The sequence below is a fragment of the Balaenoptera musculus genome, chromosome 1, assembly GCF_009873245.2.
Source record: "Balaenoptera musculus isolate JJ_BM4_2016_0621 chromosome 1, mBalMus1.pri.v3, whole genome shotgun sequence".
NCBI classification, from domain to species: Eukaryota; Metazoa; Chordata; class Mammalia; order Artiodactyla; family Balaenopteridae; genus Balaenoptera; species Balaenoptera musculus.
The window spans coordinates 6787589-6909484 of NC_045785.1; the positions used below are offsets into that span (position 1 = coordinate 6787589).

A 121896-nucleotide genomic window follows, 5' to 3' on the forward strand; every position below is an offset into this window, starting at 1 on the left:
CAATGGCCATGGAAGAGGAACTTGGTTCACGTGGGCCCCTCTCCATACTCCCCACTCCAGCATCCCCAAAGGAGGTAGTGCAACCCCTGGCACGCTCATGTGACCATTGGGCCACACAGATGGAAGACCAGGACAACCTGACCAGCCACGTTTGTGCAGTTGTTACCCATCAGGGTTCTTGGCCTCCTTAATCAATAGAAATTGATCAGAGGCCAGACAAGAAATTCAGGCAAGGCTTTACTGGGGCTCCTGCTGCAGCAGGGAGGTTGCAAGAATAAGCCACAGGTTCCCTTGCCTGCTTGCTTCCTGGGGGCGGGGGGCGAGCTGGTTCCTTATATGGGGTGAGGGGAGGGGCGTGTCCAGGGGTCTGGCCAGAGGGTGGCTTAGGTGGTCTGCCCACCCCTTTGGTGGTGGTGTGTGCAGGGGGCATGCGCAGTGCCCTCTTTTTGCTCCCGGCTCTTCAGAAGTGGCAGTTGGATTTTTGGTCTTTTGTATCTTATTGTCCATAACAGCATGCACACAGCTATTTTTAGTCCCTTACAGTTTCTCTGTATTTTATAGCTCGAGGAGACATTTGTCCAGGTGCAAACACTGCAGCAAAGGGTCCCAGGACCCAGCCTGTTGCACAGTCAGGGGCCTCTTCTTCAAGGGGCACAGCTGGTGGGTGTATTTTCCTACAGATGAGACCCTTAGGTCTCAGTGAGATGTGTTTAAACCCTCCCCCCTCCCTCCCCATCACCTTGAGCCTTTCTTCTCCCTATCCCAAAGTCCCCAGCTTGCTGTGTACCCCGCCCTCCTGCCTGCAGAAACCCTGAAGACCCTGCTTCTGCCAGGCTCTTACATTGCAGCAGCTCTCGGAGTAGCCACCACTGCAGTTCCAGCTGCCTGGGCCAAGTTAAAGAATAGCCGAGCCACTAAAGGGAAAGGCTACTTTCCTCTATAGCTCTCTACTTGGGGACTCACTTTGCAGGTGGGACTGGCTGAAAGTACATTACTGGTACCAAGAGAGTGTGGAAGACCCAGGTTCTAGCCCTGCACCTCTGTCCTGGCCTCGTTGGTGGGCAGACTTCTAAAGATCTCCCCACTCAAGATTCCTGTGCCCTGGTCATTTCATCACACACTAAGCTAGGTACTGCTGTGAGGGGATATTGAAGATGGAATTAAAGGCTTGTTATGGTCTGAATGCTCTCACTCCCTGCCACCTCCACCCCTCACCAAATTCATATGTTGAAACCCTAAACCTCCACGTGATGGTATTAGCAGGTGGAGTCTTTGGGAGGTAGTTAGGCATAGATGTGGTGTGAGGATGGAGCCCCCATGATGGGATTGGTGTCTCTGTAAGAAGAGGAAGAAACACCAGAGCTTCCTGTCTCCATCATGTCAGGATACAGCAAGAAGGCAGCCGTCTACAAGCCAAGAAGCAGGCTCTCTCCAGGAACCGAATCTGCCAGCACCCTGATCTTGGACTTCCAGCCTCCAGAACCATGAGAAATAAATGTCTACTGTTTAAGCCACTCAGTCTGCGGTATTTTGTTACAGCAGCCTGAGCTAAGTCAGGTCCCATGTCAGTGGCCCCTTAAGATACAAAGATGATCCAGGTTAGCCTGAACCCTCTAACAGGAGGAAAGTTTTCTTTGGCCAGTAGCAGAAGAGGAAGTCAAAGAGTGCTGAAGCGTGAGGGAGATTCCATACGAGGGGGATTCGGCGTGAGGACCCAGCTGCCAGCCGTGATGTTGTGAGAGGGCCTGTGAAATGCTGCTGGGGATGAGAGAGACCCAAACCCTGCCAGCCACGTGAACGAGCTAACACAGCCGCCAACGCTGGAGTGTGGGACCCTGAGCAGAAGACCCGTTGAGCCATGACAGACTTCTGACCTGCAGGGTCTGTGAGATAATAACTGGTTGCTGTTCTATAAGCAACCAAGTTGGCGTAATTTGTTACAAAGAAATAGAAAACCAATACACCACATGACCCGAAGGGGCTCCTTAACCTTTCTAAGCCCCCATTGCCTCATCCAGAAAACAAAGACAGAAAATCCACAGGGCTGTGCTGAATAAGGGACTTTGGGGCTTGTAGACAGAGCCCTGGAGATGGGGCTAAAAGGCCCAAAGTTGCTAGTTGTGTCACCTTGAGTGAGTTACTTAACTTCTCCTAATCTCAGTTTCCGCACCTCTAAAATGGAGCCAACAGCAGCTATTTCCTTAGTAACTGAGGGGTAGCTGGGCTCACGGCCATCTAGCCAGAGACTACATTTCCCAGAACCCCTTGCAAGGAGGTGTGGTCACCTGACCAAGGCCTCACCAATGAAAGGAGAGTGAGTCATGTGGGCTGCTTTGAGGGTGGACCTTAAGACATGGCACATGCCCTCCAGGTCCTGCCACCTCCTATGACTGGAACACTGAGGTGCCAGCCACACAGCTTCAACAAGCAGACGAGGAACATGACCTCCAGGATGGTGGAGAAAGAAGACGGAAAGAACCCAGGTCCCTGAGTGAGGGGGTTGCTGAGTCACCCACTGACCTCGCATGTGAGAGAGAAATAAACACCTGTTTCCTTGTAGCCTTGGGGGCCTCTTTGTTACAGCAGCCTGATATCTGCCTTAACCAATTCAAGCAACTAATACAGTTAGTCCCCCACGTACAAACCTTCAAGTTGCAAGCTTTCAAAGATGCGAATGTGCATTCAGGCGTGAGTGACATTGCACCTTGCCCTCCGTCTCCTATTGCTGACGACCCTTCAGCTCTACCATCTCCCACCTCCTCTCCCTCCTCCAGTCAGTAACTCTTCTTTCCTGTTCACTCGATGCCAGCCCCTGGATGCCAGCTGTTGTACTGGACTACTGTACTTTTTAAGGTACTGTATTGTAAGATTAAAAACGTTTTATTTTTTGTGTTTGTTTTTTATGTATTATTTGTGTGAAAAGTATTATACACCTATTAGAGTACAGTACTATATAGCCGACTGTGTTAGTTGGGTACCTAGGCTAACTTGCTGGACTTACGAACAAATTGGACTTACAAATGCGCTCTCGGAACGGAACTCGTTCGTAGGTAAGGGACTTACTGTACAGGGAAAACAGGTCCAAGGGTGGCAGTGAAAACTTGGGGATGCCATGTAAGCGTTGATTAGCCCAGAGCCCCCTTTTCACCCAGGATTTTGTTTTGTAAAATGGAGCTATTATACAAATCCCAAGTGATTTGTCAGTGCTTCTAAAAAAGTATTAAAGAATATTCTAGCAGTTCAGTGAATCAAGGGATTCTAGTAATTTATTCATTCCACAAATATCTATTGAGCCCCCACTAATTGCCTGAAGATATAACATTGAACAAAACAAAACACCCGCCTTCGAGGAGCTTTCCTGCTGGTCAGGAGAGAGATGATAAACAACCAACAAATATATAATGTGTCAAATGGCAATAAGTGTGGGAGAGAAAAGTAAATAATGGGGTGCGGGCATGATGGTGGGGGTGATGGGAGTGCTCTGTACAGGTGTCCACAGAAGATCTCCCTGATGGCATGGCATTTGAACAAGATCCTGAAGTGAGGGACTGAGTCCTGGCAGACCCAGGGGAAGAACGTTCTAGGCAGAGGAAACAGCATGTGCAAAGGCCCTAGGGAGGACCATAGTCTATGCTGAGGGAACAGCAAGGAGCCTCTGGAGGGGGAGCAGAGGGCAGAGAGGCAGGGAGATCATGAGGGCCCCGAAGTCAACGTGAGGACTTCAGCTTTTCACACTGAGCGACACGGGAGCTGAGCAGGGGCGTGCTGTGAGCTCCTTGTAAGGAATAAAGCCCGGCTTAGGGGCTGCTGCATCATCGAGGTGAGGGATGATGGAGGCAGAGGTCATGGATGTGTTCTAGATGCAGAGATCATAGGGTCTACAGAGGGGTCAGATGTGTGAGCAAATGAGGAGTCTAAGAAGATTCTAGACTTCCAAGTTGAAAGTCAGAGTTGCTGTTCCCTGGAGGGAGCAGACTTGTGGGGAGGCAACAGCAGGAGCTCGGTTCTGGATGTGTTTGATTCCCTCTGGATGAGCCAAGTGGTGGGGGGAGGTCGGAGTTCGGGGAAGGTCCTACCTGGAGATAGAAATCTGGAAGCAGTCAGCGTAAAGATCGTGTTTAAGCCATGAGACCTGAGAGCTCCCAGGGACTAAGTGCAGAAGAGACATCTGTGGAGGGAACCCCGGGCACTGCAAACTAGGGTGAGGGGGTGAGCCAGTGTGACCAGAAAGATGTCATTAAGCAGGGACTCTTTTTATTGTGGCAAAATGTATGTCATAAAAATTGCCATTTTAACAATGTTGAAGTAGACAATCCAGTGGCATTGATGAGCTTCACAAGACTGTGTAACCATCACCAGTATTTCCAAAACTTTTTCATCACCCCAGACAGAAACTTTTGTACCCCTTAAGCAATAACTCCCCATTGCCTCTTCTCCCCAGCCCTGGCAACATCTACTTTCTGTCTCTATGGATTTCCCTTTTCTGGACATTTCACATCAATGGACTCAGACAATAGGTGGTGTTTTCTCCATGGCTTCTTTCACTTACTATGGCGTCTTCAAGGTTTATCCATGTTGTAGCATGTAATGGCACTTCATTTCCTTTTATGGTCAAATAACATCCCATTGGATGGATGTTTTGCTTATCCATTCATCTGTTGATGAACACTTGGGTTGTTTCCACCTTTTGGCTATTGTGAATAATGCTGCTATGAATAAGCAGTGACTCTTTTTTTTTTTGTTCTCTGCTGTGCCACGCAGCTTGTGGGATCTTAGTTCCCCAACCAGGGATCGAACCCAGGGCCCTGGCAGTGGAAGTGCAGAGTCCTAACCACTGAACTGCCAGGGGAGTCTCAAGCAGTGACTCTTAATATGGGTTTGGGGAGGAAATAAAAGGTATGAGCACCTTTCCTTCCCAGAAGCCCTTCAGAATCTTCCAGAGGATTTCTTTTGCTCTATAAAAAAGGAGTATGGGCTAACCTAGGTTGAGAACTTGGCTTTAAAGCGAACAGAATTAAAAGAAAACTTTCAGTAAGAAGCATTATATCTCAGTTAGGCAGGAAATGTTGTTCTATATTACATATATATTCAACAGGAACATGTGACCTAAATGTTGAGCGTGTACAAGCTGTGCTACGTCTTGTTCATCACCTGTCTCTCTGTAGAAGGCGCGCTTGATAAAGGCAGGGACCTGCTCTGCATAGAGCATGGTGTCTGTCACACATCAGGTCCTCGGTCAGCGTTTGTGGGATGATTGATGGGCGTATGGAGCAGCCAGATGACAGCAGCTGGAGTCCTAGTGAGGGAAGCACAGTGGCCCTGACTGCCTTTCTACGGCAGGGTTCTGACCTGCGGGCAGTAACCTAGAGGGTGACCAGGTGTGTCTGTCTTCACCAACTTCCCACAGGAATCAAGCAGTTCCTTTACTTACCAACCTGGAAAACAAGTCCCAGGAGTTTGTGTTTTTCTTGTTTTTTTTGTTTTTTGTTTTAGCAGTGCCTGTGATTCTATGAACAATAGAAATCGCAAATATTTTCATATCACGTTGCAGGTTTCTCAAAATACCACTCATGCTCATCACTACTTTTAAATTACAATCATTATTAGACCAGCTGCTGCTGGATCTTATTTAATGTGCTAATAGGGGCACATGTACCACTGTAACAAATTCGGTTTTATCAACTATTTTGATAATTATATTACACTATATTTATTCTGCTTTGTAATCCATGTATTTTTTTCGCCTTTATCCTTTGGGTCTATAGGCATTGGTAGATGGGCAGAGGGGTCACGGTATAACCAAGGTCAAAAGCCTGATCCGAGGGCTTGCCCCGCTTCCCCCTGTACGGTCATCCCTGGGACACACGTTCCTGGTTCCAGATTCACACCCAGACTCCAGGTCCTGACCCGGCTGTTACTGCCGCCTCTCGCCACCAGGAGGCGCTGCTTCCCCCGTGTCAGATGAAGCCCAAGGGCAGATACAGGGTTTCCTCCTTCCATCTTCGTCCTAACCAGGGCTGGTAACGGAACCTCCTGGCAGTTTTTTTCCTATTCTCATTCTCTCCTCCCCCAGGTCCCTCTCTTTCCCTCCCCCATCCACTCTCTCTTTAAAAACAAACAAACAAACAAAAAAAACCTTTGTTATGGAAAATTTCAAAATGTTCAAAAGTATATGAACCCCCTGGGAGCCATGAGCCAACTTCAACAGTCTTGTTTCACTTACATCCCACCTGGGGAACTTTCTAAATGTGCAGATGCTCAAGCCCCACCCAAGATGCGGGAAACAGAGTCTCAGGGCTTACAAAGCTCTCAGGCCGTTTGGGAACCACTGCTACAAACCTGGCCCCGCCTCTGGGATGCTCCCCTACCTCCAGCCCAGTGTGGGTCTCAGAGCCTCCTCGGCCTCCGACCCCTCCCCCCACAACCCTAGGTCTTTTCCCGTCTCTGACCCAAATCATCTAGCTCACATCATTCCTCTTCCTCAAGCCCTGCAGGACTCGGGCACAGCTGGCCTCTGTCCTCTGTACGGTCACTCTTCCTGTGTCTATCTGGAAGCGAGGATTCAGTAACCAAGCCTCACACCCTTGAGCAATCTCCCAGAGCCCCATTCTGCTGGCTCCCGGGTCTTTCGATGCCTCTTCCTGTGGATAGAGAACAGACCCCAGGGTCGATCATTTCTCGGCTGGAAAGACATTAAGCTATTAAAACGATTTTGAAGTGTCCAGAAAAATCCCAGTGACGGGCTGAATGGTGTCACCCCCTCCTCCCCCCACAAATCCATACTTGAAGTCCTAACCCCCAGGACCTCAGAATGTGACTGAATTTGGAGATAGGGTCTTTAAAGAGGTAATTAGGTTAAAATGAGGTCATTAGGGTGGGTTCTAATCCAATATGACTGGTGTCCTTATAAAAAGGGGAAATGTGGACACAGGCACAGAAGGCAGACCATGTGAGGACACAGGGAGAGGACAGCCATCCACGAGCCAAGGAGAGAGGCCTCAGGAGGAATCAGCTCTGCTGACATCTTGATCTCAGACTTCCAGCCTCCAGAACTGTGAGAAAACAAATTTTCTGCAGTACTTTGTTAGGGCAGCCCTAGCAGACTAATACAATCCCCAAGTGGATACAATCCACAAAACCAACAAAACCCCTCCCTGACTTCTGATGAACCAGTTTCTGGCCAGCCCCAAGCACTGGACGCGGGTTCTCTATCTGTAGGTGTCCCCTGGGGGGGCCCTGGGTTCAGCGGGAGGGAGGATTCTGGTCCCACCCAGCCCCACTCGCCCCGACCCTCTGGGTGGGTCAGTCCCCATCTTTTGCTGCAGCACCTGCTCTGTGCCAGGCCCTCTGGGGAAATGGGCACCAAGTCCTGATCCCACACTGGGTTAGGAGTTCGAAGTGGGATGACCAAATCCTCGTGACCTGCAGCCTGAAGGCCTGCGGAAGCTGTTAGTCAGAAGTGGCTACACAATTCATAGGCCTGGTGCAAAATGAAAACGCGGGCCCTTGTTCAAAAGTCGTTACTAATTGCAATTTGGCGACAGCCCAGATGCAGGCTCTACTAAGCGCAGGGTCCTGGGTGGCTGTACAGGCTGCACTCCCACGAAGCCGGCTCTGCTGCCAGGGAACAGCCAAGGGAAGCGCGAGGCCAGTGCCCAGGGCACAGTGATGTCACCAGGAGCCATTGACTTATCACAAGGGCTGCAAACCAGCTCCCTGCCCCTTGGGTCTGAGGCTTGCGGAAGCTTCCAGACAATGACCTGGGGGAGACGGCTTCTACGCTGCTTCTACATTAATAGTTACTAGTTTCATCTCTTCTCTCCTATCTGGGTTCCATGTTTTAGGAGTGACTTCAAATAGAAAGAGACAATCTTCCAAGTTTGTCATTTAGAGACAGGATAATCTGTGATTGCTTTGTTGTAGAACGATGCCTCAGGGATCCTGGGGATGGGGAGAGGTGGTACCAGCCTGAACAATTACTACAGAAATATTTCAGGGGCACAGAGCACCTCTTGGCTAGAGTACAAGGGCCCTCGTGTTCGGTAGTTTACTTTAACGTTTCCAGTCCCAGTGAAGAAGGATGGAGGCATTTGTCCAAAGTGGTCTCAGGTCATGTCCAGTGAGAGGCGCACAGGATGAAGAGTGAGGGTCCCCCGCTTCCTTCCTCCGTGTAGGCATATCGGTTAGAGTTTGTGAGTTTCAAACAATAAATGGGACTCTGGTGAACTCCTATCTATCGGAAAATAAGGCAGCTCCTAGGATGGCAGGAACACTAAGGTCCAGGATGGGGCCAGGGAGCTTAGGGGACCCAGGGGGCCAGAGTGATGCCCCTTTGAAGGTGTGCAGTGGGACCAGTGAACTGCAAGCATGCCTCATCTGCACCCCAAGCTCACAAAGACTCACACTGGCCAGGGGAGCCCCCGGACTGCATCTAGTGGGGTGAGCGGTTTTCCCAAGGACCGGGCAGGTGCTGCTAGAAGAGGATGCTGGGCACCAAAAACCCGCAATGCTCCCTAGTCCTTGGGCATCCCTGGTAGCACCCTGCCAAGTGGAGGGCATGGACTAGATGCTGAATTAATACTTTCATTTTGACTGGATTCCCCACCATACCCACCAATTTTAACCATGGATCCTCAGGAGAGCCCCAGAAAAGAGTGGCAAAGGTCATTTCGGTTTTTTTCCCCCTTAAATGTATAACAGCTACAGTTTATATTTTGTGCGTGTGCGAGCACAAGCTTGGAAAGCAGAAAAGAATTTGGTTTTAAACATTCCAGGAAATCTCAATCTAAATTACATCAGTTCTCGTCCGTGCCTCAGTTTCTGATCCAGAAAATGGGACTGTATTACAATGAACTCTCCCTAATGTGTGACTCAGATGCGGGAGAATTCAGGGTTCCTACTGGGTTTTAAGAGCTCTGTAGGGTCCCTCTGGCCATACAGACAAATTAGGGAACAAAATGATCCTGCAGTTCGTTTGTCGAAAGGGCCCTTAATTATCAACTCATCTCAGAGGCACCATCTGATGCCTCGTCTAAAGAAAGTGTATTTTTAAAGGCACTGGTTGCGTAGATGTGCTTAAATATAAATGTAATACATATGTGTATATACATATATATACACATTTTTGTTTTTAATAAACTTTTTATTTTGGAATAATTTTAGATTTACAGAAAAGTTACAAAGGATAGCACAGAGAATTCCCTCATATCCTTTACCCAGTTTCTTTTAAATGTTAACGTTTTACACAACCATGGTACAGTTGCTAAAACTAAGAAATTAACATTGGCAGATGTTAAAGGTCTTTCTTGGGTTTTCCAGTTTTTCTACTCATGTCCTTCTACTGTTCCAGGATCCAATCCAGGGTACCACACAGCATTTTGTCAAATATAAATATATATGTTGTAACTTTTTATTTTGAAATAATCATGGATTTACAGAAAATTGAAAAAAAAGAAAAAAAAAAGGTACAGAGAGATCCTGTGTACCTTTCAGCCAGTTTCTCCCAGAAGTAACACCTTGTGTAACTATAGGACAATACTGAAACCAGGAAATTGATATTAGTATGATCCACAGAGCTTATTAAATATATACGCATATATATTTTTTAATCAAATATATATTTTTAACCCTTACTTTGCCTCATAGTCAAGAAGATCAAATACTTTCCCCCAAAACATAAAATTTGCATCTAACTCCACCTGCCTCCAAATGCCAAGTCCAACCATGAAATTCTTGATCCCTCTCTCCGACCCACCAACTACAAACTAGAATCTGCCCATTCGTTCTCAAAAGCAGAAGTGTACTCTGCCCCGGGTCTGGATATCCTCAACTTACTGGACCTTGAACTCCCCAAATTCGAGGCCAGGGTGCATGCATGCACACGAGTGTGTGTGTGTGTGTGTGTGAGAGAGAGAGAGAGAGAGAGAGAAAGAGACAGAGAGAGAGAGACAGAGACAGAGAGAGAAAGAGACAGAGAGAGAGAGAGAGAGAAGTAGCTCTCTTTGTCCCAATATACTCTAAACTCACAACATCATCCCTCCTGTCTCTGCAGGAGTGGAGATAAAGCGCTAGATGTATATCCCAGCACATTTCTTCTATTACTATCAAATAGAAAGACGACAGAATATTCTATCCATCTGCTCTAAAGACTGCATAAGTGAATTCAATTGCCACAAAGGCATCAGTTTTATCCAAGACCCGCACGGAAGCAAAGACTGTCTGCTGTTTCTGTTTCCTGACTGATTATCCAGGAATGTCTACAGGTGACCTCTGCCTGTCAGAGAAGGATCATTTTTCTTGTTTCTGTATTGACATAACTAAAAGCAAAGCTAGGTAGGAAAAGAGGTTACTTTGCAAATGATTTTACCTGAACTCAAATTCATAGGCTAGTTAGATCATAATCCAAGGGTGTGGTCCCTTTGTTTTAGAAGTTCAAGCCCCTGAATCGGTTGGTGGTTGGAAAAGGCAGGCATTCTTTACTTCAGCCTAAAACTGGGGAAAAATGTACAGATTTCAGCTCATAAGCGATCCCAAATGCTGCCTCGGTCAAAACTCCCGTGAGGGATGGGGGCCCGCTCTGTCACTGCAGCCGGCATCCCAGGCATTCGGTGGCCCCGCTGCAGCCCACGCACTACTGGGTGGGGGTGGGGCGTGTCACAGCAGAGGGGGAGCTGTGGCCACGTGGGCGTGGGCGTGGCCAGTGCAATGTGCATGACAAAGGGACCATCTCTGAAGCCAGCCCTTAGAGCAGAGGAGGAACAGAACAGTTCCCACAGGAATCCACTTTGGCTGCTTGCTTTGCTCTCCAGCAATAAGAGAAAGAGGACTGGCTTAGGCTGGAGGAGGGGCCTATCCGTCAGAATGTGTCAAGACCAAGGGTCAATTCCAAATCCCAGAAAATCTAAGAACCCTCTGGCTCTTATATAAAGTGGTCAGAATGGAAATAGGCTCCTCTCTCCTCCAGCGTTTGGAAGCACTGAGAAAGGCAAGACAGAGCCAAGGGATGGGGTCCAGGTGGGTGGGCACGAGCAGGGGAGGTGCCCTGGGCAGTGGCTGGGAGGGTAGCAGCAGGGGACATGCAGAGGCTGCGGGGGGGGGTCACAGCAAGTGCTGTCCTTGGTCTGCATGAAAGTTACCCATCGCTTCATGGACCTTGGAGGCTCGTCTTAGTCATTGGGGTCAGTAGGCGTCAGCCACTGGCACGTGGTTTCGCCTCTGGGACATGGGTGAATTCCTATAAGCACCAGATTGGAGAACAATGGAGAAAATCAGTGGGACAGAGAACCGGGGAACTCACAGCTCAGTGTCAACGAGCACGGACACCAAGGGCAGAAAGGCAGGGACCCAAGGCTGGTTTAGCAGACTCTGGGGAAGTGCAGGGCCCCTTGGTGGGTTATCCCGGGCTCGCTGGAGGCCATGGGCGAGCCTCGTGGTCCAAGACCTGGAAGAGCCACCACTGTGTCTTGGTTCTCCATCTTCTGGTGGCTTGGGTCGAGTTCCTGTGGCCATGGTAATCCGGCTGGCCTCACAGCTCACGGGACCCAAAGCTGGCATCGGTAGGTGGAGCTGGTGTGACCCACAGAAATGAACTGTTGTCTCAGCTGAGCTCCCTTAGAGGAACCTTTCTCATCAGCCACCAGAGCAGAAAACACCACCAGCTTCTCATCCTCATCAACTTCCTGGGCCCGGCTTCGGCTGAAAAGAAAAACTCTCCCCAAGGCACACACATCTCCTAATGCCCACACAGGAACATTCTCCAAAGCGTATGACTGCATTTGAAATTTGCCTCATGCAGAGAGAGAGTGGAGGGTATTCACGTTCAAATCATTCGGCAAAGCGGGTCCGCAGGACAGTGACACCACCCTAGGCCCATCTCTAAGGACACGAGACCGCGGTTAAGAGTAGAGTCTGGGGACTTCCCTGGCAGCCCAGTGGTTAAGACTCCGCCTTCCAATGCAGGGGGTGCAGGTTCGATCCCTGATCAGGGAACTAAGGTCTCACATGCCGCAGGGTGCAGCCAAAAATTAAAAAAAAAAGAGTACAGAGTCTGGAGCCAGACTGCTTGGGCCCTCTTTCTATCAACTGCATCCTTTGTTACTTTTTTTAAAAAAATCTATTATTATTATTATTATTTGGCCACGCTGTGTGGCTTGTGGGATCTTAGTTCCCCAACCAGGGATCGAACCTATGCCCCCTGTAGTGGAAGTGCAGAGTCCTAACCGCTGGACCACCAGGGAAGTCCCATCCTTTGTTACTTCTAATCTTTGTACTTCTGTTTCTTCTCTGCAAGACAGGGATAACAACAGACTCTTGCTCCTGAGATAATACATTTAGGATGCTTAGGACAGGGCTTCATACACAGGAAGTGCTCATAAACACTGGCGAGTATCAATCCTATGTGCAAACTTCTCCCAGCCAGAAACCACCCATGGCCCAGGCTGTGTGCCCTTTTCCTTCAACACCCGTGAGCAGGCCAGCTCCGGGGCCCGGAGAGCTTGCTTCCCTGGCAGCCCTTACCAGCCGACACGGCGGGCCAGAGCCTCCGACATCCTGTCCCGGCGTCTCACGTGGCTCGAGTGTCTTGCCTCTTTCTTCCCTCTTGGGCACAACAACGTGCAGCACTTCTAGGGCAGTATACTTGCTGATTGCTTCCTTCATTATTACTCACAACAACCAGCTAAGACACTGCCAAAGAAACACTCACAGCTGGCCCTGCTGATGACGGCGTGCAGGCCTGTCCTTCCTCTCCCTAAGACCTGCGGATAAAGAAAAGTGGGGAGGAAAGAGAGACTGGAGGAGAAAGCTGAGACCGGCAACACATCCCAGCAGGGCAGGCCCTTGACCCACTGACCAGGAGAAAAGAACAAGTCAGCACTTCCCTGGAAGAGAAGAAGTTTGAAAACGACGGTAGTTTAAAATCCGCATGTCTGGGCTTCCCTGGTGGCGCAGTGGTTGAGAACCCGCCTGCCAATGCAGGGGACCACGGGTTCCAGCCCTGGTCCGGGAAGATCCCACATGCCGCGGAGCAACCAAGCTCATGTGCCACAACTACTGAGCCTGTGCTCTAGAGCCCGCGAGCCATAAGTACTGAAGCCCACGCACCTAGAGCCCGTGCTCCACAACAAGAGAAGCCACCACAATAAGAAGCCCACGCACCACAACGAAGAGTAGCCCCCGCTCGCTGCAACTAGAGAAAGCCCGCACGCAGCAACGAAGACCCAACGCAGCCAAAATAAATAAATTAATTAATTAATTTAAAATAAAATAAAATAAAATCCGCATGTCTACATGAAAAGCAAGGAACAGAATAAAGCAGCACCAGCTGCTCCCCGATCCCGGGCACCGGGCAGAGAGTGGATCAGTCAGAGTTCTGGAAGAGGAGGCATGGATTAAGAGATTTATGTCAAGAAATGGGCTCATGTGATTGCAGGGGCTGGTAGGCCAGGCTGAAATCCACAGGCTGGAGACTCCTGGGCCGAAGCCGGTGCTGCCGTCCACACACAGAATTTCTTCTTTCTCGGGAACCCCGGCTGTGCTCTTAAGGCTTTCAACTGATTGGATGAGGCCCACCCAGTTCTCCGGGATGATCTTCACTCAGAATCAACTGATGGTGGGTGACAACCCTCACAGCAGCACCTAGATTACTGTGTGGTTGGGTTCCTGGGTCCTACAGCCTGGCCACCTGGACGCCTCGAACTGACCATCACAGAGAGGCGGCCTAAAGATCTCATGACTCATGGCTTTGGAGGCAGACCACCCATGGGACAGTTCCTCTCCTGTGTAGGTGGGGGGACATGTAGGGGGTGTTCTCAGTGTGACCTCTACCCCAGCACAGGAGGTCCCAGAAACCTGCGTTCCAGGCAAGGGCATGCAGATGAAGGTAGCTCCCGAGCCAGCGCAATCTCTCTGCCTGAGAGGAGAAAGCCCCTGGGAGGGCATCCCACACACGCCGCAGGGGGAGGGTGCAGGCTTGTCCTTTCTTGGCTACGAAAGGTCCAGTGGGGGCTGATGGGAGTGCCCTCTTACCTCAGTCCTCTGCCCCCCAGACAGGTGAATGCATAATGCTGTGTCCAAAAAGCAACCCAGGGAGGACCTTCCTGGCAGTCCAGTGGTTAAGACTCTGCGCTTCCATTGCAACGGGGTGTGGGTTCAAGCCCTGGTCGGGGAACTAAGATCCCACATGGTGTGCAGCGCAGCTTTTTAAAATAAATTTATTTATTTATTTATTTTTGGCTGTGTTGGGTCTTCATTGCTGTGCATGGGCTTTCTCTAGTTGCAGCGAGCGGGGGCTACTCTTCCTTGCAGTGCATGGGCTTCTCATTGCGGTGGCTCCTCTTGTTGCAGAGCATGGGCTCTAGGCACGCAGGCTCAGTAGTTGTGACGCACGGGCTTAGTTGCTCCGCGGCATCTGGGATCTTCCTGGACCAGGGCTCGAACCAGTGTCCCCTGCATTGGCAGGCGGATTCTTAACCACTACGCCACCAGGGAAGCCCCCCCCAAAATTTTTTTAATTAAAAAAATAAATAAAAAGCAAGCCAGGCGAGACCTTAATTGTTATCTTTCAGTGTGGAAAAAATGTCCCAATATGTCCAATTTTACCCCAAAGGTAAGTTCAGGCAGAGGACATTTATCGGGTTAAAGCATCGGTTCTCAGCTTTCCTATGCATAAGAGTCGCCTGGGGGCTTCCCTGGTGGCGCGGTGGTTAAGAATCCGATTGCCTGCCAATGCAGGGGACACAGGTTCGAGCCCTGGTCCGGGAAGATCCCACATGCTGTGGAGCAACTAAGCCCGTGCGCCACAACTACTGAGCCTGCGCTCTAGAGCCCGTGAGCCACAACTACTGAAGCCTGCACGCCTAGAGCCCGAGCTCCACAACAAGAGAAGCCACCGCAATGAAGAGTAGCCGCCGTTCACCGCTACTAGAGAAAGCCCACGCGCAGCAACGAAGACTCAACGCACCCATAAATAAATAAATGAATAAATAAATCAAAAAAAAAAAAAGAGTCGCCTGGGAGCTTGGGAAAGGGGCAGATTCCCAGCCCCACAGTGGAGCTTCCGGTCCAGCAGGTCTGGGAAGGGGCCAAAGGCACTTTCTGCAGTGACCGTGTCCTCCGGTAAATACAGGGACAAGAGGAGTCCAAGTAAAGTCTCCCCCTCCCTTGACTCCCAGCCTAGGCCGGCCCAGGTGGAGGACCCTGGAAACTGGAAACAGAGGCAGGCTTCCCAAGGTAAAGGCAGCTACGTGGAAACAAAGGGGCTGTGGCATGCCTGGCTGGTATGAGCTCTCCGGCTGCAGACCTGCCCGTGGTACTGCTGCTGAGGGTGGGAGGGCTGGTGAGTTTCACTGGGGCGGGGCACATCCTGAACCCAGCAGCGATCTGGAGCAGGCATCACAGAGTGTGGGAAGATGGAGACAAGGGACCTGCCACGTCCTGGTCCAGCCCACCCTCAGGCTCAGAAACAGTCTTGAAAGGAAAGATGGCTCAGGGACTTCCCTGGCGGTCCAGCGGTTAGGACTCGGTGCTTTCACTGCCCGGACCCGGGTTCAATCCCTGGTCGGGGAATGAAGATCCTGCAAGCTTCGTGGAGCGGCCAAAAAGCAAACAAAAAAACAAAACAGAACAAAATAACAACAACAAAAAAACCCATGGCTCAGAAAAGCATGATGGGGAGCTGGGCGCATCCAAGCCAAACCGGATGCACCTTCTACGGCTAAGCAGACCCTGCCCCTGATTTCCACGCAGAACCCCATTTTCTGAATCTAGGCAGTTACCTGGATGAAGGGGTCTGCCTAGGGAGGCTGCCTCCCCCCACCCCCCCGCCCAGGCACCAGGGCTGATCAGCCAGGGCCCTCAGATGGAAAGGACAATCTTCCAGCCAGAGAGAGGAGGCTGGGACTTCAGAAACAATCTTTTCAGTCAGAGAGAGGAGGCTAGCATGAATAATCAGTCAATGTCCCCAATTTCCTGTGTTCCATGAAATACAAAACACACCAAGTCAGCAGTCTTTCACCAAATCAGACTTTCCTGGAAAGTCACAACCCAAGTGAACATACTTTTTCAATGTACTTTCCTTTCTACTGAAAGGCCTTTGGTCCAGTTACCAGGCGAGCTTCTGCTGCATTAACACAAGATGTTTAAAAGGCCCGCAGTTCAGTTCAGAGCTGTGATGTTAAACAGACTTCACTTCTCTTCTTACAGGGGCCCTTTTGAGCCCCAAGCCCAACACATCATGCTGCAAAGCCAGTGCTGCTGGGCCAGGGAATCAGGAGGCATACAAGAAAACCAGAAGTCATCTTTACCAGGGGCGTTTTAAGTTCCTAGCACTTAAGTTCTAAGCATTAAAGAAAAAGTGGATTCTGGTAACAAGGCTCTTGGATGTTACGATTCCTGGGAAAGCAGGACCCCCTCTCCGTCCACGGAGATGTAGAAATTCACTCAGGAAGGCTTCCTAATTCCACAGCGCGTTTTTCAGAAAGCACGAATGTCCCCTTCATGCACCCACCCATCACATGCGGACTTGAGAGCCTGTGATGTACTGGGTGCTGAGGACCCCATGAGGAGGATGTCCTGGGCCTTGGGGGGTCCATGGAGAGAGAGAGAGAGACAGGCAGGAAATCGCGACATGCAAAATCACAACCGTGAGCAGTTCTGAACCACAAGAACAAGTGCTTTGGAAGTGCCTGTCCTGGTGGAAGAAGCACGGTACTCAGAAAGACTCACAGTTTTGCATCGCACACACCTCCGCAAGGCTTTGAAAGGAATCTGTGATGTTGAATACCAGCCCTAATGTCCTCTTGCGTTTCACAGTGATGTCAAGAGCTGGAAGAAATTTTTCTGTCCTTGCATTGATTTCATCCAGAAAACCTGACCCAGTGGCAGGAAGGTGATGGCAGGTCAGAGATCCAGAGATCCTTCCAGATCTTCAGGTGATTTCTGTCCAGGTCAAAGTGGGGGCAGAGACAAACCTGCCTTAAGAGTGGGGTCTCAGGGTTGGGGCAAAAAAAAAAAAGAAAAGACCTCAAACATTACTGTCAGGTCTGTGTCCATCGGAACCAGCTTTCCCAGCATTGCAGCCACCACCTCCCTTTTCCCTGAGGTTCGGGAGCTACCTGTGCCTGCCCTGGAGAAAAGAGAAAACTCCAGCAAGTCCCTGGGAGGTGATGCTGGTGCAGGCCCGTCCCTGGCAGACCCCACAGTGTTGTGGGCGAATGGCAGATGGCTCTGGGGAGCTGCCAGCCAGAACCCTGTTGCTGCTGCCCTTTGCAGAGCTGGAGACGTGTTCACCTAACACCTCTGAATATTTAGAACTCCTACTGTTTCCTATTCCGGTTCTTAGGGACGGAACCTTGAGCAGCAGGTTCATCAAGAAGGAGAAAAGCTCAAACTCTTAAAAACCACCAGACCAGATGCTTAAGGAAGAGGGCTTCCTGGGAGGTGAAAGGCTAAGAGTGGACACCACAATTATCTGAAACTGCCCTTGCATTAAGAATCGAGTATAAAAAAAATACACGTATTTTAGGAGCAAGAGTTGTTGTACTGCCCCCAAGTCAGGTACAAATCTGAATAAATGTAAATTTCCAATGTAGCAGATATCGCCCCAAATCCACACCCTCTCTCCTCCTGCTCACAGACCCTGATTTGGTTCAGGTAACCCACCCTCCTCTCCCTGATGGGCCTCACAAATTCCATCACAATAACCCCCTCCCTTGCCACTAATTGGCTGGGGCTGGACACGAGGCATAATTCTGGCCAATGAGATATGTGGGCAAGTCAGCGGGGGAGGGCCTCGGGAAGGGCTTCCTCACATAATGAGAGACCCCAGGAAGAGCCAGGCGGGAGGGGAGCTGGTGGGAGACAAGTCAGCATGTGGAGGATGGCAGAGCAGAAATACGGACAGAGCCTAATTCCCTGACCTTGCTAAGCCCTGATAACCCATCACAAAGCTGCCCGACCTCTGCACTTATGTTTTATAAAAATTTTAATGTTCTGATTATTTGTCATTTTGAGTAGGGTTTTCTCCTACTTGCAGAGGAAGGAATCCTAATCAATATATTGCATAATCTAAGCAATTCAGGCACCACAAATTACCTTGGAATAAAAAGTAAAAAAAAAAGCAAACCACTTAACAAAAAAGTCTCTGTCACAAAAGCTTCAACAGCAGAAACAGTTTTCCTGTCCTCTCCCTGTAAAGTGCAAGGGCAGTTTGAGACCATCACAGCATCTGCTCTGAGCATCCGGGCGATGTTCCGGGATGCTGGCAGACAGGGGAGGGCACGGATTGCAGAGAGGAAGCGATACCTACGGTTCAATGATGCCAAACAGGACAAAACCAGTCCCTGTTTGGGGTGGGTAGTCCTGGGTTTGTTCTTCAGACCTGTGCTCTTTCCCTTCCTGCCCTCACGCCAGAAATCCCCCCAAAGACTAAGGGAACAGCTCCCCGGCTAAATAAAATGTGGGTGAGAGTGCTGGAGACACAGCTTTCACAAGTCTAGTTTTCTGAACAGGAGAGGCGATTTGAAACTTCAAACAATTTCAAAATAAAACCCAGCCCAAGGGCTGTAATATAAATTTTGAGTTTTGGAAGAAGCCCGGCACTCCCCGTGCTTCTCTGAGTAGGGATTGAGGGCGAGGCAGCCCCCAGCCCGGATCCTCCTTATGGAAAAGGAAAACAGCCCACCAACCACCACAAAGTCTTCCACAGGCCCTCCGTTTGCAGTTACAAAAAAATCTCATCGTTTCTGGACCTTGCCTTCCTGATTTGCCATTCAGCATCCAGGCTCCGTAAGAAATTTGCTTTTCAGAACCAAGGACCGGACAATTAGACCTGTTTTTCTAACGTCAAGGTCAAGTTTCCCACACACAGACAGAGCAAATCCTCTCCAAACACGCTCACGATTTCCCCCGAAAATCCCAAAGGCCTTTTTCTCAAGTCATAAGTGTTGCCTGAAGTTGACAGCGAACTGAACCCGCAGAAGAGATAAGACGGTGGGTTACCTGGTCTGTGGGCTGAGGGAGGACCCGGGATGAGACCCTCAGCTGTGGCCCTACAGCCGCAGGGCTGGCTCCACCTGTCCGACCTGCCAGGTTCTCCGCCACACCTCCAGGCCTGGGCTCACTGCCAGCGCCCGGGCCCGCCATAGGTATGCGTTCACCTTCGGAGAAGTGCCGGCACACGGGTCCCCCCCCCCCGACTCTGCTCCCACCCTGTGACCTGCCCCCCCAGCCAATCAGGCACTGGAACATCTCTCCTGAGTCATCTGGGTTCTAAATCTAAAGCTGGTAGAGAAAAGAACAAAAGGGAAGAGGAAGGAGGGAGGGGAAGAGGGAAAAACCCAGGCCCACACCCACCCAGCGTCTCCATGATGGTCAAAGGTGAAGGCAGGTGGGACCACGAGCCCGGGCAGGGCCTTCACGGTGATGGTCAGGGTCAAATTCCAGGGCTGCTCTTTCCCTCTGGGTGGCTATTTTGGGAAAGCAGCTTTGCGCCAGCAGTCGACAGACTGGCTACTGCAGACGCTGGAATCCGGAAGACTCAGAGCTCTGCCAGCACCGGCACAGGTGAAGGCAGGGAGAACAGCCCCACAGAACAAAAGGCAAGTTCCGGGCGCCCCGGAAACTCCACTCTGAGCGCCCACAGGCCCACCCATGCCTCTTGGCTCCAACCCTTCAGTAAAGATCTCTGGGCACCTGGAGTAGGAGCTGTCTGATTTGTGAGAGGAGGTCCTGACTTGATGTGTTAACCCGGGGCTGATGGGCATGGCCGGCGGGGCTGGTGGCATCTGGTCCAGCAGCATCACTGGCTATCACTGTCCTGCCAATCCAGGATGAAGTGCACCTGGCGGCCAGATCTAGCTTCTGTTCCCTTCTGTTCCCTTCTGTTCCCTTGCACTGTTCTCTGGCCCGTCCAGCGTACGTTGACAGCGAGCATGGAACTCTCGGCACTGGCGGAGTGTGAGGCCACAGGCGGTGCCGGGCGGGAGGGGGGCGGGGGGTGGGGTGTGGGCAGCGGGGATCGCGTGCTTCCGAGGCAGCCAATTAAGTCGAGCCTCTGGGCACACTGAGATCTTCCGATAACTAGAGTTTTCGAGTGCAAGGCAGGTTCTAAGATCTAAAGCCCCCACTAGGAAACCAGAACCCGTTTCCCTAAGGAGTCGGTGAGGGACAGAGCTTAACTCCTTGACCTTGCTGAGCCCTGGATATAACCCACCACAAAGCTGCCCGACCTCTGCACTTACGTTTTATAAAAATTTATAAAAAATTGAGGCAGGAAAAGGAGCCCAAGAGAGGACCAGTGGCGGAATTCAGACAGAACCCAGCCTCCTTCCTCCGGGTTACAGCCTCGATCACCAAACGTGGGTAGGAGAAGGCGTGGCCTCTGACCTCAGGGTTACGCTGTGCTTTGTGAAGTCCCGTTTCAAAGCCAGCGGCTTTCTCTGGGGCCCCAAGAGGGGCCACAAACAGGCCAGGCCTTGCTCAAGGGTCCTGACGCACAGCAGTGAGGCGTGACTCTTCCTCCTCCTCTTCCTCCCCATCCTCCCCCTCTTCCTCCCCCTCCTCCCCCTCTTCCTCCCCCTCCTCCCCCTCTTCCTCCCCCTCCTCCCTCTCCTCCTCGACCCTCCTCTCTCTCAAACAGCCAGTCCTCTGCCTTCTTCCCCCATCAGTCCTGGGTCAGAGGCCTTAAGAAAATCCCCCAAGCACTGGCCAACTTCAGACCGCCCTGACCCTTAGATCATCTGCTAGTCACTGGGCTAAGACCTAAACTAATGGGAGAGAAATGCTTGACGATTTCAGAAAACTGAGCTGCAAGGGTGCTCACGATAAAATCGTCAGCAGGAGCCCTGCTTGCCCTTGAATGCTCTGCCTCCAATTTGGTAGACAGGAATCTTTTACATTTACGTACAAAGTCCCATGATAAGTCACTTGGGATCCCCCAAAGTAGGAAGGCTGCTTGTGGTTAGAGCTGGATGAGTCAACGAAACAAACAAATGAGCTCGATGAGGTCAGCTTCTTGGAAAAGGAACAAAGAAAACTGCACCCAAGCGAGAAGCAGCTTACGATGCCAAAGCAGTGGTCACTGAAAGCCCATTCTGAATCTTTGAGGCCGGTGGCTCTCCATGGGGGCAATTTTGTCCCCCGGGGGAGATCTGGCAATGTCTGGAGACCTTATTGGTGGTCACGAGTGGAGGCGGGGATGGTCCTGGCAACCAGTGGGTACAGGCGTGCTGATAACATCTCGCCGTGCCCAGGATCGACCCACAGCAGAGAGTGACCCGCCCCAAACAGCAACAGTACTGCGACTGGGAAACAGCTCTAATACCACGAGAAAGATTCTCCTCTCTTCTTTAAAAGTCCTGGACAAATGTCCTTTAATCACTGGACATATCCCTCAGCCCAGAGGGCCACCTGCTACCTGCCGAGCCAGGCGATCACAGGTCAGTATCTTTGCAGGGGCCTCTAGCAACAGACCCCAGCTTGGGCAAGCTGCCAGTTGCCCCCAGCCAAGGGTCCCAATCCTCAGAACTGGACCCCTCCCACCTGCTGTTCAGCTGCGGAGACCTCCCAGTAAAGCCATGGAGAGAGAGCGGTGACAGTCCTCATCATCACAGCAGACGACCTCACCTGTGGCAGGTGCTTTCCGGGCGTCAGCGACCTTTCACTTACTTTGTCTCGCCCGAATAAATAAGAGCCTTGCCCATTAAAGCCGTCTTTCTGCGTTCCTGACCTGCCAGGCCAGTGGGACACGCGGGAGCCACACGTCCAAGTGCACAGGGGGATGGGGCAGGGAGAGCACGTGCCCGCCTGCACATCACATGAAGGCAGGGCACTGAGGGAAGCTGGGAGCTGACCGAGACCCCCGAGCGTGGGGGGCATCCGAGGAGCAGGATTCGCAGAGTCACCCCTGCCGGGTGAGCCACCAGGGGCCGTAGCTGGGCCGATGGCACGGCATCTGGGGGTCCCCCTGGCTCTTAACTGCAGACTCTGCAATCGAGGGTCTGGATGTGAGTCCCGCAGAGACGGGGGCTCTGGAAGGATACGGAGCACATCACGCTCCCGGAGTTTTTTCTGCCTTTAGGCTCAGCCAACAGTCAACAGAAACCACCCCGAGAGCTGGGCGGATGGGAAGGACCCACGCCCAGGCTGACGGTGGCCGCCTCTGGGGAGTTGGGAGTAAGGGGAGAGGCAGGCCAGAAGGGGCCCAACCCATTAACTTCATCTACCTCTGAACTGTTTGACTTTTTATGAGCATTGCTACCAATTTTATAATTTTAAAAGAACATTAACAAAGCTGAAGAATGAGGGCAGACTATCTCGCGCCCGCGCCTTCTTTCCTGGGAGCACACTTTACCTGCTCAGGAATCTCCGCCCTGCTATCTTGATCGGGCTGGTGACCCCGGGCGCCAGACCCCAGAAAGCTGCCTCACGGAGACTCTGCAAAGGCCAAAGAGAAAGGGATGAGACAGGGCAGCTGTCTCCCGCCAACCTCAGGAAACAAGAAGAGTCCAGGCCAGGCCAGCAGCCCGGGCGGGAGGGAGGCTGCCGGCCCGACACCCCTACGTCTCCTGCCAACCCTCCCTGAGCAGCTGGCCGTCACCATGATGGTGGAGGAAAGTCATGCACGGCTAAAACGTGTCTCCCCCTCACCCCTCCACCACACCTTTAGGCTCAGCGCCTTCTCACCACCCAGTCTGCTCACAATTGGAACAAGGCCCAGCCTCCTTAACTGCCACGCTGACCTTTGTGTACCTCACTTCGGACCCGCGGAGCCCGAGATCTGGTTTTCCACGTACAGTCAGCTTCTGGCCTGGGACCCAGCATTGTCACCACGGCTCAACCGCTCACTTCTCTCCACCCCTAGAGTTCTGGGCTCCCCTCCGCTGACTCTGTTACTCACAGCCTGGTTGAATAACTCACACACAGGTGTCTCCAAGACCATTCGCCTTCCCAGGTTCCCCTGTTCTGCATGGGGGACCCAGAAACCCAGAGACAGGGCTGGAGCTGGGGGGACAGGGGTGACCCAGCAGGACAACTCACATGCCCTCACATTCTTATGGGCGTCTAACATCAAAGAAAGATTAGAAATGCAACGTTTGGCCATAACAACATCACATTTTAACAGTATAGTATACATTGCAAAATGTTGTAAAGAAAAATGGATACGTTGATAAAAGAATATTCAAAATAAATGGTCTAAAGCTTGTGTGTGTGTGTGTGTGTGTGTGTGTGTGTGTGTGTGTGTGTGTATGTGTCTTTAGCTTAAGGATATACAGGTACAGAGAAGAAAACACAGGCAGAACAGTCTTTGACGGTAAATCAAAGCAATATTCTTTTGGATCTGTCTCCTAAGACAAAGGAAACAAAAGCAGAAATAAATGGGACCTAATTAAACTTGAAAACTTTTGCACAGCAAACCATTGACAAAATGAAAAGACAACCTACTGAATGGGAGAAAATATTTGCAATTGATGTGACCAATAAAGGATTAATATCCAAACTATATAAACAGCTCATACAACTCAATATCAAACCCCCCCCCAAAACCAAAAAGCCCGATTAAAAAATGGGCAGAAGACATGAATAGACATTTTTCCAAAGAAGACATACAGATGGCCAACAGGCACATGAAAAGATGCTCAACATCACTAATCATGAGGGGAATGCAAATCAAAATCACAATGAGATATCATCTCACACCTGTCAGAATGGCTATTATCAAAAAGACCACAAATAAATGCTGGCAAGGATGTGGAGAAAAAGGAACTCTTGCACACTACACTGTTGGTGGGAATGTAAACTGGTGCAGCCACTATGGAACACAGTATGGAGGTTCCTCAAAAAAATAAAATAAAAATAGAACTACCATAGATGAAGCAATTCCACTCCTTGGTATATACCCAACCCCCCCAAAAAAACCCCAAAACTCTAATTCGAAAAGATACATGCACCTCAATGCTCACAGCGGCATTGTTCACAATTGCCAGGATATGGAAGCAACCAAAGTGTCCATCAACAGGTGAATGGATAAAGAAGACATGGTGTATATATATACACAACGGAATACTACTCAGCCATAAAAAAGAATGAAATTTTTGCCATTTGCGACAACATGGATGGACCTGGAAGGTATTATGCTAAGTGAAGTAATTCAGACTGAGAAAGACAAATACCATATGTTATCACTTATATGTGGAATCTAAAAAATAAAACAAACAAATGAATATAACAGAAAAGAAGCAGACTCACAGATTTAGAGAACAAACTAGTGGTTACCAGTGGGGAGAGAGAAGGGGGAAGGGGCAAGATAGGGGGAGGGGAATAAAGGTACAAACTACTATGTAAACAAAATAAGCTACAAAGATATATTGTACAGCACAGGGAATATAGCCAATATTTTAAAGTAACTTTAGATGGAGTATAATCTGTAAAAATTCTGAATCACCATATTGTCCACCAGAAACTAATATTATAAATCAACTATACCTCAATAAAAAAATAATTTAAAAAACTAAAAAAAAGAATATGCATGTACAAAGGCAAACAAAACCAGTATTCCCAGTGGGCTAAACGGAAGAGTCACTTGGATGCTACGGAGATGATGCCCATCTGGTTCCCACAAGAAGGGAGCAGCTCCCTGAAGCCCCAGTCCGGGGTCTGGACTCTGGAAGTTAACTGGGGGTCTGGAATGCAGGGGTGGGAGAATGGAAGAGATACAGAAGCCAAGCAGACATGAATTCACTGCACTGAGCAGGAAATTAATGGGGGAACCTACCCTCTGCCCCACATAGGGAGGCTCGAGCATCTAGTCTAGTTTATGAGGCAGGGCAGGAGGACCCAATGTCCCTATGTGATCAGACAGCTCAAGGCTGGCAGGAATTATAAAGGACGGATGTTTGTGGACCCCAAGTGCCGTCCGCTCTGCTCCTGTCCCTACACACTGATGGCTCACTTTCCACCTACGCCCACAAGTATTCAGCGTCCTCAAACCCTGCGTGACAGCTGATTCACTGAGCAAAACCTGTCCTCAGAAGAACCGGACGCCCCAGCCTGCAAGCTGGCTGGCTGAGCGGGAGCCTCGGCCGGTTCAAGGGGTTTTGCATCTGACTGTAGAGTGAATTTGCTTTCTGGCTTAAGCCAAAAGAATGAAGCTCTAATTTGTAAATTTGAGCCACAAACCAGCTCACTGAAGGAGACTGGGCGGGGGTGGCAGCGGAAGGGGAGATTTCCCCGAGATCCCTTCGGCTCCCTCGGATGCCGGCTCTCCTGCCTCTCTCTGCACCTTGCGGGGCCGGCCTCTCTGTCTTGAGCACCCACTTTCCAGTTTCAACAAACAACCCTTACTTGTCCTTCAAGTCTCGGTCAGCCCTCCTCTCCTGGGGGAGGCACGGTACATGCCCTGGCCGTGGGCTCCCATGCCCACCCCAAGCATCACCCATCAACGCCCCGGGCTGCTGTCAGAGTCAGGAAGCCCTGGTTCACATCCTCTGCTCGCTAATGACCAGGCTGAGCTGCAGCTGTATCGTCTGTACAAGAGGATGCACAACACGGGTTGAGACAGCGGATGGGAAAGTATTTCAGAAACTGTAAGTGTAAGGAATTATGTTTACGTGTTAGACTCTCTTGAGCACACCTAATTTCTAAGGTAACAGTGATTTGGATTCTTCGGAAGTTTGTTAGTTGGGTACCCGGAACCGGGAATGCCGCAGCCCAAAGGGATAACAGTGTCAGTGCGCAGGTGCGCTGACCCAGCCGGTGGCGGGGGGGGGGGCGGGGGGGGGAGTCCACTTAGCTGAGCGCCTGTGCTCAGAGCCGACCTCAGGCATCTGGAAACGCCTCTGTGACACTGAGAGAGTACATTTCTGTTGTTTTAAGCCACCCAGTTTGTGGTCATTTGTTACAGCTGCCACAAGACCCTCAAATACCCCTGGGGTCATCAGGGAACTCACTGCAACAGGAAGAGGGAGGGGACAGGGGCTTGTGGGGGAGGAGCCAGAAGAGACCTCTGAGCAGCCTGAAACTCCTGCGCTTCCTCAGAATGTACTGTTACCCCCAATGCTGTGCTCTGTTGATATTCTTTTTTTTTTATAAATTTATTTATTTATTTATTGGAGGCGTTGGGTTTTCGTTGAGGTGCACGGGCTTCTCATTGCAGTGGCTTCTCTTGTTGCGGAGCGTGGGCTCTAGGTGCGTGGGCTTCAGTAGTTGTGGCACACGGGCTCAGTAGTTGTGGCTCACGGGCTCTAGAGTGCAGGCTCAGTAGTTGTGGCCCATGGGCTTAGTTGCTCTGCGGTATGTGGGATCTTCCCAGACCAGGGCTCGAACCCGAGTCCCCTGCATTGGCAGGCGGATTCTTAACCACTGCGCCACCAGGGAAGTCCGCTATTCTCACTTTCTGTTAATCAGTACTCTCCTTGGATAAACCTAGTCACCCCAACTTTACAGTTAGATGAAATTCAAAATCAAGTAAACGACATGACTAACATTAAAAGCAACGAATCAAAGCTTTGTTTTCAAACGACACCCACTCCCTTATTCTGATATCGGGGTGGGGCACGATTGCCCTTGAGATCCACTTATTAACTCGTACCTTACACACAGCGCTAACCTGCTGTAGGGATGGGGGTTTCTAGCCCCGCAGTAATTTAGAAGCAGCCACTCAGAAGGGAGGAACAGGTTTGCTGTAATCGGATTCACTGACAAAACCAAGGAGAGACAGGTGAGAGGGCTGCAGAGCCAGAGAAGAAAGGCGAATGCTATAGAACACACTTACTAACACGTACAAGAGCCCGGTGCCCTGAGGCTGGGGCCTTCGGGCCATCGTTCCACACCACGCAGCACAGCCACGCATCTTCAGGGGCATAGTCTGGCTCAGCAGGAGAAGGTAAAACTGTGTTTATTCTGCTTTAAGAAGCATACTGTTCCCTTTGTCCGCCTGTTCCCCCCCCCCCCGCCCACGGTCCTAGGCAGAGGGTGTCCCACCCTCTCCTCTTGCGAACTCTGCCCTGGATGCAGTGAGGGGACTGGCGCGGAGCTGGCACCACAGCCCAGAAGGGGCTCACCCAGCGTGCCAGCCGCGGTAACACATAAATGAATGGATAGAAGAACAATAAGAGATGGGTGAATTTAAAGTTTTGATTAAATGTCTGAATTCCTCACTGGGCTTGGCCTCTCTCTCTGCTGACTCTGCCTCAAGCTCCTGTGGCTCTGTTTCTCTTTCACAAAATTCCTGGGACCATTTAACCATGGAAACAGCCATGACGATATTAACGAGGGCAGTCCTCAAAATCCAGGGGGATCAGGAAAAATTGTAAGAAATGCTGCCAGTGTCTCTGTTTTAAAAATTGTAAACTGCTGGCAGGACAAGAAACTATGAGGAACAAAAGGTCCACAAATAGAATTAGAAATGGTGGTGGACAGACCCTTCAGGCCCCGTGACTGTGGCCTCCTAGCGCTCAGGCCCTTGTGCCATCCCCTCCCCTTGAGTGTGGATGGGACCCGGGACTTACTTCTGAACAAGAGAAGAGGGCTAAGGTGGCAGGATCGCGGATCTCAAAGTGCCTTCACACCATTCGGGTTCTGGGTGGCCCTGTAGTCTCCCACACATCGTGGGGGAAGCAGCAGAATGACCACGACTGCAGACTCTGAGCCATGTTACCTGCATTCAAGCCCAGCCTCAGCCATAACCACACTTGTGCCCAGCGACGTAAACCCCCTAAGCCTCAGTTTCCCCATATGTAAAATGGGTACAATAGTAGCTTCCTCACAGCCTTGTTATAAGGATTAAATAAGGGAATATTTGAAAAGTGCTTAGCACAGCGTGTGGCACACACTAAGCACTCAATAAATGTTTGCTATTTATGCATTACTTATTCACCTTCTGTTGTCCTGACTGGATGGTAAAGTCCGTGTGGGCAGCGATGGTCTGTCCTGCCCACTGTTGCACAGAGCCTTGAACACGGGGTGGATCACAGAATACTTGTGAATGATGCGATCCTCTGTGAGGCAGGCAGGATGGGAATTTTTTATTCCAAGAAGACGGGTTGAGAGATGTTAAATTCTTACCCAATAGCACAGAGGAAATGAGGGGTAAAACAAGGACCATCTCACTAACAAACAATGTACTTTCTATTTCTCCACTGCCTTCAACACGACTTCTAACAAAGTTAATCTGACACGTATTTAAGGATAAGTGCTAGCCTCCAGTACGGTAATTAGGCTTAAATGGAAACAATTCACATAACTGAACATAATTAGCACTATGTGTACACACTCAAGCTTGCATTTCTGGAAGCGTTCTAGAGAAGGTGTGATTCTCTGGTGAAGAGGAGGGAATGAGAGGCTGGGAAGCATTTGCTTTTTTTAAAAAAAATTCAGGGCTTCCCTGGTGGCGCAGTGGTTAAGAATCGCCTGCCAATGCAGGGGACACGGGTTCGGGCCCTGGTCCGGGAAGATCCCACATGCCGCGGAGCAACTAAGCCCGTGCGCCACAACTACTGAGCCTGCGCTCTGGAGCCCGCGAGCCACAACTGCTGAGCCCGCGTGCCACAACTACTGAAGCCTGCACGCCTAGAGCCCGTGCTCTGCAACAAGAGAAGCCACCGCAATGAGAAGCCCGCGCACCGCAACGAAGAGTAGCCCCCGCTCACCACAACTAGAGAAAGCCCGCACGCAGCAACAAAGACCCAAGGCAGCCAAAAATAAATAAGAAAATAAAATAAATAAATTTATTTAAAAAAAATTCAGTGTAGAATGATGTGGCTTAGGAGTGGCTCGAAGGGAAGGGAAGTTTTGAAATACGTTGGGGTTAAACGGCTTTTGAGGGGATGGGACAGTCCTCAATGGATGCCGAGGTGGAAAGCTATCGGGGCCCACGGTGCAGGCTTGGTCTCAAATATTACTCTGGGCCCGTCCTCCCTTCCCTCCTGCTAAAAGGCCACCACAGCTGCCCGCTCACCCTCACAGGGTCTCTCTACATCCCAGCCCACATCCCTCCCCTGGCTCTGCCCTATCAGGGAGGTGGGCTTTCAGGGCAGGGAGATGGCTGGGTGGTACCCAGGGTAAGTAAATTCAACACAGGCCCCCAAGCAGCTGTTTCTCAGCACATTATCCAGAACAGTTTCTCTGTAGCTCCAGGTTGGAGGCAAGGGATTTGAATTTGCTTTGGGTTTTGGGTAGATAATTCTGAGAACCACCACCTGCCTTGCAGTGATCCTGGAGGAGGAACTGTATCCATCAGTGGCTGATGACGTGGTCCAGGAATTTAAACTTGCTTCACCCCATCACTGGCGGTGAGTTTCATAATCAGAGGGGGTTATAACGGCAGTAGTCACCCACTTTCAAGTCTAGTTTAATTAATTTTGTTGTGAGATGATGTGACAGCCTCAGAATATGTTTAACGCCAAGTTTAGTAATCAATTCGGCTCAAGTCAACTAACACCCCTCCCCAACTGCCGTCAGGCCAGCTCTTTCTCCTCTGGATGGAACCTCCCTTTCCTCCACCCGCTTTCCTCACAGGGAGCCGTGATGCACCCAGCCCGTGGCTGATCTGCCAGGAGGAGGAAGGGCCCGTTCAGAGGAGGCGATGAGAATCAGGCAGGAGCTGCCCAGCCCGATGCTAAGTGAGGTGGGGAGGCTGGGAGCAGTGAGTCAGCACCCTTCTCAGGAAGGGACAAGACACGCATCAGATGACAGTGCAGTAAGAGGTCACTTGGTACCATGGAGGTCAGGGTTGGGCCTCAGGACTAGACTGGTCGACCATGGGCGCCATGCATGGGAGCTGCCCGGGGTCGGTTACCACCTGCCCACAGCCAGGGATACGGGAGCAGAATGTATTCTTTTTGCATCCACCCAAGGCATTTTGCTCCACTTCAACATCTGCCACACTAGTTAACAACAACAAAAATGAAAGCATCGATCTTTAGGAAGGGGAAGAAAGGGATATTTGCAATGCAAAAATCCAACACACACAAAAAACTCCAAAAGCCTCACTACATTATATCAGTGTAAAGGAAGGTTCTTCTCATTTAGTGAAAGTATTAAATATCTGTGGCAAGACGGGAATAAAGACACAGACCTACTAGAGAATGGACTTGAGGATATGGGGAGGGGGAAGGGGAAGCTGTGACAAAGTGAGATAGTGGCATGGACATATATACACTACCAAATGTAAAACAGATAGCTAGTGGGAAGCAACCTAAAATAGATAGCTAGTGGGAAGCAACCGCATAGCACAGGGAGATCAGCTCTGTGCTTTGTGACCACCTAGAGGGGTGGGATAGGGAGGGTGGGAGGGAGGGAGATGCAAGAGGGAAGAGATATGGGAACATATGTATATGTATAAGTGATTCGTTTTGTTATAAAGCAGAAACTAACACACCATTGTAAAGCAATTATACTCCAATAAAGATGTTAAAAAAAAAAATCTGTGAAAGCAAAGCTCGTTATCACTGATGATACCTAATAGCCACCAGAGCGCCCTGCTGCATGGCTGATGTACATTATCTAATATATTTTACACTGTGACTCTACGAAGTAGGTCCTAACATAAGCCCAGTTTTACAGATGAGAAGCTAAAATCCAGGAAGGTTAAGTCATATTTCCAGATTCAAGCAGCCAGTGACAGAGATGGGCCTGGAAGGCAAGTCCTTGACTTGAAGCCATGTGCTTCATGGACGTTGGAGAACTGAGATGCCTTTGAATGGAGAGAAAAGACCCATACCTGTTAATGGACCGCAGCATCCGGCAGCGTCTGCATGGCATCTACAGCCAGACCCAGAATGGGAGGGGACGCCCAAGGTTGGCCACCAAATGCTTTCATTCCTAAGGACTCTTTCACTGAAATTGGGATTTAAAGTAGCCCCTGCCAGCGCCCCCCGCTAACTAACACACACACACCAGCCCTTGTTGTCAGACAGATTAAGACAAAATGATGCCGATTCTTTGGGTGCTGGAGCCAGGACTCTCTTTCTCAAGGTGGGGTACAAACACGAGACACAGGCAATCCCTTCAGCAAAGGCCACCGGGGCAAACTCAGCAGGAACTGCTGGATGGAGAGTTCTGGGGGAGCCTGCGTCCACATCACTCCCTAGGGAGGTGAGTTCCAAGGTCTTCCTCACTTTTCAGCAATCAAAATAGATAACCAACAAGGACCTACTGCATAACACAGGGAACTATACTCAATATTCTATAATAAAGTATAAGGGAAAAGAATCTGAAAAAAATACATACATGTGTATGTATAACTGAATCACTTTGCTGTACACCTGAAACTAACACAACATTGTAAATCACCTGTACTTCAGTGAAAACAAAACCAAAAAAATATTGCTAAGAGCGATATCAAAACAAAACAAAACAAAACAAAATGAAGACCATAATCCCCACGCTCTCCCTAGCAAACAGAGACCAGAAGATGTCAGGCGCTCTGCCTAGGCTGGGCGGCAGAAGTGGGCCTGTTCACCCAATATTTGACAGGGTGTAGGCCTGGGAATGAAGACGGGGCCTGGGGATGGGCTGTCTGTCCTCCAGCCACCCCTGTGGGGGAGGGAGCCTCAGCCGTTCCAGTCTACCAACTCCCCCTTTGTAAGAACCCTCCACCCAGTCTAACTCCACTGCCTGTATCAGACTCCTAAATATGACTCATGCATCCTTAATTTTGCTAATGCCATTCCCTTCAATTTACCTTTCCCTTTTCTCCAACTGTCTCAGAATCCTGGCTGCTCTCCCAGGCTCAGATCAAATCCTTTCTACTTCCACAAACTGCCTTAACCTCTCCCCAGCCCTGTGAGTCCCTGAAATCCCAGCCCATTTACTAACCCATTACATTCCCCACTGGGCCTATAGATACTCAGCACTGCACAGCAGTCCTACGACATTTCACATGTCCATCCATCCACCCGACAAATATTTATTAAGCACGTGCCATATGCACTGTTCTGTCACTTCCCTTGTCCATTCTCTCCTCATTTCCCAAGGTGGGTCCTTCCCACCTTCTGTTCTGCCTCAAACCTCCCACACCCCCTCCCTCAGCAATCTCACCCAGTCTCACGGCATCGGTACCATCTTAGTCACTGAGACCCCCTGCCCTGACCTCTCTCCTACACTCCGATGTCTAACAGGTGACCTACTGTAGCCAGGTCAGAACTCCAGATTCCCCATAAACCCTGCAGCCTGCACCTCCCAGTTTTCCCCACCTCGATAAATGATTCACCCATCTGTGCAAGCCACAGACTTCAGAGTCATCTTCGTCTCCTCTTTTTTTTTCCTGCCCATCCCCCCATGTCCAGCCAGCAGCAGACTCCGTCGGCTCTGCCTTCAAAACCTACTGCCTCTATCCCCTCCAGGCTACAGCCCTAGCCCAACCACTGTGGTTTCTAGCCAGACCAAGGAACAGCCTCCAGCAGGTCTCCCGGCTGCCACTCTTGTGTATGTTCTTTACACAGCAGCCAGAGTGATTGTTTTAAAACATAAGATCATGATGTTTGCAGCTCAAAACCCTCCAAAGGCTGCTGAACATCACCCTTTGGATTTCATTCTAAGTCCTCAAGGCATACAAAGCCCCTGCCTGACTTAACCTGTTACCGCTCTCCTCCAGCCTCACTGGCTTCCTTGCAAATTTCTCAAATGCACCTTTGCACGTGCTGACCCTGAAAAGCCCTCCCCTCACCTCAGTGACTTAACACCTCCCCCAGCACTCTTCATCCTCCAATCCCTTCATAGCATTTATCACGACCTAACATTATTTGAAATAGTTATTTTGTTCATTTATCACCTCTTTTCTCCATCAGAAGATCAGCTGCTCCACAAAGCAAGGATTTGCCTATCTAGTTCACTGCTGTATTCTCAGTGCTAAGTGATGCAGGCACATAGCAAGGATTCAGTAAGTATTTGCTGAATGAATGAATGAATGGGTGCTGCCTAGTCATTTTCTTGTTGCGTATGTCTGACCTCCTCTAACCCGAGGCTGAGCAGCCTCTAACCAGAGGCAGCATCTTGTACATCTTTGCATCTTCCTATACCTCCTAGCCCAGCAGCCAGTTACAAGGGCAAGTTCAGGGCTGGGAAGACAATCAGGCAGCACGATCAGTGGGAGGTGCTGCCTGACGTGCTGTGACGCAAAGGACCCGGAGGCCGGTCTAGGCTTAGCATCATTGATTTGTGTGCCAGGGGCCCGGGGTGGGGTGTAAAAGTGTAGTCCTTGGGACCGCCCAGCCTGTTAACCAGGGGATTCTTGAGGCAGGAGAGAAAGCTGGATTGGCAGGCAGAGCAGGACAGTCCTGGCTGGTCCCAGGGTTTGGGAAGCTCAGGAAACAGGCCACTAACCCACAGGGCAGCTGATGCCAATGGGCCCCAGGGTACCAGCTGATGCTGCCCCATCAGCCCTCTGTTCCTGGAAAGACCCTCAAGGGAAATGTCAGGGAGTATAGGAGCCCCTCCCCCACTCCTGCTCAGCCCACCCACCTCAGCCATTGCTACACAGAGGCTCAGGGGAGCGGCCATTTGTCCCAAAGCTCTCTTGGGCCTGGAGGCAGAGGCAGAACTGGGCCCACATAACTTACAGGGCACCCCTTTGCCTTCCCGACAAGATTCCTGGCTACAGAGTTCCACAGGCACTTATCCAGGACGCCCAGCCACTTCCTGCTGCAGGAGACCAGCACGGATGTAACAGGAGGGCACGGGCCCTGGGTCTTTCTGCCCAGCCATGCTCCCTGTGGCCCACCAGGCACAGAAACAGTGCAGGCACTGGAGCAGGTGCCCTATCGGCGCTACCAGCCTCATTCACTTAAGCTGGGAGAGGGGGCGTCCATGCATTGCCGCCTGCCGTTCCCTGCCGGGAGGGTGGACGACCAGAAGCGCCCTCCCTCGAAGTCTCCGTCCTGACCTGCCGCTCCCAGGCTGGACGCTGTTCCCACCACTGCGGGGTGGGTAGAAGGCCGGGGTGGGCAGGGGAGGGAATGGGGGGAGGGTGGAAGGCGGTGGGCAGGACTGCAAGTCTGAAACCCCTTTCTCCTGTTCCTCTCTTTGAAACGCGAGTTGGCGGACTTGACTTCTTATATAACACTACTTTCGTGACCAAAGCACTCTTCACATCTGAGACTTTTCACAACCACGTTGGGGAGCTAGTTCCAATGCCCCCACTTGCAGGAGGTCAAGGTATTTGCTCCGATAGCACGTGGCTGAGCCGCGGCAGGAAGACCAGAGTTCCCGTTTCCACCCCCAGACCAGGCAGCCCTCCTGCACCCACGACGGAGTGAGGAGGAAAGAAATACCCAGCCATGCAAAACCCGAAAAAGGAATCCTTTCTCTCCAAAGATTATGAAATCAAAGAGCATTTTGTTGTTTCTTGGACATACTTCTTTCGACTCGGAGGCCACACAATTCAACAGGCTTCCCATTATTATTATTGTTAAAATACTTAGTTTAGCTCCTGCCTCCTTGACCAACTTTCACACTGACCGAGAACTCAAGCGTTTACCTGGGCTCAGCCTTGGACGGGGCGAGCAGGTCGCGCGGGCTTCCAGCCTCCTCCTCCCCGGGGCTTGGCTCCAAGGATCCCGCAAAATCTCGAAATCCCCCCGGATCTGCGCGGCCACTGAGGGAAGCAGCCCGGCTCTGAACAAGCCCAGGCAAGCCCAGGCAGAGCCCGCTTCTTGGTCCTCCCTCCTGCGCGCACCACCCGGCCCCGGGGCGAGAGACGCGTCTCTCCAGCCCCAGGTCCGTGGAGTCGACTCGCTCCAGACAGGCCGGGCGCCTACAGCTCCTCCAACTGAAAAGGAAAAGGGCCCAGGTAGGGCAAGGAGGGGCGGTTGGGGGCGGCGCCAGCCCGCGGGGAGCAGGGCGGGAGCGCCGCGGGCGCCCGGGTCACGTCGGGGCGGGGGGTGGGGGTGGTGTACGCGTTCACAGAGGCCCGGGGCGCGCTGCTGGGGGACCGGGCGCGCTCGGCCGTGGAGCGGGTCCCCCCGGGCACCGGGTCCCGGCCCCTCCACCGCCGCCGCCCGGCTGGGCTGGTGCTGCCCTGGTGACAGCGCGGACAGCGCAGCGCCCCTCGCCTCCGCCCGCCGCGGGAGTCTGGGGCGGGATCCCGGGGCGCGCTCCCGGAGCCGACGACCGGACTCCACGGCCATCGCGACCCATCCGGGAGCTCCTCGCCCCTCCGCGGCGGGACCGAAGCCCGGGCGGGCCGAAGGGGGCCTGTAAGAAAGCAAACAGAAACCACGCGGCCGCTCGACGCGATGCCCAGCCCGCTGGCCTCTCCCCGGGAAGGGGGAAACAGAAACCCGCGTCCCGGGAGCGGGCGAGGGAGGTGCCCCGGGTCTGGATTTGCCGTGCCCGCGACATTGCCATCCTGGAGAGCTCGGAAGTCCTACGCAGCCCCGATTCAAGGAGACGGGAAAGGACTTCTAGGGCCAGAAACTGGCACCCCGCTGGGGCCACCGCCCGCCGGCCCGGCGCCCCACCCCCACTCACCTCGCCTCCAAGTTCCGGCGCTGCGGGCCGCTGGGTGTCTGGGCTCGCGCGTCCCGGGGCGCAGAGGCGGTCGGCGGGCATCGCCCAGGCGCGGCGCTCGAGAGTCGGGTGCGCCGGGCGGGGACCGCGCGGGGCAGGGCTCGGCTGAGCCGAGGGGCCGGGCGCAGCCCCCAGCATCGGCCTTAAAGGTTCCCGCAGGCACCAACGCAGACGCTGGGAGGCGCCGCACAGCCCACGAAGTGCGCGCCTCCCTTTTCTCCCGTTTCCACGCTGCCCTGCGCGTGGCGCGGGACGTCCCCCGGGTAGATGGGGACGCACGTGCAGCAGTAGCCCTGAAGACCCCTCTCTGCTGTGCGGAGGGGGCTCCCCGGCCACTCTCCCTTCCCCAACCACCGTAGATCCCACCCAGTCCGACCAGGTTTGGACCTGGGAGACAAACTGCCCCGCGGCCCGCGCGCCCAGGTATGAAGGAAAGAGGAGTTTCCAGGGCCTTGCCGTGCGAGCGTTTCTGCCCTCAGGGTTGTTGCAGGACTGAAATCGCTTCCTCCGAAGCAAACCCTCCTCGCAGACTCAGCACTTGCGAGCCGTCAGGCACCTGTCTCCTCCGCAGACACAAAGCTGACGGCGAAGGTCTTCTCGGCCCCGTGAGGCTCATGAGGCTCGCACTGGGAGAAAATGGTCCTTGGGGTGGAAGCAGCCGCTGCCCAGATGGGTAATCCCATTTGGGCACACGGGGGGGGGGGGCGGAGCACGAGGAGGCGGGGTGTGAGCTGTCCCCACTGGACAGACGACCATCCCGAGGCTCACAGGGATGTCAGCGTGGAGCCCATGTTCCCAGACTTTCCCGGGGTTTCTAGAATAGTCCTAGAGAAGGAAAGAGCCAGTCAGCAGGTGAGAATGCCCAGGTGCATTGGATAGCTGCAGGTCAGGCCTACCTTTCTCCACACCAGCAGTCCACGGGAGAACAATTCCCCGCCCACCCTCGCCCCAGGGTGGCCATCACCACGGAGTAGATGGGGTGAGGAAGGCTTTGCAGATCCTGAGATTCAGGAGGATTCAATGAGGCCGATGGCTCTAGAGGCAGCACAAGCTGATGGAAGGGGAAAGGGGCTTCTAATCCTGATTCAGTGTGTGACCTCTGGCAATAATAATTAATAATAATAATAATAATAATAATAATAGAGACTTCCCTGTTGGTCCAGTGGGTAAGACTCCATGCTGCCAATGCAGGGGGCCCGGGTTTGATCCCTGGTCAGGGAACTAGATCCCATGTGCATGCCGCAACTAAGACCTGGCGCAGCCTAAAGAAATAAACAAATAAATATTAAAAAAAAAATAGTAAAGCTAACTCACATTGAGTTCTCAGTGTGCAGGCATCATCCTGAACCCGCCCCAGATAATCTCTTTCAATCCTCAAAACAGTCCTATGAGATAGATACTAGCACTGCCCCATTTTCAGGTGAGAAAATCGAGGACCAGAAAGGTAAAACTTGGCCACCATCGCAAGGAGGAGAGTGGGGGGTTGGAACCAGGACCCAAATCCATGCCTTTCTGACCCCCAAGCCTCACTCCTTAAGCACCTGCCATCCGGCCTCAATTTGGCGAATTGCTTAGGCTCTCCAAGCCTCGGGGTCCTCATGTGTATGGACAGCGTGAGGCCCATGGTATGGATTCAATATATATCGGTGGAATGAATGAATGACCCCCCCAACCCCTCAGAGTAATTGTAAAGACTGCAGTAGATGGAGTTCCTGCACGTAGCAGGCACTTCCGTGCATTCATCAGCTCATCTAAGGAACCTCTATGGAGCCACAGGCCCGAGGAAGCAATAGTTCCCTGCTCCAGGTGTATAGACACTCGCGAGCATTTCCGGCTGAGACCTCCGCCCTCATTGGTTCTTTCTTCTCATTTTCTTTTCAAAGCCACCAAAATGCCTTGACCTGGGCCACTAACAGATGAATGGGTACACTTGGGAGACACCAGACTCTGGTAACTAGAGGACTGAAATAACCAGATTTGTATCCACTTTTCCATCCAGAGAGGCCAAACCATATCTAGGTCTCATTTTTTTTTTTCTTGAATCATTTTTGTGGAAGTGAGGACTGGTTTACAAAGGCTTCTCCATATGCCAAAGTCTGTCTCACCACTTCCTACCCCACCAAGCATGAGGATGTTGAGCCCATTTGTATTTCCCCTAGGATCCATCCAGCACCCGGATGTACACACACCCCTGACTAACAAGCAAAGGGGCTACGGAGAAAGGGGGCTACAGAAGTAACAAGGACAAGCTTCAATTTATGCCCCCCGCCCCAGACACAGCTTCGAAACAGTGCACCCGGGAGGCATTCATGTCTTAAATCTAACCACCATGGCCCAAGGAGTCCTGTTCCCCAGTCGGCCTAATGAGATTGATCTTGTCCAAAAATGTGAATTAAAAAATAGGATAACAATGTCCTGGGATTAGATCATACGGATGGTTGCACAATTTTGTAAATCTAGTCATCCCTCCGTATCCAAGGGGGATTGGTTCCAGGACCCGCCTCAGATCCCAAAATTTGAGAATGCTCAACTTCCTCATATAAAATGAGGTAGTATTTGGATATAACCTAGGCACATCTTCCCGTATTCATTATATCATCTCTAGGTTACCTATAATACCTAGTACAATATAAACACAATGTAAATAATTGTAAATTTAATGTAAATGATATGTAAATAGTTGCTGGCACCAGCAAATTAAAGTTTCGCTTTTTTGGAACATCCTGGAAATTTTTCTTTTAATTTTTTTCAATCCACCATTGGTTGAATCCACAGATACAGAACCCACGGATACAGAGGGCTGACTGTACACTAAAACCCACCAAATTGTACACTTTTAAGTGGTGAAATTTATGGTATGTAAGTTATATCTCAGTAGAAAAAAAAAAAAAAAAAGGAGTCACTATTCTTCCTTACTGCCTGGAAATACATGGCATGAACCCAGCAGGTCGTCTGGAAGCCCCGGCACTCTTGATAAACACTAACTCCCCTGACACAGAAGATCTAATCCCAGTGTGGGTAACACAAGGGGGTCAGGCATCCTATGGCTGCAGCCATTCTGCTGGGGCCCTCGTTGTGGCCGTCTCAGGAACAAGTGGCCACAGGTCCAAGGCAGCCTGTCTTTTATGCCCTCGAATACAGAACTACGGGGACACAGGGCCCTCCTAGACTGGAGACTGCAGAAGAAAGGGGGTTTGGGGGAGGACTTTCTTCATTGCAACCCTGCATCTGTGAATGAAAAATGTTGCCTGCCGTATCAGTAAACAAAGGATGTTGCAGTCATCAAGCCACCACATTACAGTCGCCCTGATGGTGAGCCCTGAGGGAACTCAGGATGGAAGCAGGATCCCCCCCCCGCCCCCGCCGCTTCTAGCAGTCAACTACTGCAGCCACCCCACAACCGTGCACCCTGAAGAGCCTCAGGATGAGAAAGCACAGGACACTGGCCCCAGAGAGCTGAGGTGCATATCAAAGGGATGGTTTCAGTGAGCCCAGACTCTTGCATCTTCCCATACATAGAAAAGTGCTAAATTCCTGAACTTAAGATGTCTGGTTTTCTTTAACAGTCATCTTTTGATGTTCTGACTACCTGGTCTTTGTTGGAAAAACTCCTCGATCTCTTGGCTTCCCCCTCGCCTCTTCGGAGCAGCCCCTCAGAGCTGAGAGGCTGTGTCCTGGGCTCAAGTCCTCAGAATGTCTGCCGAATAAACCATAACTCTCGTCTTTTAGGTTGTGCATGTTTTTTTCAGTCAGCACATCAGAGAGTCATTTGGTGGGGTGCTGGTGGACAGGCCAGGGTGGGTGCCTGTGTGTATCATGCGGGGGTGTTCCAGGGAGCCTACCTAGCACTTGCAAAGCCCTTGTGTCAGCAAGCACTCTTTGAAGCCCCACCTCTGAATAAGGAAGCGCAACTTGACTTGTTGGGTTGGTGAAGAAATCGCCACTGGATTAAAAAGAGCAAATAAATGTAGGAAGTCAAAATGCTGTACAAAGGGGAGAATTCCTTTTAAGTGTTTACTCATTGCTATGCTGACTGGGCATTTTAACTAAGCATAGCTTTAAGGTTCTTTTATTTTCCAGCTCCTAAAGTTGCCCTGTGGCTTATGCATCAAATTCACCTTTTTCCTAATTGAGGACAGAGAGAGGTCAACTTATTCTTAGGAGAGATCTATCTTTGGAGCAATTGATTGATCGATAGATATTTGATACATACACACACACACATTATTTAGCTACCATTTATCAAGTCCTTATTATATACGTTATGCACTGTTATGTGTTTTACAGACTTGATCTCGTTTGATCCCCCAGCAGGTCTATGAAATCCCTGCTATTATGCCCATTTAGCAGGTGATAAACTGAGCCTCAGAGAAGTTTCAGTCCCACGGCCTTATCTAAGGTCATACAGCCGCTAAGCAACAGACCTGGGATTTGGACCTCTGCTGAATCCCAAAGGCAGTTAACCTCCAAACACAAGGGCACAATTTGACAAAGGTGGCAGGCACAAGGGCACCCCAGCCATTTTTGTTGGGATGAGTGAAAACTCCCCTACCTTGAGTCCAGAGAAGTGAGGCTTTGCCCAGGTCTGTTTGCTGCCTGCAACTTTCATAAATACACATACCTGCTACCTCCCATTTCTTCAGTTCAAAGAGGAAAATAGGGCCAGTTTCCTTTCAATGTCTAAACTGACAAGGGCCCCAAGCTCCCATCCAGAGAACCGTGAGAAGGACAAGGATCCACCCCCCCGAAGAACCCTGGAGCCGCAGCTCACCCCCAAGGCTGCCAATCCTGATGGTTCTTCGCTTTTTTTGGGGTCACATAATCCTGTGAGAATCTGATGAAAGCTATTAACCTTTTCCAAGAAAAAACCCAACAACTCACATCACACAAAATTTTACTTCCAATTTCAGAAGACTCCTTGCCTGCATCCTCCCTATCTCCTCCTCGCATCAAATTTAAAAGGTTAAAAATGGCGTGATGCTGTCCGATAGAACTGTCTGTGATGGTGGAAAAGTTCTATGTCTTTGCCGTCCTATTGGGTAGCCACTAGCCACACGTGACCGCTGGAATTAAGTAAAATGTAACATTCAGTTCCTCAGTGCATTAGAACATGTGGCTAGCGGCTACCGTATGGAACAATGCAGTTCTAAGTGTTTCCTGAATTAAGCCAGAGCATCAGAGACTTGCCAACCTGGGCCACATCACACACTGGCTTGTGTTTTAGGGTCTTATGAGAAAGAGACCTAAGACAGGGTACCCTACCCACTGTGCTTTACTCTAAGACACTGTTCATTACATGAAGCATAATAGGTATTGATAGGGGTCTCCATGACCATCCATTTTTGGGGACTGGGATCCCCAAATGCACCCCGGTAAGGAGACTTTTCTTTGATCACCAAATTGTCCTTTAACTTAGTTGAAGGCAGAAGGCCTTTCAATATCAAGCCAACCGATGTGCTCTGATGATAATGCAGCCGTCTGGATATGAGCACAAGGGTGTTTGACAGGTAGTAGTGTGATCGAGTTTGGGCACAATATTTGGAAAGGTCTGATGGGTCACTTGTGCTGACAGCTCCCAATCGGACCAGAACTAGATCTGGATGGCTCCGTAGACTAATGGCCCGGAGGCTGTCTCTCTGCAGTCACTGGAGACAAGAGGACAGGCCCCTTGGCCCTGCAGCTGCACCTGCTGAGACCTATGGCAGAAGGGAGGGGCCTCGTCTGAGCCAATGAGGCTTTCAGGACCTGAAGGCTGCCGGGTCAGTGCCCACCCACTTTGCTGGCATGGGCCCGGGTCTGGCAGATGCTGTTTCTTGCCCACTGGGTCTAGGAAGGCAGCACTGAAGCTGGCTTTTGTTCTACTCATCCCTCATCAAGGTCACCGATGACCTCCATGTTGCTAAACCCAATGGTCAATTCCAAGCCCCCATTTTGCTTGACTCATCAGCATCGTTTAACAGAGCCGGTCCCTCCCTGATCTTTGAAACTCTTTTTTCCTTTCTATTTGGGTTTTGCGATGCCACCGTCTCTTGGTTCTCACCTACTTTACCCACCACTCCTTCCTTCTCAGTCTCCTCTGCTGGTTCCTCCCCTACTCCCACCGTTTTTGTGTTCGAGGACCCCAGGGCTCGGGTCACCTACCCTCCCTCCCTGGGTGATCTCATCCAGCCTCAAAGCTTATCAATCATATCTATACACTGACAACTCCCAAATTAATATCCGCAGCCACGACCTCCAGACTCCAATAGCCAAATGCTAATCCAAAATCTTGTGGGTGTGTAATAAGAATCTGAAAACATGGCACATTCCAAACTAAAGTTCTGATTCCACCCTGACTCCCCAGACTGCTCCGCTGAAGTCTCCCCCATCGCCACACATGGCAACTCCTTCCTTCCAGAACTCTGCAGTTCATCCTTGACCTCTGCCTCTCTTCTCCTGCCTCCAGTCCCTCAGCAGAGCCTGTTGGCTCCACCTTCAAAATACAGCAGGAATCCAGACCATTCTCTGCTTTTTCTCATGATGTTCATTGTTTCCACTCTAAACCACTATCACTTTCTTGCCTGGCTGATTATCACAGCTTCCTAACTGGTTTCACTTGGCCCTTGCTCCCCAAGTCTGTCCTCAACCCAGCATCCAGGACTGATCTGTTTAGAATGAAATCTGATCGCATCACTCTGCTGCTGAAAACCCTCCAGTGGCACCTCACCTTGCTCAGAGTCAAAGCCAAAAAAGTTCAACTGAATCAGCCCCCCACTGACTCTTGACCTCACTTCTTTCTACTGTCTCTCTTGCTGACTCTGTTCCACACTAGCCTCCTTGCTGGTCCTGGAACACACCAAGAAGTCCTCTTCCCCTCCCTGAGGCCAAAGGAACCAGACAGGGACACTGGGGGCCCAGATCCACCATCCTTGGTCACCACCGTCATCGTTATCAATGGGCAGTGAGGACCAGAGGCTGAAACCATTAAGTCAGTTTCCATCCTGGCCCCCAGGAGGACATCAGAGGAAATAGCACTAGGGAGGTCCCTAGGCCCATGGTTACAATAGTCATTTCTTACAGTCAAAGGGCCATGGAGGGAAAAAGTGATAGCTCCCTTCTAATTCAGAAAATACTAACATAAGCACTTTATTTCTTGTTTTTACTTTTTTTATTTTTAACTTTCTTTTCCCCTTTGGCTGCACCACACAGCTTGAGGGATCTTAGTTCCCCAACCAGGGATCGAACCTGGGCCCCCTGCAGTGGAAGCACGGAGTCCTAACCACTGGACTGCCAGGGAATTCCCAAAATCACTTTATTTCTGACATAGATAACTACGTTATTCTATCGATTAACTAGAAAGGAAAAAAAAAAAAAGAAAAGAAAAAGAAAGGAAAAGTCAACCCACACCAGTAGGAAATGTGGATTGTTTTATAGAAGAGAGGGTTATCCTTGGGGGTTGAGTTGAACAGAATTCCACACTTGGGCTTTGAGGTTGTTGAGTGGCGAATACTGTAGAAATGCCGCGGACAGGTGGGGCCACTGTGAAATGGGACAGATGTTAAAAAGGCACAGTGATTGGTGGAAGGGGCTGCCCATCTAAAGTAAGTCTACCCTAAAGGATAGCTGAGATCAACGAGAAAGCCAGAAAGGCTCCCAGATCCTAGAATATATAAACATCTCCAACGTGAGGACCACAGGGATGATTCTCACGCATGATGCATCGGACCACTGTCCTTAGTGGAACCCCTTCTCTGAGCGACCACACCAACACCCATCCTCAGTCCCTTGGATGGATACTGCCAAGTTACGTATTTGCAGCCGTCGCTCCTTTCACTGTAGTTTGCTGCAGGTTAACATCACCCCTGTCTTTCTATAAATAGGAACAATGCTTAGCACAGCCCTCAGAAAACCATGTGTTGCCAGCATCTGGAAGAGATAAGCGGCACTCACAGGACGTCTTTGCTGGAGCTGGGTCTCTCCCACTTGCCTGGCAGGAACGCCTTGGGAGAACAGTCACTTTTGACCTCCGGGGACCTAGAGAAGCCAAGAAGCAAAGCAGTTGTGAAAAACAATCCAATTCCAGCACCAGGTACGCAAGGAGGCGGCCTGCAGGTGCTGGCAGGTCTGTTCAAGTCTCCCTCACCAACCTTCTCTCCAAAGGGGGATTTTGCCAGGAGGAACCTCTGAAAATTTCTAGGGTGGAAGAGAGAGACGGATCAGACGCAACAGAAACGTGGCGCTCGGGCAGCCAGGCTGAGCAGAGGTGCTAAGTGGAGGCTCCTTGGTGACCCGGGGTCCCTTTGAGCCTCCGGGGTAGCCTGGGAGGCCAGTGGGATGAAGGCAGTAGGGGAACATCAAAGACAAGCTGGGCCCATTTCACATTTTTATCATGAGCCAGCCCTATCTTACTCCTTCTATTTTGAAGAAAAACCTAATTTGTACTTTTCTTTAAAAACCATTTATGTCTGGTCTACTCCCTGTTGTCAAGTAAGCACGTTTATTACACAGACAGAAGCCTGGTATCTCTGAGACCTTGAATGGACTATTTACAATATTGGGGTTGCAGGGCAAGGTGACCTTCAGATCACAAAGGGGCAGTGCCTTGCACGTGGCAGGGCCTTTCAGAGGACGTGAGACATCAGGCCTTTGCCATGTCTTAGGGGACCTGGGAGTTTACAGACTGAAGAAATGTCAAAACAGGATTAGAAAAATGCATTTTAAACATTTAAAATTTAATGCTTTTAGAAGTAAGACAGAGAAAGGCAAACATCATATGATAGCACTCATATGTGGAATCTAATAAAAAAATGATATAAATGAACTTATTTACAAAACAGAAACAGACTCACAGATTTCAAAAACAAACTTGTGGTTACCTAAGGAGAAACATGGGTGGGAGGGATAAGTTGGGAGCTTGGGATTGACAATATACACACTACTATCTATAAAATAGATAACCAACAAGGACCCACCGTATAGCACAGGGAACTCTACTCAATATTCTATAATAAGCTAGGTGGGAAAAGAATCTGAAAAAGAATGAATATATGTGTATGTATAGCTGAATCACTATGCTGTATACCTGAAACTAACACGACATTGTAAATCAACTGTACTCCAATAAAAAATTTAAAAAATAAAATAAAATTGAATGCTTTTAACACACGACTCAAATATGAGAGAATTGAGCTGTTTGCTAGAAATGATATAAAAAATCTAAAAACCTTTTTGAACATGAAGCCCAGGCCAGATGCCTCACTCCCAGCACATAGATCCTGAAGCAAGTTGCCCCCAGAAATCAAGTGACAGGTATTGACCTGGTCACTGCAATAGGAATCTGAGCCCCAGCACGGGACAGGTCAACTTCTAGCTGCGTTTCTAAATTCAAGAATGGCCAGCTCTCCCTGGGACTTTTGTGAAATTTCCTTGGCCAACAGAGGCGCAAACGACCCATCAAGCCTATTCTGAGAACCGTGAACAAGGAAAGCGACAGCACACCCCTCTGTGTTGTGTTCCACAACCTTTCTAAGAGGCCAGAATGAAGTGTGGGCAGACCTAGGAGATGACACAGATCCTGAATGGCAGGGAAATTTCTAGGTGAACTTTCTGCTTTATGCGTCAAAACAAAATCCAGAAAAACTCTTCTGCCTGAATGCATGGGACCAAGTAAAACTCACATCCCCAATTCCGCAAACGCCCAGCCCCGCAGTGAGCGGCTCGTCTCCTTCCTGCGTCCTCGGGCGCCCTCTGCTGGAGGAAGCCTGAGTTACAGCACTAATAACCAGACTGGCAACCGCCAGGCTCCAGGGGCCCCGATTTCCCGGAATTGCAAAGAGGAACAACTATAAAAGAAGCCCCATGTTTTCCCCCCTGGACACTTTGCCCAGTGAGAGTCGTAAACCAGAGGTGCTGCAAACCTGCTCAAAGGAAGGGTTCAGTTCCCAGAGCAGCACTTCCTGATGTCCAGTAAGTTTTGCCCATGGTCTTTAGGACCTCAGGCCTGTGTCACCTCCAGGTCCCCAATCTCCTTACCTTGTCCTGTTTCACTGGAGTCGGGGCACTCGATGGGTCCAGCGCTGATGACTTCATCCTCGTCTCACATGCTGGCTGAAACACATCCTAGGGATTCGCAGGCCTGCCCTGAGCTTCCTGTCTCCTTGGGCAAGTCGGTTCATCTCTAGGCCTCCCGGTCCTTGTCTCTGAGCTCGGGGCTGGCATCAGATGATTTCAAAGTATCTTTCATTTGTGGGGCTAAAGTTTGCACGCATAAGAGGAAAGACAGGTTCTGAACCTTAATCAGATCTGCAGAGAATGGGCACAGCAGAAAAACCGCTGACTCTGCATTGGGTGAAAAGCAAAAACGGTCAGTGGGGAAGTGCCATGGGTCAGGATCTGGCCCTGGGGCCCTAGGATCCCAGCAGCGCCTTGGAGCCTCTTCCCGCCGCCCCAGCCTGCCTCCTGGTCCTCCCTGTCTTCGGGATTTGGGGCACTGCTCCTTAACCAGGTGGGCACCACCCGTGTCCTATTTCCTGCTGAAATCCAGGCCCACCATTTGCTCTCATGGCCCTTACCTTTGCTTTATACCTTAGTCCTTGCAGGAGCCCCAGGGACTCGGCTGGCCAGTTGGCTCTGCCTAGAGGGTGCAGGCAGTCCCCCGAGAGCTGCCTGTCCCCACGTCCTTGGCAGGGAGACTGGCAGCCTCAGCACTGCGCCTGTCCCAGGCTGAGCAGGAAGGCTCCTAGTGTCAGATCTGTGCAGGCCCCCAAACTGATGACATCAGCAGGGAGCAGGGTCTGCAGGCCCCACGACCCCTGCCATCTCCCCCTCCTCCTCCCCCTCTGCCATCTCCCTCCCCCTCCCAGTGCAATGCAGGCTCTAAGGGCAGCCTCCAAGGTGGAGACACTCAAGCCATCAATGGGAGGAAGCAGGCACCAGCACCCAGGCTCTCCCCGCAGAAGTCCAGGGTCCGGGACAGTGAGAGGCATCGGTCCCCGAACTGTCTCACAGCTGCGAACGGCCCCGGAAGAACAGGCTCGTGTGTGCAGTGTGACATCACTTCCCATCTTGCCAGGAGACAGGGCTTTTGCCAGGAACAGGCCCCAGGGGACGAGTCGGGCAGCATTTTCATGCCACTGGCATAAATGAAGACCTGCACCAGAGGCTGCTATTCTGGGCAGAAGGTGCTGTCTGGGCTCCCTGGGGCTGCCTTCTCTGTCCCCAGCCCCTCCCTCCTGCCACCTCAGCCCCTCGCATCACCCAGGAGGGTCAGCAGCTACCAGACCCCACCCACATCTGCTGGCCCTGCTTTCCTCTGTAGGGGAAGCTGGACTTCTTCCACATCCAACTTCTACCTTTTGCAACTAACTCGACACTGGGAAAAACCCTTTCTGCCACCGCCTTTGTGCCTCAATCTGTCTCCGGAGGCTTTCCCAGACATCTTCAGCAGAGCATTCAAGAATACGTCCCGAGAAGGTCCCTCTGCCCTCACCCAAGAGGATGCCTGAGTTGGGAATCCCTTCTTACCACCCCACCCCCCAATTGGAAAGACAGTCTCACTTTCCAGACCGGCGTCCACAATTCAGAGCAGGAGGTCCAAAGCCGGGGCCCAGACACAGCATCCCTGGGCTCATCCCAAAGGCTTCATTAACCTCCCATCCCTTCCGAGGTGCCACACGTCCTGCTCTTCTATGGAGGTTTCGGCAAATCACGCCTCACTCTTGGTGGATGCTCCATACAGAAGCGCCTGTGAAAATGGCCCATCCAAGGATGCGCGAAGCCGGCCGCTACGAGAGCCTCCGTTTGTCATCCTTCCCAGCCGGGGAGGCTGCCTCCGGCCCCAGCCCTCAACTCCGATGAAGTAGAGTCGTGCAGAAAATGTTGTATAAATAAAGCCCGAGACTCACTCACTGCACCAATCAGGGACCGAGTCCTGTCTCGGCGCTGGCTGCGCGCAGCCGCCGGGAGGTGGCCGTCGGGACGCGAGCGTGGCAGTGGCGCGCCGCCCGCCAGCCCGGAGCAGTGGTGCAGGGCCTCTGCACCGCCCGCTGCTGCAGCCCCGCGGCAGCCAGCACTGCTGACTTGGCCCGGGCGGCGGGGAGGGCGGGGGAGGGCCTGCAGCAGCTTGGGTTCCAACCGCCCCTGCGCAAGGAGACCCGGGGAACCAGCAGCACGGGCTCCGCGGGCCAAGGCCGGGGCAGGTGACGGGGTGGGAGAGGAGAGCGCGCGGGAAGCACTGAGTCAGCACTGGTGCATTGCGAGCCGCCGCCGGGGAGCCTGGGACCAAGGCGCACACCCGCTCCTGCCCCTCCAGGCACACCTCCCACCTAACTTAGGGACCAGCTCTAGCCTCACCGTTTCCCTGCCACAATCGCAGGGCTAGGATGCGCCTGCTCTAAGTGATCTGGGGGATGGAAAGAGAGAATTCTTTTTAAAGATCAACCCAGGCCCATGTCAGCCCCTGGATCTGACCCGTGGGCCGGGTGGGGGAGAGTTTCTTCCTGCTCCCACCCTCCTGCAGCCCCTGGACTTGGGTCGGGCCTGGCGGAAAGGGGGCAGGGTGGGGTCTTCATCAATTGCACTGGATTTTCTGCCTGAGGCAAACCTTGGGAAATGCTGGTCCCTCGCTGTCCAGCATGGGGCCAGCTCTCGCCATGCCAGCTCCTCAGCAGCTGGCTTCCCCGTTCTACTCCCTGAGAGATGAGGGCGTCCAGGGGCCTGCAGGGGCTAAGACCCGCCCGTCCATCCCTGAGGCTCTTGCGCCACTTTGGCTGCTTCTTCCCCGACTGCCTTGATGGGGTCACTTTGGCCCTGACAGCACCTGCTGAGGGAAGGAGAGCTCTCACGATGAGAAGCTTGTAGAAACCCCTTTTCTCATCTCATGTTGGCAGTGCATGTCATTCGTTTCACAAGCTCCAGTGATGTCTGAGGCCTGGGCTCTGGGGTCACCTGCTCCCCTTGGGGCACATTTGTGAAGTTCCTGTCTCACCTGACCTCCCCTTAGGGGACCAGAGACTAGTGGATGTGGGCGGGATGCTGGGGCCAACAGTGGCATTTGCTTTGCAGCCACGGACAAGAGGCCTTTCTCTTGGCTAATTCCAGATATAAAGGAATTAATTCCAGATGTAAAGGAGGCTCGTTTGTCATCCAGGCCGGGGAGGGAGGCACTGAATGGGAGAGGAGTTTGCCTGGGCATGCCAGCTCTAGTCTCTTGCTCCCCGGGGCAGAGAGGCCGCTGACACCTCCATCCCACTGATTCGGGAAAATTCGTCAAGGTTTGTCCAAACAGCACATCCTAGCAGCTTTCTGGGGGGAGGGGCAAGTTCTGCCTGTTGCACCAATGAGGCTCCATCATCAGCACCACACGATGCTGACCACCAAAGACCCTAGTGTGTGGGACCCCAGTGACTCATCTGGGTACACCAGGCTCGAAGTGTTCCACATCCAAGGATGTCAGTCTGGAAAAATTAAGTTGCTCTATATCTCAGGAGGTTCTGCAAGCCCATGCCACAGATCTATGGGCCAAGGTCAAAGATGGTGTTAAATACACAGGGAACACATAAAAAGCGGGTGGAGTGAGTCAGAGAGACAGGGATTTTGAAAGTAGAGAAGTATCAAGGTACTCCTAATTCGGGGGAGGGGTTTGTTTTCACCTGCAGAGGGCTTTTACAATCTAGGCAATTATGCGGTCTAAGACCCTATAAAATATCTGTCTATGAGCCCGGGTTTTCCCAAACGCCTGCAGAGGGTTCAGTGGGACCACCTCTCATGCCCCAAGGAGGTTCAACTGTTGCAGCCCCTGCCAGAGTGCAGGCAGGGTTTTCTAAAGATGAGCCTCCAAGTCTGGCTCCAGTCTACAGCAAGACCCAGAACACAATGCAGAACCCACAGAGGTCATGGCACACCGCCAGCCTTGGCCCAGTTGCTGTTTCAGGGACTTGCCTGGATAATTTATATCTGAGAGGTTTGCTGTGCATCCTTAGAGCAGATTTAGTGAGAGACCTAAAGTTTTTTTTTTTTTTGTAAAAAGATACCGTTTTGCTTTGGGAAGAACTGCACAGGAGCTCAGCCCGTCCAGTGCCCGGGACCACCTGGGCGCATGCCCCCGTCGGCCCTGCGTGGCATCACCCCCAATGCAGACCTGGATCCAGGCACTGCATGTCCTGGAATGCCACGCCAGTGGTGCCAGCCTTGGCGCACCTCCACCGGCACCTACTGAGGCAGCAACTGCCTTTGGGGCGGCCCTTTGGCCAGATGGGGAGGAGCCTGGTCCCGGAGACCAGAGTTCAGATGCCTTGGGCTCCTTGCGCATGTCCCCGTAAAGAGCCACTGCCCCAAGTGTGCTTTCCGCTGCTTCTGTGCGAACCCCATCCCCATCTAGATGGGCTTCTTATGGAGCCCCCCACAATTGCCTGGCACCCCGTGCATCATAATTCAACACCCACTACTAACACGTCAGTAAATTCATCCCTTCTTAAATGCTGCAGCCTCTGCCCCTGCGGTCGCAAATCATTGTTTCAAGTTTCCCTCCAAAGCACATCTCAATAAACCCACAAGAAGAAAACCTCCACCCCCAATGAATAAGGCAGTGAAGGCTGCCTCTGTGTTCCCAGGGTTCAAGCCAGGCTGGAAAGATCACAACAGAGATGAGACCAGAATTCTCCAGCCCGATTCCACACGGCTTAAAGAGCCAGCTAACCAGACACAAACGCACGCACGCACGCACGCACGCGCCGAGGCAAGGACTAAGCTTAAACTCATCAGTGAGTCTGTGGGGTCTCCCCGTGCCCAAGCATGTGAACCAACCCGAAGTCAGGTCCTGAACGCACTTTGGATTTCGCCCAGGGCTCGGCGCTCCCCAGCCTGAGTTACCCAACGGGCTGACCCGAGAGTGGGTATCCCTTTCTCTCTCCTCCTCCTCCTCCTCCCCCACCCCCCCTCCACCGCTCCTGAGGTTCTGCAGTCACTTGAAGGAGAAAGATTTCGCAGTACGGCATTCTTAAAGCTGCAGTGTCCAAATTCTCCTTCAAACCCCAAGTGTCACAGACATCAGCGCACTTACCGGGGTCCTTTGCAGAGGGTGGGTGGGCAAGGTGGTGGGGCATGGGGGGCTTGCTTGGAGAAGCCAGGCGGGTGGGAATCAGAGACTCAGACTCTAGCGAGGGTAAAGAGGAGAGGCAGACTGCACCGTGATAGCCTCTGCAGTTAAACCGGGTTGCTGGGACTGCAGCACGACTGCAATGGAGTAGTTTTTTTTTTTTTTAATCACAAAGCCACCCACCAAAATTTCCTCCACAAACTTATATTCATCGTAGCTGAATTAAAACACAAGGTGCAAACATAAAACCAACATGAGAAAGAAACCGAATGAAAAAAAATAATTCGAACGGCATTTAAAAATTATTTGGAAAATTTTACTCCTGTGAGCAACTGACTCAGCTTTCCTTGCACGGAAAGCCATGCGGGGAGGGACCTGGATGAACTTCATGGAGCCCAGAGTTGCTGTAAAGTGCAGGGAGAGGGCTTCAGCTTCTTAGAAAAGAAAGCTTTTAAAAAACCCAAAGAAAAGGGAATCGTTCTGCCGGCTACCTAAGGAGCGGGTAAAATGAGCTGACTGATGGTCTAGCATCAAGAAACCCACACACCCCTCCCGAAAGTTACCTCTCTCCTCTGCTCAGAGGCTGCCGGCTGCCGTCCTGCCCCGATGCCGGCAAGTTGCAGACTTCTGCTGGGAAGGCAGGACCCAAAATAAGAAGTGTCAGCTGGGTCCTTGCACCGAAATGATGCCAGGAGTCAACGCTGCAGACGCGGGGATGGTCTCTCCCCTTCTCCCTCCCCCATCCTGGTTTAATTTAAACCCCTGACACTGCAAGATGCCCGCTCCTACAGAAGCGCATCTCCAAAAACCCTCCTTACCACCAGGTCCAAGGCTTTGCTCCACCTCCCACATTTGTTCACCTGAAGATGCTTTTCCGGCAAAAGAAAAAAAAAACAATGAAAAGAAGACAGGGACTGCAGAATCCTTAATTCCTTCCTTCCTGGGACCACATTTTAGAGAAGGTGTGACTTGTTCAGAAGTTTGAGAACTGCAGCCTGATGCCCAGGAAGCAGCAGAAGCCATGAGTGACAAGTCTGCTCTGCTTCAGGCAGAAGTCTACACCATCACTTTACCGAAAAAAGGACAGAGGTAGACCCAGGGTCAGAAGAATAGGAAAATTCCTCTCTGTCTGCTGGCAAATTTTCAACAGTTTGGGAAAATCTCTAGTTTTGCTTTCCTTCAAGAAAATCCCGTTTTAAAAATTGGCAGGCACATGAAATGTACAAGATGGCCACAACGTGTACATTTTTGTCCTGACATGTCTGTGATTCTTAAAGTTTTTGCTCCTACCTCTGTGAAAGTTAATATGTTTTAAGATTGAGATAGGGATTTAATTGGGAAAATTCCAGGAGAGAGCTGCACTTTAAATGCAGATATGGTTAAAATAGCACATTCTAATATAATCCACGAAAGATAAAGCAGAGTAGATAAATTGAGATGGAGAGCAGGGTGAGGGGAGAAGAAGGGATTCCCAGATTTTGAATTTAATGCAGACTGAGAGTCTGAGAAAAGTCAATTAAGGAGAAAGGCGGGGAGGGAAACTAAGACTCCTAAATCAATTGTTCAGAAGGACCAACTGCATCAATTTCACGTACATTTCATCACTGAAGGAAAACCTGGTGTGTGACTGGTTTCTAAACAGACCCAGGGGGAAGGCTGTGCTGCCGGCATCCTGCCTGGGACACACAGGGCCACCCAGCTGCAGTGTGCCAGCGCCGACATGGGCACCGCATCCGCCGGCCACCCTCACCCACTTTCCTGGCTCTCAGGCTTTGGCAGACAGGTAAGGCTGTGCGGCACGGGCTATGCTGACAGGCAGACCCAAGGACCAGCCACGGTCAGGCTGTTAGCACCCTCCATGCTGCACCCCTTGTCGTGGCAGGGGTGGCCGCAGACTCACGGAGGGTCCCAGTGGAAGGGACCCCAGAGAGCACACAGCCCCATTCCCCCATTTCACAGACAGGTAGTCCTGACACCCAAGAAATGGCAGGGCCTCACGCAAGGTCACCTGGCCAGTGAGAGGCAGAACCTGGATTAGAATTTGGACCTCCAGATCCTTGGTCCTGTGAACTTCGCACTGTATTTGCCATCCCCCTGCCCCTTAGGTGAGCCGACTTCCTCTGCCCCTTCTTCATATGACCTTGAGGGTCACCTCTCTGTCCTGTGAGTCACTTTACCCTCCCTAGATGGCATGCAGACTTAGGCCAAGGAGTTTCAACTCTTTGAAAGTGGGAAAAATACCAAGTCATTTTCTTGCCTTCAGAGGCAAGACCATACTTAAGGCTTAGGAACCAAAGCAAGTGTTTTTCAGTCTCCTCCGATTTTGAGACCTGCAGGGTCATCTGCATTGGGGCTACTGAAACAAATTGCCACAAACTTGGTGGCTTAAAACAACAGAAGTTTATTGTCTCACAGTTCTGGAGGCCAAAAGTCTGATATTAAGATGTCAGCAGGGTGGTTCCTTCTGGAGAATTCATTCCATGCCTTTCTCCCGGCTTCTGCCGATTGCTGGAAATTCTGGGCATTCCTTGCCTTGTAGATGCATCGCTCCAATCTCTGCCTCTGTCTTCATGTGCGTGGCCTTCTCCTCTGTGTGACATCTTCCCTTCTCATTTGTCTCTTCTCTTATAAGGACACTTGTCATTGGATTTAGGGCCCATCCTAATCCAGCATGATCTTGTCTTGAGTTCCTTAATTATATCTTCAGAGACCCTTTTTCCATATAAGGTCATCACAGGTTCCACATCTTTTTTTTTGTGGAGGGGGCGTCCTTCAACCCACTGCATTGTCCATTGAAAGTTTTCACATGCACAGCAACAGCAATGGAATATCACGGTGCTGATCCCATCCCAGTCTCTGGAGGTGCCACAACACAGAGCCCTTTAATGCCATTTGCAGCAACATAGTTGGACCTAGAGATTATCATACTAAGTGAAGTAAGTCAGACAGAGAAAGACAAATATCATGTGATATCACTTACATGTGGAATCTTAAAAAAATGATACAAGTGAACTTATTTACAAAGCAGAAGCAGACTCACAGACTTTGAAAACAAACTTATGGTTACCAAAGGGGAAAAGTGCAGGGAGGGGGGGAATAAATTAGGAGTTTGGGATTAACATATACACACTACTATATATAAAATAGATAACCAACAAGGACCTACTGTATAGCATAGGGAACTCTACTCAATATTCTGTAATAACCTGTATGGAAAAGAATCTGAAAAAGAATGGATATATGTATATGTATAACTGAATCACTTTGCTGTACACCTGAAACTAACAAAATATTGTAAATCAACTATACTCCAATATAAAATAAAAATTAAATTAAAAAAAAGAGAATTTTGGAACTCCCTGGAAGTCCAGTGGTTAGGACTCTGCACTTTCACTGCCAAGGGCCCGGGTTCGATCCCTGGTTGGGGAACTAAGATCCCACAAGCCTTGCGGTGAGGCCAAAAAAAAAGGAGTTAAGAGCCATGTGTACGGAATGCTTGGCCTCTAAGTGCTTTACTTGTGTCGACTTAGTTAATTCTGTCAACAACCCTCTGTGGTAAGTACCGTCATCATCACCCCCATTTTACAGTCAAGGAAACTGAGGCACAAAGAGGTTTAGGTCACACAGCTACTGAGTAGCAGGATGGAGGCCATCTGGCTCCAGAACCCGTGCTCTTCACCACACTTCTGCTCAATCGTGCTGGGGTTGCAGATACTTCTCTCTCTCTCAACTTGACACCATTGATTTTCTATCCAACCCACATCTCTGATTTGTTTCTTTTACAAATATTTATTGGGCATGTTTGAATGTGTGCTCTGTGCTGATCTAAATTCTGGGCATTGTCCTTTGCCATCCCTACCAGGGATGCCTCTGCAGCCTTTAGACACATGGGAGGGACTCAGGAAAGTAAACCGTGCAGATAAGCCCACGAGGTTACCCTAAGAACGGGGGGGGACATGTCACTGCACATCTTTGTCCCTCGTGATCAACAAGACGCCCGTCAGGTCAGTAATTAACACGAAACAAAAACAAGCATCCATTTTCAAATCAACAAGAAAGAAGAAACTTGGGAACAACGGTGGTCTTTGGGAGATGCCAACATTGTGGTTCTTGCATTGGATCCTCTTTCCCAGGCTGTTTTAGCAAATCTGGTGAGTCTTTCACTTTCTTCAAGAACAAGTTCTAGGGGACTTCCCTGGTGACTAAGTGGTTAAGAATCCGCCTGCCAATGCAGGAGACACGTGTTCGAGCCCTGGTCCGGGAAAATCCCACATGCTGCAGAGCAACTAAGCCCGTGCGCCACAACTACTGAGCCCGCATGCCACAACTACTGAGCACGTATGCCACAACTACTGAGCACGTATGCCACAACTACTGAGCCCGCATGCTGCAACTACTGAAGTCCATGCGCCTAGAGCCCGTGCTCCGCAACAAGAGAAGCCACGGCAATGAGAAGTCCGCACCACAACGAAGAGTAGTCCCCGCTCTCTGAAACTAGAGAAAGCCGCTCGCAGCAACGAAGACCCAATGCAGCCAAATAAATCAAATAAATAAATTTTAAAAAAGAAAGAACAAGTTCTAATCCATTTTAGATTTCTTCTTAGGCCTTGAGAAATAACTTGAGCACTTTGCACACAAACTGCTGGGTGGAAGGCAGATACAGCCCGTTTTTTTCATTGGCTGCCTTATGCGGGGTTAATATGCAACAATCCCACTGTCTCTTATATGTTCAGTAGCAGTAGTAGAAAACTAGGTTCAACCTAGGGAAAGTGTCCTATCTGGAAGTTGTTCTAAAATATTACTCTAGATCAGGGTCTTTCCCTTTTAAGGACAAGGCAGAACCCTTGAAGGCCCAGGAGCAGTGCTGCCTGGAGATAAGCTCGAGATGGCCATCTGACTCAGCAGATTCCCTGCCTCTTACATCATAAAAAGTCCCTTGACCTTTACATAGCAAAGCATCTGGGTTGGGACTGGAGAACATCATTGAATGCATCACTGTGGCTTTTCTTTCCGGACGAGTAAAGCTTTCTGTGATGACTTCCATGTGCTTGGCCTTTTCTCTATCAACACAAAATCACCATCACCAGGGAGGGGTCCAAGAGGGTGGCTTTCATCGTCTTCAGCAGAAGATAAAGGCTTTGCCCGCCTTGAATCTCCTACATTGTTTGACAGCTGCGCAGAGCAGAGTTCTTTCTGCTCCTAGCAATGTCGTGTGAGGGCACAAGGATTGCAGAGTCAAATGCATTTTACAATTAGTGAGAACTCTTCCACCCCAAACAGTCACACTGTTTCTTCCTCCTACTTCTTCATGGTCAGCTGGGGGACAGCAATCTCCTACCCTCCTGATCTGCCTCGTAGTCTGTTTAAACAAAAAACCCATAAATGCTCAAATATTAGATCTGCCAGCTTACATATGCACTTTGTGGGTTTTTTCAGTTGTTCATTTAAAAAGTGTTGATTGAGGGACTGCCCTGGAGGTCCAGTGGTTAAGACTCCGAGCTTCCACTGCAGGGGACACGGGTTCGATCCCTGGTCGGGGAACTAGGATCCTGCATGCCACATGGCACGGCCAAAAAAAAAAATAAAAAAGTGTTGATTGAGCACCTTCTATGTGCAGAGCAGTGGAGAGCCACACATTCTGTCCACACTGGGCTAAAGGTGAGCTTGCGCTCCATAGATTGTTAATGTATCTTTGCTGAGACATTGGAAGTTCACAGCTTAAGCTGAGATTCTTCCCCAGGATGTCTGTGTTAACTGCCAAGGGATGATTGGGGCATCTTCAGGCCCTGGCTGCCTGATGAAAAATATTTTCAGTGCAAGGAAGCCTTCTTGGGGTCCTCGGCCATAAGCATCTTTCACTGTGCCCATGGAACTTGCATCTCTTGGCCTGTGCCCAAATGTCCCCTTATCAGAGTCACTCTCTTCTTCAAAACAGCACACCAGGACCACCTCCTTGCCTTCTGAGCAGGTATGTCAGCTCCTGACATTGTACACTTATTTGTTTATTCGTTAGCATTTGTGTCCCTACACCGGGGTGCCACCTCCCCCAAAGCAGAGAGGTTGGCTGTTTCTCTCACTGCTGTGTTCGCGGCACTAGGACAGCGCCTAGCAGGCAGTAGAAGCTCCATACGTTTTTGTGAATGAATAACTGAATGAATGAATGAACAAACGTATTCCCTTTCTTTTCAACCTGTGCCAGTGGAATTCTTCATTTCCAGGCAAACCTACGATCTCCGCCGCTTGGGGACTTCTAATTTTCCCCCATACGTGAAAGCTGGCTTCCCACAAGCCCACATGACGACTCTGCAGATCACGTCCCAAGGAAGTCACTGCTGTCCTTCCCCGACACGCAGGCCGGGGGGAAGCGCTGGCTGAGCAGGCCGTCCCTCTGCCATAGTGCACCCCTTCGGAGTTGCCCTTCATCTCAGAATAAAATGCAAACACCCTACCAAGGCCCAGGAGGCTGTGAGGTCCAGCCTTGACCCCTGCCTCCAGCCTCCCACCTCCTCTTGGCCGACCTCTCCCTCCTGCTCAGCTTCAGCAGTTCCAGCAGCCCCTGGCCTCCTCCTGATCTCCCTGAACAGCCCCCGACGGCTCCTTCTCACCTTCAGGTGTCAGCCCGGCTCCCTTCCTGGAAGAGCCTCTTTTTTTTTTTTTTTTTTTTTTATTATTTTTGGTTGCATTGAGTCTTCGTTTCTGTGTGAGGGCTTTCTCTAGTTGCGGCCAGTGGGGGCCACTCTTCATCGTGGTGCACGGGCCTCTCGCTATCGCGGCCTCTCTTGTTGCGGAGCACAGGCTCCAGAGGCGCAGGCTCAGTAATTGTGGTTCACGGACCTAGTTGCTCCGTGGCATGTGGGATCTTCCCAGACCAGGGCTTCAACCCGTGTCCCCTGCATTGGCAGGCAGATTCTCAACCACTGCGCCACCAGGGAAGCCTCTTCAAGAGCCTCTTTTGATGGGCTCCCTGGAGTGGCTCTTGGCTCCCTGCTCCTTCCCAATCAGTCCCTGCAGCCCGGCATCTGTCACTGTCTGTGATTCTCTGGTTCATCTGTTCTCTCAGGAGAAGGACAGTGTTCATCCCTGGACACCCTGGGCAGGAAGAATACCTGGTATCCATGCCAGCACCCCCCCGCAACATCAACGAGAATGTCTGTTGGATCAAGGGCTGCATGACTGCTCCCGGGCGCTCAGCCTACGGCCATGTTCCCACAGCCTTCTCTTTCGACACCTTTATTAATCTGCTGGGGCCACCGTAAAAAGCAGCACAGACTGGGCAGCTTACACGACAGAAATGTATTCTCTCAGTTCTGGAGGCTGGAAGTCCAAGATCCAAGATTTCGGCAGGGTTGGCTTCTCCGGAGGCCTCTCTCCTTGGTTTGCAGACGGCCGTCTTCTTGCTGTGTCCTCACATGTTCTTCCCTCTGTGTGTGTCTGCGTCGTAATCTCTTCTTCTTATAAGGATGCCAGTCAGATTGGATCAGGGCCCCGTAAGGACCTCACGTTAACTTAATCACCTCTTTAAAGACCTCATCTCCAAATACAGTCACACTCTGAGGTACCGGGGGTGGGGTTTCAGCATACGAATCTTGTGGGGGGCACCTAATAAATAACACACCTGCTATCCACTCACCCCCGCCATCACTGGCTGCCTTGCGTGAGCTCTCCCACTCTCCTTTGAATTTGGCCTTCGGCCCCCATTCTCCTTCCCACTCCTCCTCTCGGTGACCTCAGTGTCCCCATTGCTCATGTTTTGCTTATAGAAGCTTTCTGCTCAGATCCTTGTTTCTTGGGCTTGGCTATCCGGTTGCTCAGCCCACCACCCGGCAATTACCCCATTTGCTGAGTGCTTACTAAGGGCCGGTGCTGCCCCCGCACTTCCCATATTTAAGCCTCACATAACCCAGGAGGTGGCTCTGACTGCCCCCATATTATTTAGGCAGGAACCAAGCTTGGACAGGTCGAATGAGCTGCCCCAGGTCATAGAGTTGAAAGTGGGGGGACCTGGAGTGGAACCCAGACTTTCAGCTTCAGGGCATGTGCTCCAAACACCATGTTTGCCCACAGATTCCCAGGGCGCATCATCGGTGGGGTGAGGAGCTAGGACAGGCAGGCTCACTTAGAGAGCAACAGACAGGGCCATCGATAGACTGGCAACCAAAGAAGAGATGGCAACCTTAGAAAGAGCGGAATAGGAATAAAAAGCATGGCAATCTGGTCCATTTCCATAAGGGCTAAGAGCCCTCCAAGCCTCCAGAGGTCCCCAGTGCATCACCATACACCTCACCATAGAGAACAGCAGGAGAAGAGCCTGTTCAGTGAGGACTGGCAGAGTCAGCGAATAAAAATACAGGACTCTCAGTTAAATCTGAATTTCAGATGAACAACAAATTATTTTTTAGTCTAAGTATGGCCCATGTAATATTTGGGACATGCTTTTACTCAAAAACTATTTGTTGCTTATCTGAAATTCAAGATGACTGGACATCCTGTATTTTATCTAGCAACCCTATGTTCACTACATGTTTGATTTTAAAAAGGAAGAGAATGTGCAATGTATTCTAGAGAGATTTCCTTCCAAAATGGGTAAAATAAAATGATGGGTGCTTAAGTGATCCTTTGTAACAGATGTAACAGATAAGAACTGTGTAAATGGGGGCTTCCCTGGTGGTCCAGTTAAGAATCTGCCTGCCAATGCAGGGGACACAGGTTCAATCCCTGGTCTGGGAAGATCCTACATGCCTTATGGAGCAAGTAAGCCCGTGTGCCACAACTGTTGAGCCTGCGCTTTAGAGCCCACGAGCCACAACTACTGAGCCCACACACTGCAACTACTGAAGCCCGTGTGCTGCAACTACTGAAGCCCATGCGCCTAGAGCCTGTGCCCCGCAACAAGAGAAGCCACCGCAATGAGAAGCCCATGCCCCACAACGAAGAGTAGCTCCTGCTCGCCGCAACTAGAGAAAGCCCGCACGCAGCTATGAAGATCCAGCATGGCCAAAAAAAAAAAAAAGAACTGTGTAAATGACAGAAGCCATAAGTAGAGACTTAAACAAAATAGAGGTTTATTTCTCTTTCATATAAAAAAATTCTGGAGGTCAAAGGTCCACAGTGTCATCAGGGACCTGGGCTCCTCCTACCTTTTTCTTCTCTCATTCTTAGCATGTGACTTCCAGACTCACTATCACCTCATGAGCCAAGAGGGTTGCTGGAGCCCCAGCAATCACATCAGCATTCCAGGCAAGAAGCAAGGAGCAGGTGGAGGAAGAATATGAAAAAAGCACATGCCAGCTGTCTACTCCCCTTTTCATAAATTCTATAATACTTGATAACTTATGCTTACAACTCGTTGGCCAGAACTTAATCACGTGGCCCTATTTAGCGGCAAGAGAAGCTTGGAGATGTAGTGTTATAACTGTGTACATTGCCACACTGTAAAAAATCAAGGATTTGTTAGTAGAAGAAGGGGAGAATGGATATTAGGTAGGCACGTAGACAATAAAACACTATGTCTTCTTTCCTTGCGTATTAGGATACCTGGCCTTTCCGCAGGAGGACTTTAAGGGCCCACTTTTGAAAAATATAGGCAATTTTAACACACCTGCTATTTTGTTTTATAGACTTCACTTGTTACGATCCTAAGCCACCAAGGGTTACAGTTTAATATAACAGAAGAGTAATAAAATAAAGCAGCAGATTGATCTTTTTATATCTAAAATCTAATTAAAAAGAATTTTTTAAGGAGAAGAGTAAACTCCTTGAAGAATAAATTTCAGGTCTCTGTGGCTCTCCCCACTCTACCCTTAGATTGTAATTCGATTCAGGCTTCGCCCAGATCCTACTATGCGCCCGACATGGTGTATGGTGTAGAAGCAGGGGGTAAAAGGAGGGCTGTGTGGCGCCCACCCACGGGGTGCTTGCTCTCGTGGAGGGATACATGGGTGTGAAATGGCCTGAGATAGTGCCTGGGTTCCTTCCTGATTAGGTCAGGTGAGGAAAGAGACTGGTTAGGTTGGGTGGGGAAATCACTCATGTTCCTGACAAAACTCATCCAGTGGAGGAGAATTCCGGTCCTATGACGCTCCACGCGGGCTGTAAAGACCTTCATTAGCAGCTGCAGCTCTTCTCAGTGACTCGGGTTTGGGGGCAATTTTCTGGGTCTCCTGAAATCACTCAGTGATTTGCATGGGTCTCTTGAATTCTGCTGAGAATATTTCACCTTTTAGATTTCGTACGAAGCAAAACTCTTAAAAGATGAAAAAAAAAAAAAAAAAGAAAGAAAGAAATCCTTGCTTTGCCCTCAATCTTTGGATCATTAAAAGCGTGTGTAATGGGATGTTCTAAAGGGACTCACCGGCTCCGTTTCAGTCATGGGTCCAGTCTTGGGAGGCCACCATTCCCAGCTCCACGGGGATAAACACGCGAAGGAGGGGTCAAGTGACTGCTTTGCGTCCATCAGCTCAGTAACTACTCTGAGAGAGAAAAAAGATGCATCACATTTGAGATGAGGGAAGAATGCTTTTCAGTGGTCATTGTCCCGCGAGTATCGCCCCCACGTGGAGGAGCGGGGATTTGCTTCCCCTTACCACCAGCTGGCTGAAGGGATCTTTACGTAAAGAACTCAGAGGGCAACACAGGTGCCTCAGGGCACCGTGCAACTCCCGCCTGAGAAATCGAAAGGTGGAGAAGGGACGCCTGGCTAAAGCACCCCCCTGGCAGTGACATTCTTTCCCTGAGAGCCGGTTCAAGGTGGGAGCTCCTGGGGACCAGGTGTGCGTCTGGGAGAGTCTTTGATCTTCCCAATAGATCGCCTGGAGGGGAAAAGAGACCTCAGAGGAAGAGGTCTGATCTCCAGGGACTTGGGATGGAATTACAAATAACAAAAAGCCAGCCAGAGAAGGCATTTTCACAGGAGTCAAAAGAACAGCAGGTGTCAGCTCTTCCCTGTTGAAATTTCCAAAGACCCTTCAAAGTGCCTGGTGTGATAAGCTTTGAATATCTGCTGAGCCCAGCGAGCAGCGATGCCAGCCCAGGACCTCCCAGTCCAGGTAAACCTCACCTGTCGCTTTCTCGTGTCTTCTTCCTGCAGTTCGGGAGCAGGCAGAGGCCACAGCTAGCAATCGGAGGGCCGCCCAGGTAGAAAAACAGTATCCTAGCCCCTCCCCTCCAGGAGCTGGGGGCAGGGAAAAGCTGTAACTCTGGGGTTCTGACTATTATATGGGACTAGACATTTAAAATCCTGGCTGGAGAGAGAGGCTGAGAAAGTCAGATCTCATCCAAGATTTCAGTTTCAGATTTCATCCAGAGGTGGAGTAAGCGTCCCAGCAGGTTTGAACCGCCAGTGGGGCAAGATGAAGTTTTGTCTTTTGCACCCAATGAGTCCCACTTGTTCAAGGTACCAGCTACATGTGAAAGCTTTAAAAATATCTCAGGGTTAATCTCCCAGTTGCAGGAAAGCACAATAAGCAAGGCATTAATTAGGGCTCCATTTACACTTCCTGCTTCACCTCTAAGTACCTGTTTACGGGGAGCTGGTTCTTCTAATGGCTGCACTCATTCCTGTTCTATTTGTAATTCGGATTTCTTTAAGTACCTGGGAGCCATGCTCTAATATTAGCCAACTTTCTGGAACTTAATACAGATAAACTCATTTGGGTGTCTCATCCATGTGGCACTTAATTCTAGAAGAATTAGGAGAACGTCATTATTAGCCTGTTACCCAATGGCGTGGGTTCTAAGAATGAAGTATTTCAGAGACCCAGGCATACGTTTGAGTTTCATATGCCTTTTACTTTGTAATGGGGACTCACGTACTCAACATTCTCCTACAATGGACTGGTGTTGATATCAAGGCAAAGTGTCTGATTTTAGCTAACACATAATTACCTTTTACAGTAAAATTGCAGCTGGACAGTTGAGGAGGCATTGAGAGGGATGCAGAAGTAGAAATGAGAACTGGGCCCTTGAAGAGGTTTTCGCTGTGTGGACATTGGCTGCTGTCCCAGGTCTGAAAAGTGTCAGTCTTGGGGATAAACCTCTGTGTGTCTAGCACTCCCCATACAAAGGTCAAAGGATGACTGGCTTGTTCTAATCCCAGGGCACAGGGGAGACAGGCGGGCAGGGTATCCTGGGCTAAATGATACTGCACAAGCCAGACGCCTCTCAGATCCTCATACATGGGATGTTGCCCCAATGTGACTTTCTTTTTTCTTTTCAGTATTTTCTTTTATTGTGATAAAGCATACACAACATAAAGTTTACCACTTTAATCATTTTAAGTGCACCATTCAGTGGCATTAAGTATTCACAGTGCCGGGTAACCATCACCACCATCCATTGCCACAACTTTTTTCATCTTCCCAAACAGAAACTCTGTACCCAATAAACACCAACTCCCATTTCTCCACTCCTCCTGCCCCTGGCAACCACCATTCTACTTTCTGTCTCTATGAATGCGCCAGTTTTAGGCATCACAAATAAATGGAACCGTACAACATTTGTCCTTTTGTGTCTGGCTTCTTTCACTTAGCATAATGTTTTCAAGGTTCATCCATGTTGTAGCATGTACCAGAATTTCGTTCCTTTTCGTGGCTGAATAATATCTCATGGTGTGGATGTACCACATTTTGTTCATCTGTTCATCTGTTCACTGATACTTGGGTTGTTTCCACCTTCTGACTATTGTGAATAATGCTTCTACGAATGTTGGTGAACAAGTATCTGGGTCCCAGCTTTCAGTTCTTTTGGGTATGTAACTAGGAATGGAATTGCTGGATCATATAGTAATTCTGTGTCTAACTTTCTGAGGAACCTCTAACCTGTTTTCCCTATAGCAGCTGCACCATTTTACATTCCCACAAGCAGTGCATGAGCATTCCGATTTCTTCACGTTCTCCCCAACACTCGTTATTTTCCCTTTTTTGTTTGGTTGTTTAAGTACAGCCATCCTAGTGGGTGCGAAGTGCTGTCTCATTGTGGTTTGACTCGCGTTTCTCTAATGACTAATGACATTGAGTATCTTTTTATGTGCTTTTTGGTCATTTGCATATCTTCTTTAGAAAAATGTCTATTCAAATCCGTTGCCCATTTTTGAATTGGGTTGTTTGGTTTCTTTTGTTGCTGAATTGTGGCGGTTCTTTATATATTCTAAACACTACAAATTTACGAATATTTTTTCCTATTTTGTGGGTTACCTTTTCACTCTCTAGGGTCCTTTGATGCACAATCAAATGGGACTTTTTGCATACGTTGGAAAAAAAAGTTGATCTGACAAAGATCTGCCAGCTGACAGCTATGTAATGTTAATTAACTCATCTATTTAACCCACAAGTATGTATTAAGGAGACCCTCGTTCTGGGGTTTATGTTCACAAGATATAGTAGCCACCAGACAGCTCCCCTTCAAAGCATTTATAGTCTAGTTAACAAGACACTTCCCGTAAAACAGAGAGGCTGAAAAACAACCACAGTGGACGTTGGCAACTGACACACGATCATTTCAAATCTGTGAATTCCAATCGGATGTGACAGGAAGTGCCCCCGCACCAAGAGAGGTTGGTCGGGAAAGCCACACAACTCCGCATCACCTGCCCCAAACCGCACGATCACGTTTATCACCAGCAATCAATACTGCCATCCTCACAGTACCGCATCTCTACCATATGCCATACGCTGTATGGCATCTAAACTAGCAAGAACTTGAGAACATTAACTTTAGGTGTTACAGCATTCCCAGCTCAGTTGGTCCCTAACCAGGTCAAGATTATTATATTCTGGGGAAAGAGCTCCTTTGTAGCTTTGAAACATATAAATACATCAGCAGTCCCACCTTTCATGGAGGCTACATCATCAAAATTACAGGAACGTTTTTTATTGAGCGCCTATCTTACGTCATGGGTGCTCTGTTTTCTTAATCTTGATTTTAAAATAATAATAATAATAAAAGTTATTTACTGTTATATATCATTGAGTTTAACAGCAGTAGATCTTACAAAACCAAAAAGTTAAAAGGCAATCATTTATATAATCAAAGGAGTCTGTAGCTCTGAAAGCCCTCATCTTAAATGCTTATGAAGAGGTTTTCTGGCACAGATAAGATGGGTTTATAGAAGCATTAAATCTCTGGACAATATCAGCAGAGACTCTCATCACGAGTCCTGGGCCTTGGACAAGTGAAAGCCAATCAGAAATTATGGTTGCTGAAATGGTAATACAAGTACATGAGGGAAATATTGTATCTGAATTACATGTTGTTTTCCAGCAACATTTTTGTTACTTAAGGCAAGGTACACTCATATTTCAGGGTGCCTAATGGCACTGACTTGATTGCCAACTGTCCCTACTTGAAACCTGGCTCCCCTACGAGAGTTCAAGCTCCTTGAGGGTAGCTGTGTCTCCTGGGCCCTCAAAGACTTGAGTCCCTTGAGAGGGACTTCCCTGGCGGTCCAGTGGGTAAGACTCCACACTTCCACTGCAGGGGGCACAGGTTCGATTCCTGGTCAGGGAACTGAGATCCCTCATGCCGTGCAGTGCAGCCAAAATAAATAAATAAATAATAAAGTACTAAAAAAAAAAAAAAAAAAAAAAGACTTGCTTGAGAGTGGGGGGACCCAACTGCTTAAGCCAAAAGGCCAAGCAGCATCCTTCTTGATTATTTCTCCTCCCTTATCACCTACGTCTAATGCATCAGCAAATCCCATCAATTTCCTCTCCGGAAGCCTCTCTCCACAGAATACAGATGTCCTTGTACGTCAACCATGTGTTTCTGATGCTTTGACATCCGGGGCCTTGCTGACCCTGGAGGGACTGCCCCTCCCAGGGCTAGCCAGTTCCTAGAAATAGTCTGTGATTCACTCTGGCGCGTGCCTTTCATATGCAAACAAACCCATCCAGATCCCTAAGCTCCAACCTCCTTCTTTATCAGGCTCTCAGACTCAGGGCCACTATCTACCTGCCCTAATCACCCTGGGCCAGATACAAACAACTAGGGGACAGCCCCTACGCCCCAGAGCCTGCTGAAAACTCTTCAAACTGGCCAGTCCTAAGCCTGCTGACCCTGCCTTGCCCATGCTTCCCTTGGAAACCACTATAAAGGCCCTTGTACACATTTTCCCTCACTCCCTCTGCCTCCTGGCTGACCCTGGTGCATCCCCACGTGGCCCTGCGTGGGCGGCAGGGCGTGCCCACTCTTCTTGGGAACTGAACTGTAACAAACTACCTTCTCAATGGCAGTCATCTCCTGATCTGTTGGCCTTGCGGTACCTGAATAGTAATAACATCTACATTTTAATACATCCTGGAGTTGTGCCCCTAGCCTGTCTGGACCCTACAATAACCCCCACCCACTCAATGTGCTTCTCCTCCGGGCCTGCAGCCCAGAAGCCCAGGGACTTTCCAAAATGAAAACTGATTGTGTCCTTCTCTTCTTTAAAATTCCCTAGGGGCTTCCACTACAAATTAGAATGAAATCCACATTCGTTTCCGTAGCCTGGAAGGCACCACGTGTCCCAGCTTCTACAACCTGTTCTTAGGTCTCCCCTTGCTCAGTGCTCCAGCCACACTGGCCTCCTTTCGGTTCTGCAAAGATGCCAAACTATTTCCTGGCTTGGGGCCTTTGTACGTGCTGTTCTCTCTGCCCGGAACACTCTTCTCCTAGCTTTTGTGTGACTGGCCCTTTTCCCTCTGGTCTCAGTCAAATATCACCCCTGGAGAGACCTTCCTTAACTGTACAGTCAGACATCCTGTTCCATTATTCTGTTTTATTTTCTTCATCACACTTGTCACTCTGTAATTATTCTTTTACTGCTTTATGGTCCATCTCTCTACCACACACCCCGACATGGAGTAGAACATAAGCTCCTTGAGAACAGGAGCCTTGTTCATGGCTGTGTTTGCTGAGCCTAGACAGCCTGGCATGTCGTACCGGGGGAATGAATGAGGGGTACCTTACCTGTGTTTCCAGGACTGGAGAGGGGAGTGGAAGGGGCTGAGGAGTAAGGAGTTGTCCCCTGCTGTGACCCTGCAGCCACTTGGGAGCTGCTGGCTCCCCAGAGGCTCCCCAGCTCCTGGCCTCGTATCAGGCTACTGCAGTGTCAGGGCTGGGAGAGACAGACAGTGCCTGCTTCCTGGAGAAGCCAACGGGAAGCCAGCCTCTGTCTCGTGAGGTTCTGCTGACCATCACATTTCCCCTGCAAGGGTGCCTTCTCCTTCCGCAGACCCCAGGTTCATCTGTCCCCTGCTCCAGAAGCTTGGCTGTCCCCAGGCTGCGTCTCCACTTGGCCCAAAGGATATGATGCAGCTTTTGCCGGTGCAGAGATGTCTGGGGCGGCTGCCAGCACTTTTATCTTTTCATTTCATCTGCCAGCCGAGAGCTTTCCCCTGCTTTTGCCTCTTGAAGCTTAAGGCAAGAAATGTTGACCTTGAGTACAGGTGCTTCTTAATTTGTTACTCAAGGTCCCCTGTCCTGGTTCACATCCCAGCCAGCTGTTCCCCAATCTTCTCTCTTCCTTTCCCTTGACCCCCCTGTTCCCTGGCAGCCTGAAAACAAAATTTGGGATTTTTTTCCTGAGATCTGGTTCAGGCAGTAGGAGCACTGCTAGTTTGCCCCCTTTACTCAAGGGTACCAAGGCACCTCTTTACACTGTGGCCAAGTGGCCGCTTGGAGGAAACATTTCCAGAGTCATGCGCAGAGTGAAGGGGACTCCAACCCCTGAACTTGGGGGCCGCAGCTCCCCACCTTGTACCACATTCATCTGACAAACATTTTTTGAGGATCTGCTGCTTGCCAGGCATTGGTCTGCTGGGGTCTGTCTTACTGGACCGGGGAGGGACTTTGGTCATGTCAGTGTTGCATAGAAATCCAAGCATATGTGTTTGGGGCACATTATGTGACAGTTCAACAAAGCATTCTGGGACAACTGGATAGTCACATGCAAAAGAATAAAGTTGGACCTCCTACCTCTCACATCATACACAAAAATTAACCAAAAATGAATCAAAAGCCTAAACGTACGAGCTAAAACAAACTCTTAGAAGAAAATGCAAGCATAAATTTTCATGATATTGGATTAGGCAAAGCCTTCTTAGATATGATTCCAAAAGCACAAGCAACAAAAGAAAAAAATAGATAAACTGGACATCAGAATAAAAAATTCTTATGCTACAAAAGACACCATCAAGAAAGTGAAAAGACAACCCACAGAATGGGAGAAAATTTTTGCAAATCTGGTAAGGGGCCTGTATCTAGAATATATAAAGAATTCTAACAACTCAATAATAAAAAGATAACTCACTTGAAAAATGGGCAAATAATCTGACTAGATATTTCTCCAGAGAAGATATACAGTCATCCAATAAGCACCTGAAAAGATGCTCAATGCCGTGAACCATCAGGAAAATGCAAATCAAAAAAACACAATCAGATCCACTTCACACCCACAAGGATGGCTAGAATCAAAAAGTCAGATAATAACAAGCGTTGGCGAGGATGTGAGAAATAGGATCATCCATTGTTGGTAGGAATGCAGACTGGTGCAGCCACTGTGGAAAATAATCTGGCAGTTGCTCAAAAAGTTAAACACAGAGTTACCATATGACCTAGCAATTCCACTCCTAGGTATATACCCAAGAGAATGAAAACATTATGTCCACATAAAGACAGGTATATGTTCATGGCGGCATTATTCATCATAGCTCAAAAGTGAAAATAACCCAAATGTCCGAGAACTGATGAATGGATAAACAAAATTTGGTATATCTGTACAATCAAATGCTATTTAGCAATAAAAAGGAATGAAGCACTGATACATGCTACAACATGGATGAACCTTGAAAACATTATGTAGATACACATTATATATATGTGTCTATCTAACATACTATATATACACAAAAGGCCACATATTATAGGATTCCATTTATATGAAATATACAGCATAGGCAAATCCACAGAGACAGAAGGTAGATTAGTGGTTCCCTAGGACTGGGAGTGTTCAGGGAAAATAGGGAGCAAGTGCTAATAGGTACATGGTTTCTTGTTGGGGTGATTAAAATGTTTTTAATTGATTGTGGTGATGGTTGCACAACTCTGTGGCTATATTAAAAAACAATGAATTGTACACTTTAAATAGATGAATTGTGTATTATGTGAATTATATCTCAGTAAAGCTATTACCAAAAAAATCATGTGATAAAGATCCTGGACAATCAAGAGAGTTTGAGAGTCTGGAAATTTATAATTTGTGGTAGGCAGAATAATGACTCCCTAAAGACGTCCAGGCCCTAATGTCTGGAATCTGTGAGTATGTCACCTTATATGGCAAAAGGGACTTTGTAGCTGTGATTAAACACATGGACTCTGAGATGGGGAGATGATCCTGGTTTGCACAAGTGTGCCCAGTCTAATCATGAGTCCTTAGAAGCAGAGGTCCTTTCCCAGATGCATCAGAGAGATGAACCTGAAAATAATGATGAGAGATACAAAGCACTTGACCTGCCATTGCTGGCTATGAAGATTGAGGAAGGAGGCCACAAGCCAGGGAATGTGCTAGCCTCTAGAAGCTGGGAATGGCCCTCAGCTGATAGCCAGCAAGGGAACAGGGATCTCAGTCCTAAAACCACAAGGATCTGAATTCTGCCAACACCCAGATGAGCAAGAAAAGGGCTCCCCTTGAGAGGAACACAGCAGCCCTGCCACCCCTTGGTTTTAGTCCGGTGAGACCCACATCAGACTTCTGACCTAAAGGGCTGTAAGATAATATATTTGCTTTGTTTGAGCCACTAAATAGTAGTCAACTGTTATGGCCACAATAGAAAACCAATATGTAGCTACTTTATGTAGACTTTATGAAGCTAATCTTAAAAAAAAAAAAAAAGAAAGAGAGAGAGAGAGTGCTGGGCTTTCTCATGCCTGGGGATGAAAAGATGTACTGGTGGTTGAAAATCCACGACACCTGTTCTTTCCTCCCCACCCTGTACAAAGAGCAGAGTGAAGGAGTAGAACTAACTTAGTGACTGCTGCCCCAAAATAGAAACTGCTGCCCCAAAATAGAAACTGCAACATGATTTTATTTCTAACTCCACTGCCCTCTCTTGCGAGTCATTCATCTCTCCAGGTCTCACTTTCCACATCTGGGAAGCAGGCTGAAGTAACCCTGACTTCTGCCTACCCCACTGTTTAGGAAGACAAAAAAAGCTTCAAACAGAGCTCCAGGGCGCTCCTTGCAGACACAGTTCAGGTCACGGGACACCCTCCATCACCACCACAGGGCATCACTCCTTTCTTCCGGCTTCCTTCAGAGGGTTTTGGGCATACCTGGTCCCATGGGATGTGGAGTACCTTGTGATGTGGCATAACCTGTGATGTGGCATACCTTGTGATGTGGCCTTGTAGCTGCTGTTAGCAAAGAAATGAGAAAAGCTTTAGGTATGCAAAGGTGCTAAAGCTCATCATAAAGCTCCATGGACAAGCTTTGAGATTTTTGGTTTTAGGCGGCAATGCTCTCACACCTGGATGAAACCAAATTGTTTTCATGATAGAAAGAAAGCAAAGTAATGGTCGAGATCAGACTAGAAGGTACAGAATCAGAGTCCCTGAGATAAGGACTAAGAGTGAGGGAGGAGGGTAGAGAAATGAAAACATATCAACTATGTGTGGGCATGGAAGTACTGGCAGGGAGAACAGCTGTGACACCCTAGGCTCATTTCATGTCACTCCCCAGTCCCCACCCCACTGACACCTAAGTGGACACATGCATGTTCTTAATAAGCTGGTTACTGCTGACTTGGCTTTGGGATGTTTTGAAAGGTGCCCTCGAGGTAACCGACGTTGGCTGTACAGGGATCTGGGAAACGTCCCCACCGCTCATATCAGTCTCTGAGCACTGCCTTCTCCCATCTGTGCCTCCTTTGGCCCCAGTTTACATGCTATGCGAGTGCACAGTGCACCCAGGGTTACGAACACGGGAAGGGCTCTTGGCCAAGTCCTGGCATCGTCCAGCATGGTTTGGCTGGCCGCTGCCCTAGACCCTCCCACCCACTTCCAGCTATGGAGGCAGCCGGGCAGGGACCTGGCTACTTGACTCTCCCCTTGGGTACCACCCAGTATGGCCAAATCCTTGCTGAGGCCCAACAGCTCCGTGCAGGCCCCCAGATGGCCCCTGGCTTTGATGACAGTGGAGCCCAGCCCCCCTTGGCTCCCCAGCCTTCCTGGAACCCTCTTGCTTAATATCCTGTGTGGTAATCACGCCTGTTGGCCCTACTTAGTCCTGCTGGCCACTGCCAAGTTCCTTCTGCTAGTTCCTGACATTCCTACCTCTAATGGAACCTTCATGGAATCAAAAGCTGCTACAAGTTTTCTTTCTCTGGTCAGAATGCCCTCTGTTGGGTGGTCAAGCGCTCTGCAGCACAGGTGACCAGGCATTCTCCTGTCTCTGGGATGGGAGGAAGGTGGGTCTGAAGAAGGGAAAGAGCCAAGATGCTCAGGAGTAGGGATGAGACCATCCAGGAGGTGGTCCTGGGTGGTGTGGCTGGTCAATGTAGCAGCAACCCTGCCTTATTTAACTCAAGGTCACGCAGGGTCTGTTGAGAAGCAGGAAGTAGCAGCAGCTTCTCTGATGGCTGCGGCCCCACAGGGGGCACTGACCACACTGTAGGGCTGGGAGGAAAGTGGGCATGAAGGTGAGAGTGAGGGTCAGGTACTGCGTGATAATGGTGAAGAGTGGGGCAGGGGGCCGTTATACCACCCACTGAGTGCTCAGAGAGGTAGCTCACCCTGTCATCTCTTTATAACCTCACCATCACCCCGCAGAGAAGGCCTTCTTCCCATCCACGATCTTGCTAATAAAGCCACACAGGTGCAAGCTACCACTTCCTGGGCACTTATCACAGGTTAGTGTCTTCAAAGTCACACGAGTGTAGGCAGAGAGTTGAAGCTGCCTGGTGGAGACACGGCCCATAGCCTGCTCTCCCACCCCTAAATCACTACTTCTGGATTTTAAAAATGGGATACACCAAGCCGCTCGTTCCATAGATGGAGAAAAGCGAGGTCAAGTGACCTGTTCCAGGTCCCACAGCTTGTGCCAGATCGTGGGCAACCCGGCTCCACGACACAACCACTTCCCTCGGCCCTCGTGTGTCCCAGAAGGCGGCCTCTACGATGCACAAGAGAACCCAGGGCGACAGAGAAGGGTCCGCTCACTTCGTTCTTAAGTCCAGCCCATCCACGGGAACCAAGGAATCATGTGGGAGGGCCTCGCGGGAGGGCCCTGCCCCCGCCCCCCTACCCCCGCCCCCCTACCCCCAGCGACCGGAGCTAGGGGGCGTGGTCTCGCCTGCGCCTCGGCCGCCCGCCCCTGGTTCGGCCCCACGGCGCGCGCCCCTCGCCTGGTCCCACTGCGCGTGCGCGTCCCTGGCCCGGGGGGGCCCTTCTGCGCGCGCGCGCGCGCCGAGGTCGCAGGGGTCTGAGGTCCAGGTATCGCGGGGGCACTGTCCTCGCGGACTGTGACGCGTCTCGGGCTGGGCCGCGAAGGGTCGGTCGGGCCGGACCTGGCCTTGCGCCCTCCCCGCTCGCCGCCCCCGGCGTCGCTGGCGAAACCCGAGCGCGCGTTAGGCGCGGGGCCGCGTGACGCGCCCCTGTTAGGGTGGGCCCGGCGGGCGGAAGAGGATGCGCGGGGCCCCGGCCTGGCCTGAGCTCGGCCCGCAGCACCGGGCTCCCTGCGCCGCCCTCGACGTTTCCCGGAGAAGCGGCCGGCTCTGACGGGCGAGATGAAGTAAGCTGCATCCCCCGCTTTCTCTCCGGCTCCTTTGGCCGCAGGAATTATTTACAGCCGGAGGGCGACTGCGTGCTCGCACCCAGCCGAACCCGCAGGCCCGAGAGGCCGGCCCCGCGTGGCTGTGAAATCCTTGGGTGTTTAGTTGGGAAGAGTCACCCCAGCCACCACCCACCCGCCCGAATTCCCTTCCCCGCCTTCTTCCTGCGAAATAAATTATTGTTCGCTTCCGCCTCCGTAGGTCCCCTGGCGCGGCAGTTGTGTTTGGTGGCGGGTGGGCAGGAGGCAGCCAGGCGCGGTCGAGGCTGGTCCGGAGGGGCCGGCGGCGTCCCCTTTCCCAGGCTTTTCTGCAGTTCAGTTCAGTGAGAGGAGGAACTTGCGGCTTCCCCACTCCCCCACCCCGGAATCTGCTTAATCTTTGGCATTAGCGCTCAGGTTTCGATCAGCGTTTCAAACACATCCATCCAATGAATGGTTTTGCAGAAGTAAACCTATCTGGGTCTCTGAAAATCTGCTCGCTCAAACTTGAATGTGTAGCTGGAAGTGAGAACTTCTGGAAAAATCATAAGCCGAAATTGCTTTCCCCCAACCCTCTGTCCCTGCCCCCCACCAGGCCCGTAGCTTGTGAAAGGTAGCCAGTGAGGGAAACCTGGGTAGACCGGGTGTAGTTTTTTTCCCATGTATATTTTATTTTTGTTTATTTATTTTTATAGATCTTTATTGGAGTATAATTGCTTCGCAATATTGTGTTAGTTTCTGTTGTACAACAAAGTGAATCAGCCATATGTATACATATACCCCATATCCCCTCCCTCTTGCGTCTCCCTCCCACCCTCCCTATCCCACCCCTCTAGGTCCTCGCAGAGCACAGAGCTGATCTCCCTGTGTATGCTGCTGCTTCCCACTAGCTATCTATTTTACATTTGGTAGTGTATATATGTCCATGCCACTCTCACTTCACCCCAGCTTCCCCCCCCCAACCCCGTGTCCTCAAGTCCACTCTCTATGTCTATGTCTTTATTCCTGCCCTGCCACTAGGTTCATCAGTACCATTTTTTTTTTTTTTAGATACCATATATATGCGTTAGCATACGGTATTTGTTTTTCCCTTTCTGACTTACTTCACTCTGTATGACAGACTCTAGGTCCATCCACCTCACTACAGATAACTCAATTTCGTTCGTTTTTATGGCTGAGTGATATTCCATTGTATATACGTGCCACATCTTCTTTATCCATTCAAATGTCGATGGACATTTAGGTTGCTTCCATGTCCTGGCTATTGTAAATAGAGCTGCCGTGAACTTTGGGGTGCATGTGTCTTTTTGAATTACGGTTTTCTCAGGGTATATGCCCAGTAGTGGGATTGCTGGGTCATATGGTAGTTCTATTTTTAGGTTTTTAAGGAACCTCCATACTGTTCTCCATAGCGGCTGTATCAATTTACATTCCCACCAACAGTGCAAGAGGGATCCCTTTTCTCCACACCCTCTCCAGCATTTATTGTTTCTAGATTTTTTGATAATGGCCATTCTGACCGGTGTGAAGGAGATACCTCATTGTAGTTTTGGTTTGCATTTCTCTAATAATTAGTGATGTTGAGCAGCTTTTCATGTGCCTCTTGGCCATCTGTATGTCTTCTTTGGTGAAATGTCTATTTAGGTCTTCCGCCCATTTTTTAATTGGACTGTTTGTTTTTTGATATTGAGCTGTTTGTTTATTTTGGAGATTAATCCTTTGTCTGTTGTTTCATTTGCAAATATTTTCTCCCATTCTGAGGGTTGTCTTTTCGTCTTGTTTATGGTTTCCTTTGCTGTGCAAAAGCTTTTAGGTTTAATTAGGTCCCATTTGTTTATTTTTGTTTTATTTTCATTACTCGAGGAGGTGGGCCAAAGAAGATCTTGCTGTGGTTTATGTCAAAGAGTGTTTTTCCTATGTTTTCCTGTAAGAGTTTTTTTTTTTTTTTTAATGTATTTATTTATTTATTTATTTTTGGCTGCATTGGGTCTTCATTGCTGCGAGTGGACTTTCTCTAGTTGTGGCGATCGGGGGCTACTCTTTGTTGCAGTGCGCGGGGTTCTCATTACAGTAACTTCTCTTGTCATGGAGCACAGGCTCTAGGTGTGACGGCTTCAGTAGTTGTGGCACGCGGGCTCAGTAGTTGTGGCTCATGGGCTCTAGCACGCAGGCTCAGTAGTTGTGGCACAGGGGCTTAGTTGCTCCTCGACATGTGGGTTCTTCCCGGACCAGGGCTCGAACCCGTGTCTCCTGCATTGACAGGCAAATTCTTAACCACTGTGCCACCAGGGAAGCCTTCCTCTAAGAGTTTTATAGTGTCTGGTCTTACATTTAGGTCTTTAATCCATTTGGAGTTTATTTTTGTGTATGGTGTTAGGAAGTGTTCTAATTTCATTCTTTTACATGTAGCTGTCCGGTTTTCCCAGCACCACTTATTGAAGAGGCTGTCTTTCCTCCATTGTATGTTCTTGCCTCTTTTGTCGTAAATTAGGTGACCATATGTGCGTGGGTCTATCTCTGGGCTTTCTATCTTGTACCATTGATCTATATTTCTGTTTTTGTGCCAGTACCATACTGTCTTGATTACTGTAGCTTTGTAGTATAGTTTGAAGTCGGGGAGCCTGATTCCTCCTGCTCTGTTTTTCTTTCTCAAGATTGCTTTGGCTATTTGGGGACTTTTGTGTTTCCATATGAATTGTAAAATTTTTTGTTCTAATTCTGTGAAGAATGCCATTGGTAGTTTGATAGGGATTACATTGAATCTGTAGATTGCTTTGGGTAGTATAGTCATTTTCACAATATTGATTCTTCCAATCCAAGAACATGGTATGTCATCTTTGATTTCTTTCATCAGTGCTTTATAGTTTTCTGAGTGCATATCTTTCACTTTCTTAGATAGGTTTATTCCTAAGTATTTTTTTCTTTCTGTTGTGATGGTAAATGGGATTGTTTCCTTAATTTCTCTTTCTGATTTTTCGTTGTTAGTGTATAGGAATGCCAGAGATTTCTGTGCATTAATTTTGTGTCCTGCAACCTTACCAAATTCATTGATTAGTTCTAGTAGTTTTCTGGTGGCATCTTTAGGATTTTCTATGTATAGTATCATGTCATCAGCAAGCAGTGACAGTTTTACTTCTTTTCCAGTTTCTATTTCTTTTTCTTCTCTGATTGCCATGGCTAGGGCTTACAAAACTATGTTGAATAAGAGTGGCAAGAGTGGAATCCTTGTCTTGTTCCTGATCGTGTGGAAATGCTTTCAGTTTTTCACCATTGAGTATGATGTTTGCTGTGGGTTTGTCATATATGGCCTTTATTATGTGGAGGTAGGTTCCCTCTATGCCCATTTTCTGGAGAGTTTTTATCATAAATGGGTGTTGAATTTCGTCAAAAGCTTTTTCTGCATACATTGAGATGATCATTGATTTGTTAATGTGTTGTATCACACTGATTGATTTGTGTATATTGAAGAATCCTTGCATCCCTGGGATAAATACCACTTGATCATGGTGTATGATCCTTTTAATATGTTGTTGGATTCTGTTTGCTAGTATTTTGTTCAGGATTTTTGCATCTATGTTCATCAGTAATATTGGTCTATAATTTTCATTGTTTGTGATATCTTCTTCTGGTTTTGGTATCAGGGAGATGGTGGCTTCATAGAATGAATTAGGGAGTGTTCCTCCCTCTGCAATTTTTTGGAAGAGTTTGAGAAGGATCAGTGTTAGCTCTTCTCTAAATGTTTGGTAGAATTCGCCTGTGAAGCCATCTGGTCCTGGACTTTTGTCTGTTGGAAGATTTTTAATTACAGTTTCAATTTCATTACTTGTGATAGGTCTGTTTATATTTTCTAATTCTTCCTGGTTCAGTCTTGGAAAATTGTCCCTTTCCAAGAATTTGTCCATTTCTTTGTGGTTGTCCATTTTATTGGCATATAGTTGTTTGTAGTAGTCTCTTATAATCCTTTGTATTTCTGCAGTGTCAGTTGTGATTTCTCCTTTTTCATTTCTAATTTTATTGATTTGCGCCCTCTCCCTTTTTTCTTTCTTTCTTTCTTTTTTTTTTTATTCAAGACCCATTTATTCTCTAGTTCTGCCCACATGGAGACACCCTCCTTGAAAAGGGGTTGAATCCTTCCGTTCACTTTAACACCCTGTGCTGAAAACATGTCTTCTGAGGTTTCAACTATGAGATCCACATTCTTTTTTTTTTTTTTTTAATTTATTTTTATGGCTGTGTTGGGTCTTCGTTTCTGTGCAAGGACTTTCTCTAGTTGTGGCAAGCGGGGGCCACTCTTCATCGCAGTGCGCAGGCCTCTCACTATCGCGGCCTCTCTTGTTGTGGAGCACAGGTTCCAGACGCGCAGGCTCAGTAATTGTGGCTCACGAGCCCAGCTGCTCCGTGGCATGTGGGATCTTCCCAGACCAGGGCTCGAACCCGTGTCCCCTGCATCGGCAGGTGGATTCTCAACCACTGCGCCACCAGGGAAGCCCGAGGTCCACATTCTTAAAGCACTAATTCTTAAATCTCATCTAGATTTCTCCCCTTGGATGGGGGGAGATGACCCAGACACAGCGAAGAACAGCTCAGGACTGTGGGCTCTGCTCGCCCATAAGACCTTGCAGCTCCCCTGACCACCCGGCTGGAGCCAGGATTAGGGCCCTGAGATGAGGGGAACCTGCTGGATTGCCGCCAGCGCCACCGCCCCCAGCTCCTGTCCTCGTCACTAGGCTGGCTGTCACCTCTAGTTTCCCTGGAGTTTGGGGACTCCAGACGGTCTCTGCTCACACTTCTGTATCCCGCCTGCTGCCTCAGCACTGCTGATCCACACCAGGGGGAAAAAGCACACAGAACTGCTTCTCAGCACACCAACGTTCCACACACAAGTTATTTTATAAGCCCGCAGGTTCTTTTTCATCAGAGGACATTCCCAAGGCCATGACTTCCCCCGGCTCCCCACTGCCCTTGCCAGCAGACTGGACGTGCGTGGCCACCGTGCTGAGTCGGGCACACCCCCCTGGCTCCACTCCGGCGCACTCTCCTGGAGAACTGAGGGCAGTGCCCTGGGCTCATCAGCAGGATCTGTCCTGAAGCCAATCCTAGAGTGACAAGAGCCACACGTGCAGGTCTATTCCACTGACCAGACACACAAAACTGAGCTGGGCCCACGGACCTTGGTCTGGACTGTGTCGGCTGGTCATTCTTGCCTAGGTTCACAGGCCAACAGCCGCTGTCCTTCCTTTCCTGCTTATCACTGCACCAGCGGGTCACTCTTGCCTGTTGCCGTCACACTCCTGGCAACCTCGTGTTCCGCGGCCAGCCAGGAACTGAGACCCCAGCAGGCCCCTAGTTCCCAGCAGGCAAACTCCCCATTAAACTACTGCTGCCTAGCCGTGTTATCGAGGCTTCAGAGCCGGGAAAGTGCGGAGAGCATCGCAATCCGCGGCGCCCCCTGCCCCAGCCCCACGATGCTCCACGGAGGCGCCGGAACCTCGCCGCACCCACCCCTGCCAACACAAGGGACCTCTGCGCCCCCCTGTCCCGCGGACCCGGGAGCACATCCGACCACCGCTACCCATGATGGAGACGCGGGGGGCGGGGCTCGGCCAGGCGCTGGGGCGGGCGGGGACCGGGGCTTCAGCCCGAGGCCATGCGGACCCAGCAGGCTGCCCTCCCTCCCCGCCGCCTGGAGAGCTCCCTTTTTTTTCTTGATGAGGCTGGCTAAGGGTTTATCAATTTTGTTTATTCTCTCAAAGAGCCAGCTTTTAGTTTTATTGATCTTTGCTATTGTTTTCTTCGTTTGTATTCATTTATTTCTGCTCTGATCTTTGTGACTTTTTTCCTTCTACTGACTTTGGGTTTTCTTTGTTCTTCTTTCTCTAGTTGCTTTAGATGTAGGGTTGGATTGTTTATTTGAGATTTTTCTTGTTTCTTGAGGTGAGATTGAATTGCTATAAATTTCTCTCTTAGAACTGTTTTTGCTGTGTCCCATAAGTTTTGGGTTGTCATGTTTTTGTTGTCATTTGTTTCTATGTATTTTTTAATTTTTTCTTTGATTTCTTCAGTGATCTCTTGGTTATTTAGTAGTGCACTGTTTAGCCTCTATGTATTTGTATTTTTTTCAGTTTTTTTTCCTGTAATTGATTTCCAATCTCATAGTGTTGTGGTGAGAAAAGATGCTTGATACGATTTCAATTTTCTTAAATTTTCCAAAGCTTGATTTGTGACCCAAGATGTGATCTATCCTGAAGAATGTTCCATGTGCACTTGAGAAGAAAGTGTATTCTGCCACTTTTGGGTGGAATGTTCTATAAATAGCAATTAAATCTATGTGATGTATTGTGTCACTTAAAGCTTGTGTTTCCTTATTTATTTTCTGTTTGGATGATCTGTCCATTTGTGTAAGTGGGGTGTTAAAGTCCCCTACTGTTACTGTGTTACTGTCGATTTCCCCTTTCATGGTTGTTAGCATTTGCCTTAGGTATTGAGGTGCTTCTATGTTGGGTGCATAAACATTTATAATTGTTAATATCTTCTTCTTGGATTGATCCCTTGATCATTATGTAGTGTCCTTCCTTATCTCTTGTAACAGTATATTAAAGTCTATTTAATCAATACGAGTATTGCTACTCCAGTTTTCTTTTGATTTCCACTTGCATGGAATATCTTTTTCCACCCCCCCTTCACTTTCAATCTGTATGTGTCCCTAGGTCTGAAGTTGGTCTCTTGTAGACAGCATATATATGGGTCTTGTTTTTGTATCTATTCAGCCAGTCTGTATCTTTTGGTTGGGGCATTTAACCCATTTACATTCAAGGTTATTATTGATATGTATGTTCCTATTACCATTTTCTTAATTGTTTTTGGATTGTTTTTGTGGGTCTTTTTCTTCTCTTGTGTTTCCCGCCTAGACAAGTTCCTCTAGCATTTGTTGTAAAGCTGGTTTGGTGGTGCTGAAGTCTCTTAGCTTTTGCTTATCTGAAAAGCTTTTGATTTCTCCATTGAATCTGAATGAGATCCTTGCTGGGTAGAGTAATCTTGATTGTAGGTTTTTCTCTTTCATCACTTTAGGTATATCCTGCCACTCCCTTCTGGCCTGCAGAGTTTCCGCTGAAAAATCAGCTGATAACCTTATGGGATTCCTTTGTATGTTATTTTGTGTTTTTCCCTTGCTGCTTTTAATATTTTTTCTTTGAATTTAATTTTTGTTAGTTTGATTAATATGTGTCTTGGTGTGTTTCTCCTAGGGATTATCCTGTATGAGACTCTCTGTGCTTCCTGGACTTGGGTGACTATTTCCTTTCACATGTTAGGGAACTTTTCCATTATAATCGCTTCAAATATTTTCTCAGACCCTTTCTTTTTCTCTTCTTCTTCTGGGACCCCTATAATTCAAATGTTGGTGTGTTTAGTGTTGTCCCAGAGGTCTCTGAGATTGTCTTCAATTCTTTTCATTCTTTTTTTTTTATTCTGCTCCTCAGCAGTTATTTCTACCATTTTGTCTTCCAGCTCACTTATTCGTTCTTCTGCCTCCGTTATTCTGTTGTGGATTCCTTCTAGGGTATTTTTCATTTCAGTTATTGTGTTGTTCATCTCTGTTTGTTTGTTCTTTAGTTCTTCTAGATCTTTGTTAAACATTTCTTGTATTTTCTCAATCCATGCCTCCATTCTATTTCTGAGATTCTGGATCATCTTTACTATCATTACTCTGAATTCTTTTTCAGGTAGATTGCCTATTTCCTTTTCATTTATTTGATCTTGTAGGATTTTACCTTGTTCCTTCATCTGTGACATATTTTTTTGCCTTTTTTTTTTTTTTTTTTTTTTTTTGATGAGTTGGATTGTGTTGTGTTCCTGTCTTACTGGTTGTTTGGCCTGAGGCTTCCAACACTGGAGCTTGTAGGCTGTTGGGTAGAGCTGGTCTTGGTGCTGAGATGAGGACCTCCGGTAGACCTCACTCTGATGAATATTCCCTAGGGTCTGAGGTTCTTTGTTAGTCCAGTGGTTCATATTTGGAGCTCCCATCTCAGGAGCTTCGGCCCAACACCCGGCTCGTGGACCAAGGTCTGGCACGCCATGTGGGGTGGCAAAAAAAAACAAAAAAACAAAAAAAACAGTAACAAAGTAAAAAAATTAGACTAGGAAATGAACAGATACGTTAGAAAGAATATAAAAATAAAAATATAGATGAAACAACAACTGGAAGGTAAAACAGAACCGCAATAGTGAAAAAGAGGAGGGAAAAAAAAAAAAAAAAGGTGGAAAAGACCTTGGCTGTGGAGGGCAGGGCCTAAGCAGGGGCGGGGTTTGGGTGGTGAGCAGGGCCTATGCTTAGGACCACAGGGCTGGAAAAGGCCCCCGGAGGTGTGGGAGGTGGGGCTTAGGCTCAGTGGAACAGAAGGGACCCAGGCGTGCCTCCCGCCTCTGGTCTCAGGGGGCGGGGGACCCCATCTGGGAGCCCAGCATGCTTCCCAGGGTCGAGTGGGCGGGGCCAACACCCTCTGCTCCTCTCCCGCTCCTGCTGCCCCGGTCATGGAGGGCCCCTCCCGCCTGCCTTTCCTGTTCTCCCCCCGGCCTCCCTCCTATGCCCCCAGGACAAATGGGGCCCTGAGGGGGCCTCTGAGGGTGGGCGTAGGACCCGGCCCGATAACTGGGCAGGCTTCCCCAGCAGATTGGGCAGAGGAAACGCTGGGCGTACTCCCCCCTGATCCGAGCCCCCAAGGGTCCTTCCGGGCATGGGAACCCCTCCCCCCTCTCAGCCACCCCTCAGGGGCTCCCTCCGGCCTCCACTTCTCCTCCCCGCTCAGTCCCCCCACGTCCTACCTGTTCGTTTGGGGGTTCCTCCTGTCTCCCTGGGCGTCGAGGTCCCCCACCAGCATCCAGCAGGCTGGGTGTATTTTAAATTATGTTGTACATTTTCTACAGTGATCAGCTTATGAGGCTAATCTTTTGGCAAGTTTTAGGAGCACCTGAGATAAAAAGGCTCAGTGTTTGGCATGCACAGAGCTCATTTTTAGGCGGTATTTTGTGTACATGTTTCTTTGAGGTACATAACTGCTGAGCAAATAACCACTCCAGGCAAACACTCAAAGTTATTTTTATCCAAAGACTAGAATTTACTAAGTGACTCTTACTGTCAGATGGTTTTAGGCTGTTTAAAAGGGAAACAGTCAAATCTGTGGGCAGACAAAGGGAAACCAGGAGGCACCTTTGGTCATCTGTGGCCTACCCACTTCTCACTTTATTGATGGAACGAGGCAAAATGTCATCGCTTGTCGCCAAATTTCACCATGGACTCTGCCAGGCCCTAACCCACGGACAGAGCAGGATGTCTGGTTTGGCTTTTTGTTGCCCTGAGCTGGGAACTGGGTGGCTCTCTGTCTAGGAGACCTCTTACCACCATTACCTCTCAAAGTATTTTCACCATCATGATACGGGGGGTTTTTCCCAAGACATTAAAATGAGGTGGATGATCCCCATTTTCCAGCTGGAGAAAAGGCCCTGAGTAGTTAAGTGAAAGGCCCAGGGCTGCAGAGTTAGAAGTTTACTCTACTGTATTCTTTGGGTCAGATTATAAAGCCCTCATGGGCTGGGGTGGGGACTTTTTTTAACCATCTCAGCATTATATCCCTTTGATTTTTCATCAGTATGGCTGGAAGATCACAAAGTTGTCGATGTGCTGTTCCTTGGCATTTTTTTCTGTTGTGGGAAGTTAATTGGTTCTGCAGCAGTTCCAAGAGATGAGCAAGAGAAGTCGCCTTACTCATGATGCTCTTGGTTTAATAATGACAGAGGCTAACATTTCTTGGGCGCTTACTGTTTGCCAGGCATCGTGCCAAGTGCTTTATATGGATTGTCTCCTTTTGTGCTTCTCATTGACTTGTTTTCCCACTCTGTGGTCGAGGTTGGGAGAGGTTAAATAACTTGTGTAAGCTCACACAGCTACTAAGTGGCTAAGGAGTCCAGAAACGAGCCCTTCCCCGGCAAAGGGCCTTCCAGGTTTTAAGAAAGCAACTCAGGCTTAAATACGGTGTCTTCATGACGTCAGAACGAAGGTGAGCGAATCACCGCTGGAGTGGACATGGGAGGCCATGGCCATTCACAGCAGGGAAGCAGAGCTGCCAGCCAGCTTGGGTCGCTTACGGGAGTGTTCAGACCGCTGTCATTCCAGTCTTGGAGGGGAGCAGGATCAGTGTCCACACTAAAACAGTGGGGTTTTTTGGGTAATTTATTTATTTTTGGTTGCGTTGGGTCTTCTTTGCTGCGTGTGGACTTTCTCTAGTTGTGGCGAGCAGGGGCTACTCTTCGTTGTGGTGCACGGGCTTCTCATTGCGGCGGCTTCTCTTGTTGCAGAGCACGGGCTCTAGGCGCACGGGCTTCAGTAGTTGTGGGGTGCGGGATTCAGTAGTTGTGGCTTGCGGTCTCTAGAGCGCAGGCTCAGTAGTTGTGGCGCACGGGCTTAGTTGCTCCGTGGCATGTGGGACCAGGGCTCGAACCCATGTCTCCTGCATTGGCAGGCGGATTTTCAACCACTGTCCCACCAGGAAAGCCCCTAAAACAGTGTTTTAAATTTGCTATTTGGGGTTGTAGTCACACGTTTTACAGGTAGGTGGGAAGTAAGTGCTGGAACCAGGCTGCCTGTATTCAAATCCTCTCACCTCTGAGCTGCCTGACCTTGAATAGGTTATTTTATCTCTCTGCACCTTAGTTTTCTCTCTACTTATTCTAAAAATGGGGACAATAATAGTACCTATCTCTTAAGCTGTGGCAAGAATTAAATGGCATGGTGCCTGTGAAGCTCTTAGCCCAGTATTTGGCATTTAGTTAAATACTCTATATTCTCTTTTCTTGTTCATAGTATCATTTCAGGTAGCGAGCTGCTGCTATTGTGTGCTGTGTCACAGTGCTTGGAGTCACCATTAGAGATGTATTCCTTCGTGCCATCGTTCACACGCAGGTGCTCATACACAGGTGATGGTGGTCTTGGGCAATGGGAATTCTTTTGTTCATTCGGCAAATATTTATAGTGTACCTTCTGTGTGCCAGGCCCTGTTTTGCCAGACCCTGGAGGTGGGCAGTGAACAAAACACAAAAACCCCTGTCCTCATTGGCACTTACATTTTTGAGTGGAGGGGTGACAGACAATAAACAAAATAAATATACATATCACATACAAAAATGTACTACAGGGAGAAATAAAGCAGGGGATGAGATGAGGGTTGGAGGTTTACAATTTTACTCAGAGTCGGCTGAGAAAGCCTCACTGAGAAGGTGACATTTCAGCAAAGAATTGCAGTTAGTGAGGGAGTGGACCACGTGGACATCTGCAGGGAAAAGTAGGTCAGGCAGCGGGAACAGCAAGTATAAAGGCCCTGAGGCAGGAGGATGGGTGGCTGGAGCCCAGAGAGGGGCAGAGAATAGGAGAAAAGATCAAAGAGGTAATCGATGGGAGGCCAGAATGTGTAGACCCCGCAGGCCACCGAACAGAAGAATGACATGATCTGACTGATGCTATAAACAGATCACTCTCCTGGGTTTGGGCAAAGATAGAAACGGGAGGCCAGTGAAGTGGTTCTCTCAGTGGTCCAGACAGAGGTGATGGTGGCTGGGACCAGAGTGGAGAGGTGGAAGGAGGTGAGAATGGTGAGAAGTAGTTGTATGCTAGACAGATGTTGGTCGCAGAAACTGTAGGACTTGCCGACAGATCGGATGACCCCAAGGTTTCTGGCCTGACACCTAGAAGGTTTGAGGTGCCATTTGCCAGGGATGGGGAAGATCTGCATCTGGAGCATTTGGGAGATAAGTCAGTTCAGTTTTGAACGTGGTTAAGTCTTGCGGGCATCCAGCTGTTGGTGTCAGAGTAGTAGTTGATTGTATGAGAAGGGAGTTTAGGGGGAGAAAGTCCAGACTGGAAATAACCACTTGGTGTATGGGCCTTTGTGTGCTGGTGAATGTTTAACAACCTCTGAAAGGGTGGCAGTTGGTGGTGGGGAGGCAGATTGATGGCATTTGCCGACAGACACCTGCCGTGTAAATGTTCCCACGCTGGCCAGCCTCAAGCACACCGTTACAGAGTATCTATCTTCACCTTACGGACACAATAGGTTAAATAATGTCAAGAGCATAGATAATAGTAAAATGAAGTAAATCAATTAGGGAGTGTTGAGTTTTGAGTATTTAATACCTTTTTTTGTTTTGTTTTTGTTTTAAGAGTTTTATTTATTTATTTTTTTCTTTGGCTGAGCCACACGGCTGGTGGGATCTTAGTTCCCTAACCAGGGATTGAACCCGGGCCCTTGGCACTGAAAGCTCGGAGTCCTAACCACTGGACCACCAGAGAATTCCCCTAATCCCTTTGTTTTTAATATAACTTCTTTGGTTATAAATTTGTGTAATTCGGTTTTTAATAATGGCTGTGTTTAACAACTGTCTTGACGAATGCCTGAAGATTTAGCAATGGCATTTTGTGTGCAGGTATGCGGTGGCTCCAGCACACCATTTGGGTCACAGGGACCCAGGATTGATACGTAACGAGGTGATGGGAATAAGGATTCTCTGAGATTACGGAGGAAAAAGCCTCACAGCTGATCTTACGAATTCTGTCCCCTGTCCAGCCTTGAGGGGGATGCCTGCAGGTCACAGTTCATCATGAAGGGTCCAGCTGGCATCTGCTTGGGGATGTACGGAGGACCCAGAACGCAAAGGGGAGAGTGCAGGAAACATATTGGAGTTGGCGAGTGTAGAAGGGACTGGGCACTTCCCCTTGTACTTCAGCTAAAAGTCACCTTCACTTTGAACTCTTGTTTTACTCCCATGCGTTCTTTTAAACATTCCAAGCTCCTGAGCTGTGATTTGAAGGAAATCCCCCTTCCTCCTGCTGGGCAAACAGAAGGTAGAGGTCAAAGGTGTCCACGTGGCATTGGGAAAGGGATCAGAGCGGCAGTAGCCACTGGCGTTCACGTCCCGGCTCCTTTCTCCTGCCGCTTGTCTGCTGGGACCAGAGGATCAGAGGTGCTTCGTCCTGTGGTTTCCCAGAAACGGCTCTGCCGCTGGAGCGCCCGCTCAGGCCGGGGCTGTGCTGGGACTGGTCCTGGGTGCACCCCACATCTGCCTCTTTCACTTTGGGCAGAACAGACGGGAACCCCGCTTCTGGTCCGTACCCTCTGGCCGGCCACGTCAGCGCTCGCAGCTTTGGGGATGTTAGCAGAGCCACACTTTACAAGGTGAGTCTCCCAGGATGCCTGGTAGGAACCCCTCACCCTGGAGCTGGGGGCAGCGAGAGGTGCCCCGGACTCTGTACGTGGGCCCGGTCAGTCCCGACTCTGCGTCCCGAGCCTGTCACCCCCAGAGGATGCCGCCGCGGCACCGCACTTGGTAGCATAGTGTGTTTCTGGCAAGTATCTTGAATAATAATTGTCGTAAATGAAATTGCATCCTCCACACACTGAAGTTATAGCTTCGAAGAGTTTGGCCTTAACTTCTGGGTGACACTCAGTTATCAGCTCCATGCTTCCTATTTCAGTCCTGTATTTCCCGGCCCTGCTGCGTTGGCCTAAGGCTGCAAGCACTAGACTGCCCTTACAGAAAGGCTGTGGCCCTCTCCCTGATAATAGAGATGTTATCTCCTTTCCTTGGAAAACAGTTTAGGGGCAGGAAGGTGCTGTAGAGGTCCTTTAGCTCCATCTCTTCACAGATGGGGAAACTGAGGCCCACCAGGGTACATGCATGTTCAAGGTTACGTGGTGTTTAGATTCTTCTGGGGAAGGATCATCATGTGTTCCAATCCACAGTCTAATACACTGTCCTCCTGTCCTGGAGCGGCTCAAACTTTGCACTAATAGTTTTCTTATTTATTAATTAAAAATAGAAGCGATGCATAGCAGGATCAGCCGTTGGAATGCCACTTCCGTGTTTTTTGGCCAAGTTCAAGTATGTAATCTTAGGAGTTGTATTTCACAGCCCGTTCCTCTCAGAGTAGGCAAGGAGGCAGGAGGAAGTGCTTCAGAAAATCCTTCAAAAGCAGAGCCTCGCAGCCCAAGAGCAGTTTAGGCCACAGGTGGGTGTAGAGCCGTCTGGTTCCCTGTTACCTCCCCTCTGCTCCAGGGCGGGGACCCTGACCTCGACTTTGACGTAATTGGGCTTCTCTGAGCCTGTTTATTCTCTGTCGGGGCAGCAGGGAGGACACCTGTGCACCCGTCTTCCTCCTCTCAGGGTGTGAGGACCAGCAGATGCTGGGGTGTATCCTGTGCTGTCTGCAGGGCTGGGCTCTGTAGACCCTGAGAGGAGGAAATGGCAAGGCTTTTACCATCTCCACTCATCTTCGCAAACCTCCATTAGTTTGGGGGTATTAGCCCACTTGTAAGGTGAGGACTGACTAGGTGACTTAATTGGGTCACACAGCTCAGAGATGGCCTTGAGCCCATCCTCTTACCCAAAGGCCACGTTCCTCCACTCGACTAAGGGAGCTGTTTAACACAGTGACTGGGGCCTCAGGATCTGGGACTCAACAGCTAACTTTACCTACCGTTTCCTCATCCGTAAAATGGGCATCCTTGTAGAACTCCTTCCCAACAGTGTTTTGAGGGAAGGTTGAGACAGTGCATTTACATCATCTGGCACATGCTGACTGCTTGGTAAACGTCAGGTATTAGGCTCGAGGTCGTTAGCAACCAGGTTTTGCAGGGGGATGGGCAAGTCTCAGCCATTCGAGGCTGCTTTGAAATACCCATGTTTGCACCTGCCCTGGGCCTGCTGGATCAGAGGTTCATTGCCTTGGTGAAGGGAGTAGGGGGCAGGTTGAAAACCCTCCAGCTCATCTGATGCTCCTCTGACAACAGCCCTGGCTCTGGGCTTCACCGCTCAGTGTTCCAGAGTCCTTCTCCTCACAGTGGGCTCTTTGGACCAGCTTTCAGCACCTTAGGCCCCATGCCCGGATCCTCTGCATCAGAATCTGCATTTTAAAAAGCTCCGCAAGAGATTCATAAGCACATATAAGTTTGAGAAACACTGTTAAGGTTAAAAAACATGGTGATAAGAAAACCAAACACACAGAGCCACGCCCCCTGACTTGTTTAGGAAAGGGTGGTTCCCTGGTTGTTTAGCAACCACAGGGTAAGCAACCATGTTGCAGTAACCGATATTTCTGATCTGTGTTTGTTTAAAGGAGGCCGGGGACGTAAGCAAGAGATAAGGGCGGCTAACCTGAGAACTGGGAGCCCGGACAGGGCTGGGCAGGGAAGACCGCAGCAGGCTTCAGAGCCAGAACACGGTTAAATAGAGGCCCAGGGGTCGGCTCAGGCCAAGTGGCCAAGCGTCACGGCTTTCTGCAGTTTTCTGGGGTCGGGTAGACGTGCTGGCCCTCGGGGCTCCCTCACCTGCCCATCCAGGCACGTCCAGACCTCTGGCTACCAGTATCCGGTCAGGAGCTCTGAGACGCGGCTGCCAGCTGGCGGCTCCTCCTCCTCCAGGCTGTTCTCTGGGCTTCAGATTTCTCGCTGCCTCTTCCCTGCACTGACCTTGCAGCTTTTCCTTCCCTCCAGGCAGGGGCGGTTGCCAGGTGAGAAAGAAATGCTTGAAGGGCCAAGGACAGGAAAGCAGGAGAAAAAAGTGGAATGGTTCTCCGGGCCATCTGTGGATTTGGGCGTGAGTGCAGATAAAGGGACAGTGGAAGAGGAAGCTGGGGGGCTGCTCATGTGGTCCCTCGGTCCTTCAGTTAAAGCTCCAGTGATGGGAATGTCTGGTGTCCTATAGATTTCTGGTGCAGACACTGTTGCTGGAACCTCATCTTGGTTTGGCCCCTAACCAGGGCCATCTTGGAGCTGGATCTCAAGAGAGATGGGGAAGAGGCAAAGGGCAAAGTGAGAGGAGGGGTCAATGTCAGAGTCGGGCAGGTCTGGTCCCTTGATAGAGGGGATGGTAAAGGGGTGTGGGAAGGTCTGCAGGGCCTTTTCAGAAGTCCTGCTATTTCTTTAAACCTCAGTGTCCCTATCTGTATAACTAGACCGTAGCCTCATTGTTGAGGATTCTGTTAATCCTTTATCGGTAGAATACTTGCCATATAATAAGTGCCATATAATAATCATTATTTTTCCTTCTTCAGTCTTCCCACACGCCAGGCTGGGCCCCGGTCCCCCCACCTATGTCTGAGAACCCGTGTTGCTTTCCTCCCACCTCCTCTGCCTTTCCTTCAAAGCACTGACCTTGGCAGGAAACTGGAGAATGGGAGAGCCATGGAGTAAGAATTGAGTGTATCAAGCCCTACAGCCTTGGTCAGAGCAGAAGGCCAGAGAAATTAAACCCTCTGGTGCATTTGTGACAGGTCCAAGGCCTCTCGCCTTTCCTGCATGTCAGCTGCTTCAAATTTGAGACTGAAAACTAGCCAAGAAGTTAGGCTAACTTTGGCGAGGCTGCAGTGTGTAATTGCTGCCCATCAGCTCTGGAGCCGGGAGCCTGGTGCCTGCCTGGCTCCCCGCTTTCTCACCACGAGACCTTCACCTGCCTGAGCCTCAGCTTGTCTATCTGAAAAATGGGGGGGCTGTGATAGTACCCCCTCCACTGGTTCTTTTCAGGGCTCTTGTCTGGATTCAGTGAGAGCCAATGCACAGAAGTGCTTAGCTCCGTGTTGGGCACATGCTAGCATTCAGTGTTTGCTGCTATTAGCAATATTCCATAATGATAGCTATACTTATATAGTGCATTATAGGAGATAGGCATTCTCCTAAACATGTTTTCAATGTTAACTCATTTTATCCTTGTAACAGCCCTATGGTGTAGGTACCACTAATACCCCCATTTCCGATGAGGAAACTGAGGTACAGAGAGGTTAAATAATGTTTTTTGAAAATGTTTGTTTGTTTATTTATTTATTTATTTATTTATTTTGGCTGCACTGGTCTTAGTTGCGGCACACAGGATCTTTCAGTTGTGGCATGCATGCGGGATCTAGTTCCCTGACCGGGGATCAAACCCAGGCCCCTGCATTGGGAGCACGGAGTCTTACTCACTGGACCACCAGGGAAGTCCCAGAGAGGTTAAATAGTTGTTCAGAGTAAGGGCTGAGCTGGGATTCAAACTCAGCCAGGTGGTTCCGGAGTCCGTGTTTTTGATCACCGTGCTGTAGCAGTGACTAGTGATCATTTTGTGCTTGGAGCCCAGTAGACAGGGAAGAGCAGAGGAAGGAGTGAGGGGGCAGTGATGTCTCCTCCCAAAGTTCCAGCCGTCATCCGAGACCAAGGCCTGCTGCTCCGATGGCCCCGGCCACCCGTGCTTGTGGACGGGACTGGCCTCGGTCGTAGAGTGGACGGCCGCAAGCGCACGGCAGCACTGGGACCTCCCCGGGGGCTGGTGCCCCCTTGCCCTGCTCCTGCAGCAGGACGGCCCGCCTCTAGCAAGTGGCGGCGTCCTTGCTTACGGGCAGGCTCCTGACCCACTGAGGCAGAGAAGCCAAGCTGCTGAGGAGGGAGAGGGAAGCTGCGGGACTGTAACATTTTCCTGAGAACCAGGTGGCTGTTTCTTGCCAGGCAGGAAGTGTTTGATGACCTAGAAGTGTTTTTCCCTCCCGCATCGCAGCCGCCTGAGCCGTGTCTGATCCTTCCTTGTTCCTTGTCTGTCTTCCCCATGTGCCCCAGGCACGCAGGCGCTTGGAATATGCTCACGGCGGCCGTGTGCGTGGCCCTGCTGGGCTGCCTGCAGGCCCAGGAGCTCCAGGGACATGTCTCCGTAATCCTGCTGGGAGCCACCGGGGACCTGGCCAGAAAATACCTATGGCAGGGGCTGTTCCAGCTGTACCTGGAGGAGGCGGGGAAGGGCCACAGTTTTCGCTTCCACGGGACTGCTTTGACGAACACCAAGCAGGGCCAGGAGATCATAGCCAAGGTCCTGGAGTCCCTCTCCTGCCCCAGGGACACAGCTCCCGGTCGCTGTGCTGAGCTCAAGGCTCAGTTCCAGCAGCTGAGCGAGTACCGCCGCCTGAAGACACCTGAGGACTATCTGGCCCTGAGCAAGGACATTGAGGCCTGGGTCCAGCACGAAGGCCTCCAGGAGGCCGGCAGGATTTTCTACTTCTCGGTGCCACCCTTCGCCTATGCAGACATTGCCCGCAGCATCAACAGCAGCTGCCGTCCAGGCCCAGGTGCCTGGCTGCGCGTTGTCCTTGAGAAACCCTTTGGCCATGACCACCGCTCAGCCCAGCAGCTGGCCACAGAACTTGGGAGCTTTTTCCAAGAGGAGGAGATGTACCGGGTGGACCATTACCTGGGCAAGCAGGTGAGCCTGCAGGGGTGGAGGGAGCTGGTGCAGGTAGACCCCGTCCACAGGGCCACACCGATGGCGGAATTGGGCCTGAAGGCGTCGTGAAATCTGGGCTTCCATGGTCATCTTGACTGTGGGCAGGAGGCAGGAGGCCGGAGGAAAGGCGGTGAGTGGCGAGGGCAGGACTGCTTGGCCCATGTCCACGTGTCCAGCCACCTGTTCTTTAGTGTATCCTGTGCTCTTTGTTTCTCAGCCAGGGTTCGAGCTCTGATGTCTCTGCGTTGCCCTGTATTCTCTGCAGAGGGGGCCCTGAGACTCTGAGGTCTGGACCTGGCTTCCAGCTGGGCATGCTGTGGGAATTAGAATTAACCACCTTCCTCCACACCCATCGGCTCTTTCTCAGTACCTTTTTCTTCCTGAGTTCTGTTTTGAACCAGAAGGCTGGTAACGAGATCTTAAAATGTAATAGGGACCCTAAGTCCATGCTTCTCATCCAGGCCCTGTGGTGGAGCGAGGGGCTGGCCTCCTGGGTGATGCTAGTCAGCTGGCCAGTTCACTCTGAACATACCTTCAGGGCCCCTTCGGGACACCTCTTCCCGGAAACCGCAGCAGAGAATACACAAGCACCTGTGTTCTCTGGTGCTGACCAGGACGTGGGCCCAGGGCCACAGTGGGGCACCACATAGTCATCTGGGGCAGAGGCATCGCCTTCCGTCCAGCCCTGTTTGGAGCTGCAATATTCCAAAGACGGGTCCTCAGGCCAGTTGCCCATCCTGGTAGGTTTTTTCACTTGTTTATGGGAGAAATTAGAAAAAAAAACAAAACTGGATGGTATTCAGTTTGAAGCTTTTCTTGCTCCATTTTTAGTGTTAAAATATCTCTTTTATTAAAAATTGATGATAATAGAAGATAGAGAATCCTTAAATATTTTCTTTCTTTGCAAAAGAAAAAGCTGGTGACCCTGTGTAGGTTACTGAGAGGTTTTTGGAGTCCTTACTGGGCTGTGAAGCCCTGGCGTCCAGGGACTGTTGCTGCCGAGAGCGTCTCTTCTGAGCAGGGGGTAGAGAGGCTGGGGGCCCTTCCTTGGGTCAGGATTCCCTCTTCGTCCTGCGAGGAACCACAGCACCACAGTCTCCTTCCCTGGCAGGTGGTGGCCCAGATCCTGCCTTTCCGAGACCAGAACCGCAAGGCCCTGGACGGCCTCTGGAACCGGCACCACGTGGAGCGGGTGGAGATCATCATGAAGGAGACGGTGGACGCAGAAGGTGTGTGCGTGCTCGCTGCCCCGCGTCTGTTGTGAGGCGCCGGCCCGCAGGACAGGAGGGTCCGCCTGGGCCCCACGCCTTGGCCGGTGCTTCTCAGAGGGAAGCTTCTGCGGGTGTGTGGTCTCCCTCCAGGGCCTGCCGTGTGCCCAGCTCTGGGCCATGCCACACCCCAGGGTGCCTGCAGGCAACCCCCACGTGGTCAGTGCTGCCCTTAGGGAGCATGCAGTCCCGTTAAGTAGGCTTGGCCCAGGTGCTGAAACACTGGCTGGCAGTGAACCCTGGGAGGTCAGCTGGCTTTCCTGGGAGTGTGGTGGAGACCGGCAGCCGGCACGAGGGCTCCCGGGCTGGTATTCAGTACTGGAACCGGCCGCTCCCTCGGCCTTCTCCTCCCCTCCCCTGCTCACCTCTTGTGCGTTCGTTCTCAGCTCGCTGGTCACTTTGTTGGGGAGCCTCTGCCGACCGTCCTGACAGGGCCCGCTCCTGCCGCACACGCAGAGCGCACGTGCCTCCCGTCCCTGCCCCTCTGCGCTCTTGGCCTCGTCTCATCCCCGCCCTGTCTGTCTTTCCCAACTCCTCCCTGGCACCTGGCACGCACCTGGGAAGTGCTGACCAAACACCGCAGGAATGAGCGGTGTTGACCTGGGAGTAGGGACACCTGAGTGTCAGGCCTGTCTCTGCGTCCGAGTGACCTCAGCACGTCCATTCCTGTCCCTCATCTGTGAGGCCAGCGGGTTGTGTCGACAACAGCAGCTGAGGCCCCTTTGAGCTCCAGCGTTCCGTGATTCCATCACGTCTTGTGAGCATTGACCGTGTGTGTTTAAAGCATCGGTGCTTACCCCAAATCATTAAGGCTCATTCTTACTGTTTGCTGATGCCCCCAGTAGCCATATGAGATGGGCACTGTTATCAGCTCCCACCTACAGACGAGGTTGGGTGACGAGCCCAAGGTCACGGCCGCAAGTGGTGGAGCCGGGTCCTGGTCCAGGCAGTCTGGCTCCGGCACCAGGCTCTGCACCACTGCAGCCAGCTCGTCCCCACCACTGTGTTCCGCAGCCTGAGCGGCGGTGCCGGAGGCCACCGTCCCCACCCCACAGTGTGTGCCTGGGCGGAGGGGAGGGCCCCTCGGGCCTGGATGGGGGACCAGGAGGTCTGTCTCTTTCTCTTTCCCTTGGTGACTCTCTTCAGCTTTCTCCCCTTTGTCTTTGAACGTGTGTTTAGTGCTATAGAAGCTCTCTGGGGGCTGCAGTGATAGAGAGGTGTGAAACCCAGCCGCAGTCCCCTGATACCTCAGGGGTTCACTGGGGGAGGTGATATATCAGGACAAGCTCCACAGTGAATGATGCAGATGGTGCTTTGGGGCCGGGCGGGTGGGGAGGGGAGGAACGGTGGGCTGGGGTGTCAGGCAGGAGGCAGGCCTCGAAGGGCTTTGCTGTCCTTTAGGGGAGCTGGGTTTCTCCATCTGGAACCCATATGAGAAAAGAGGTGCTCTCCCCACTAAAGCGAGCCTTCCTGGGTCTTGGGGATCCTTCCCAAGCCTCCCACGTTTCCCCTCCTGTCCTCAGCAAGGGCTCAGGCCGTGGGTTTCCTCCTTGTGCCTGTGTGTGTTGGGTGTCCTGGCGGCAGTGAGGGCTGGGCTGCGCCCTGGCTTCATCTGCAGAGAGATGAGCTATAGATCCGGCGCTGAGAGCCTGGGGCGGGATGGGAGGAGGCCTGGCAACCCAGCTGTGGGCCAGGGCCAGGGGCCAGCGCCTCTCTGCCTGGGCTTGACACGGGGTCTTCTCTCCTAGCCCATTTCTGGCAACTCCTTCCCGGGCCCACCCTGGGTTGGGGAAGAGTCGTGATGTCTGGAGTTACCAGTTGGCGTCGTTGGCTCTTATTTCTTCCAACCCTGCCACCCCATCCTTCTTGCTATCTGAGGTCATTTGCAGGATCCCTGCGGAGCCAGGGGCTAGGCAAACTGCAGGCCTATTTATCCTTGCGAAGGTACCTTTGGATGTTGGAGAAAGGAAAACAGAAAGGCAGGGAGAGGCCTGGGCAGGTCTGTTTGCCACGGCAGGCCTATAGCAGGGAGAGTCTCAGGTTTGGGCGGCAATGTAATAGCCGAGGTCCAGGAAGGAGGGTGGCGCCGCACCTCTGCCTTCAGGGCTGCTGTGTGTGACCAAAGCTCAGGCCCTGTCGCCTTCGGGGTGTGGGCTCTGAGCAGTGGATCTCACTGCTGCTAACCCCAGAGCCCGTGCTGCTTCACTTGGCCCAGAGGCAGAGAGAGACAGAGCAGGGCAGGTGGCGGGGACCCACCAGCCCTGAGGGGCTTGCAGCCAGAGGGGGATAGTTCAGCCCACTGTCCTTGTCAGAGGTGGCCGCAGGACTGCAGCTGTCCTGGGTGCTGGGTCTCCCTGGTCGGCCCATTAACCTGCTGGTTGGATACACAGGCATTGATAGTGTATGGTGGGATGACTTCCTGCCTCTGTGCTCATCCCCGCAGGGTGGGGCTGTGGACCTGGGTCCTCGGTAACAGTGAGAACAGAGGGTCTCTTCTTCTCTGTGTCTGTGTCTGTCTCTTTCCCTCCCTCCCCCCCACCTTCTGTCTGCCTGTCTCTCTTTCCCCTGGGGCTCGGGGACCCAGAATGACAGGGTTCTCTGCATCCCGAGGAAGCAGCCTGGTACAGCCCTGTGGCCCCAGCATGGATCCTTGCTCTCCCCTCTGGGTCCTGTTTTGGAGCCCATCCCCCAGGGAGGTCCTGCAGGAGCTGGGGACCCTGCAGCCGCCCCACCATGGCCAGTAGGCCCTGTCCCAGCACATCAGGGCCTCGGCTGTGCCTCCTCGTGGGGTTGGGGGTGGGGGGCTGCAGGAGGAAAGACTGCCCTCCCCGCCAGAGGTCACAGTGTCTTGATGTCGTTTGATGAGCTCAGCAGGCGAGCTGCCGCAGCAGGACTGAGCATGGCCAGCAAGCGTCCAGGCAGGATTCCGAGCCGCGTGGTCTGACCGTTAAGCAGAAGGACAGAGTGTGGCGGCACTCCCCTCCCCCATCCCCCTCGCTGACTCCTGTGCCAGGAGGCCCCGGAGGGCCCAGCTCCTGGTGGCAGCCTAGACTGCGGCCTGAGCGCTGGAAAGGGAGGGGCTGCGGGCGCTGGCACGGGGCCTTCTGAGCTGCAAGGTGGTTTGGATGTCTCCCCGACCCCCAGCCCCACCATCCAGGCCCCCAGCTGCCCCCCTCCGCGGCCGTGGGAGAGGTTTTTCCTCCTTTTCTGCCATAGCCTCTGGCCCAGAGGAGTTTGCTGCAGTCAAGGCTGCTGCATAGGCAGGAGGGGCAGAGAGCAAAGGGGAGGCGGGAGGAGAAGTGGTCCGTCTGCAGCCCCAGTGCCCAGCTCGCTCTCAGCCTCGTCTGGGGTACCCCTCTGGGGAGTCCCCGTCCAGTGAGCCCCTGAGAGTCACAGAAACCCTGGGTACCTGCCGGGGTCTCCTGAAGCAGCACTCTGGGCCATCCGAAGAGTGACCTTGGCTGGGCCACTAGCCTGTGTGTGGAGGTGACCCCTGCTGGCCCTCATCGCGGCCACTGGGAAGGGCTCTGCTGAAAGGGGGGCTGGTCGCTCATGGACTGAGGTGCAGCTGTGCAGGCCAGGCTGCCCTTTCTTCCGGGGGTGCTGGGATGTGGTCCCAGGTCGGTGGCCCCTCAGAACCCAAGCTCCTCACCACTGTGCCTGCAGCCTCAGTCTGTCCGTCGGCAGTCGGCCTTCCTGCCAGGATGTGCTCGGGCCGTCTCTCTGCTGCCCTACATTCTCCTCTGGCTGGAAGACTCTTTTTTTTTTTGGCAGGAGAAAGGAGGGAGACTTCCTGAGGACAGTGTAGCTGTCACTACTTTGGGAGGGTCCCTGTTCTGACATTGGCATGATGCACGTTGACCTCTGAGGGTTGGAATGATCATTCCGTACCCCTCAGTGAGGGACCAAGGCAGCCGACATCCTCCCAGGTACGCACCAGCTGTCTTGCCTCCCAGCCTGGTGTGTGAGGAGGGGCTGAGAGGTCGCTCAGCTCCCCTTCCAGCCGTCTGTAGGGCTGTCTGCAAGGTGAGCCCAGGGCAGCTGCCGGTCCTCCAGCCCGTGGACCCTCACTCTCCTTGGCCCTCCGCCTTTTTATTTTTAGCGGTCCCAGAAGCTACTGGTAGAGATGGCAGCTGGCTTTTAGTTTTTTTTTGTTTTGCTGGGAAAATCCGGATCTCCCACAGTGTGGAGGCAATGAGGAGGGCGTTTCTGGTCCCAGATCTGAAGGCTTCATCTTCAGCACAGTCTCTACATAATGATGGTAACCCCTGTTGCCTCTCTCTTGGGATTGTTTTAAGGATGAAAGCGGATAATGTGCATGGAAATACTCTACAAATGGAGATGCTGTTCTCCTTCCAGGTCGGCAGGGAGGGGAAGCAGCAGTGTTCTCCGTCTCTCTGGGCTCCACGTGGCTTGTAGGTGACTTGTGTTGGGTTATATAAAGACCCGTAATTGATCTGCAATTCTCTTATGTCCATTTTTCACATAATATTATCTCTCTCTCTCACTTACATATGTATTTAAATCCATGTATTGACAATTTGTGTAATATATACCTTTCAGTAGCTCTGTGTTTCTGTTCAATTCTGTTTATATCACAGAATATGAATTATTCTATTATTAGGCATCTCAGTTTCCACTTTTTGCTATTTTAAATAGTACTTTGCACACTTAAAAAAAATTAAGGTATGATTGACATACCATAAAATTTACCCTTTTTTAAAGCGTACAATTCAGTAGTTTTTAATATATTCACACAGTCACGCAACCATTATCTAATTCTAGAACATTTATGAGTGTTCTAAAAAGTATTTCTTCTTTAAGTATACTTCTGAAGTGGAATGACTAGGCCAGAAGGGTGAAAACGACTTCATGGCGGTTATTACATCTTATCGGACTGTTTTCCAGAAAATTCGCAACAGCAGCGTCCATCGCTAGTGGTATTCCTACAGCTTTGCCCACATCGGGCGCCCCTGTCTCCCCTGTCCCTGCCGGTGTGGTAGGTTTGCAGCAGCTCTTCTCAGGCATGTGGGACACAGCTGCTTCTGCCTCACGTGGGGCGCCGCCCCGTGAGATTTCGAAGGGCAGCACGACCAAGGGGCAAAGTGACGGGGCTCCCGTGCTTGTGACCCTGTGACTTGGATGAGCTCTGGGTTTCAGCAGTTTGGGAGCCAAGTTCATAGGGGTCTTTGTTCCTGTCGTCCCACCTGGTCATGCTTTATTCTGTCCTTGTTCATGTATTGATGGGTTTTTACCCCTCAGCTTTCAACCTAGGAAGGATGCTAGGAGTCATTATGGATCATTTTCAGGAAAAATCAGTCCACAATAACTGGTGGTAACCAGAAGAAATCACATTGTTGGGTGCCATCAGGAGGACCAGCCCCTACCTTCCTCTCCCTGCCTGTCCTCTCCCCCATGAGGTGCCAGCCCTGGGCCTGATCACTCCACGTTAACTGGAAGTACAGCTAAGCAGGAAAGGATCAAAGTCCACAAACGTATGGGCTGTGCTAAGCACAGGCGCACCTCCACCCCGTCCCGTCCCGAAGCTTGAAATTAAGGAATGAAGGAAGCTCTCTTTTACACAGCGGGTAGCAAACCTATGAATGCGTTCTCCCCAGGAGTGAGAGAGGATAAAAATAGGAAGGGGGCCACTTAGGGGTTTGCTGAACTAATGACTAGTAAGCAGATAACAGGGCTTTTTAAGACTCTGCTGTGTTCTCTCCATAAAGAATTCATCTGTTCTCAAAGCTTTAATTATCCTCTTTACACCCTTTAATCTCCTGTATTTCACTGATTCTAAGACACACATTTTTACATATTTGAACCTCTCTAAAGTTGGGTTTACCATTGATGGGGTGATATCGTTGAATTGGCAGCCTGTTTCTTAGTGGTGACAAAATAATGATGCTTTCACCATCATTGGCATCTTCGATGTGATGAGATTTAGTCTGTCTCCAGCATTCATTGCCTTTCCAAGCCCTAGTATTATGCCTCCAGCTACCCTTGAGATATTTTCACTGGATGTGTATCACCATGTCAGACCCAGCAGATTTAGAACTTAAACCATCATTGCATTTTTCTCATGAAATACCGTCTGCTCTTTCTAACTTCTTTATTTTCAAATGGTGACCATTCTCTGAGTTGCCCAGCTGGTAGCCTTTCTCTCACAGCCCCCGTAATAATAATGCTGGCCAATGTTTATTAGTGTTTCCTGCATGCCAGGCACTGTTCCAAGCCCCATTAATCCTCACAGCAGCCCTACAAGGCAGGTACTGTGACCAGTCCTCTTTTATATGTGATGTAGAGCCACTCGCCCGGGGTCACAGGGCTGAAAGATGGCAGAGTGGGTACTTGAACCCGAGCAGCGTGGTTCCAGAGCCTCCAGATCACAACTCTGGCACTGCCTTTCATGGATCCAGCCAGTGACCATGCAGTCTTCACTCGTGCACTGAATAATGTCTCTGTGTTTCACTGTTTGCTCTGGCCCCTGTTGCTTCCTTTGATTGCAGCAAAAGCTGCCCCGTTGATTTCGTTTCCACCAGTCCCCTCTCTGTTCATCTTGCCAATCAGAGGTGGCTTAATCTTCCCACAGCGCCTCCTTCAGGGTTCCACTTCCCTACTCTTAACACCTTTTTAAAAAATGTTTTATTGATATACAACTCACATATCATACAGTTCACTTATTTAAAGTTTACAATTCAGTGGGTTTCGGTGTATTCACAGAGCTGTGCATCCGTCACCACAATCAATTTTAGAACATTTTCATCACCCCACAAAAGAAGCTCTGTACCTCTGAGTTCCCCCTGCCCCCAGCCCCTGGCAACTGTTAACTTGCTCTCTGTCTGTATGGATTTGCCTGTTCTGGACATTTCATGTAAATAGAATATGCAATATGTGACTTTCTGTGTCTGGCCTCTCTCACTGAGCGTAATGTTTTCAAGGTTCTCTGTGTCAGTGCTTCATTTCTTTTTCTTGCTGAGTAACATTCTGTTGTGTGGATGGATGGACCACATTTTATCCATTTATCAGTTGGTGGACATTTGGGTTGTTTCTACTTTTTGGCTATTGTGAAGGGAACTTTATTTTTATTTATTTATTTGTTTATGGCTGCGTTGGGTCTTCGTCGCTGCGCGCGGGCTTTCTCTAGTTGCGGCGAGCGGGGGCTACTCTTCATTGCGGTGCGCGGGCTTCTCATTGTGGTGGCTTCTCTTGTTGCAGAGCACCGGCTCTAGGCATGCAGGCTTCAGTAGTTGTGGCTCGTGGGCTCTAGAGCGCAGGCTCAGTAGTTGTGGCGCACGGGCTTAGTTGCTCTGTGCCATGTGGGATCTTCCCGGACCAGGGTTCGAACCCGTGTCCCCTGCAGGCGGATTCTTAACCACTACGCCACCAGGAAAGCCCTCGGCTATTGTGAATAACGCTGCTCTGAACATTCATGTACAAGTTTTTACGTGGACATATGTTTTCATTTCTCTTGGGTATGCACCTAGGAGTGGAATTGCTGGATCATACAGTAACTCTATTTAACTGGTGAGGTCAAGAACTTTTAATAGCTCCTCAAACCCCTCCGTCTAGTTTCCAAAGCCCTTTCCATCTGTTCTCGATACCTGCTATTCCGAATCACAACCTGGCCGCTTCTGCCAGACCAGGCTCACCCTCACCGTCTGACCTGTGTGTCGGGGCCTCTGATCTCCGGCTCATGCTCCTCACCCCAACTAAGACACGGTCCAGGGGCAGCGTCAGCCCACACGTATATCTCTTTGAGACACACAGCGGTTTAAAAATCTGAATTATTTGTGCAAGTGAGATTATACTTAATGATCCAGATTTTCATGTTCTCTAAGAATTGCAAGATTTGGTCACCGTGGGCCCACATACCTGTGAGGTACCCCCCGCCTGACTGCAGCTGAGGGACACAGCCCTACCTTGTCCTTCTCACAGCTTTCCTGGCCTGCTAGGTGCTGGGGTCCCTGACCTCTTACCTAGACCCATCCCTCCACGACCCAGCTCGGCTTGCTGCTTTGACCATCGTGCTCCACTTCTGAAAGCCGCTGGAGCTTGTGCTGCTCCGCTCCACACAGGCGGCTGTTTAGATGGGCGTGCCGGGCAGCTACAGGGGAGCTGTGACGGCACTGAGAATTGCAGGCTCTGGGGCCAGCTGCCTGGGTTCAGATCTCATTTTTACCCCCTTATACCAGCTGTGTGACCTTGGGCCAGTTACCTGACTTCTCTGAACCTCAGTTTCCTTACATTTTAAAATGGGGGTAGCAGTAGGACCCCTTTATCTGTTGTTACTGTCAGGGGTAAATGGACTGATATACATGTTATTATCAATATTATCGTTACTGTCTTTTTCCTGATGTCTTCTCAGTGATAGTGTGCAAACTTTGGAGACCAGACCGCGGCGGGGCCGGGAGCTCAGCCATGGCTTCTCAGCGGTGGGCAAGCTGGGCTGGTTGTCCTGTGTGTCTGGGGTTCTGCCTCCTCGGCCAGAGCTGCAGCCCCACGCTCCACCCCTGAGGACGAGGGCACCTTCCCACGAGCCGGCTGTGGGCCTCACTTCCTGCCCCGCAGTGCTGGTGCCGCCACCAGGCCTGGCCTGTGGGGCTGAACTCAGGGCAGGTGGTCCCTGCTCAGCGTCCAGCTGGCTCGAGAGAGATGGCGAGCCCGGTCAGGGCAGGTGGGCCGGGCAGGTCTGAACTGGGAGCCACTTCTTTTTGTTTGTTTGAATTAAATATTGACCGGATAAAAAAGAATGCTTACACAATCTAGGGAAGATATGCAAAACTATGATGTGACGAATGCCGGGGTACCTGCCAACCTTGTGTCCCTCCCCCAAATTCTATCCCAGTCCCTGTCCTTTGTGTTCCAAGTTCTAGGTGGACTTTCCCCTTGCTTCTCTTTCTTGTTTCTATGTGTGTCCGGTTCCCTAAACAACGTGCTGTTTCATTTCGAAGAGCCGTCACACTGTGTGTGTGTGAGAGTTGAGTCTTTCTGTCCCTTTAACCTGCATTCACCATAATCTCTCCAGATCTGTCTTCTAATAACTGACTTTATTTCCAGCTGTTCCTAATCCATAAAACCCATCTATGGAATTTCTAATTTCCCCTTATATTTTTCATTGATTGAAATTCTGTTTATTCTGGTCATTTTATGTCATATTTTCAAATTTAATTTTTATCAAAGCAATCAGGTTTCTTTCTCTCAGCATTGTGCCTTTGCGGGTGATTCCTGACGACATGTGTGTGTTCACTTTCTCGGCCATACAGTGTTCTGCGATGTGACTGCAGCAGTGCATCTGGTGCTCGGGACGCAGCAGGGAGCAGACAGATGCAGTCCTACTTTGATGGAGCTTCAAGGGTGCCAGGGAAGAGAGATAAACAGGCACCAAGTTAGTCAGGTGAACTGGCCAAAGACAGGACCCCCAGGAGGGGAGGCCAAGAGGTCGGTAAAAATCTCCTAGAAGCTGAGACCTGAAGGAAGAGTAGGAGTTGCTGGGTGGGAGAGCTGATCCCATGTTATAGGTGATGCTCGTGAACCTTGGATAAATGACTGCTCTTCCTATTGTGATGTCACCTTTTTCTGTATGTAAGGCTGTGATTGGCCCAAATCTTGGCAAGTCAGCTGAATGTGAACATGTCGTCTGAGCTGTTGTGCATTTGAACCCTAAGCCTTTAGACCATTGCGTTGTATGTATTTGAGTCACTGATAATGAGAGTTCATGCCGAGGTCTGGAGGAGGGAGAGTAATGTATGTGGTTGACCAGCTCCTGACTCCGCTCATCCTAGCCCTGGGCCTCTGATTCTTTCCTCTCGCGTAGAGCCAGGACAGTCGTGGTACCCGCCGTGCGGGATCTCGTGGGTGTGACGGGGACAGTCGTGGTACCCGCCGTGCGGGATCTCGTGGATGTGACCGGGGGGCGGTGCCTAGCATCTCCACACTGTCCCAGGCACAGCAGGTGTCGGTGTTGTCACTGCCGGGCTCTGTGGTCAGTGTTCTGTGTCTCACCCTCTTTTACCCTCTCAGTAACTGTCCACCGGGCAACTTGACGTCTCCACCTGTATGTCTTAAGCTTAAACACACCTAAAACGGAGCTCCTGGTTTCCCCTCCACCAGACCATCCCTCTCCTAGTCTCCTCGTCTCAGTAGATGCCGCCGCTGCCCGTCTTTGCTCAGGCCCGAGTCCTAGGAGTTAGTTGTCTTTGGTCCCTCCCTTGCTCGTGCTTACTCGCATCGGTCAGCGGGTCCAGTCAGTTCTGACGCCAGAAAGGACCGTCCGCTCCCTCCAGCTGCCTTTTTGATGCCACTTTAGTCCAGGCCCCACTGTCTCCCCTGGGCAACCGCACAGCCTTCTCCTCGGTCTCCTCTTTCTGTAGCCACTCTCCCCGCAGCAGGCCGGGCAGCCGTGAATGTACAGAAGATCTTGATGATTGCTGCTTCAGACCCTCCAGTGGCTTCCCCTGAGCTTAGAAACAAGTCTAGCCTCGTCCCCTGGTGCTACGAGCCCTGCCCTCCTGCCTGCTCTCTCCCGCTCACCTCCTTCTGGCCGCCTGGCAGCCGAGCTTGTTCCTGCCTCAAGGCTCTTCCTCTCGAAGCTCCCCTTCATCCGGAATGTTCTCCCCAGCTTCTTGCAGGGCTGCCTCTTCAGGTCTCAAAGGGGCCCGCCTGTTACCCTCTGTCATGAGCTCTGTCTGTAATGTCTTTATTGGCTTTTCTCCCTCCCATCTTCCCTCCCTCCCTCCCTCCCACTCACTGTAAGCTGTGGGCAAGGACCTGTCTGTTGCCCGGCGCCTCGTGCGCTTGGTAGGGGGTGGCAGTGAGCCCCATTTGATGGCAGGATGCAGAGCAGAGACTCAGAAGTCAGGTAACTCATCAGGGTCGTGTGCTAGCAGGCCACCCAGGCCCTCGCTGTGATGCGCAGGGCCAGGCCTGCTGGCCAGGGCCCAGGATCCACGAATGCAGTCTGGCCTCTGCGGGGACCAGAGCCTTACTCACGCAGATGCCTGGAGACGCCCAAGGGGTGTGACACCTTCTGGTAGAATGGTTCTCGCTGGAGGGAGGTGGCTCAGAGACGCCTGCCCTCCTTCCTTCCCCTGTTCTGCTCCGTAGCCCACTCTCCGCACTGGGGAGTGCGGCTGCAGGGACCCGAAGCACAGGCGGGGGTCCTGGCGCTCGTCAGGGAGGTGGGGTGTGTTGCCGGGTCCTTACGACCTTCTCCCTCCCCCCGCTCAGGTCGCACCAGCTTCTACGAGGAGTACGGCGTCATCGGCGATGTCCTGCAGAACCACCTGACCGAGATCCTCATGCTGGTGGCCATGGAGCTGCCCCTCGACATCAGCAGCTCGGAGGCGGTGCTGGGGCACAAGCTCCAGGCCTTCCGGGCCCTGCGGGGCCTGCAGAGGGGCAGTGCTGTCGTGGGCCAGTACCAGGCTTACCGCGGGCAGGTGCGCAGAGAGCTGCAGAAGCCAGACAGCTTCCACAGCCTGACGCCGACCTTTGCAGGTGGGCTCCGGGGCTGGGCACGGGCTGCTGGGCCGCCCCGACCCGTATCCCCCAGACGGAAGCAGTGCTCCCAAACCGGACGCCCTTCAGGTTGGGTTGGAAGGGACTTGAAGTGGGGTTTTCACACGGGTGCTCAGTGGCGAGTAAGAAATGCCCCTGCCTCTCTGACCTCCCGCCAGCTCAAAGCAGCGGGTCACCTGCTGGCTCCCTCGGGGCGGAGGACACCTCAGTGATGGTCTCCATTCAGTCCACGTCCACGGATCCTGCCAGGGCTCGCCAGTCTGGGCTCAGACCTGGCTTTGCCCTTGTGGAGCTTACATCAGCCCCCAGAGAGACTGCAGGCCTGCCTGCTGCAGCCGGGGGCACCCCCAGCGGGCGGGCACCACGCTGGTCAGGCAGGTGCCCAGCGGGGCCATCCCCTGGACACTTCCACAGGCTCAGAGCTTTCTGGGGGAAGCTGGCTCCCTGCCACTGAGATAACAGCCGCCACAGCCAGAGCAGCAGCTGCTCGTCGGGCACTGACCACGTGCCTGGCACTTTATATACATTATCTCATTTAATCCTCACGTGGACAGACGCATCAGGCAGGTGTGATTATCACCCGCCTCCAGAGGTGAGGAACCGTGAGGCTCAGTCAAGTTGCCAGAACCTGCCCAAGGTCACGCAGAGATAGTACATGGGAAAACCAGGCTTGGGACTCGAGTCCGGAGGGCACTCGGCGCCCGGCTCTTAGTGCCGTGGTCCCCGCTGCAGGTCTCCTCACCTGCACGGCCGTTCCCCGCTGGCCGGTGGCTGAGAGCCCTGTCCGCCCTCCCCTTCGCCCTGTATGTGACGGCCTCAGCGCGTCCTGAGTGCTCTGCAAACAGGAAGGAAGTCCGTTTCCCTAGGAACCCACACCCCCTCGGTCGGGATCGCCGCTGCCTTGCCCACCCTCCTTGAGACTCTTCTCAGAGCCTCTGGGTGGAGCCTCTGAGCCCAGTGCCCCTTGGCTTGGGGACGGTGACTCTGAGAGACGCCTCGGGGAGCTGGGGGTCCGAGGCGGCCCCAGAGGCTGCTTTTCAAGCACCGACTGGGAAGAGAAGGTAACAGAAGAGGTGGAAGGTGGGGGTGAGGCTAGCGAGGCCAGGGGTGCCCAGAGGAGGGCTCGGAGAGGGGAAGGTTTGCTGGCAGGAAGGAAAGGAGAGGAAGGCGAGGGGGCCGAGAGAACCTGGTCCTTACGCTGGAGCATCACCTCCACTGTCCCCCTGTCACCCCAGGCATCCTCGTTCACATAGACAACCTTCGCTGGGAGGGGGTCCCTTTCATCCTGATGTCCGGCAAAGCCTTGGATGAGAGAGTTGGCTACGTTCGGATCTTGTTCAAGGACCAGGCGTACTGTGCCCAGAGCGAGAAGCGCTGGGTCCCGGCCCAGAGCCACTGCCTTCCTCAGCAGATCATCTTCTACATTGGCCACGGTGAGCTGGGCGGCCCAGCCGTGCTGGTCAGCAGGAACCTGTTCAGGCCCTCCCTGCCCTCCGCCAGCTGGAAGGAAGTGGAGGGCCAGCCTGGGCTTCGCCTCTTTGGCCGCCCTCTGTCTGATTACTACGCCTACAGCCCTGTGAGGGAGCAGGACGCCTACTCCATCCTCATCTCTCATATCTTCCACCGCCGGAAGGACTCCTTCATCGCCATGGAGAACTTGCTGGCTTCCTGGGTCTTCTGGACGCCCTTGCTGGACAGCCTGGCCCACGAGGTCCCACGCCTCTACCCAGGAGGAGCAGAGAATGGACACCTGTTGGACTTTGAGTTCAGTGGCAGCCACGTGTCCTTCTCCCAGCCGCCATTGGAGCAGCTGGTACCGGGGCCGGATTCTGCTCCGATGCCCAGCGACTTCCAGGTTCTTGGGGCCAAGTACCGAGACAGCCCGCTGATATCGGCCTGGCCGGAGGAGCTGATCGCCAGGCTGGCCGGCGACATCGAGGCTGCAGCTGTGCGGGCTGTGAGGCGCTTTGGCGAGTTCCACCTGGCACTCTCGGGCGGCTCGAGCCCTGTGGCCCTGTTCCAGCAGCTGGCCATGGGGCACTACGGCTTCCCCTGGGCCCACACACACCTGTGGCTGGTGGACGAGCGCTGCGTCCCGCTCTGGGACCCCGAGTCCAACTTCCAGGGCCTGCAGGCTCACCTGCTGCAGCACGTGCGTGTCCCCTACTACAACATCCACCCCATGCCCGTGCACCGGCGCCAGCGGCTCTGTGCCGAGGAGGACCAGGGCGCCCAGGCCTATGCCGAGGAGATCTCCACCCTGGTGACCAACAGCAGCTTCGACCTGGTGCTGCTGGGCATGGGCACCGACGGGCACACGGCCTCCCTCTTCCCTCAGTCACCCGTCGGCCTGGACGGCGAGCAGCTGGTGGTGCTGACCACGAGCCCCTCCAGCCCGCGCCGGCGCATGAGCCTCAGCCTGCCCGTCATCAACCGTGCCCGCCAGGTGGCGGTCCTGGTCATGGGCCGGATGAAGCGCGAGATCGCCCTGCTGGTGAGCCGCGTGGGCCGCGAGCCCAGGAAGTGGCCCATCTCGGGCGTCCGGCCCGATTCTGGCCAGTTGGTGTGGTACATGGACTACGACGCGTTTCTGGGGTGACGGCGCCTTTGCCCTTCGCTCACCCCCACGCTTTCCTTCACCCATCGTCTCTCCGCCCCCTCCATCCTGCCCCAGCCCTCGTGCCCTGCTCTCTGGAATCTGATGCCTCGTGGTCAGGCTCCCGGAGACGAAGGACAAAGCCCTTCCTCAGCCCCTGTGACCATCCCTGCCTAGTGGTGGTGGGTACACACGGGAACAAGGAAGAAATGGAATCTCTGCTCTTGAGAAGCTTCGAATCCAAGTCAGGAGAGAAGTGTCCACCTTAAGAAAAGACCTGCAGCAGTCACACGTGAACACCAGCCAGCACAAAATAGGACGGTCTGAAAGCTCCCCGCTTGAGCAGGAATGTGGTGGGCCGAGGTTAACGGGGGGGTTTCCTGCGGGCCGGGACCCTTCGACCGGCTCTGGTGGAAAAACAGAACGTGGATGGTAGAAAGCAGGAGCCCAGGCACCAGCGGCCCTGTGCCCCCCACAGAGCAGGCGGCTGGGAGCCCTCCCCCCTCCTCCATCCCCTTCCTCCCGAGCCTCTGACGCAGCCTGCTGTCCTGTCTCCTCCAGGGCCACCTCCACCTGCTCTGCATCTTGGGTCTCTTTCTTTTCAGTCCCGACCATGGAGATCTTCCCACCCCCTCTCTGTTTCTTTGCTGTTGCTCAGACGCCCCATTTATGGACAGATGATGACAGTAACACGGTGACAAACAAGATGTTAAAATGGAGCCAGAAATCGTGCGACTGTGGTTTGCAGCTCCTTTTCTCAGTAGATGGATTTCTCCTGATGGCAGGAGGCTCTGGTTCCCCAGCTCTGTCAGGGAAGACCCCTGCCCCACGCTTGCGCTCCCGTCCCCAGCCAACTCTGCGTGAAACACACTGGAGATAGATGATCAGGATTTAAGAGGGTCCTTTGTGTCTCAGGGGACTTCCCAGTGAGTGTTTCCACTCTCGGTGTCCCCTCTTGTTTTACCTGGGAAGATCCAGTTAAATCTTTCTCTTGACGGTGACATCTCATTTGGGGGGAGAGATGTGACATCAGGTGATCGCGACCATCCAGGTGCTCTGATCTGACCAGGCTGAGCCAGGCCTCCCTGGTGGGGCCCTGCAGCTCACGTCAGCACTGGCTGCCCACGACCGTCTCAGGGACTTGACTGATGGTCAGCGCCGAGGGAGGCTGCCGTCTGCCCTTCTCATACTACCTCGTGGCGGCATCGGCCTCCTGTCTGCCGGTCCCTCCTGCCAGCGCTCACCTCACCACTAACGCGTTGCTGAAGATCTGGGGGAAACCAACGAGCTTCTCGTTAAGAGTAGGTGGGTGCTCCGCTCCTGAGAAGCCATGGGTCAGTAATACCTGTTTTTCTGAAACCCACAAGGCAGGGGCATCTCCAAAATTCTTTTTTAAAAAATCAAAATTCTCAGGACAATTTTTTTTTTTTTTTGGCTGCGTTGGGTCTTCATTGCTGCTCCGGCTTTCTCTAGCTGGGGCGAGCGGGGACTATTCTTCGTTGTGGTGCACTGGCTTCTCGTTGCGGAGCAGGGGCTCTAGGCGTGTGGGCTTCAGTAGTTGTGGCACGCGGGCTCAGTTGTGGTACGTGGGCTCAGTAGTTGTGGCACGCGGCTCTAGAGCACAGGCTCAGTAGTTGTGGCGCACGGGCTTAGTTGCTCCGCGGCACGTGGGATCTTCCTGGACCAGGGCTCGAACTTGTGTCCCCTGCATTGGCAGGCGGATTCTTAACCACTGAGCCACCAGGGAAGCCCTCTCAGGACACATTTAATTTTTATTTCAACTTCCCACATAGCCATGTCCCCAAGATATGTCAATAAAGGATAAGACAGGTATTTCTGTGTAACTGGTTCCCCATCTTATAGTCACATTTTGTATCAGGCAGATATATCTGATCAGGCAGATACAAAGTGTCAAGGTCACAACAAGGGCTTTCCTGGGTGAGAAGAAGCATCATGAAATCTGTTTCTCTACATTTGATTGTTGACACTTTCTTCAAGGCAGTTTACACTTCTTCAAGAATTTAAGAGTTCTTGCTGTGATTTGAGATGTGTGCGTGTGAGGTGGGCGCTGGCCGGGGGCCCTGCACCTGTTGAAATTTGGCTTCCCCTGGTCTCCAACGACCCGGTCCAGACAGGACATCTCTCTTTAGGCCAAGAGAGCTCTCCTTGGCCAAACAGAGCACAGTGCCGGGGTCAGGAAGTCTCCTCCCTTTCTGAAGAGTCAGCATTTTAGCTTTGATGCACCTGGTGGGCCGGCCTGCAGGAGCGGACACGTGGTTGTCGGCCGAGTGCCGCCTCTGGCCACATGGGGGCGCCCTCGCGCCATCCCTGCTGTCTGGAGCGCGGAGGCGTTTCCCCTCCGCGCAGGTTCCTGCGCTTCCCCGGCCCCTTGGCTCTGAGCAACGCCCCCACCCCCACTCCCCACGCCCCCCGCCCCCGCCGTTGTTCTTTAGGAAGTTCTTCCTCTGCGAGAAAGAAAGGGACCTCCACGTACCTGAGTGTCACCGCAAGACCATTTCTGAATAATAGTGAGTCACTGCGGGCCTGAGCCTGGCACGTCCTATTTTCAGAGGAGCGCCTTGCCTCAAAATGTACTTTCATCTGTGGAGAGCGCCTCTAGGGGCAGGGGCGGGTTTCCTTTCCGGAATCAAGTGCTGTCTTAAAGTCACACCAGGAAGATCCACTGGGAGACACCAACGCATTCCTGCTTCCACCTGCTCCCTTTCCGTCCCTTTTGCCCTGTGACGGTGGTTTTCAAACTTTTTGGATCATGATCCACAGCAGAAAACGCACTTTACGTCATGAGTCAGTGCTCACATTCATGCATGAATCTACGTCTCAAGCAAAAGTTTCATAAAGGAATTCTCACTGAGAATTCAGGATACCTTCTCTAATTTTTATTTTTAAAAATGCTGCTTGTAATCTGCTAAATTGAGTTGATACACAGTTTGAAAAGTGCTGCTGTCATCTGACTTTACCCTGTTGTGTAAGCCGAGGCCCCAGGGTTTGGAAGGGAGCACGCGAGCCCAGCTCACACAGGGGATGCTCATGACCGCGCTGGGACTGGTACCCAGGCTTTCCGGTCCTGCAGCTTCACGCCTCGGACCAGTCCCAGGTGCTGCTACTCCAGCCTCTGCGGTGGGATGCTTGCTTCCTCCATCACGAGGGAGGGGAGGAGCAGGTGTTGGAGACAAGGTGACTAGAGCCCTGGGGCTTGTGGGAGCGATGACGATGTGCCCTTTACAGAAGGGTGATACGTACCAGGCTCGGTACTAAACGCTTTGCACTGTGTGGCCTTGTTTAATCTTTACGACAATCCTGTGAGGAGGTGGAGGGATCCTGATTTACCAATGATTTTGAAACTGAAACTGGAGTTGTCTAATGACAACAGGCCAGTTGTTCTAAGCCAGACGTGGACCCCAGGCCTTCAGGGTTCTAGACGTGTGCTCCCAGCCACGCTGTGCTGCCACCACCTCCCCAGGGAGCTCGGTGCAGCCGTGGTTCCCAGAACCCAGGCTCTCGGAGCAGACCCCACGTCAGAGGCCCTGTGGGCCTGTGAAAGGCAGCAGGGCCCCTCCTCCCGGAAGCCGGGTCAAATCCCCGTCTCTAGAGCAGGCATTATTACTACCATTAGCTGTAGGGAAAGAATTTGGGACTTTCCAGGTTGCTGTAAGCTAGATTCTGATTTTGCTCCGGGAGCAAAGTTTTCTGTTAACCACAAGTTTGAAGAGTCCTGTTGACCTGCCTGGCTTCTCACTTCTCTGCAGGCAGTGCTTTCTTCCCAGTCCGGGGCCTCCCGCGGAGCAGCACAACTCAAGCTCTCTGCCAGCGGCCGCTGTTTCAGAATACTCCCTGGAGGGCTGCTGTTCCAGAGCACAGGGCTTGGTCTCCCTGGTCTGGGAGCTTCCTCCTCCCCACTTGTACAGAGAGCTGGGGACGGTGTGACTGAGAAAGGGAGGGAGACGCTTCTGCAGAACCTCAAGGGGCAGTTTCCTACAAGTTAGTTTTCAGAAACGAGTTTTTTTTTTCCCTCGACAAAAATGCATGCAACCTCGCAAGAGCAGCTTCTGCATCAGCTTTACCAGCTCTATTTTTATCCTTAGGAGACGGGCCCTGCGGACCTCAGTCCATTGGTAGAGAAGCTGCCTGGCAGCGTGTCCGTGTCAGAGAATGAGCAAGTCACAGGAAAGGCCAGTGGTGACATGAGGGGGAGTTGGCCGTGGTGGCAGGCCCACGTGATCAGCGCCTGCCTGCCCCGCAAACATAGACTCCGGGGAGCGGGGAGGCCTTGGGAGGCTGCCCGCGTGGCCCGCGTGGCCCACCAGGGGCTGTGCCCTCCCCCCCTGCCCCACCTGCTGAGCTGAAGAGCAGCCCCCTGCCCTCAGCCCTTGCACAGCGCTGCTCTGGGCGCCGCAGACCTCGGGGCTGCAGCTGAGCACGTGGCACTCGAGGTGCTCGCTTTGTTCAGGGAGATTTCCATGAGGAGGGTGGTTCCTCCACCCTCATCCGCATTTGGCAGCTGGTCAGAGCCTGGGACGAAGAGCTCTCGGAGGCCCCGAGCATTTTGGTCGCAGTCATGGATTCGATCCTCTGATAACCCACCCCTCTGCTCCCGTTGACCGACCAGTGTCGGCCCAGGTGTCAGCCTGCCGTCCGAGGTCCATCTTCCGTTGGTCACTTGAAGTTTGGGGTTGGGCGCCAGTGTGTGCTTTGTGGTCCTTCGCTGTGTAGTGTCCACGTGAGATGAAAATCCCGCTTCCCACCCTTCCTGCTCTAGAGCAGGCTGCCGCCCCCTGTGTAGATCAGCCTTCGCCGGAGGAAGCCAGCCACACACGCCAGCCTGTGTTCCTGGAGGACATGCATCTTCCAGGACATCCCGGGACCCTCCTCTAGAGCAGCTCGAGGTGGGGCCGGAGTGAGAAACTCCCAGGATTCCGAGGCTCATTGCGAAGCAAGGCGCAGACTTAACTAAAGCTGTCAGCACCAGAGAGGAGTAACCGGAGATTTGAGGAGGCACTTCTGATAGCACAGCAAGCCAGGGAAAATGATCCCTTTGATGAAACTTCCTCTCCAGCCAACTTTCGGGAGCCCATCTGTTTGCAAAGCAGGTCCCCAGGGCTGTGTCTGTGTGTGTGTGACCCATAGAAGGGGAAGGGCGGAGATCTAGATGAAGTATGCTGCTTTTATTCTTGATTCCCAGGCTGGTCTTTGTTTAAAACTCTTACCTTCCTCTCAGGTGTTTTAAAGGAAGTCTCTGCATCTTTTGTGTCCCTCCAGCGTGGGAAGGGATAAACACGTTTTCATTCACTGAAAGCTGCGTGGAGTCAGTTTGAATGGCTAGTAGCTTTGAAAGTGGAAGTGTAAACAGAACTACATACATTTGTCAGTTTGGGTCTTTAGCTGTACCCCACAGAAGTCTGGAAGGGTTGGTTATAAACGGTATGAGGTACTTGAGTATAAGAGGAAAGGACCCTGGAGTAGCTGGTCATCACGGGCCCAGCTGCATCCACTTCTCTGAGACGTGGCCTGTACAGTCTTCTCCTGGTCCTTCATTTGGGAGAATGGGGTGAGAACAGACACCATGGGCCCTCTGCTGAGTCCAAGAGCCGTGGCTGCCCGTGGCTGAGTGAAGGGCCTCGTTTCCAGCACGTTGGCACCGTGCTTAGCAGCGGGTGCCAGAATGAGACCTAGATTAGGGCGGGGGGGTGGGGTGGGCGTGTGGGCACTGAAATCAGGGCATGTTGCAATCTGGGTCGTGTCCGCGCGTTCTGTCCCGAGCTGGGAAAGCCAGCACAGCACGGACTTTTGTCGGGAGAGAAGAGAGACAGGAAGACTCTTTTCTCAGAGGACCCGTCTGTTCCCTCGTGTGCTGGGAGACCGCGGATGTGAACACCTCCACCCCCGCCCGCCGCCAATGGCAAGAACGTGCCATGCCTTTCTGCAGAGACAGAAACCGCCCCTGGTTTTTATGGAAATACTGCACACTTTTAACCATGCCTCTGACAGTGAGACATATTCAGAACAGAGATTTTAAAATGCCTTTTTGTATGTCAAATGTACCGTTTATTTTTTTAAACAATGAAATAGTTTTGCCAAAATTCATGCTTTCATTTTCTCTGGGAGATGGAGTGTGACGGCTGTGTGTGTGCTTGGAGCAGGGGGTGGGGAGGGAGACCCAGTTACCCCCGTGCCCATCACAGGTGGGACGTCTGAGCAACCAGCTGGTGTCCACTTGCTTGAGGGCCCCTGGGCTCCTGGGGGAGACAGTGGGGGGCAAGACGACTGGGTCTCATAAGTTCCCAAGCAGTCTGAGGAAAGCTGTCCCCCCACCCCTGTCAACCTAGCTGGCAGCCCACCGATGGACAGGGCCTCACCCAGAGGGTGCTTACTGTGGTGTCTGAGGGAGAGGTCGGGACGGAGCACGTTTGGAAGCAGCAGCGCCTGATGCCATCATTTGTCTTCTCTTGCGTTCTCTGCCTCCACTCCAGCCTGTGTCATGATCCCAGGAACGCAGGGTTCTGGGGGAGTCGAATAAAACTGCAGGACCCCTGGGGGTGCACGAGCCAGGGATCTGTTGGTGGTTGTCCACGGTGTGCGGGACCCAAGCAGACCTGGAGGCCTCACAAGGTGGGGACAGGAGCAGCGTGCACTTCCAGAGGGGGTGGGATCCCGAGGGACTGAGAGGCAGAGGTGACAGACACACCTAGAGCCCCCCCCCACCCCCGCCCCCCGGGAAGAAGGGAAGGCCCGTGGGCAGTAATGAAGGCTGGAAACTGAAGGCTGCAGTCACATCCTGATGGAGCCTTGGCCTGGGAACACACAGAGCACGCACACCCTCGGGGGTGCTTGTTGGCGCCCAGAGCTGGGGAGCATTCCCAGTTCTCTGCTGATGGCCTCTGGCTGTGCCCTCCTCACTGCCTCTTGAGACAAGACTGGGTCGCAGCTGGTGTCCGTGAAGGCAGAACTGGAGGGTCACTGGTACCTGTTCCTCCTCTGGGGAGCCTCTCTGTACTTGTGTTCTGGGGGGGGGATCCTGGTGGGTCAGGACATCTGATGCTCACAGCTGTCGTGATTGGCTCAAGGCGAGCCTGTGGCCCAAGTTGGTCAAATCTGAGTGAATCCAAGGACATGACTGAAGCTACCCCATTTCTCTGGTTGCCTTGGAGCTGCTGGCAGCTGACATCTCAGCCCCACTGGGAGCCTGTGACCTAGTGATGAAGCAGAGCAGACCCAAGGATACCACATTCTGGATCATCCCCAGGCCCAGACCGCAGTCACGCCGGGCGTGTGCTGGCCAACTGTTCATTTATAGGTGCCGAAACCAGTTAAAAAGGGGCTGTAACTTGTGATAGAAAACCTCGCGGGTATTGGAGCTGGGAGCTTGGTGAGGTATTTCAGGAAGCCCAGCAGAAACCCTCCACCACCTGAAAGAAGGTGATTCTGGCCAATCAGGAGGATAGCTCTCTGTCTGGGGCCTGGATTTCATCAGTCCAGTGTGGACCAGCTCTGGTTGGCCCAGTGCTATAGAGCTTTGGCTGTTTCCTTATTGCTTGATTTGGACCATTTTCCTGATAGACCAAAGTTTTGGAAAAGCAGGGTCAGAGAGAAGGGCCAAAGGAGAGAGGATGTGAAAATAACAAAAGGAGACGTTGGTGGGCAAGCCTGGGAACTGCTGGCCTCAGTGGTCTTCTCCAGAGCCTCCCGGCAGCTCTGTGGACCCACAGCCCGAGCCCTAGAGGGTGTCAGCCCACCTGCCGCAGCTCCCAACACAAAGGGACGGCGTGGCTCCAGCTCCCCCCCACTCCACGCCATCCACCCCTCACCTGTCCGACTGAGGACCAAGCCTGCAGACTCCAGTGTCTCTTGCATTTCGGGTACTTAGTGCCCTGTGGTAAATGTGTGAGTGAATGAAGGGCAATCATGAAAGCAGGAGAGGAAGCATCAGCTGCAGCTGGTAGAGCTCTTGGATGGCCCAGGTGTCGTGGTCCAGGCCGCCTGGACACTTGCTGTGCCCCCTTCTCCTGAAGGACATGCTGAGCAGGACCGTCTGCCTGGAAACGCAGAGAGGTGGCCCCAGGAGCCAGGGCTCGGGACCTGGGGTGAGTCACCAAGAGAGGCTCAGGAGGGTCCACCGGCAGGACCCAAGATGGGCGTGCAGGCCCCAGGCCCGGTGTCTGTGGCTAAGGAGAGGAGAATGGGAGCCGGCACCTTGGAGCAGGAGCTTCTCAGAGCCAGAGTGGCCAGCGGAGAGGCGGGTCAGGGCGGGCAGAGGACGAGGCAGGGGTGGCAGCCGGAGGGGAGCCCGGCCTTGGGTGGTCATCTCTAGGGGAGACTGGATCTCCTGCCTTCACAGGGGGCTGGGGCAGAGGGGGCAATGAAAGGTGGTCCATCCATGTCGGGGGCCAGCGCTTGTCGGCACTAGAGGGATGGGGTGGGAGGCATGACAAAAGCAAGGCAAGGTCTGAGCCCCACGCGTGGCGATTTTCCCACTTGCTGCACGTGGAGAGCAGGGCTGGGAGGTCGGGGCCAGCTGCCGGGCACTGGAGGTGAGGGCCTCGAAGCCCCGGCCCTGCTCGTCTGTCCGCCCCCCTGCCTCACCCTCTGCTCTGCCGTCATCTTTCCTGTCCCAACCCCCTGGCTTGTGGGAACCCATCATCACATCTTTTGCTTGAACAAGCATTCTTGGAAATAAAAACCATAAAACTAAGCTCATGCTATCAGCGCCCCCTGCCCACACACACCTGTTTCATAAACCTTTATTTTTCAATTACAAAAAAAAAAAAAAAAAGGAAAAATACAGAAATGCGCAAAGACAAGACTACGAACCCATGCAGATTACTTCCACTCAGCATTAACCACTGTAAGATCTTTGCCTGCTGTCTTTTTGTAAGGAAAAACGTCACAAATATTTTGGTAAAATAAGGCTTATTTATTATAAGTGAATTCATAGAGTGCCAAGAAGTACACAAATGAATGTTCAAAAAAAAAAAAATCACTGCAGTCCAGTCCCCTCCACTGCAGAAATTAGCAATATTAGCAAAAGGTGAACCTAAACTCATGTCCTCCTGGAGCCTCATCTGCCCTTTATTTTGGGTGGTCCGTCCGTCCATCCCTCTTCGAGTTCCTCTTTCTCCTCCGTGCCCTCTTCACTAGCAGATTTCTCAGTGGCCTCCACAGCGGGGGCCAACGCAGCCCAGGCGAGAGACCCCGTTTCGCTGATGGTCGTCAAGAGGTGACCATCGTCAAGACCTGCCGGCTGACACTGAATCTGGGGGACCAGGGTAGTGTCCGCCGACCCTGAAAGTGAAGCCCTGGTCGGGGGCGGGGGACTCCTGCTTTCACTGCTGTCTTGTCCTCTTCCTTGATTCTCTTTGTGAATTTCATTACGTGGCCCCCAAAGCTGAGGTCTGTCCCCCTTCTCACTTCCAATCAAGAGGGGAGGCAGTTTGGAAAAGGTGAATTTTCTCCCGTCTGGATTTCTACTTACGTATAAAAAAGACACCACTAAAAACATGAAATAGAGGAAAGTTGTCCACAGCGCCTGCCACCCTGCCTAGTAATCGTTGTCGTGTCCGGCCACCTCCCTCGCCCACGAGACTCTCATCTCAGCGGTCTCTGTCGTCACAGTTCTGTGTCCTGCTTTATTTCATGCTTATCTCATCGTGAGCATTCTCCACGCGTCCTCATGGTCTTTGTTTCCACGCAAGCATGAGATCCATCAACTGATAACATCCTGTTAACAAGTCCTGTCCTCTGTGGTTGAACACTTAGGTTATGTCTGGCTTTTATCTGTTGGAAGACAATGCTGCAACAAAGCGTACTTAGAAGGCAAAAACCCTTTTTATTCTTTTAAAATTACAGAAATGTGAGGTTTAAAAGGACCCGGTACACGTGAACTACTTTGTAATCGATACGACAATAATTATAACCACAAGAATAATCAATGGCCTAGGAAGGAAAGGAGGGGAGAATCTGAAGACACAGGAGGAGGCTGGAAACCTCTAGGTCAGAAGAGAGACGAGGGAACCATGGGGCTGGCATGGTCACAGGCTGTGTGGGGAGCCCGACCCCTGAAAGAGAAGTGAGAAGAGGCTGCAGGCCAGGGTGCCAGGCCCAAAAATCCTCCTTCAAGAGTTCTTGAGCCCCTGGTGCTACACTTTGGGTTTCCAAGCCCCTGGATTCCCAGGCCACGTGATATTTTGTTGCTGAACGGTGGCCATCACTTGCTATTTTAACCCAGACTCCTTTGGTCGCAAATGACAGAAACCCATCTCAAACTAGATCTGAAAGAAGAAGGAAGTGCCCGGCTCCTCTCCTTGGAAAGCCCAGGGTGGGAGCAGCTTCAGCCGGGCTGGACTCAGGGAAGTCAGCCCGTGTCGCCAGGAAGCTGTTAGGCTCTCCTTTCATTAGAGCTGCCAGATTTAGCAAATAAATCTACAAGACGCCCAGTTAAGTTTGAGTTTCAGGTAAAGAACAAATACGATCTTAGTAGCGGTATGTCCGAGGCAATATTTGGGACAGACTTAGACTAAAACATTATTTGTTGTTCATTCGAAATGCAAATTTACCTGGGTGGCCTGTGTTTAATCTGGCGATCCTACTGTGCATGCTGGCTTCAGTCCTGCCTCGTGTACCTGGCCTTTCCTGGGAGGGACGTGGTTGCCGGCAGCTCACAGCATCTTGATGGCCCCGGGATGCCCAAGGGAGCGAGGGCCTCGGGCTCACGGCTCTGCCTGGGACACCCTGGGGAGGACTTGGTTGGGTCCAGCAAGGGTCACTGTGGTGGCGGCACCAGGAGGTGCCTGGAGAGCCCTCTCACTTCCCTCCCCACCCCATCAGAGCACCCCGAAAATTCTTGGATAGGAACAGTTGAGGTTTTCTCAATGTTTCTCAAGTTCTGGGCAATCAGTGCAGCCCGAAGGCAAGTACTGGGCTTCCCTTTTTCGTCAGATTCCTGCCCCAAAGCCCCTCCTCATGGGAATTCGGGTGGCACCCGTCTCTGAATTGATCACTGGATGGGGATGGGGGGCAGTTGCCCATCCCTGGGGTGTTGCGATCATCAGGTGGGTCGCTCCCTGAGGAGAAGCAGATGCGCCCAGACCCACGTGGACCCTCCACGCAGGGTGAACTCACGCTGGAGAGCTTCAAACTTTTCACCCGGTGCCTTCTGGTCCTTAGAAATCGGGGCCGTCTAGTGAATAGAAATAACCATTTTAGCAGTTGTTATTCCGTGTTCCGGAAAATGGAACATCCACCCAAAAGTTTTTCTAATCAAAAAGCTGTTTCAGAATCAAGTCATCCCCCAAGAAACCCAAGCTGAGGATAGTGTTTACAACGAGTTTTCAGGCCATCTGCTCGGACGCCTACCCGTGTTCGGGAGCGAAGTTAGAAGGTGAGGCGGGAGGGAGTGTCCACGGGGGCCCCCGTGCTCTTGAAGTTCAGCACAACCATGGTACTTTCCTTGCCTTCTCCTCAGCAAATGCTAAAATTACTCCCAGTGCCTCAGAAAGTCCAGGACCACAACGACCTCTCCCACTGCAGCCGTGGTTTGATTCTTTGCAAATATTATGACTTCTTGTGCTTCTGTGGAGGTTTGTCACAAAATCCTAAAAGGCGGGGTAGACGGCCAGGGACGGCAGAGGCGCAGTTACCCGTGTCTTGAATTTGAGCGACGTTCCAAGCTGGTTGAACCCAACAGACGGGCTGCGAGTGGCTGCAGGTGCCGTGCGCTGGTCACCTGAGGCGGGAAGGTCCCTGGGCTGGACCTCAGGTGATCCGGAAGCAGTTTGGGGCCGGGGTCCTGCTGCAGCCTCCCCTGTGAGGGTTGTGTCCATGCGTCCCCATCCTGGGACGGCCACCCTGGCGACTCCATCACAAACAGGCTCGGTTTTTCCTAGAAAGGGACTCTCGTGGCCCGTTCTCTCCCCCTCGCTCTCCAGGCCTCCCTGCCCCCACACCCCAGCGCCCCAGAATCCACCCAGCAGCTCCGCTCCGGGATGCCTGCTGTACCCGCTCAGCCTGGCCCGGCAGGGAGGCCGCTCCTCTGGGCCTCTTCCCAGGCCTGATCTTGAGGACCCCCGGCCTGCCCGCCACGCCCTGGAGAAGGCATTTGTGTGGTGTGAGCGTGGCAGGGAAGGAGCCCAAAGCCCGTCCTCCCGCTGTCCCTGCAGCCTGAGCCCCAGGCTGGAACCTGGGGCCTCGCGCACTGCCCAGGAGGCGGCTGAACACATCTGTGCCAGCAGCCCCTGAGCACCAGGCTTTGGGACAGCCGCTTTCATCCGTTTTGACATTTATTGCTTGGTGTTGAGCCCCGGAGAGAGGACGAGGCCCATCACAGGCCCTGACCCCTGCGGCCCGGTGTGCTGAGTGGGTGTCAAGACTGTGGGGTTCACCTTCCCACACGCTTTCCTCCCTCCGGGCCCCCCCCCCCACCCCGAGGAGGGCAGATGCCCGAGGCTGGACTGGCCAGGCTCCCTCCCCGGCCGCAGAGAGGTCCACGGAGAGAGGGGGGTGCACGGGTGTCCTCCGTGTGCCCCACTCTGCATCCTGCCGCCCCTCGCCCCCGTCTGGGTCCCAGCAGGTTGGTCTGCATGGCCCCCGGTTCCAGTCGCATCCATCGATGGGACAAGAGTCAGGAGGGTAATTTATTACCCCAGCTGTGAAGGGTCCCCTGGGCTGGCCATGTCCTTGAAGGAAGGTCACAGCGCTTGTGCAGCCAGACGCCCTGTGTGTCTCTCCCTTGGGGTTCCAGTGCTTGTTCCCTCGCACGGGCCCTTCAGACCTGGGGGTGGGAATAGCCCTCCCACCCCATCCCGAGGGCTGTGCTGTCCCCCCTGGTTTCCCTAATGGGCCCAGGCCTCTGTAAAGAGCCCCCTTTGCAGCTCTCCTCAAATAAGCCTAATTTGTGTGAGCCAGCAGGCTGGGGTCCGGACTGATACAGCTTCCCTGGAATTTTCTACCTGGAACTGGTGGAAAAGAGTGTTTTTTCTGTGACTCAGACCTGTTTGTGTGTTTGCCTGGGGAGCAGGCAGCCAGGCCTCCTGTCCCAGAGAAAGAAGCCACTTAGACAAGAGGCACAGAGGGTTCCAACCATCCCCGTCACTCCCAGGTTTGCCCCCCCATGCCTTCCCAGTTTTGTGAATCAATCCATCCCACCTCTTTTTCCAACTTAAAATAATTTGGATTGGATTTTTGTCATCCGCTGGATTGTACAGTGGACACATGTGGAACATTATTCTAACACTACATTGGAAATGTGATAAACCAGGGGGTGATGGAGGACACGGCAGAGCACTGAGCTCCATCTGGGGGCCAGGAGGTCTTCCTGGAGGAGAAGGTGCTGAGTCAAGTCCTGAAGGGTGAGTAGACATCAGCCGGAAGAGGAGGGTGGGGGCCTGAAGCAGCCTGTATTGGTTGCGGGGGGGTCACACACAGTCCTGTGCTGCTGGGGGCGGGGGACAGTCCAAGTGGCCATTGTGGGCAGCAGAGGCGACAGAGGCCAGACCTCAGGGCCTTGAAGGCCAGCCAAGGAGTGTGGACGTTAACCCGGGTCGGTCCCAGCTTCTCAAACTTCTCAAAAACTTCACTACACAGAGCTGGGGGGACTTGAAGCCACAGGACAAACAAAGCACCACATCCTAGGACAAAATCTGTGCTCCAAGAGTTGAAGGCAAACATTTTTATGCTAAAACAAAGCTGGAGCAGAAAGTAAAATTCTATCCCTTTCCAATATAAAACACAAGATACCAGAGATATTCCCACTTGTGTTGGGTTAGGATGGTTGGTAGGGAAAGCTGGAACATCACTTCCTGGGATGGTGGGGCTGTCAAGGGGGCTGCTCACTGGGGAGGGGTCCAGCCAGGTCTGGCTGTGGTGTGAGGGCTCAGCAAGATGGAGATCAGCCAAAGTGCCCGTCCCTGGAGTCATCCATCCATCCATCCATCCATCCTTCCATCCATTCATCCATCCATCCATCCATCCATCCTTCCATCCATTCATCCATCCATCCATCCATCCATCCTTCCATCCATCCATTCATCCATCCATCCTTCCATCCATCCATTCATCCATCCATCCTTCCATCCATTCATCCATCCATCCATCCATCCATCCTTCCATCCATCCATTCATCCATCCATCCTTCCATCCATCCATTCATCCATCCATCCTTCCATCCATTCATCCATCCATCCATCCATCCATCCTTCCATCCATTCATCCATCCATCCATCCATCCATCCTTCCATCCATCCATTCATCCATCCATCCATTCATCCATCCATCCTTCCATCCATCCATCCATCCATCCATCCTTCCATCCATTCATCCATCCATCCATCCATCCATCCATCCATCCATTCATCCATCCATCCATCCATCCATCCATCCATCCATCCATTCATCCATCCATCCATCCATCCATCCATCCATTCATCCATCCATCCATCCATCCATCCATCCATCCATCCATCCATTCATCCATCCATCCTTCCATCCATTCATCCATCCATTCATCCATCCATCCTTCCATCCATTCATCCATCCTTCCATCCATCCATCCATCCATCCTTCCATCCATCCTTCCATCCATCCATTCCACAAATAACTCAGCACTGTGGCAAGTGCTGGGGACACAGCCATGAACAAGGCAGGCAGGGTCCCCCCTTCCATAGCAACCTGTGATTTGTCTGGCGACATACCCTCCCCACTAGCCCGGCCGACTGCTCGTCTCTGGGGCCCCGCTGTCTGGTACACAGTCGGCCCCCAGTTAGTGCTCGTTGACGGAGTCAGCGACAGCTTCAGGACCGGCTTGTCAGGTTGTGCGGCCGTGTGTTTTGGATCCGCAGAGAAGCCGCGTTTGCTGCCTCCGCGAGGTCCCCGCTCCGGCTCTGTCCACGCAGTGGCTCCCACTCCAGAAGGGCTCCTGCCAAGAGCCATTTCCTTTGGGGCCTGAGGGCTGTCCAAAGAGCGAGGGTGCTCGACTAGCCTGTGGCACAGTTTCCGCCCCTCGGTAGGATGTTGGGAGCAAAGACGCGGATCCTGCCATCCTGGGCCTCTCCAGGATCCCTGGGAGAAGACAGCGCTTTGTGGGGTTAAGAGTTAGGCCCTGGAGTCAGTTATATCTGGCTTTAAATCCCGGCCCTGCTGCTTAGTTGCAGAGTGATGGCCCAGTTTCACCACTGTGAACTTTGGTCTCCTCCTCTGCTAACCGGGAAGATGAACCCGACTTTGTGGGAAGGAGGCACAGAGCCAGGGGTTCAGCATGGCCCTCGTCAGGAGAGGCCCACGGCCCGGAGGCACGGGTCCCAGCGAGAGCAGGTCGTGTATTCCCCGCCATGCCCGCTCTTCCGACAGTTGGGGTCTCTTAGGTGCCAGGGCCTCTGTCTTACACAGAGCAGGCTCTCAGGTGCTGAACTCGGCCTGGAGCAGCAAGGCTCTGGGAAAGATGGCAGTTCTGGGGTTCCGGGAGCAGGCCAGGGAGTCAGGAAACAGCTCCACAAGTTGGGGTCACAAATTACGTCTTCAGGAAATGCCGACAACTGGTGTCACAGTCACCCACCCACATTTGTTGAGCACCTACTGTGTGCCAGGCACTGTGCGTGGCGTTGGATAAACGGGGCACAGGGCGAGGCGGACCCTCCCCAGGACTCCCTGTCTGGTGGAGGGAGAGAGACAAGGCCCAGGCGACAGCAGCCTGGCTGGGAACTGTGGGAGCGCATGGCGGGGCGCTTACCCACCCCAGGGGGGTCTCACAGGCACTGGGACTCAGGAGAGGAAAGGCTGCTGTGGGATGCAGGCTCAGCCCCTTGCCGTCTCTGGGCCTCGGTCTCATGATCCACAAGCCAAGGGTGTTGGAGCTGCCAGAACCCCAGAG

General features: G+C 51.5%; 1 protein-coding gene and 2 long non-coding RNA genes across 8 annotated transcripts; 2 read left to right on the forward strand and 1 right to left on the reverse strand.

Annotated features, from left to right (window-relative positions):
* The first annotated feature begins 34558 nt into the window (after positions 1–34558).
* Positions 34559–38211, forward strand: LOC118896067. Its single transcript, XR_005020081.1, has 3 exons — positions 34559–34783; positions 37386–37452; positions 37662–38211. It is a non-coding gene; the product is annotated as an uncharacterized LOC118896067 (long non-coding RNA).
* Positions 38212–52992: 14781 nt separating this feature from the next.
* On the reverse strand, positions 52993–66815 carry LOC118880393. Of its 2 annotated transcripts, none has more exons than XR_005016279.1 (3): positions 66521–66815; positions 60927–61044; positions 52993–53487 (listed from the first exon to the last, which is right to left on the reverse strand). It is a non-coding gene; the product is annotated as an uncharacterized LOC118880393 (long non-coding RNA). The 2 variants fall into 2 exon arrangements; XR_005016278.1 differs by having other exon boundaries at positions 52993–53502.
* A 5179-nt stretch (positions 66816–71994) lies between these two features.
* Positions 71995–107490, forward strand: H6PD (hexose-6-phosphate dehydrogenase/glucose 1-dehydrogenase). 5 transcript variants are annotated; one of them, XM_036851221.1, is made up of 7 exons: positions 71995–72338; positions 83212–83324; positions 85483–85576; positions 89981–90617; positions 91750–91867; positions 103136–103405; positions 104662–107490. In XM_036851221.1, exons 1-7 carry the CDS (start codon positions 72334–72336, stop codon positions 106023–106025), a joined length of 2601 nt encoding a protein of 866 aa, XP_036707116.1. In that variant the 5' UTR covers positions 71995–72333; the 3' UTR covers positions 106026–107490. The 5 variants fall into 5 exon arrangements, with proteins under 5 accessions (XP_036707116.1, XP_036707131.1, XP_036707139.1 ...); XM_036851236.1 differs by lacking the exon at positions 83212–83324 and having other exon boundaries at positions 71996–72338; XM_036851229.1 differs by lacking the exon at positions 71995–72338 and having other exon boundaries at positions 83235–83324; positions 85191–85576.
* Positions 107491–121896: the final 14406 nt, after the last annotated feature.

Excerpts from the sequence above, each read along its gene's own strand:
- H6PD (XM_036851221.1), top strand. Across the intron at positions 85,577-89,980 it reads GCAGAGCCACACTTTACAAG|GCACGCAGGCGCTTGGAATA; the intron begins GTGAGTCTCCCA and ends CATGTGCCCCAG. Across the intron at positions 103,406-104,661 it reads CCTGACGCCGACCTTTGCAG|GCATCCTCGTTCACATAGAC; the intron begins GTGGGCTCCGGG and ends CTGTCACCCCAG.